The sequence below is a fragment of the Vicia villosa genome, unplaced genomic scaffold, assembly GCF_029867415.1.
Source record: "Vicia villosa cultivar HV-30 ecotype Madison, WI unplaced genomic scaffold, Vvil1.0 ctg.002525F_1_1, whole genome shotgun sequence".
In the NCBI taxonomy this organism is placed as follows: Eukaryota; Viridiplantae; Streptophyta; class Magnoliopsida; order Fabales; family Fabaceae; genus Vicia; species Vicia villosa.
The window spans coordinates 203739-347917 of NW_026705956.1; the positions used below are offsets into that span (position 1 = coordinate 203739).

Below are 144179 nucleotides of genomic sequence, written 5' to 3' on the forward strand. Positions count from 1 at the left end.
TGTCATTAGCTTGTTCGCACATTTTTTTGCAACGCATTTACATTTCACACCATTCTTTAATGTTGGTGGGCTCTATTACCCTACCTTTCTTCTCGTTCAAATTCCTAATAATCACCATTGAAAAAGAAAATGGAAGAGATAGTAACATACCTGCACTTGTAAATGGGGTTTTAGAGCTTGAGTTTGAAAAAAAATACGATATGCGCTTGAAGGACTCTTTTATAGGAATTCACAGGCTAGCCCTAGGAGTAATCAACGACCTCTCACTAGGCACACTAACAACTGCAAAAGATTATTTTCCACATCTTTGACACATGTGATGGCTTAAGGTATATTTTAGCATCCCCGAACAAATTCATCATTAACCACTTTTAATGTTGCACATATACTAACCTCAATTGAGGTTTAATGGTTCACCTCGATTGACACATGGAGACTTACTCCTAGTTATGTTTGAGGGACTCGCCCTAAGCTATGTTGAGGGGTTCGTCCAAATTCAGAGGAATGAGGTGGTCAATTTAAATCTCTTTGTCCTTTACAAGCCCTCGTGTTTGAAGGACTGTGTAATGTTATAATTGTAAAGGATTCACAGGAGGCAACTTGGAATTCACAAAGGGCGAACAAATAACACATATAGCCAAACGTAAGGCTCATAATCGCCCATCCATCGTGATATGTGTCAATCGTGTGTAACGTCCGTCCATTGACTGCCTTGCTCGCCCTATGATGGACTTGGATAAAATCACTTGATACCTACCCACGAAACGTGAGGATTGACGTGTCCTATGACATTAACGGTATAGAAACTCTGTCAAAGGGAAAAGCTACATTCTCCTAATAAAATAGAGAGAATAATGGTTTCACGCTTCTATGAAGAGTAGAATAATCATCTCATAGGTCCAATAATCCAGGCCAAATAAACTTCTATATATACCTTAACCACTAAGTTAAAAGGAACATTTAAGTTAGTAAGATAGGATGAACAAGTACAAGAAAAGAAACAGAACAAAATGAAACTAGAAAAGTAATATTATCATTGTTTTATTTTTTTTTCATTTTTTATTCCCTTACAACCAGATCCAAGAAAATAAAAATGGGGGAAAGAATATACTGATACATGTATAAAATCATAAATACAATAATGGATTATATTATGTTGGATCAACTTGATCCTTCAATATCTATATTAGTACCCCAAAAGTAGCACAAGGGGAAGTTGTTTGATGCATTTTCTGGAAAAATTCTTGGAATGACATAACTTCAAACTCAAGGTTCTCTCCCATATATTAAGACAAAAGAATAATGAATTATTCTTGATTTTCTTAATGTTTCTTCATCATGAACAAGCTTACGCAATCCTTTGAAGATTATATGTCACCATATCCTCGAGAGCTAACCGATACACACTTTGAGGTAGACATTGAAGACTTTGAATAGCAAGATCGGCTTTCTCTTTCGCCAACTCTTGTGCTCTTTCGATTCCGCCACAACTCTTAACCAACTCAATCGCCTTGTCAAGCGAACCAACCTCACTAAATTCAGACTCGATGATATCCCTCAAATTAGGTTCTTTCTCCAATGCGAAAATTACGGGTGCGGTCAAATTACCTTTGGCAAGGTCACTGCCGGCAGGCTTTCCAAGCTGCTCCGCTGATTGTGTGAAATCCAATATGTCATCGACAACTTGGAAGGACAGACCGAGATTCTTTCCGTATTCGTACATTTTCTCAGCGATGCTGGTGTCTGAACCACTGAAAACCGCAGCTCCTTTTGTACTAGCAGCAATCAACGAGGCTGTCTTTAAAAAACTTTTGGTTAGATACTCCTCGAGTTGAACATCGCAATCAAACAAGCTAGAAGCCTGTTTTATTTCTCCACTAGCAAAGTCTTTAATAACCTGCCACACAAAAACAAAAATAAACTTTGGAAAATTGAATTATATTATTATATATCATTTCATACCCTTTTCTAAGTAACTGACTAAGTGACATCGCCTCACACGATTAAGAGACAAAATGACAATTTACTCGATTTTAAAAGGTGGAATGATGGAACTCACCTGGCTGATAAGTTTAATGACTTCGATGTTTTCAAGGTTGGCGAGATACCAAGATGCCTGAGCAAACATGAAGTCTCCGGCTAGCACTGCCACCCTTGTTCCAAACATTTGATGTACAGTGTCTTTACCTATTAATCCATAGCAAGTTAGTAACCGCACCGAGTTTGAACAGATGTAAACAGACACCAGCAGAGTAGTTTGAAAAGAAAGAAACTAGGAAATCAGATGCTACATGATGCAAGAACAAATCATAGATGCTTAAGTATATAAGTGTGAGGCACAAAGGGAGTTCTTGCTCAAATAGATTATAACATGGTTGTCTGAGATTAAAATCGAAACAACCGTACTGTAAGAGAAAGTTTCTTTAGGGAATGCACATTGCCAAACAAGATGAAAAGCAGAAAAATAAAGTAATGTCTAGAATACTAAACAGATATTTCTAAATAAGGATTGTGAGCGTACCTCTTCTTAGGTCACTCTCGTCTAACACATCATCATGTATTAAACTTGCAGTATGAATCATTTCAATTATCTCGGCTAAACGTCGATGCTTTATAGTAAGATCCCTGGAATCATTCATTATAACAAGAAGCTTTCAGGACAAGCAAATTACTTCAATGTAAGTGTGCGCACGTGCGAGAGAGAAAGAGAGGCAGCGAGAGAATTTTTTACTTACTCCAAGGCAAGTAGCTCTGCTGTTGCCCTTGACACCAAGAACACGAGAGCTGGTCTCATCCTCTTCCCACCAGCACTAAAGATCTGCTCAGCTGCAGATACTAAAACTGGATTTTCCGCGCCTACAATCTATCAAGAGCATCATCATCAGATACACTAACATCTAGGCAACAAACATTCAATCGTTCATATTTGCAATGCAAAAGAAGCTAAAAGGAAAGTATAGCGCATATAGGCAACACACAATAAGAATGACCAGTGTTGTCAAATAGCAACTATAGCGCAACTACAACGTCATACAGAGTTATCAATCCCAGATAGCGGAGTGGAGCGGCCGACCCCAAAAATAGGATAGTGGATAGCGGAATAACCACTATTTGACTATTTTTTAGACTAGTTATATGAATAATCTATAAAACATATATTTAATGTAAAACCAAACAAAGAAGAAGAATAGAGTTATTAAATGACTAGTATTACTTTATAAAATCAGAGGTAATGAGAAACAGATGTAAAATCAAATCAGATTTATTTATTTTAAGGGTAAATCTGGGTTTTCATATTCAAAACAGTTCAAACCCACTCGGACCCGGAAGCACCCTGCTCCCGCTACCCACTAAACATCAAATAGCGGCCGCTAAGCATCAAATAGCAGAGGGTCCCCGCTCCGGCCACTATCAATAACTCTAGCGCTATAGAATAGTGGAATCGGAAGAAATCACTTTTGCACTGCGATACACTATTTAGTACAAAGTGCTGTCAAATAGTTGTTATTACTTATTAGTGTAGCAAAATTTGAACAAACCGTTATTTCCCACTATATGTGATTGAGAACGAGAAATGGAAGGTAGAAATAAGCAACTAAAGCATAATCATTTTTTTATGGCATAAAAGCATAATCATATTTAATCCTAAAGCATTGTACTTTCTAAGCTTGTATCACGAGACTTTCGGATCAATATTTTATCAAACGGAATTGAAACAAGGAATTCAAAAACAGTCAGTTAACAACCACGAATCACCGAACTACTTACAGTCAAAAGGTTTTTATTGAGTGTTTGAAGATCATCAGAAACTACTTCAAACAACCTACTAGGAGAAATAGGGGTTTCTGAATAAGTCTTCAAATTCAATCCTTTAGCAAGGTCTTTAATTGCTTGAGTTCCACCTATGCAAAAAACCAAACAAAACCTTATAATTCCAAACGTCCACTGCTAATATCAATACCAAAACATGCTCATTCATTCGCTATGAAGCACTGACACAGACTTCGGTGTTGGTTATAACCAACACCGACTATGCTTTCAATCTGAAGTGTGAGTGCTATACGAAATAGTAATTCATTCAAACTAGAAACATGAACACAAATCTATTTATTAATATATAAAAAAAAACATGTTATACCATTCAAAGTAGACTCTGCAGTATCCATAGAAGAAACACGATATTGAGGAGTATTCTTCTTCTTAGAACAAACCAATTTGCGAGCTCTATTTCCACACCCTTTAGAATTCACCTTTGCATGAAAATTCTTCACCTTATTATACCCATGAAACAAAGCATTGGAAGAACAGCCACAAGAAACCAAGTTCTTCCCAACAAAATCAACACTTTTGCTAGTAACAGACATCATTCAGTCAGTCTATAAAATCCTATTCAAAACCACAACTCACAATACCCAGATGGAAAATGAAGATAGTTAAGGCTTTATAAAGAGACCCAAGAACAAGTTACAAGCATTGGAGGAAGAAGTGTGAAGTTGGGGTTGGGAAATTGGAAGAAAACAAGAAAAGGAGAAGAATACACAGAAAAAAAGGGTCTTATTTTTGGGTTAAATGGGTCACAAGTTTTGGTGAAGTGGAAAAGGCAAAGACATGAGTTAAGCGAGTGGATCCTAAGAAACCACATAGGTTTGGTCTCGTTGGTTTCTTATCGGTCGGAGAGAGAAAATTGTGGTTAGAATGAAATATGTGATTCATACTTCTTGCTTCTAAAATTTTAATTTAGAGGATAATATGAATCAACCTCAAAATATTATGGTATATACCTTTGAGGGAAAAAAATAGCATTAAAAAATAAAAGGAAAAAAATAGCATTTTGAAAAAACAAAAATGATTTTAATTATTTTATTTTTTAAAAATTGTTTTAAAATCAATAATTTTTAATATTTTTATGATAAAAAAAATGGTGTCTTTTTATGAATATGAAAAAAATGTAAAAATTAAATAATGATGAATTTATTTAAATCATAGAGTTTAGTTTGTTATGTGCTTATCATTCAATTATTTAAAGTCATGTTTTTTTATTAAATTATGTAAAATTAAATTTAAATTTTAAATAAGTTAGGTTTTTAGGATAGTGATATTCAACTAAACTTTAAAATATCAATTAGTAATTAATTTAAATAATGATGAACACTTTGGGATAATAGAGTTTAGTTTGTTATGTATCTATCATTCAATTATTTAATGTCATGTATTTTTATTAAATTATGTTATATTAGATTTAAATTTTAAATGAATTAAGTTTTTAGGATACCCATGTTCAATTAAACTTTAAAATGTCAAAAAATTAATTCAAAAAAAAAAAGAAAGTAAGAGGACGAATGAAAATCAAATGAAAAACGTAATTTTCATATCTATGATGCATCATTGAAAATTGGTGATGAAGAAATGAAATTGGGAAACAATATGAATTTAATGCGTATGAATACTTAAAAATCAGACAAAAATCATTACGTCGATGGAAATTGTTAAAATAGATACAAACATACATAAATCATACTAAATTTGTTTCCTTGTTACAGAAAACAAGAAAAATAAACAAACCATCGTGTAAAGCTAATGCAAATTCAGGAAAAAAATGACACATGCAATTTGCGTTAATGTTTATTCGTCCACTAAAAAAATTAGGACCCTAAAATTATTTCTTTAAGTAGATGAGAATTAAAGATTGAGTTTTTAATTAGGGTATTTGATCTGAGATGAAAATATGAAATCAGATTTAGAAATTTATTAATGTAATAGTTATACACTTTTTTTAGGATTTGAATAAAAGAACGGATAAAAGGAAGAAAAAACATATTTTTCATATCTTTAACGTGTCATTTGAAATTAGGTTAAATAAATATGAACAAACCGACACAAAATTTGTTTTTAGGTTAAGTAAACTAACTCATGAAAATCAAAAGGAAAACATAATTTTCACACATTTGATGCGTCACTAAAAATTGGTTAAATAGATATCCACACGTAGAACAAACGCAAAAGTTATTTATATGTTACAGAAAACAAAGAGATGTGATTACTTTTCAAGATAAAGCGGATGAAATATAAAATATGAGTTACTTTACCATTTAGTATAAATGAAAATCTGGCCTTTGTGTCTTAGGGTCTTACAATTGAAGAAAACAATTTTTTTTAATTTTATTATTTTTTAATCATTACAACTATCAAACTTTAGTTATTTTTACAAATTAACCAATTATATTATAAAAGAACATTTTATATAATTTCCAAGAAAAAACAAAGTATAGTTAATTATTTTCCCCATAAAATCATTTTTAACCAATAAAAGTTTATTACTTTTGACTCACCACAACTATACAATTTTTTTTGGTACAAATTACAGAATTATATTGTAATAGAACATTTTATATAATTTCCAAGAAAAAATAAAGTATAGTTAGTTATTTTCCCCGTAAAATCATTTTTATCCCATTAAATATTTTAGGACAAATAATTTTTTTTAAATAAAACACTTATTTTGAAACAGAAGGAATATTAATTGATTCATTAATAATTTATTATAATTATATTTGTGTCAATATCACACTTTTTCCGTATAAATCTCAATTAGTAATACATATAAAAATATTTTTTAAACTAATAGAATTTTTTTAAAGCATGACATCTATTTAGTATAATTTTTTTAGATTAATTTTTTTATATAAAATATTTTGAAATTAAAAAATATATAATTTGTTAAAGATCAAATTGTGATTACTTTTTCTTTCTGTTTTGTAACACATATAGAAATAATACAACAAATCTCAAGTCATTAAATACGTGGATTCAATTGAATTTAATTGTTTTTTTTCTTTAAATTCTATATAATTTTATTAAAAAATAAAGAAAGACATACATTTTTTTTCTATTTCATTATTCCTGTCATTTTAATTATATTAAAAAATATATTAATTAATCATTAATTATTTTAATGATATAAATTTCGATAAGTAAACACATACTTTTTTTTACATGTGAATCAGTAATTTTTACATAATCTCTTAATGTATTTTTTATATTTGCATCATTTAAATTATTATATCAACAAATTTATTTATTTTTTAAAAAATGATTTTAAAAATCATGTTAAATGCAATTAATGTTTATTTTTAGTGATGGTAATAAAATTTGGATTTTCATTAAAAATTAAGTATTTCATGATAATAAGTGAATTAATTAATATTACTATAAATAAAATGTAATAACAAAAGTTTATATAAATAATTATGGTATGGAAGACAAAAAAATATTAAAAAATAATAATTTTATTTAAAAGATTTAATTGATATATATATATATATATATATATATATATATATATATATATATATTAAATTTTGATCTACAATTTAGAGAAATATGAAAAACAATAATATTATTTTTTCTACTGTGTCTTACTTTTTCTCATGCCATTCAGCATGAATTATTATGGTATCAAGAGTAAACACATATTCATATATTTTTCTCTCTTTTACTGAAACGTGTATCATCGGTTCTGCGCATTCAAGATTAGATTCTGAAGATCATCATCACACTTTGCAGAGAAATTTTCATTGGCTTCAACGTATTACATTATCCCCAGTCCTTATCCTTATCTCCTTGTAATATCTGCCAATCAGACACTCCCTAATTATGATCTGTATTTATCAAGAGTAAACACATACTCATATATTTTTCTCTCTTTCTCTCTTTTACTGAAACGTGTACCATCGGCTTTGCGCATGCAAGATTAAATTCTGAAGATCATCATGGCTTCAACAATTATATTCTGATACATTATCTCTAGTCCTTATTCTTATCTCCTTGTAATATCTGTCAATCAGACACTCCCTAATTTTGATTTGTATTTATCCTTCAATTACTTCTCACTCTGTAAGACAATTTTTATCCCTAATTTTTTTCACAAGTTCCTTTCCATTCTCTCACCAACCTCACAGTAACATTCATAACTTTTAAGAACCCACTTTTATATTAAAAAAGTATATCTTATTTTATAAAAAAAAGACCAATAATCATTTTTTAACAAAAATAGCTTTTCAAAGTAAATTGCAAACAGATCTATATTTATTTTAAAAAAAAATTAAAACTAATTTAGTTATTATTTTTATTATTTTATATTATTAAAATATCTTTATGAATTTGCAATAATATACTTAAACTTTATATTGCAATAATATAATAAGATTATAGTATCAAGCAATTCTATATTCAAAACTAATCAAATTTAAGAGACGATAATAATACATTCTAAGAACAAAAACTTTATTTTTAACCGAACAACTTTCTCCATTTGCACTCCCATGAATCTACCTGCTAATAAATAATTTCACAAAAAAAAAACATTATTGGAAAAATATAATAATTACATGCTTGGATTTGTAAAAGAGATGATTTAATAGAAACTCAGATGATGATAATTTAGTGTACGTTTTAGGGGCAAAGTATATGATATGAAGTGTATGTCTAGGAAATGACATTTTCTGCAGCAGTGGTGTAATTTAATTTGTCACAATTTAATTTGTTTTCAATATATATAGTTAAATAATTTAAGGTTAGTTAAGTAACTTTTATTGAAGATTTGATAGAAATAGAACGAGACCCGTGGCTCGGTTGCAAAAGAGCTCATTAAGACAAAATTTACCCTCAATTTAATGATGTAACAACAATATAAGAAAGATTAATTTTGTGATTTTCAAAACAATGAATTTTCTTATATTATAGATAAGAATATTAAAAGAAATTATTTTTTAAAATGAATAAAAATAAGAGGTGATTGGCTTCTTCCCTAGCATTTGATTTGAGATGGAAGAATGAAAAAAGTAATTTAATTTAATGTAAGTGATATTAAATTGTAAGAGGACGGATGAAAATCAAATGAAAAATCAATTCAAAACAAAAAAAAAAGAAAGTAAAAGATAGTAAGAGGACGGATGAAAATCAAATGAAAAACGCAATTTTCATATCTTTGATGCATCATTGAAAATTGGTGAAATAGATACAACCAACCAAAAAAATTGTTTCTTATAGAAAATAAAAAAATGTGATTATTTTTTAAGATGAAGAAAATGAAATTGGGAAACAATGTGAATTCAATGGGTATGAATACTTAAAAATCAGACAAAAATCATTACGTCGGTGGAAATTGATAAAATAGATACAAACATACATAAATCATGCTAAATTTGTTTCCTTGTTACAGAAAACAAGAAGAATAAACAAACCATGGGATAAAGCTGATGCAAATTCAGAAAAAAATGATTTATTACACTGAGCATTCGGTATTTCTTTGGATGAAAGGAGGAATGAGACACAAATTTTGCCCCTTTGATGCATTTTTTGAAAATTTTAAAAATATGACACATGCAATTTGCGTTAATGTTTATTCGTTTCGTACAAAAAATATTTAGGACAGTAAAATTATTTCTTTAAGTGGATGAGAAGTAAAGATTGGTTTTTTAACTAGGGTATTTGACCAGATGACAATATGAAATCAAATTTAGGTTAGATTTATTAATGTAATAGTTATACACTTTTTAGGATTTGAATAAAAGAACGGATAAAAGGAAAAAGAAAAGCGTATTTTTCATTTTTCATATCTTTAACGTGTTATTTGAAATTAGTGAAATAAATATGAACACATAGAACCAACACAAAAGTTGTTTTTAGGTTAAGTAAACTAACTCATGAAAATCAAAAGGAAAACGTAATTTTCACACATTTGATGCGTCACTAAAAATTGGTGAAATAGATATCCACATGTAGAACAAATGCAAAAATTATTTATATGTTACAGAAAAACAAAGAGATGGGATTACTTTTCAAGATAAAGTATTGTTAATTATTTTCCCCGTAAAATCATTTTTATCCCTTTAAATATTTTACGACAAATAATTTTTTTTAAATATGACATTTATTTTGAAACAGAAGGAATATTAATTGATTCATTAATAATTTATTATAATTATATTTGTGTCAATATCACACTTTTCCCGTATAAATCTCAATTAGTAATACACATAAAAATATTTTTTAAACTAATAGAATTTTTTTAAAGAATGGCATCTATTTAGTATAATTTTTTTAGATTAATTTTTTTATAAAAAAATATTTTGAAATTAAAAAATATATAATTTGTTAAAGATCAAATTGTGATTATTTTTTCTTTGTGATTTGTAACACCTATATAAATAATACAACAAATCTCAAGTCATTAAATACGTGGATTCAATTGAATTTAATTGTTTTTTTTCTTTAAATTCTATATAGTTTTATTAAAAAATAAAGAAAGACATACATTTTTTTTCTATTTCATTATTACTGTCATTTTAATTATATTAAAAAATATAAATAATATATTAATTAATCATTATTTTAATGATATAAATTTCGATAAGTAAACACATACTTTTTTTTTACATGTGAATCAGTAATTTTTACATAATCTCTTGATGTATTTTTTATATTTGCATCATTTAAATTATTATATAAACAAATTTATTTATTTTTCAAAAAGGATTTTAAAAATCATGTAAAATGCAATTAACCTTTATTTTTAGTGATGGTAATAAAATTTGGATTTTCATTAAAAATTAAGTATTTTATGATAATAAGTGAATTAATTAATTTTTTGAATTTCATAAATGAGAATGTAAATTGATTTATATTACTATAAATAAAATGTAATAACAAAAGTTTATATAAATAATTATGGTATGGAAGAGAAAAAAAATATTAAAATAATAATAATTTTATTTAAAAGATTTAATTGATATATATATATATATATATATATATATATATATATATATATATATATATATATATATATATATATATATATATATATATATATATATATATATATATATATATATATATATATAGGGAGCGTATCCGGTGAGAACTAATATTTATGTGAGAAACGAGAACTATTAATATCAATCGTTGGATTTAATTAATGGTTAAGATTTAAAATTTTCATAGGAAGATCACCTCACTGAATCTTATCTATTACACTCAATATTTAAACTTTCCATAAGAAAAGATTTTTACTTAAAATAATTCTACTTGATAAATTAATCATTATTAAAATAATTTTTATAAACATACTTAATATAATTAGGATATAAAAATAAAATATAATTTAAATTATTTAATATTTTTATTTGAAACTAAAATTATCTAAAACTATAAATATTTCTTTTTCAAGACTAAAAACATCATTCCAAAATAAAATATTGGAAAACAAAATTAATTTTAATTACTCATCTTACTAGTATTAAAATTATTTTTAAATAAAACATGCCATATAAATTTCTTTAAAAATCTTAACTCTAAAAATTTCATCACGTAGCTCATTCTTTTAAATTATGTCTGGCATTTTATCGTAATAAAATTTAACATTCTATCTCACATTTTATAAAATTATAATTTTCACAATTTGTTTTAAAATCAAACAAGACTCTCAATATTTCAAAAACAATTTATTCTTTGCAATAAATATTATGAAGTAAAAAACTATAATTTAAGGAGAGCTATGTGATTAGCGTAAGAATTTTTTTGTAAATTATATTATGATAATTAAATTGTTATTATAATATTGGGAGTCTTGTTTGGTTTTAAAATTAAGTCTACAAAGATTAATTTATCAAAATAAATTATAAAAAAAATTCTATAATATGCAATATATAAATTTTAAATATTTTTTTTAAAATTAAACTAATTTTAAAGAGTTAATGTTTTTAAAAAAATTTATTTGGGATACTAGTAAGATAAGTAAAAAATTTATGTTTTTGATTATTTTAAAAATAATTTTATTTTTCATAATGTTTCTTTTGGAATAATTTAAGGAATGAGCTATGTGATTAGTGTAAAAAAAATAAAGTAAATTTATTACATGATTAAATTGTTATTAAAATATTGAGAGTCTTGTTTGGTTTTAAAAGTAAGTCTACAATTAATTTATCAAAATAAATTATTAAAATATAATTTTATATTATGCAAGATACAACTTTAAAGTATTTTTTTTAATTTAATTTTGTTTTAAGAGTTAGGATTTTTAAAGAAATTTATATGACATAGTTTTATTTAAAAATAATTTTAATACTAGTAAGATGAGTAGACAATTTATGCTTATGATTATTTTAAAATTAATTTTGTTTTTCAAAAATATATTTTGGAATTATGATTTTAGTCTTGAAAAATATTTATAGTTTTAGATAATTTTAGTTTCAAATAAAAATATTAAATAATTTAAATTATATTTTATATTTATATCCTAATTATATTAAGTATGTTTATAAAAATTATTTTAATAATGATTAATTTATCCAGTAGAATTATTTTAAGTAAAAATCTTTTCTTATGGAAAGTTTAAATATTGAGTGTAATAGATAAAATTCAGTGAGGTGATCTTCATATGAAATTTTTAAATCTTAACCATTAATTAAATCCAACGATTGATATTAATAGTTCTCGTTTCTCACATAAATATTAGTTCTCACCGGATACGCTCCCTATATATATATATATATATATATATATATATATATATATATATATATATATATATATATATATATATATATATATATATATATATATATAAAAAACAATAATATTAGTTTTTCTACCGTATCTTACTTTAACAGTAATCACATACTCATATATTTTTCTCTCTTTTACTGAAACGTGTACTATCGGCTCTGCGCATGCAAGATTAGATTCTGAAGATCATCATCACACTTTGCAAAGAAATTTCCATTGGCTTCAACGTATTACATTCTGATACATTATCCCTAGTCCTTATCCTTATCTCCTTGTAATATTTGTCAATCAGACACTCCCTAATTTTGATATGTATTTATCAAGAGTAAACACATACTCATATATTTTTCTCTCTTTTACTAAAACGTGTACCATCGGCTCTGCGCATGCAAGATTAGATTCTGAAGATCATCATCATACTTTGCAGAGAAATTTTCATTGTCTTCAACATATTACATTCTGATACATTATTATGTTGCAGAAAACAAAGAGATGTGATTACTTTTCAAGATAAAGCGGATGAAATACAAAATATGAGTTACTTCTTACTTTGACCATTTAGTATAAATGAAAATGTGGCCTTGTCTTACCATAGGAGAAAACAATTTGTTTAATTTTATTATTTTTTATTCATTACAACTATCAAACTTTAGTTATTTTTACAAATCAAACAATTATATTATAAAAGAACATTTTATATAATTTCCAAGAAAAAACAAAGTATAGTTAATTATTTTCCCCATAAAATCATTTTTAACCAATAAAAGTTTATTACTTTTGACTCACTAGAACTATCCATTTTTTTTTACAAATTACAGAATTACTATATTTTAATAGAACATTTTATATAATTTCCAAGAAAAATTAAAGTATAGTTAATTATTTTCCCCGTAAAATCATTTTTATCCCTTTAAATATTTTAGGACAAATAATTTTTTTTAAATATGATATTTATTTTGAAACAGAAGGAATATTAATTGATTCATTAATAATTTATTATAATTATATTTGTGTCAATATCACACTTTTCCCGTATAAATCTCAATTAGTAATACATATAAAAATATTTTTTAAACTAATAGAATTTTTTTAAAGCATGACATCTATTTAATATAATTTTTTTAGATTAATTTTTTTATAAAATAATATTTTGAAATTTAAAAATATATAATTTGTTAAAGATCAAATTGTGATTATTTTTTCTTTGTGATTTGTAACACCTATAGAAATAATACAACAAATCTCAAGTCATTAAATACGTGGATTCAATTGAATTTAATTGTTTTTTTTCTTTAAATTCTATATAGTTTTATTAAAAAATAAAAAAAGACATACATTTTTTTTTCTATTTCATTATTCCTGTCATTTTAATTATATGAAAAAATATAAATAATATATTAATTAATCATTATTTTAATGATATAAATTTTGATAAGTAAACACATACTTTTTTTTACATGTGAATCAGTAATTTTTACATAATCTCTTGATGTATTTTTTATATTTGCATCATTTAAATTATTATATCAACAAATTTATTTTCTTTTCAAAAAGAATTTTAAAAATCATGCAATTAACCTTTATTTTTAGTGATGGTAATAAAATTTGGATTTTCATTAAAAATTAAGTATTTTATGATAATAAGTGAATTAATTAATTTCTTGAATTTCATAAATGAGAATGTAAATTGATTTATATTACTATAAATAAAATGTAATAACAAAAGTTTATATAAATAATTATGGTATGGAAGAGAAAAAAAATATTAAAAAATTAATAATTTTATTTAAAAGATTTAATTGATATATATATATATATATATATATATATATATATATATATATATATATATATATATATATATATATATATTAGTTTTTCTACAACGTCTCACTTTTTCTCATGCCATTAAGCATGAATTATTATGGTATCAAGAGTAAACACATACTTATATATTTTTCTCTCTTTTACTGAAATGTGTACTATTGGCTCTGCGCATGCAAGATTAGATGATGATATGCAAGATTAGATTCTGAATATCATCATCACACTTTGCAGAGAAATTTTCATTGGCTTCAACATATTACATTCTGATACATTATCCCTAATCCTTATCCTTATCTTTGTAATATCTGTCAATCAGACACTCCCTAATTTTGATCTGTATTTATCAAGAGTAAACACATACTCATATTTTTTCTCTCTTTTACTGAAAAGTGTAGCATCAGCTCCTTATCCTTATCTTTGTAATATCTGCCAATCAGACACTCCCTAATTTTGATCTGTATTTATCAAGAGTAAACACATACTCATATTTTTTCTCTCTTTTACTGAAAAGTGTAGCATCAAAGTGTAGCATCAGCTCTGCGTATGCAAGATTAGATTCTGAAGATCATCATCACACTTTGCAGAAAAATTTTCATTGGCTTCAACATATTACATTCTGATACATTATTCCTGGTCCTTATCCTTATCTCTTGTAATATTTGTCAATCATACACTCCCTAATTTTGATCTGTATTTATCCTTCAATTACTTCTCACTCACTCTATAAGACAATTTTTATCCCTAATTTTTTTCACAAGTTCCTTTGCATTCTCTCACCAACCTCAAAGTCACATTCATAATTTTAAGATCCATAACTCTGTCACGATCATAACTTTTGTCTAAATTTTTTATATTATGCTTATAAATTTTTCACATGACTAAAATTTTATTTATTTATTCATTTGTGAGATCTGAAATATTGATAAAAGTAACTTTTATATTATAAAAATATATCTTATTTTATAAAAAAGACCAATAATCATTTTTTAACAAAAATAGCTTTTCAAAAGAGTAAATTGCAAACAGATCTGTATTTTTTTAAAAATAAAAAATAAAACTAATTTAGTTATTATGTTTATTATTTTAAATTATTAAAATATCTTTATGAATTTGCAATAATATACTTAAACTTTATATTGCAATAATATAATAAGATTATAGTATCAAGCAATTCTATATTCAAAACTAATCAAATTTAAGAGACGATAATTATAAACAAAAATTTTATTTTTAACCGCACAACTTTCTCCATCTGCACTCCCATGAATCTACCTACTAACAAATAATTTCACAAAAAAAAATTATTGGAAAAATATAATAATTAAATGCTTGGATGTGTAAAAGAGATGATTTAATAGAAACTTTATCACATTGTAGTAAAAGTGAGACAAATGATAATAATTTAGTATAATTTAGTGTACGTTTTAGGGGCAAAGTATATGATGTGAAGAGTATGCCTATGAAATGACATTTTCTGCAGTAGTGGTGTAATTTAGTTTGTCACAATTTTAGTTTGTTTTCAATATATATAGTTAAATAATTTAAGGTTAGTTAAGTAACTTTTATTGAAGATTTGATAGAAATAGAACGAGACCTGTGGCTCGGTTGCAAAAGAGCTTATTTAGACAAAATTTACCCCAATTTAATGATGTGACAACAATATAAGAAAGATTAATTTTGTGATTTTCAAAACAATGAATTTTCTTATATTATAGATAAGAATATTAAAATAAATTATTTTTTAAAATGAATATAAATAAGAGGTGATTGGCTTCTTCCCTAACATTTGATTAGAGATAGCAGAATGAGAAAAAGTAATTTAATTTAATGTAAGTGATATTAAATTGTAAAATTAGTTAGATTATGTTTTATTATTTACGGAGGATAACCATCGTCGGTGTTTGTTCAAAAATTCTTTGTAAGAGAGAATTAACAATAATCTACTCAGCTAGAAGAGTAAAAAATTATCAATGGGTGACCTCATTGTTCTTATCAAATCTATATAGTTGTCTATGATGATTTATTTTCTTTCCTTCTACAAGGTTTCTGTAGGTATTATTTTTTATTGAATCCATATTTAGGTATTTTTATGAAGGGTTGTAAGAATGTATGTAAGATATATTGGATTAATTAGGGAAAAATATGTTTGGCTAGAAAGATAAGTGGTTCAGGATTCATTGGATAAGAGGTTGTTCAATTGAACTTAGTTAGGCAAGTGGTGGTTAAAGGGGTAGTTATACATCACTCTCCCCACCTCAATCAAATCATCAAAGGGTTGACCTTGTCGTGTTTATTACTCTTGGCCTTGTCATGCAGGCTATACCTCCATTGTAGCTAGTGATGTCTTCAAATTCAACTCTTAATTAAGGAAGTAGAATGGGAGGTTGAATGCATCAATGACTCTACTTGAAAGAGGAATATGGGTGGGATAAAAGACATTGAGTTTCTCCCATCTCTAATAGGTTTTTTTGCAAGGTATGGGAAAGAAATTTAGGGACTACCATTAATCAAAAGCTAATATGTGTCATTAGTTTTCGTAAACATCTTTAGGGATGGACACACTTCCAAGTCAATTCTCGTATTTCCCATAATTGTTGAAATATCATCAAGAAATGACTCATAGTACAAATATTCAATAGTTGGTATAATCAAGACACCAATTAATATGTCTCTTTTACTAGAATATGGAACCCTTTCGAATTGTTTTTGATAAGAATGGCCTAAAAGTTTTAGGTTGTTCATTGCATATAACATAGATATATAACAACTCACTCTAGGGGGCTAGTCCAACATTGTCGTCAGAGCGGAAGTTGAAAGATGACACATAACTTTCCAATTTCATCACATGGTCATTGTTAAACATCTTGAATGAAACATTTCCTTTAGGACAATCCAACCCTCTAGCTCTTGAATTGACCTCAACTCAACTCAAAATTTTCAAAGTTTCTTTTGCAAAAGTATAGCATTTTAAGAACATAAAATGAGTCAAACCAAAATGCCTATATAAGTACCTTACATCATTATTAGTTGTTCCTAATGTGTTAATTTCATATTCATACACATATCACGTAGGAATCACACTCATTTTACAAAGTACATCATAATTTCTCTTTTCTTCGTTATTCTTATAAATAATACCATAAGGGTCAGTGATTAATATATCTCTAGTTCTCCTTGTCCCAATAAAAGGTTGTACTCTTGATGATGAAACTCCAATATTTTTTTCTCTTTTAGATGTTCTTGTTGACCTTGGATTGAAACTTTATTTATAATTTTGAGAAGTTTGGATTATGAATTTTTGGGGTTTATGAGTGATGAATGGACAATATGAATAGAAATTAACAATAATGTATTAATGAGCGAGTGTCTTAATGTTGTTTATATGTTAATGGGATATGAATTGGGGAGTTATTTAGTTAGTTCTGGTCTAGGCCTTCGAATTAGGCCGATCATATTTGGGTCGTTTGGCTGGCTCTATTCCTGCTGACCTAAAGTCTACACCACTTCGGTTACGAGGTATTATGCGTACTATATATTAGACCTTCGAATTAGGTTGGTCACCCATGTTCAAGTCGATACCAAATAATGTATGTGAGACTATTTTAGTGTATCAAAACAATGCCCCTTAGTCGAGGCTAAGGGAACGATGCGAGCATTTGGATCAGACCCCTTTCTTCGAGCATCAATGTTTCGGTCGATCTCAAATCCGCGTCACTACGACTTCAATATAGAGAACTCGTATGAGTTTTATCATTTGAAAAAAATATATAGTTGAATTGAGAAATATGAGTATAGTATATAAACTACTCATAACCTCGACTCCTAGCCATGTGCAACTATCTTGATGTAAAATGTCTTTATTTTCAATAACCCTCTGTGATGGTATGTATCTTACGAGAGACTAAATCTACAAAGTCGAGATTTTGAATATTTGTTGTGCTTGTGCTGAAATGAAGTTTCTTCTACATTAGAAAGAGGACTTTATCACCAAACCACAAAGTTGCTAATGCATACAAGTCGCAGGATAAATACACACATATCCATAAGGTTGATTTAATTGGTTAAGCAAGGGAAACTTTGATGTAACGTAACGTGACATTACCAATATTCATAAGGTTGAAAATGCCAATATACCTAAAGATTACAGCAACATAAACCAAAAGCATAATATACTATATATGTATATAGATTCCACTAGTAACTAGTCCTCCACTTCTATGCATAAATGCAATCACCATAACCTGCACAATTCAGAATCAGAAAAAAAAAACTTAATTTAGCAATTAATTTAAAGCCTCAAACAGCACGTATAATGAGTGAGTTATGATGTGACTTACTTGGATCAGTGACAACAACTAAGCCAGATGCTCTGAAATCACAATTCCAGTGATTTTTTCCCCTAGATTGATAATAGAGATTCATGGCTATAGAAGCATGGTTGATGAGATTGTCAGGATTAGAGCAGGGACATCCTTTACGAAGAACTCTGCAGTCAACTTGAGAGCAAGCATAGTTGAGATTTGATAAAAGTGTTGCTTGATCCGATGAAGGCTTAGCCACACACCATGATTTCTGTCCATTAACCATGATCACATTCCATCCTGCACATTAAATACTCAACAAGTGAAATAATTGAGAGAAATTAAAAAGGAAAAGAAAACATGTAAGAGGGAGAGAAATCTACTAAGCACGTACACTCCGAACATAATCGACACTGACACGACAATACCGATAATAATTAAAATTAAGTGAATAAACTAAATATAATCATAATTGTCGGTGCTACGTAAAAAACTGAGACATAGATATATACCTGATGTTAGAGATAATAAGAAAAGGAGGAAAAAGAGAAGAGGCAGTTTAGTGGCCATGGCTTGGTTTGGTTGTTAATGTTATGATGCCTGCAGGCTGTCTGTACTGATATGAAGTACTGCTACTGTCTGATATACTCAGTGCTATGAATGAGAAGCTCAATGATATAGAGAGAGGGGTGTGCGTGGAAGGAAAGTGGAGGTTTAAAAAGGAAAAAATTTGAGTGAGATTAACGGATAGATTAAGAGGAAAATAAGAGAGACGTTGAGATTTGTGTATGTGTGGGGACTTGAATGGAAAAAGTAAAGGGTGGATGAAGCATGTGATGTGAGTTGTACTTGTGTGTTTGTTACTGCTCAATTTTAAGATCTACTTTATGGCTTTTAGTCTTTTTATTCAAAAGTATAGTAAGTAGTAGTCATATTATTGGAAAATCAGAAGCTTTGATGGGAAGACTATCACCCCTTACCTAGGCTAAATGCCACCAATTACTTAATTTTGGCTAAATACCAACAACCTTACATCTTTAAGTCAAAAAAATAAAAAATAATCCTCACATCACATAATTTTGTTATGCTACATATATAGAACAAAATTTAATTTTTTAATATAATAATATAAATATACTAATGTAAATTATTATGTTTACAAAAATTATAATTTTTTTGATAATTTTAATTTTAATAAAAATTTAAAAAATAATTAATAATAATTTTTATTAAAAATGTTTTGGCAGGGCTCAAACCCACAACAAGCATATTGTTATTCATGAATTTTAGCCTAAATTATATATTTTATTAAGGGTTTGGATCAAATGACACTGAAAAGTTAAATTTAATAATATGTCATATTTGATAACTTTTTATCGCATATTCGTATAACAAATTCTATTGTTAGATTAAAAGTTATTATCACGTAGATCATGTCTATAAAATTCAACATCAATCGAAAATCATTTGATATGTCAACGAAATGCATAAGAACTAACGTTTTACAAAAATTCAACAAAATCGTTAATATTTATCATTCTGTTTAACATATCAAATGATTTTTTATTGACGTTAAATTTATAAATATGATTATATAATAATAACTTTTAATCTAACAGTAAATTTTGTTGTACAAATATGCAGTAAAGAGATATCGGATGTGTCATATTACTAAGTTTGATATCTTAGTGTCATTTAGTCCACCCTTTTATTACTTCATTTGAGACAATATTTAAACTAATAATAACATTAATTTACATGAGTCAATATTTGAACTAATAATGTATTTAGTATAAGAGAAAATGGGTGTTACACTGTCAACCAATCACCACCATGTATCCAATTAAATCACTCTTTTATTTAAAACTAGTGTGATACCCGTGCATTCGCACGGGTACCCGTTCTGGCACGCTTATTTTGTTCAATATTTTATTTTTTTATAGAAAAAATATATTTTGATCCATTGATCAATAACTTCATGTTTCCGTTAATATTTAATATTTTGATCAATAATTTTAGGTTACCGTTAATATTTAATATTTTGATCACTAACTTCATATTCCCATTAATATTTAATATTTTGATCAGTAACTTCATTTTCCCGCTAATATTCATTATTTTGATCAGTAATTTCGTATTCCCGTTAATATTCCAAATTTGTTCCCGTTAATATTCCAAATTTTGATCAGTAACTTCATATCCCCGTTAATATTCATTATTTAGATCAATAACTCCGCGTTCCTGTTAATATTCATTATTTTGATCAATAACTTCGTGTTCACGTTAATATTTCAAATTTGTTCCCGTTAATATTCAAAAAATTTATAAGTAACTTAATGTTTATGTTAATATTCAAAAAATTATCAGTAACTTCGTGTTCTCGTTAATATTTAATATTTTGTCAATAACTTCGTGTTCTCGTTAATATTTATTATTTTGATCAGTAACTTCGTGTTCCCGTTAATATTCAAAATTTGGATCAAGTAACTTAATGTTTCCGATAATATTCAAAATTGATAAGTAACTTCGTGCTCCCGTTAATATTCAATATTTTAATCAATAACTCCGTGCTCCCGTTAATATTCAATATTTTGAATATTAACGGGATACCCGTGCATTCGCACGGGTACCAGTGTGGTACGCTCATTTGTTTTAAATGGTTTATTTTACATAGAAAATTGAATAAAATAGTTAAATAAAAATTGTATGAAAAAATAAATATGAAGATATGAAAGAAAATTGATACGCTCATTTGTTCCAAAAATATAATAAAAATAAAATATATATTTTTTAAAATATATAATAAATCGATGTCTATAATTCTTTCAATATATTAAAATCTTGGATAGGATTGGCCTATAAATTTAACAAAAACTCTTGTAAATTTTGTACGTTATTGCATTACCAAGTGTCTCAGTTTAATAGTATTGCTGAGCAAATGTCAAAGGTTAAATTTAGAACAGGTTTATGCTGCTAAGCTTCTTGTGTTTCTTGTGTCTAGCTGCAACCAACACTTGAGCAATGCTAGATAATATGTTTCCTTCAGGGTGTACATAAGCATAAACTCTAGAGTACCAACAAAAAGAAAACTATAATTGAAATTAACATAGAGTGTGAAAATTGCATAAGCGAGAGTCCAACTAACATAATCCTTAATATAAACCTCAATAGTTTGGTTGGTTTATGAACATGATTATTGTTTGTGTTATGTAATACAAACTATAGAAACTGCTACTTCCATGTCTTCCTTCAACCGTGTTAATATCAAATATCAAATTGATCAACAGCAAAGGGAATGCTGCAGGGTCTAACTCCACCAAAAGCTCAATAAATTTTACTATGTTTCTTTGGTGAAACTATTCCAATCAAAGTTATAGTTTTTGCATGTGATATTTCTAATTAAAAATGAAAGCACAAATCATTACTAACTATGCAATTGAGCTTTACAACTTTTAAAGTAGCATGAAACTCCCAATATACAAAGATTACTAAACTAATTGATTAACCAATTCCAATTCAGTTCAAATATAATATGGAAGTCTCAATAGAATCTTTATTATTTTTCTACACGAGTATAATATTTTTTAAAACTACAATCAGTTTCACGGAAGTCATAGAACCTTTGTCATAACATATCAAAATATTTGAACCATCTTGAAGAGAACTCCTTGAAGGGAGAGCAGAAACCATTTTGCTTCTCTTTAAGCATAGATTTATAGGGCCTCCACAATCTTTATTAGATATAAGCAAAATCCAATTAAACCGGTAAGTTCACGTCATGTTTACATCTCGATCCTTGATGCTTTTCAGTCACAATGTTGCCATGACAACGTCTTTATCGAACCGAAGCCTGTAATTAATTATTGTATTATTGTTTGTGCTTACTATTCTGACAGGATGTAGGGAAAGGTGTTCTTGAAATTTATTAAAGAATACTTGAAAGTTTGGCCTTAACAGTACTATCAAGAATCGAATATGTACTCCATGCAGATTGCCAAACAGTAAGTCTATCACAAGAAAGAAGAAGCAGTGTAAGAAAGTTTGTCACAAGCACTATCATTATTATGTAGATTTCTATAAACATAAAAACAAATACTTGAGTAAACAATCACATGATAGTCATACATGTATGCAAAGAATTTTCAATGAGCAGAAGTAAATAATCACAATCATCATGTGGTTCCTTTCATTCCCCTTTTTAAACAAATATGTAGACTTTTGAAGAAAACATATAGTAGTTCAAAAAGCATAATTCCATCCTGTCTTTCTAATAGTCCTTTCTTAGAACCTCATCCATCCAAGGTGGTTTTGTGTGCGTATATGTTTTTTAGGGGTAGTATGCATATGACATGTTAACTAAAATGATCAGTACCAAACCAAACATATCTTGTAACCACAGTCATATACACAAGCATGGAAGCATTCCTGCATAGGAAGGAATGAAATCATCATTAATTTTCCTACATCCCTATCATATTACGCCTTTGTTCATCTAAGAGTATAAAAGCGTGACGGTGATCACGCTTACGACGACTTGGTTGGCACGCACTATAAAAGCAAAAAGACTCAGTAGAAGCATGAACTATACAGAGAGCCCAACTATACAGAGAGCAAAAAGACTAAGTAGAAGCAAAAAGACTTAATTTAAGTTTTCTTTTACCAATCTTCGTCAGAGATACCTGTTGCTCTTTTACTATAAATAAACGGACAGTGTTTGAACATTATTTGCTTTCATATAATACAACATCGGAACATCGAAGATCATGACAAACTCTTTCTGTCGCAATCACGCCAGACTGGATATCAGCATCAACATTGCATATAGAGGAACTTGAGAACCAACTGTACAAAAAATGTTTGAGTTAAAAGAGATATTGAGTATGAATTCGACATGTAACATGGTTAAAATCAGGTCAATTACCCGTACGAGAAACGTTCAGGAGGACCTCCAAGTCGTCGACAGGCAATGCCACCAATGTCATCATAAGCCACTAATACGCCTACACACAGTCGGTCCTTTTTAATACATCTATAGTTTTAACACCATAATCCGTCTTTTACTAATTCAAAAAAGGCTTAACACCATAAATTGTACAATACACATACTGAACACAGTAGAAGCATATGCATAAAATATCACAGAAATACTATGACCAAAGCTCATACCGTCGATATCAACTGCCATAGGCTATCGTCATCAACTCCCTCCGATACTCCCAGCAGAATATGACATACGGATGCTAGAAAAACAGCAAGCTAAAAAGACACTTTGCAAGCTAAAAAGACACTTCGCAGAAGTTTACATCTACCCCTGCCTATCTTGACTTAGAACAGAAGCAAGACAGAAATATACTAAAAATATATCATGAGCCTGGAATCTCCAATTATTATCTTTCAACTAATGTGGAAGAACAGAAAAGCAAGTCGAAAGTAAAGCACTCCGGTAGTCAAGAAGTATCCCTTGTTCATTGAAATGATAAAGAATGAAATAATGTTCATATTTCATCCCATGATAAAGCACTGCGGTAGTCAAGAAGTATCCCTCGTTTAATACTCTACAATGATTAAAACTAACTAATGAAAGATTGAGCTCTTTAAGTTAGGATTTGTGATTTTACATTGTAATCATACATATTAATCTCATCTTATATGTCATAATTTCAGCCATGAGACAGGCTACACCTAACAGAGAATGAGAGGAAATTAAGAGGAACGGAAGACCGGGAATCACTTATTCCTTGTTGTCTCTGATAATCAAACATCAAAGCCTCAGCCACATGTTTCCCCTCATCATAGCAACTACGAACTCCTGTTTTGGACACAATTAATTTCTTAGTTAAGCTACATTCTCATATTAGCTTCTTAAGTCAATAACTAATTTTCATATGTCAATATAAACAATAATCAAACAATAAGAGAAATAAGAACTAATATGTCAACAATAGAATGTTATTGAATGGATTAGGAACCTTTGATTAATACCTTTCAAATGTCAACAACAAAATGCTATTGAAAAAGAAACCATCATATTAAATGTCAACATCTAGGACAGAAACCTTTGATTCCATTCACTTCCAACAGAAACACAGCACGAAGCCTATTGAATGGATTAGGAACCAAAACCTCATTCAACTGCAGAAAACAATACATTACCACTAATCAAATCTACATAACAGAAGTGTGATATAACATAAGTAAGGTAGTAAAAACTGATGGTCATTAATGATTTCAATAACCTTGGAATGGAGTTTATTAAGTTATGAAGTACATCGGCATGTGTTGAACCCAATATGGAGAAAAATAACCTGCACTATTGATGCCATGTAAGTATCAACTATGGAAAGAAGATGTTGCGTAAATTACTTTACAATGTCTCATAGAAAGTCCTCATCATCACTTCTTAAAAACCAAGACAAATGCAATATTATATCACAGGCCAATCATTAAAAACATTCCATTTATAAAAATCTATTTAACAGTACTGATGATAATGAAGGAAAATCGGTGTGTTTAGCGGGAAAGAAATCCTTCAATTTCTATCAGTGGGAAAACTCGTCTCAGGGTATTTTTTCAGGAAGTATGTACCACTGTAAATTATTTACAGTGTTATTCTCTATGAATATCCAATTTAAGGAAAATCTAAGATGATGAATGATGATTACTCGACAGGCTAGTCGGACAATAACATCTTCATTATATAAATGCAAAACCAGACGAAGAATAGTCGCTTCTGCGTTTGCAGGAAGCACATCCTTCTTATCATGTGTGATTCGATCAGAAATTTGTTACCTCTAAACTCTTAAAGCAGAGATCTCACGGATCTATCGCTTGATCAGAAAGAATATATTCTTGCAGCCATCTTCAATAGTTATGGTAAATACTAAGAGGGGTTAGAAAAAGTTTATTTGAGCTTATGACAATAGGTTATATTGAGCTTATGAAAGCAATTGCTAACAGAGCATCAATGACTGGAAATGATTCCTCAAACCTATAGAGAACTTCATACACAATGCTGCTAGAATCACGAATGCTGCTAGAATCATTTAACCACTAAAGCATGAGCAAAAAGTTTATCATGAAAATAAGATAGAACAAAGTTTAGGAGAGATACGGCTAAGTGGAATAATGAGACTGCTACTGAATTAAAAAGTGCATAAGAATAACTTTGGCTTCTCAAATAAATGAATACAATCATACACAAAGTGGCTACCTGTTTAGCTTATATTATAACTTCCATTTTGGATCTGTTTTGCATCCTGCTGTTGTTATAATTGGTTGTTGAATGTGGAATAGCAATGGAGTTAGATTCAATACCTTGAAGCAGTGAAACCAGAATTCTGAAATATAAAAACATACAATTACCCCAAAATAGTACAGTTTTGGTCAGTTAATACATGTGTATCTAAAGATATTCATGTCAATTACAGAGCCAACTCCAGTGCCCGAAATTCAAAGTGAAGATCATCTATTCAAAAACAGAAACACGGTAAGCAATTCTATACAATAATTACCTCGATCGAAAAACTTTACAATTATACAGCAAAAAAGGAAGAATCCTTACCAGACTTTTATTTCCTGAGCCAATTGCATAACTGTGACATGTACCGACCGACAGTACCATCCAGTGAATTCATGAGAATCACTTTATGCGTAGTAATTATACACCTGATTTGCTAAGGTTGACAACAATCTCCATCTCTCTTCCTAATATGGAAGAAAGATAAATAAAGATGATATTGTAGTGTCATGTATTTAATACCTTGAAGAAGGTCTAAATTGCAATTACATGAAACCTGACATAAACCCTTGCTCTACAAATCCAACCAAGGCATCACAAAAAAAAAAAACACCAAAAGTTACACTTAATAGAGAAACTGCTAAGCAGAAAGAAGAAACAGGATAACATAATACCTTCACCAACTCACCCCCACAATAAACCATCAAACTCTGCTGCAAGCCTACAATCCATAGCAAGCCTTAAACCTTATAACTCTATCTGAGTCATACAATACATAGTAATACATATTCAGAATTAATGACTAAAATAATCAAAATAATCAGTGTGGATATGCAACGATAAACTACCTTCATGCGCAAAACAATTAGTGTCAATATAAATGAATGAGCTATAGCTTCAACATTCGGTTGGCCTAAATCCAAAAGGCAGAGAGAAGTTGGCCCATTTGATCTTCGCTAAGCTTCATAAGATATGGTTTCTGAAATCCAGTTCAATAATCTAAATAGTATTAAGAAAAATCACAATTATTAAACCTATTGATAGATATCAATTCAGCTACTTACCGTGTCAGTCAAATTCGTTGATCCTGTAGCCCTATCAATGATCGAGCTGCGTTTGTTACTCCTTATATGATAGATTAACCATTCTTTTTATTAGGAAAATACCTGCAATTTCTTTGCACTTTCAGCCATGAGTCCTCCTAATACTACGAATAGAAGTTGAATGCAAAATAAGCCATAGAAAGAACTCTTTCTCATATCAAATTTAACAGCAAATAAAGAAATTTACCCTGAGATATGAACACGACACTCCAATCATATGCAACCCGCTTACCGCTGTCTGTGTGGAAACCCATTTCCACCACCACCACACTAATCGTCGGTAACCCGTTGATGCCGCTACAGATCTGAATGTCAAAACATAAAAACCGATACAAATCAGAAATACATACAAAACCAAAGACACAATAATGTCTAACTACTCAACAAACAAACCGATACAAATCGAAGAAATTTCATAAACAAAAAGTGACGGATCTGCAAATCCTAAGCCATGAAAGTGTCAGATCTGGAAACCCTAAGACATGAAAGTGCTCGAAACTATTGTAGATACGGTGGCTGCAGGAAGGTGAGATTCAAAACCCATAAAGATTACATTTTTCCAATGAATATAACAAAACAAAGAAAATCGATGATTCAAAATCCAAAAAATATTGAATTTTTCCAACAAATATACAAAAAGAAAGAAAACCCTAAAATTGAAATCTCAATAACTATCAAACATACCATTGAATCAGCAGATGTGGATTATTTAGACCCCAAACGGTGAAGATGAAGCGCAGTTTGGTGAAAAATGGAAAGATGAAGATGAAGCGCAGTTTGGTGAAAATGAGGATGGAGAAAAGGGGAAGAAGGAAGTAGAAAGAGGAGAAGATGAAGCGCAGCTTTTTTGGTTTTGTTGCAAGAAATGAGTTAGGGGACTCCATCATAGAAAGAGCAAGACTTTGTAATACAGCATCCACGTGGCTTCACAAATGAGCAGAGGGGCATTTTTGGATTTTCCAGAACAACTATCTTTCTTATATTGTAGATATAATTTAATGACATGACTAATTAATAGCTTTCTATTGGATGACAGTGTAAAACTATTTTACACTGTACAGTACCTTTTAACTTTTAGTATAATTCACACGAAACAATATTCACATGAGTCAATATTTGAACTAATAATGAGATTAATTGTAGTTTACATGTTAGGTATAGTTAATTCATTAATTTCATTATTAGTTCAAAATTTGTTAATTCAAAATTTGTAAATTACAACTTCAAAATTTGATTCATGTGAATTCATTTCATTATTTCTTCAAACCTTGGTGATGGACGAGATATTGCTTCTTGGCCAACTGGATATTACTTTTGATGATAGGTGATTTTGAGGATTTTTTAACGATTGAGACGTTAGGAACTAATGTTTTCATTTCCCTTTTGGAATGAGAAAGAAAGGGTTGATCATGGGAATTTGGAATGTTCATACTTCATTTGGGAACATTGCAGATTACAAGGCTCCAACATCACAGATTCCATGGGGGATTTTGCATCAGTTCCGACTAAGTTGCTTCATATGTTGTTGTCCCAACATGGTCCGTGGCGGCAACGGAGTTTGGTATTCTATCTCTTAAGAGGATTACGCCTATTTATTAAACAAATCCGAAGAAACTTGTTAAGAGGAGTTATCGAATTTGGCTTACTATATACGCCGTGTATCAACCATCTTGGCTTTTGGCGTTACTACGTGGGGACAAGACTTCTTGCTTGATTGTCTTCGGAGGGAAAAAAAGCTGCTTCAAGAGTACATTAGTGTCGTTACAGTGAGAGAGTTCAATATCTATTGGAGCTCCAGAGGGTGTCTATCTCGTTTTTGGAGATTGAAGTTGATGTTGAAGCCTTTGGATATTAGGACTCACTTAGGGATGGTGGTAGTGCGGTTTGGACGATTTTGACGTAAAAAATTATTCGAACTGCAAAAAAAAAACGTGTGGTTCGGTTAACTTTCAAAAATAAAACCAAACAAAACTAAACTAATGCGGTTTGAGTTGGTTCGATTTGTTTGGTTTTTTACAACAAAAAAAATAGAGTCATACATACACATAGAAAAAATATATAATTTTGTGATAAAAAAATTTATAATTGTCAAAATAAATTTATAAGTTGATACATAGAAATGTGTTTTACAATTTTATCTTAGATCTAAAGAATGATATACATAAAATTGCATTCGTAAATAAATATTATACAAAGAATACGATAAAATATATTTTGTCAAAGAATAAAAATTAAAATAAATATCATACAAAAAATATAATAAAATATACTCATAATACTAGTTGATTTTTCTAAAAATTTATAGAAATATATATTAGTTATTAAGATTTTGTAATATAATGCGGTTTGGTTTGGTTCGGTTTGAAAAATACAAAACGCAAACCAAACCGCGCGGCTCTGTAAGAAAATGGCCCATACACATCCAAACTAAATGCGGTTTTTTGCGATTTTAGTTTGATTGATTCGGTTTTGCGGTTTTTTATTGGATCTGTCCGGTTTTTAACACCCCTAGTCTCGCTAGCTGAGAAAGCGAAGTTTCTTGTGCAGAAAGTGACAAAGAAGAATGAAACTTTTGCTTCTTCCCATATATCACTATCTCCAACAGACATGACTCTTGTTGAGGTGAATCAGACACTAGACCCTTCCCGCAAAAAGGTAGAAGGTCAGAAGAAGGGCGAGGATGGTCTCCATGAGATGCATATCGAGAATCTTGCAATGAACAAGGAGTACGCGAAATCAATGGAGGATAATTAATATTACTCGTGATTCTTTTTACAATGATGTGCACTAGGTGGAACACTTTTATTCTTCAATGCATATTTCACGAGAACTAGGCCATCCTAACCAAATGATAGAGAATAGAAATCAGGTCTTTTTGGGGTATTAGTCGGGTCATTAATATCTCAGTGTGTTTGTACCCGACGTGCTTGTTCCTTTAATGAATAAATAAACATCACGATTCCTATTTTGTAGTGTGTATTTAAATTTTGGTTACTTACCATTATCATTACATGCTTATACGTCATTGCATCAAGTTCTGAGTTCGTTTCTCTAGGGGATAACTTGTTTTTTGAAATCTTGTTCAGATTTTTATTGGACTTCTCTAAGGTCGTGGCCAACCAAGGATAGATACCCTTTCCCTTCCCCTAGGTGAAAATTCGGTTCGAGGTTGACGTGGTAAGGATTCACCACGGCTAAAGTCGATAGCTACCAAGAGGGAGGTGAGTCACTCATTGCTACTTTTTTGTATTTGTCTTTAATTGTGCATTTAAACTGCGTGGATTCAATTTTTTTTGTGACAATTCAATGATATCATTTGTCGTGGAATTTTGAATGGTTTATTTGTTTACCCAATGATTTTACTGTCCTTAGCGACCACAAGAAAACAATTTTTTAATGAAAACATATTTATTGTTGCTTGAAGAAATATCACTACATTATATCAATAATTTTTCATTTTACACATGAAATAAGATAAAATTTAGTCAAGTGGATCAACCATTGCTTATTATCCTTTAGATTGCGGATGCAAATTATTGTGTCTGGCTTCAATCTTCATCTAGGATTGCTTCCTATAACTTCAAGTTAGAATCATTTGTAGCATAACTGTTGGGAACCTTTATCTCTTTTTAGGGAGAACCAATTGACATTTCCACTAGCTATGTAATAAGAGAGGTCATGTTAATCTACATAGCCTTTTATTTGCTTTCCTATTCTGATCCCATTCCAGGGCCTTCTGTATCCTTCATGATTCAGATAGGTCGGAAGACATCGTCACCCACTCGTCATGTACATTGTAGTAGTTTAGCTTGAGGTGTACCGAGGAAGCTACCGTGTCCACTGTTGGAGTGAAATTCCTACCCAGGATGCAATTGTAGATACTTCTGCATGGAACCACCAGAAATTGCTAATTAACAAACATGGTTTCTATCACTTATCCTAAGGTGAGCATCAATTTAATGTACCCATAGGGAAGAGTCACTATGCCATTGAAAGCTTGCAAATCAAATTCTTCGTACGATCACAACTTCTTTTTTCTCAGTCCAAACTTTTCAAAAAGCTCTGTGTACATGATATGGCAAAAACTTTCGCCGTTGATGAGGATCCTATACACATCACTGTTGGCCATGACAACTATTATTACGAGAGGAAAGATCTCGCTTGGGATCCTGCCTACTTTCTCAGTATCAAAGAATTTGAGGATGCACCTTCCTAACTTCTCGGTCGAAGTAACTCCTTCTTCCTTGCTAAGAGTCATCAAATCAACAATCCTTCTTTTGATGGTCACTTTGGAAGGGTTATTCGACATAGGGAAACCACCAATGATAGAAGCGATGTACTAAAGTTTTCCCTATCATTCCTCATATTCTTCACTGCTATTGTCCTCTTTTCCTTGGTTCTGGCTACCAATTTGACAGCCTTCTTAGAAGAGGACTTGCAAGGAGACCATTTTTTGTGACTTTTCTTTGCCTCGAGACTCCTTCTTTTTTTCTCAGATATGCTCGGTGAGGCATTCCTTTTTATAAACTCCTCGATGCATCTTTCAGATGAAAATACTCGTTAGTATTATGGTCGTGACTTATGAAAATTACAATACTCAGACTTATCTATCTTGGAGGATTCCTTAACCGAGTAGGAGTTCTTTATCGCGACGTCTTTGAACTATGTATTGGCGCATTCTCGCTAGATATTTTCCCTTGTTTCAAAGGACTGTAGGAGAAGAATCTAGATCAGGTGCCTCGCGCCCTGTCGTTTCATCGATGATTGTTGTCTTTTTTTGAGATCCAGTGGTATCTGGAGTTTCCAATAGCTCAACTCTTTCCCTTTTATTTTACCAGGAGCTCCTCATCCTAGTTCATATAGGATTGAGCCCTAGTTTCTCCCAAAACCTTTCTTAAATATCCAACACTTTAACCCATCGTCTGTACCTCCCACCACCACAACCACTATATATATATTGTCAATGTACTCACACATGATGTCTTTCTTCCCCTGCATGATCTCACTAAGGACCACCATAGTCGTAGGTTGTTGTTTCCGAGTGATGAACTAGGCAATGAAGGAGTCATATTAATCATTCCATGAGTCAATGCTTCTATCCATAAGGGTGTTATACCACATCATGATAACTCTAAGAAGAGTTAAGGCAAAAAGCTTACACTCTATGGCCATACGGGCATGATAATAATCTAGTTTGTTATTGTCGTGCTCTACGTGTTCCTTAAGGTCCCCGATCCTATCGTAGTTAACCAGTTTCAAATATTTATCCAATCATCTAGGGATTTTACTATCCAAGATGTGTGGGGACAATATGTTCCTCCTTTATTTTGTAGTAGGAGCATTCATGTTCTCTCCTTCGGGAGTGATGCGTCAATGGCATACGACAACTGTGAGATTTATGTGGAGTATGGTTCCCTTCTTTTCCTCAAAGCCGGGAGGAGGATTTCGGTGGCATCTTGGAGGTCATGGAGTAACTTCACGTGGCGTGGCCACTCTAGTGGTGTTAGATTCTAATATTTCAGCAGGATTATTGTGAAAAGCTGTTTCCCATATGTTGCTATCTCTTGGAGGGACATATTTTAAGTTTTCTTAAATTCTCAAGATCCTGTCTAATAAAAATTGGGAATTCTTCTGGTGCACCAAGTTGTACACGTTATTTAGCAGGTCATTAGCTCCCTACATGCCTAGATTGACTTGCAACTATTAGAGGCTAAGGAACATCTCTTATACAGGCACTATGGGTGGTAAATGAGGTCGGTTCGAAGCTTCACCTTATTAAGGCATAAACAAATGCTAAGAAGTTGGAAAAGCATGGAATCCTCCCAGATTGATTCTTGGAGGAGCCAGATTTTGCGATGTTGGAACAAAAGGAGAAGTTATTAAAATTGGATCATCCATCTCCGATGGAGGAAAATGAGCCTTACTAGCTTCAACACCTACAACGACGGATTTGACAAATCGAGTTACTTTCAAATTCACTATAAATTGAGGATCTTGGTATCAGATTGTTCATGAAGAGGTCGAAGTTTGCAAGGAAAGAATCAATGGTTTGGATCCGCGAGGGAGAAATAATTGATCTTTGCAAAATTCATAGAAATCATATGTCGATTCCCACAAATGGTGTCACTATTTCGCTTGAGAACCATATTTGGTTGACGAGGCAGTGATATGAGGTCTTAGATGAGTGGAGCAAGTTTTCAATACAACGGAGAGAGGAATGACCTAGAAGGTTATCATTCCAACGCCCTAGTTAGTGTGAGTAATGAGTAATGTGAAAGTAAGAATGAATTCGAATACTCAAAATGACATATTTTTCTCTTCATCTAATAATATCGGTTAAAACCATCTAATTGAGGCAATACTCATTGCGCAATTAATCGTTTGATTTAATTAGATAGTGACTGATGCATTTATAGGACATAATTGCATGCTCTTGAGGTAGGAATGAAAGGTTAACTATTCCACACACTTTTACTATTTGATGGCACTTTTGAATCTTTTGCTTTCGATCTTGCGAACGACTCAAAATATTAATATATACTAGTAAGTTGAATCTTCAAAATAACTATTATACCTTTCTAGATATAATATTTTTAACCACAAACTAACTTTTTTTACTTGAAAATAAAAAACCTACCATCTCAAAGTAAAGATAGAAATTACTTCAATAATTATTAATTACAAAATTTAACAACACTTCATTCATAGTAAATAACGACACAAATATAGATACATAGTCGAGATTTATGCGGAAAAACTAAGGCTATCAACAATGGTTTCTAAATTCAACATCCTATTTTTTCACTTTTTACACTCCATATCATCATTTCTCTCTTCCACCTAATAATTCAACACACATTCAATTTTTACTTACTACAATAATTGTATTTAATAAAATTCAACACCCTACTGCACCACTTTTATTTCATATTATTATTTTTTTTATGTTTTTATTTTTGTGATTATATATTAATTAAGAGTTAAATAATTTTTTTAAAAATTTAATAACTTATTTTAATTTTATTTTTCTAATTTTATATTCTTAGTTAATTTTTTTCATTGCAAGTAATAAATACGAAATATAGGAAAATTAGAGAGAAAAAAAGTTGATTTTTTTTGTGTCCAAATCTAATGAAACTAGTCTCTATTTATAGAGAAAAAATGATGAATTTTGGTAAAAATAAAAAAATAAAGAAGAATAATTTACTATAAAATAATTGACCCCAAATGATTATGATAAAATAAAAATATAATAACTTACAACAACCAATAATATTTTGCCAAGTATTTTTGTGGCCCCCACTTTCTCTTATTCAACATGTTGAATTTATTCAACACAATTTAATCCACCTCATTTTCAACAGATAATTCAACACCCCATTATACCCATTTAACTATTTAATAAATTATTCAACATGTTCATTGTAAATGGTCTAAGGCTATGTAGAATGGTTTTATTATTCAACACTCTTCTTTTTCATTTTTTATACTACACATCATCTTCTCTTTCTTCCACCTAATAATTCAATACACATTCAATTTATATTCACTATAATAATTTTGCTTAATAAAATTCAACATCCTATTCCACCACCATTCACAACACACTAAACAAATTTAAACATTCAAAATAATTAATAAAATTTTACAAAGTATTTTGTGAACCCTACTCTTTCCACATTCAACATATTGAAAACTTTCGACACCAATTAATACACATCATTTTAAATACCTTATTCAACACCCTCATTACAAGAATCAACTATTGAATTTATTTTTCACACCTAGTTGTTGTACATGGCCTAAAGTGACAGTAGTTCTAGTTCAGTCGGTGGTTGTTTGCTCCCTTCAATCTCAGAATTTTATTACACAAAATAAAATTTTAATTCTTAATTCTAATACCATAAGATGTTCGGAGCTGTTTCATCTTCAACACTACTGTGTTTTTCACCTTCAACCAGATTCAATCTTCACAAAGGAATCTCAAATTCAACTCAAACATTAACCTATCTTCACTCTTTCTCACTATTCACACCCCCTTCTCTTCATTTTCCCCTCTCTAAAAAACAACCCCATTTCTTTCCCCAACCCGCTTCATCTTCATCTTCATTTTCAGGTTAGATCATGCAGTCATTGTTATCTTTTAAAGTTTTCTTTTTTGCTTTCTCATCGATTCCCCACTTTACTAAATTTCTTGATTTTGATTATTTCATTCAAAATTTATAATACAAACTGGAGAATAAACTTTAATAGCAATGATGCATTGTGAAGATTATTAATTATATTTATATGCCACTGCATGTTAGATTGATGATACTATTTCTTTGATTGGTTTTATGGAGAATAAACTTTTTTGTATATTGAATTACAGGGCTAACATGGTTAGACTGGAATTTATTTTTTAGGTTTTCTCTTTTTACTGTCATCTTTTAACTTTCCCAGAAAATATTCACCTTTTTCAAGGCCAAAAAGAAAAAGGGAAAGTGAAAAATTGGGAAGTTTCTGGTGTTATTATTTTTATTATGATTTTTTAGATTCTTGCTCACATCACATGCATAGACTAATGTATATATGGATAGACTAATGTATATATGGATAGTGTTGGGATTCAAGTGTGACCGTTTAAATTCCACATCCACTAGAAATTGATCCCCTAGAAATTAAGGAAATGTTACGTATATAAGAGAGGTGATCTATACTCCGTCTAAATTTCTAGTGGATGTGTAGTCCATTGATACTATCAATACTCCTAGGTCTCCCCAACAAGTGGTATCAGAGCCATGGTTAGACTCAGTGGGGGAGCTCAAGTGGTATGATATGGGTGACTCACACTTGTAGGGGAGATTGTTGGGATTCATGTGTGTGAATGGTTAAATCTCACGTCAACTAGAAATTGAGGAAATGTTTGGTATATACGATAGGTGCCTCATACTCCAATAGCATTAAGGTTTTTGATGGATATATGGTGTCAAATTCTCTTGAATGTTTAGTCCATTAACACTTCTGACACTCCTCAGACTCTCCGTCCTTTTAAAGTTATTTACGCATACCAAGAAGTAAATTGGGCAAGTTAAAGGCCATATACGTGTTTTTTTTGGTGGCAAATCTGGAAGCTTTTTGGATTCCTCAAACTAAAATACCTGTATTGATCATGTTATACTCCATCATTGTGTTTGTTGATCTAAACAGTTAAAAAAACAAGTAGAAAAACTGAGGTAGTATGTAATTTCATCGGACACTAAGTGTTTAGATTTCCATCAGACACATGAACATTGGACACGGAACCGATAATAATTTTAGAAAATAGAAGTAATAGTATGTAATTTCAAGTGTCGTAGACATTTCGGACATTCAGACACGCTTCAATCTAAAGTGTCGGTGCAATAAAGATATGTTTGCATGTAGTGTACATTGGTCTTGATTGAACTACCAAGGTCGGCAACAAATAATCAGGATTCTGATTTCTTTCCAAAGCTGGCTGATCTTATGTAACAAAATTAGTTTTCTTTCATTCTGACTTGTTAACCGATAATAAAAATTGACTACTATTTGGTTATATGATTGAATACTGCAGCTGTAGATAAGGAATACATCGAGGAACCAGCAACAAATGTGAAATTTCCGCTGTATTTGAGTTTCCCGGGATGCACAGACTCGTTGACAATATTTGGAACTGGTTAGTTCTTTTAGTCTCACATAATGCTCATGACATGTGAAAAAAACATTACCTTGACAACATTAAACTTTGTCTATTACAAAGATTTTTGTGTTCTAGTAGAATGTAGTTGGTTCTGATATTAACACCTATTTCAGGATACAGAGAAAAAGTTTTTGCGATTATCGGTGTTAAGGTCTACGCAGCAGGACTGTATCTAAATCAGTCTATCCTACCTGATTTGAACGCTTGGAAAGGGAAATCGAAAGATGTGATTCAAGGGAATTCTTCCTTGTTCAACACCATTTTCCAATGTAACAATTTAGTATTCATTACTGTATTATTGCAAATTCGATTTCTAATTTAGAGAATAGTCGATAAGCAAATTCTGTTTTCTAATTGCAGCTCCCTTTGAGAAATCATTGCAAATTGTTCTTGTCAGAGATGTTGATGGTAAAACTTTCTGGGATGCGTTAAGTGATGCGATATCACCGAGAATTGCAAAACCAACAACTGCAGATGAAACTGCGTTGACCGCTTTCCGTAGCGTCTTTCAAGATCGCTCCCTTAAGAAAGGAACTATCATTTTTTTGACTTGGTTGAACCCCTCCAAATTGCTTGTAAGATACTATAAACTGCAGAATCTGTTGTCGAGGTTTTTTTCTATTCAGACAACTAAGATCGTTGATTTGTTTTGCGATTTCAGGTTTCTGTCTCGTCGAAGGGAGTTCCATCTACCATTGACGCCACAATTGAATCTGCGAACGTGACTCATGCTCTTTTTGATGTTTTCCTTGGAGACAGTCCTGTTTGTCCCTCTTTGAAATCTTCAGTGGCTGAAAACTTGTCCAAAGTACTCAAGTAAACAAATTTAGCATCTCGGCATCGATGTTTTCTTCAAATGATTCGATCTTTGTATGTATTACTGCAGTCTGTTTTCTATGTTTGTAATCAAGCTCTAATATAATAGTATTTGCAATTAGAGATACTTACAATTCATAATGACTAATACTATATTGTCTAGTTTATCTGACCTATTCTAAGAAAGTAAATTATTTACAAGTCATTCTAATGGAGAGAAGATAAATATTCGCTACGGATCCATTTCAGGAAATAATGAAAATAACTCTTTTGACATTTTCATTGTTTCCAGAAATGCAAGACGATTATAAAACTAATACAAATGTTTTTAAATGGCCTCTTAATTTTTGTTCTAGCTCTGCCGTGTCTGGTTTGCTTGAAACTTGAGATGAGGGATTCCTGAGTGAACATCAGGATGCTGTTTCGGTTTTCTCGAGCAGGTTAACGACTTCAGCCATGGTTGGCCTGTTCAGAGGATCTGGTTCAAGACACATCATTGCAATGTTGAATACCTTGTTAACCTCATGCATTGGACAACATGAACCTAAGCTACTATCCAGAACTACCTCTTCTTTCTTCTCTTGAACAACCGCTTTCACCTGATACATTATTAACAAAACGATTTTCAAGAAAGTAAGTCATCAAAATCTTGTCGAGTGCAAGACATTTCTCACGTTACAAGTCTGTCTTGTAGGATTAATTCAGATCGGATAAATCATAACTTACCCATGTAACGAGTTTGGTTCCCTCTTCCATAAATGCTTCGTCACTAGGTTTCTTTCCGGTTAAAAGCTCCAATAACACTACTCCAAAACTGTAAACATCCCCTTTGAGTGTCGCTCTTCCCGTATCAAAATATTCTGCATACAAACAATCGTCATTTCAAAACACAAAGCACGTGAAGGTGAAGGACTATGTTAATCTTAGATGTATTTATTATACCTGGAGCCAAGTATCCGAAAGTTCCAGCAACAATCGTTGAAACATGAGTTTTGTTTGGTTCCATCAACGTGGCTAACCCGAAATCCGAAACTCGAGCTTCCATATTTTGATCCAGCAATATATTACTTGACTTGATGTCTCTGTGGATAATGTGAGGGATACAATCATGGTGAAGATATGATATTCCTCTAGCTGCACCTAAAGCTATTCTGTGTCTTGTCTCCCAATCCAAAACCTTGTTCGTCGATCTCCCTACATCATTTTCAACTTATCTGAGTTCTGAAGAACTTATGAAAACAACTTATGACATGTTCGGATAGAAGAAATCATTGAAAAATACATACCATGCAAAAGGGAATCCAAACTTCCATTAGGCATTAACTCATATATGAGAAGATTGTAATGTGGTGCAGTATAATATCCATGAAGAGTCACAACATTGCGGTGTTTTATGTCTGCCATTGCTTGTAACTCTCTCTCAAAACCTTTATCTCTCTCCGCTGTTCCGCGGTTCATTCTCTTCACAGCAAAAGCCGCGGAATCGTCCAGTTTTAGTTCGTAAACTACACCGTAACCACCAGAACCAATGATGTCCTTGTTGTTCAGTTTCTGTGTCTTCTTTAACACCATCTCAGTTGTTAAAGATTTAAGAATTGAAGACCTAAATATCACCATCTTCCCTCCTATATATCATCCAATCAAAGTACGTTAGTAAACAACGTATATGTAAGCGTTTTTACCTATGAAGCACAAACTCCGACATAGACACTGGACACGGCGCAGACACTCCCGGGACAAACACATACACTAGGACATGCCACAGACACTCCTGAGACACGACACAGACACTATGACATCGATAATGTCAAAAAGATAGGATATACCTGTATAACCTTCATAAATGACATGTTTTCTTTTCCATCTTTTATAGAGGAGGATTGAGATAACAATCTTGGATATGATAAAAGCAATGAAACATATGGCTATGAGAAAGGCAATAACCAAGGATTTCCTCATTTACTGCTATATAAACTGAAGCTGAAAATTCAAAAACCTGAAAACACATTTCATCAAAACAACAAATGAAAACCAATGAGTAGTTCAAAGAATTCTCATTATCTCATCATGCATAACATAAAGAAAGGAAAGTGAAACCTCACAGTGATTCTGAGTAGTATTGTGATCTCTGAGGATGAACATAGATGCAAATTTGTTCATTTCAACTGTTCAGAATTTCATTTTCAACAGTACTTCATGAACCTAAAGTCTCAAATCATTCAGGTGAATGATCTAGTCCAAGAAGAAAGGAAAATGATTATCAAGAGAATAATACAAAGTGTAGAAAGCATCTTTTTGAAAATTAGGCACTTGTAAGTTGTATTGTAATCATAGAAAGTTTGACAATAGGAAGGTCTACATTTAATTTTGTCTGTCCCTTTTAACATGTTTTTAATAGAAAGTATATAATATTAATTTTTTTTCTTGAATAATAGAAAAGTATATATAATTTGGTGAATGGATAAAACCTACCAAAAAAAGTATCTTTAACTGTTTATATTGTGTGAATAGAGTTGGACTTTTGTGGCATGATTAAATTCATTCATACATTTGGTTACTTATCAAGCTGGCAATGAAGTTTTCTTTTTCTTCAAATGTGAATGAACTTTATCACCATTCCTTATCATATTATTATATTTGAATTATAATATGGGAATGTTCCTAGCTGTAAAAGAGAAAAATTTGAAACCGACATAAGAAAAGTAGCATGGTGGGTGTGTTCCAAAGAAGGTAAAAGTTTTGTAATATTTAATAATCATGTGAATGACTATGTTGTCAGCCATATTTCTTTACCACTTGTCCTTGTTTAATTGATATTGGAGGTTGTGAATTCATTAATTAATGAAAATGGAAAAGAACCAAATGAACATGGATGGGCAAATTAACACCATCTCATTGGACCCAACCTATCCGAACTGAATTTTGTGCTAAAGATCAAGTTACTTTGAGTTTAGGATTCAAACGAGCTATTATTAAATACAATTTCTTTATGCATCATATGTCTTCTTATAAACCAGCGATATAATCGGATGTGCATCTCCAAAGATAATTTTTTATAAAAAAATGATTTTGGATATACACATTCGAAGATATTTTTTTTGGAAAAGAATGTATTCAGAGAAGTACATCCGAAATAATCTAATTTTTGGTCTTGAGATTTTTCAGATATGCATATCCGAAATAACTTAATTTTTGGTCTTAGGATTTTTCAGATATGCACATCTGAAATAACTCAATATTTATTAAAAAATTAAAATCAATGTAAGTTACTTGTATTAATAGTATAATTAATTGTATTAATCAAAATATATAATTAAATATATACGAATTTAATCAAGATATATAATTAAATATGTACCATTTGATAATTAAATATTTAAATCAACATATTATTTTCATATAAAATTAAATTAAAAAAATAATATAAATTAAAAATTATAATGCTTATAAATTAAAATACTCCTATATAAATTAAAGTTTTATTTAATATTTTTATTTCTTATAATAATTTATATTTAAGTTATTTTTTATTAATAATAACTCACTCTAATTATATTATAAATAAATATTATTTTAAAATAAAATCAATTTTTTTGAAATATTGAGATATTTCGGATATGCATATTTGAATTAACCAATATTCTAATTTTTTTGGGAGGAGTTTTTTCGGATATGCATATCCAAAAAAACACTTGACATTTTAAATCCAACGTCTAAATGAAAAAAGTTTAAAGAAAGGTGATTTCGGATATGCATTTCCGAAATCAGTAACAACGTGATAAGGGTGCCTTCAGATATACATATTCGAAGGATATTTTGGGAATATTAGGGGTATTTTTCACCCTATATGGGTGCATAAAGAAATTTTCTTATTAAATTAAAGGAAATTCTCATTACACCCATTTCCTCATAGACCATTGGTGAAAACCCCAAAATACTCATACATTTCGGATATGCATATCCGAAGTCGCCCTATTTTACACAAAAAGTGTGATTTTGGATATGCATATGCTAAATCATTTTTAAAAATAAAAAAAGTGTCTTCGAAGATGCATATCCGAAATAAGTCGTTATTTCAGAAAAAGAAAACAGACACCCTCACTCCTTGCATTCTCTTCAAACACCAAATACACCAAATACTACATACAGTAACAAGAATACATTTTTACCGAAAGTTCTATTGAAGATTCACACTCCACAACCTCCATTCAAGCATTCCAACATCAACTCAAAGCTCAACCAATTTGTAAGTTTTCAATACCCTTACTGAAGGATAGAAAAACACTTAGAAAGGGGGGGTTTGAATAAGTGTAGCTTTAAAAAACTTGACAGATAAAAATAAATTGCACAGTTATTTTTATCCTGGTTCGTTGTTAACTAAACTACTCCAGTCCACCCCTGCAGAGATGATTTACCTCAACTGAGGATTTAATCCACTAATCGCACGGATTACAATGGTTCTCCACTTAGTCAGCAACTAAGTCTTCCAGAGTCTTCTGATCACACACTGATCACTCCAGGAACAACTGCTTAGATACCCTCTAAGACTTTTCTAGAGTCTACTGATCCACACGATCACTCTAGTTACAACCTGCTTAGTTCACTCCTAAGACTTCCTAGAGTATTCTGATCCACACGATCACTCTAGTTCCTTACAACTTAATGTAATTCTAAGAGTATTACAAATGCTTCTTAAAAGCGATAATCACAACTGTGATATTTCTCTTAACGTTTAAGCTTAATCTCACTAATATATTACAACAGCAATGTAGTGAGCTTTGATGAAGATGAAGATTCTGAGTTTTGATTTGAACAGCGTTTCAGCAAGTTAATTTGAGTTGTTCTTGTTCAGGATCGTTAACCTTGCTTCTCATCAGAACTTCATATTTATAGGCGTTGGAGAAGATGACCGTTGAATGCATTTAATGCTTTGCGTGTTCCGTACAGCATCGCATTTAATGTTATACGCTTTTGTCAACTACCTCGAGCCTTGTTCACGCTGTGTCTACTGACGTAGCCTTTAGTAGCTTTTAACGTTCCTTTTGTCAGTCAGCGTAGCCTGCCACTTGTACTTCCTTCTGATCTGATGTTTGTGAATACAACGTTTGAATATCATCAGAGTCAAACAGCTTGGTGCATAGCATCTTCTGATCTTCTGACCTTGAAGTGCTTCTGAGCGTGATACCATCAGAACTTCAGTGCTTCTGTTCTCTTGTTCTTCTGATGCTTCCATAGACCCATGTTCTGATTCTGCTTCGACCATCTTCTGATGTCTTGCCAGACCATGTTCTGATGTTGCATGCTGAACCCTTTGAGACAAAGCTTCTGAGCGCTGAATTATGCGTACTCTTTATATATTTCCTGAAAAGGAAATTGCATTGGATTAGAGTACCATATAATCTTAAGCAAAATTCATATTATTGTTATCATCAAAACTAAGATAATTGATCAGAACAAATCTTGTTCTAACAATCTCCCCCTTTTTGATGATGACAAAAAACATATATAAATGATATGAATTTGCGATCAGAAAGAATAGATGACAAAAGACAAATTACACAGCTATAGCATAAGCATATGAATATGTCTCCCCCTGAGATTAACAATCTCCCCCTGAGATAAATAATCTCCCCCTGAAATAAATACTCGAAGAACTTTAATAAAAGACTTCCCTGATTATTTCGGTAGAGACGATCATATGAGCTTTTGTCTTTAGAGAATTCATAGCTTCTGACTTCTGCTTCCATTGGACAGCTTCAGAACTAGAATTTCTTTAGATCCCTAGAACACTCACAGCTTCTGATTCCTGCTTCCATCTAGGACAGCTTCAGAACTTGAATTTCTTTGATCTTCTGAACATTCACAGCTTCTGACTTCTGCTTCCATCTAGGACAGCTTCAGAACTTGAATTTCTTTGATCTTCTGAACATTCACAGCTTCTGATTTCTGCTTCCATTTAGGACAGCTTCAGAACTTGAGTTTTCTGGATCTTTAGAACATTCGCAGCTTCTGATTTCTGCTTCCCTCGGATAGCTTCAGAGCTTTGAATTTCTACCAACATCACTTCATGCTAGATTTGTATCAGAACATTGTTGAATGTACCAGAGCATCATCAGAGCATCTCTACATCCTGAAATGTTACAGAACAAAAACTAAACGACAAAAGTCAGCATGAACGAGTCAGAACATAAAATGTATATTCGAACACATTATATGTATCAGAGCCATATAGGCTAAAATAATGTATCAGAGCAAATAATATATCAGAGCAAATAGAATTTTGTCAAAGCAAATAGACAAATATGGATCAAATTCTATTATCAGTGCTTCTGATTCATTCTTCTTTCTTGCTTCTGATCTCTGAAGCTTGACAGCACTCGGCTTGCTTCAGTTTCCATGGTTTTGCTTCTTGTGTTTGCTTTGAAGATTCTCTTCACTTCTCTATACCTGCAAAACACTTAAACCATATAGAACTTGCAGTTCTTGTTAGTAAATGTGTGGGAGCTGTACCCAGCAACTGATAGATTAATCAAATCATTTATCATTTATCTTCTCCCCCTTTTTGTCATGTCATCAAAAAGAATATTTCAAAAGTTTCAGATGAATAAAACGACAAATAAAAACACTGGAATGTAAAAGCAAAGAAACTTTTCATTGTTAATCAAAAGATATTACATGAAGATGTTTAACAAGCAGATGCAACAAGAAAAAGAAAACTACAAAGACCAAAGCCTAAGACCCTAGCTAAGACAAAGTCTGTGCCAGCATGCCATGAAGGAGTGAAACGCCTCATTGACTGCTTCTTGGGCTTCCAGGCGAGGGGTCAGGGAGACTTGGTTCTGATGCAGATCTGCCACAATCTTTATCAGAGACAACATTCTCAGCGGGTGAAGATGAAGAGATTTCTTCGGAATGGGTTAAGGGAGAGGAAAGGTTAGATGAAGAGGAGGTTGAGTCTAGAAGGAAACAAGATGAGGAAGAAGATGGAGATGATGGAGGGCTTTCACCAGGGGGTTGAAACACACGTCTGGAATAGTTTCCAGATAACATTGCTTCAAATGGATTCACCTTGAGAGGATCATAGGTGATTTTTATCTTTTTGGGTTTGGAAGGTGATGTTTCAACAGCTTTTCTCTTGTTGTTTTGATCATTTTCATGATTTCCTGGGCTTGATGAGGAGTTCATGATGGATTTGCAGAAAATGAACAGGTAGGGTTTGATATGAATGCAAAAAGATAGAGTGAATAGAGAAAATATGAGAGGGAAGGAGAAGTGTTTGAAGAGTATTTAAAAGAAAATAAAATGAAACTAATGATGAATAGCATTTAATGTTACGTGACGTGAGGAGAGATAATAAAGACAAATGAGGTGACTAGCACAGTTACCTATGGTCGGCGTCCCTTCAACTGCACGCACGTTTATCCATGAATAGTAACGACAGGTTTACCATCCCGAGATAAAAACGTAACAGCTGTTTTGCTTTAAAAGAGGTTCTGAATCAACTTAGACAATGAAACGTTAGTAATAACCGAATCATAATTTCTAAAAGATTTCAATCAGAACTTCTGATATATAAAAAATAATCCATTTTCATTTCAGAAGATACTCATACATAAGAACTTCTCATCTTCTCATTCTGGGCATAAATCCATACTGATGTTCTTCAGAATGAACTTAAACCTATCTTCAGCCAGGGGTTTTGTAAAGATATCAGCCCATTGATGGTCTGTATCAACAAAGTTTAAAGATATAACACCCTTCTGAACATAGTCCCTTATGAAATGATGTTTAATTTCAATATGTTTAGCTTTTGAATGAAGAATAGGATTCTTAGATAAACATATAGCAGAAGTATTATCACAGAATATAGGAATGTTACTCTCAAATATCTGATAATCTTCTAGCTGACTCTTCATCCAGAGCATCTGTGTACTACAACCAGCAGCAGCGACATATTCTGCTTCTGTTGTTGATAGAGCAATAGTTGCTTGCTTCTTGCTGTACCAGGAGATCAAATGACTTCCAAGAAATTGGCAACTTCCTGAAGTACTTTTTCTTTCAATTTTGTCTCCAGCATAATCAGCATCGCAGAATCCTACTAAGTTGTATTCTTTAGATTTTCTGTAAACTAAGCCAACATTAGTAGTACCTTTCAGATACCTTAGAATTCTCTTAACAGCAGTTAAATGATATTCTCTAGGGTCTGATTGGAATCTAGCACACAAACAAACACTGAACAAAATGTCAGGTCTAGAAGCAGTCAGATATAGAAGAGATCCGATCATACCTCTGTATAACTTCTGATCTACCTTCTTACTTACCTCATCCTTACCTAGGATGCATGTTGGATGCATAGGAGTTTTGGCTTCTTTGCAGTCTAGAAGATTAAACTTCTTCATAAGTTCCTTCACATACTTGGTTTGGTGAACATACGTTCCTTCTGATGTTTGATTTATTTGTATTCCAAGGAAATACTTGAGTTCTCCCATCATGCTCATTTCAAACTCAGCCTGCATAGACTCAGCAAACTCCTTTCCAAGTGTAGCATTAGATGTTCCAAGAATAATATCATCTACATATATTTGACAAATTAAAATATCCCTTTTAAAGGTTTTACAAAAGAGAGTAGTGTCCACTTTTCCTCTAGTGAAACCATTATCCAGAAGGAAAGAACTTAAGCGTTCATACCAAGCTCTGGGAGCCTGTTTCAATCCATACAATGATTTCTTAAGTTTAAAAACATGATTAGGAGACATAGAGTCTTCAAAACCAGGAGGTTGATGGACATAAACTTCTTCATCTATATAACCATTTAAGAAGGCACTCTTAACATCCATTTGATAGAGAGTGATGTTATGTTGAGTGGCAAATGAAATTAATAGACGAATAGATTCTAACCTGGCCACTGGTGCAAAGGTTTCTGTATAGTCAATCCCTTCTTGCTGACTATAACCCTGAGCCACCAGTCTGGCTTTGTTCCTTACCACTTCACCTTTCTCACTGAGCTTGTTTCTGAAGACCCATTTTGTGCCGATTATATTGAATCCATCTGGTCTAGGAACAAGATCCCAAACATCATTCCTTGTAAACTGATTCAATTCTTCTTGCATAGCAATTATCCAGTCTGGATCTTCTAGAGCATGATCAACAGAAGTTGGCTCGATCAAAGATACAAGACCTAATTGACAATCTGCATTGTTCTTAAGGAATGCTCTTGTTCTGATTGGATCATCCTTCTTTCCAAGAATGACATCTTCTGAATGACCAGAGATGAGTCTGGATGATCTTCTGACAGATGGTTCTTCAGACATGCTTAGATTCTCCAGAGAAGCTGATACTTGATTTTCAGATTCTTTGCTTCTGAGAAGCTCTGCTTCTGATGCGTTGCTTCTTGGCTCAACAACTTCTGATATATCAATATCACAATCTGCAAAATTATCAAACTGCTTTGGTTTTTCAGAACCAAGCTTATCATCATACCTGATATTGATTGATTCTTCTACAATCAATGTTTCAGTATTGTATACTCTGTAGCCTTTTGAGCGTTCAGAATATCCAAGAAGGAAACATTTTTGAGCTTTGGAATCAAACTTACCAAGATGATCTTTAGTGTTCAGAATAAAGCATACACATCCAAAAGGATGGAAATATGAAATGTTGGGCTTTCTATTCTTCCACAATTCATAGGGAGTCTTATTTAGAATAGGTCTGATAGAGATTCTATTCTGAATATAGCATGCAGTGTTTATTGCTTCTGCCCAGAAATGCTTAGCCATATTGGTTTCATTGATCATGGTTCTGGCCATTTCTTGCAGAGTCCTATTCTTTCGTTCTACAACTCCATTTTGCTGTGGAGTTCTAGGACAAGAGAAATCATGGGCAATACCATTTTCTTTGAAGAATTCTTCAAAGGATCTGTTCTCAAATTCACCACCATGATCACTTCTGACCTTTATGATTTTACACTCTTTTTCAGATTGAATCTGAATGCAGAAATCAAAGAACACTGAATGAGTCTCATCCTTGTGTTTCAAGAATTTTACCCATGTCCAGCGACTATAATCATCTACGATGACTAATCCATATTTCTTCCCTCTGACAGATGCTGTTTTGACTGGGCCAAACAGATCAATGTGCAAGAGTTCTAATGGCCTTGAGGTAGAAACAACATTCTTGGACTTGAATGCAGGTTTGGAGAACTTGCCCTTCTGACATGCTTCACAAAGAGCATCTGATTTGAATTTCAGATTAGGGAGTCCTCTGACCAGATTCAGTTTGTTAATCTGAGAAATCTTTCTCAAACTAGCATGACCTAGTCTTCTGTGCCAGACCCACTGCTCTTCAGAAACAGACATAAGACAAGTCACCTTCTGACTCAAAAGATCTTGCAGATCTGTCTTATAAATGTTGTTCTTCCTCTTGCCTGTATATCATAACCATTGTCACTCAATTGACTGATAGATAAGAGGTTATGTGTTAATCCTTCTACAAGAAGTACATTAGAAATGGAAGGAGAGTTACCAGACTTTATTGTTCCAGAGCCAATTATCTTGCCCTTCTGATCTCCTCCAAACTTGACTTCTCCTCCAGACTTAAGCACCAGGTCTTGGAACATAGACCTTCTTCCTGTCATGTGTCGTGAGCATCCAGAGTCCAGGTACCATGACATGTTGTGCTTTGTCCTTTTTGCAGTCAAGGATATCTGCAATAGGAATAATCTTATCCTTAGGTACCCACATTTTCTTGGGTCCTTTCTTGTTAGATTTTCTCAAGTTCTGATTGAACTTGGGTTTAACATTGTAAGCAAAAGGAGGAACAGCATGATAATTTTTAATGTGAGTTTCATGATATTTCCTAGGTTGTGTCACATGCTTTTTGGTGTGTGTTATGTGAAAACTTTGAGCATGTGAAGTGTGCCTAATATCATGGGAGTGGCCATACTTGAACTGATCATACAATGGCTTGTATGTGAGTTTCATTTCATCAACAGGTTCAAGTTTGTATGGGGTTTCACCCTCAAAACCAATGCCAACTCTTTTGTTTCCAGACACAGCATATATCATAGAAGCTAGCTGACTTCTGCCAATACTTCTAGATAAGAACTTCCTGAAACTTAAATCATATTCTTTCAGAATATGGTTTAGACTAGGAGTGGATTGTTTTGAATCAGAAGGAGATCCAACATTATTGGATAATTTTAAAAGTTTTTCTTTTAATTCAGAATTCTCCAACTCAAGCTTCTTTGTTTCAAATTCAAATAGCTTTTTCAGCTTTTTGTATTTGAGACTGATCTGAGACTTGAGTTCCAGAAGTTCAGTTAGACCGGAAACTAACTCATCTCTAGTAAGTTCAGAAAATACCTCTTCAGAATCTGATTCTGATGTAGATTCTGATTCGTCATCTTCTGTCGCCATCAGCGCACAGTTGGCCTGCTCATCTTTAGAGTCTGAATCATCTTCTGACTCATCCCAGGTTGCCATAAGACCTTTCTTCTTATGAAACTTCTTCTTGGGATTTTCCTTCTGAAGATTTGGACATTCATTCTTGTAGTGTCCAGGCTCATTGCATTCATAGCACATGACCTTCTTCTTGTCAAATCTTCTGTCATCAGAAGATTCTCCACGTTCAAATTTCTTTGAACTTCTGAAGCCTCTGAACTTCCTTTGCTTGGTCTTCCAGAGTTGATTTAGCCTTCTGGAGATCAAAGACAGTTCATCTTCTTCTTCAGATTCTGATTCTTCAGGATCTTCTTCTCTAGCCTGAAAAGCGTTAGTGCATTTCTTGATATTGGATTTTAATGCAATAGACTTACCTTTCTTTTGAGGCTCATTTGCGTCCAGCTCTATTTCATGACTTCTCAAGGCACTGATAAGCTCTTCCAGAGAAACTTCATTCAGATTCTTTGCAATCTTGAATGCAGTCACCATAGGGCCCCATCTTCTGGGTAAGCTTCTGATAATCTTCTTCACGTGATCAGCCTTGGTGTATCCCTTGTCAAGAACTCTCAATCCAGCAGTAAGAGTTTGAAATCTTGAAAACATCTTTTCAATGTCTTCATCATCCTCCATCTTGAAGGCTTCATACTTCTGGATTAAAGCTAGAGCTTTAGTCTCCTTGACTTGAGCATTTCCTTCATGAGTCATTTTCAAGGACTCATATATGTCATAGGCCGTTTCCCTGTTAGATATCTTCTCATACTCAGCATGAGAGATAGCATTCAGCAAAACAGTTCTGCATTTATGATGATTCCTGAAAAGCTTCTTCTGATCATCATTCATTTCTTGCCTTGTCAGCTTTACGCCTCTGGCATTTACTGGATGTTTGTAACCATCCATCAGAAGATCCCATAGATCACCATCTAGACCCAGAAAGTAACTTTCCAGTTTATCTTTCCAGTATTCAAAGTTTTCACCATCAAATACCGGCGGTCTAGTATAACCATTGTTACCGTTGTATTGCTCAGCAGAGCCAGATGTAGATGCAGGTGTAGACTTTTCACTTTCATCAACCATCTTTTACTGAAGCGTTTTTCTCTTCCTGAATCTTTTCTAAACACGGTTAAGTGCTTGCACCTTAGAACCGGCGCTCTGATGCCAATTGAAGGATAGAAAAACACTTAGAAAGGGGGGGTTTGAATAAGTGTAGCTTTAAAAAACTTGACAGATAAAAATAAATTGCACAGTTATTTTTATCCTGGTTCGTTGTTAACTAAACTACTCCAGTCCACCCCCGCAGAGATGATTTACCTCAACTGAGGATTTAATTCACTAATCGCACGGATTACAATGGTTCTCCACTTAGTCAGCAACTAAGTCTTCCAGAGTCTTCTGATCACACACTGATCACTCCAGGAACAACTGCTTAGATACCCTCTAAGACTTTTCTAGAGTCTACTGATCCACACGATCACTCTAGTTACAACCTGCTTAGTTCACTCCTAAGACTTCCTAGAGTATTCTGATCCACACGATCACTCTAGTTCCTTACAACTTAATGTCATTCTAAGAGTATTACAAATGCTTCTTAAAAGCGATAATCACAACTGTGATATTTCTCTTAACGTTTAAGCTTAATCTCACTAATATATTACAACAGCAATGTAGTGAGCTTTGATGAAGATGAAGATTCTGAGTTTTGATTTGAACAGCGTTTCAGCAAGTTAATTTGAGTTGTTCTTGTTCAGGATCGTTAACCTTGCTTCTCATCAGAACTTCATATTTATAGGCGTTGGAGAAGATGACCGTTGAATGCATTTAATGCTTTGCGTGTTCCGTACAGCATCGCATTTAATGTTATACGCTTTTGTCAACTACCTCGAGCCTTGTTCACGCTGTGTCTACTGACGTAGCCTTTAGTAGCTTTTAACGTTCCTTTTGTCAGTCAGCGTAGCCTGCCACTTGTACTTCCTTCTGATCTGATGTTTGTGAATACAACGTTTGAATATCATCAGAGTCAAACAGCTTGGTGCATAGCATCTTCTGATCTTCTGACCTTGAAGTGCTTCTGAGCGTGATACCATCAGAACTTCAGTGCTTCTGTTCTCTTGTTCTTCTGATGCTTCCATAGACCCATGTTCTGATTCTGCTTCGACCATCTTTTGATGTCTTGCCAGACCATGTTCTGATGTTGCATGCTGAACCCTTTGAGACAAAGCTTCTGAGCGCTGAATTATGCGTACTCTTTATATATTTCCTGAAAAGGAAATTGCATTGGATTAGAGTACCATATAATCTTAAGCAAAATTCATATTATTGTTATCATCAAAACTAAGATAATTGATCAGAACAAATCTTGTTCTAACACTTACCTCAAGCTCAAAGTTAGAATTTAGGGTTGTTAGATTTTATGATAATGTGTAGGTTGATCTTATTGTAGTTCAATGTTGGTGTTTTGATGTAAAAAAAATGGATTTTCGATGAGTTAGGGTAAGAAATGGAAGTTTCTAAAAAAGGTTGTTTGCAGGTTATTTCAGAAGTGCATATCCGAAATCCCCTCTTACCAGTTTCGGATATGCACTTGCGAAATGTGCTCTGAGTTGTTTTTTATTTTCTTTTTTGTTTCATACTTAAACTTTAACTCTTATTAACCAGTGGTATTTTTTCAAGAAAATGACAGACAACCAGGCACCGACCGATCGAATAAGACAGGGAAGCTAACCCAGACAGTCTCGGCTCGGCGCGAGAGAGCCGCGTAGCAAGGAGTGGCTCGGAGACGGGAAAAAATCCAAGTTCAAGTGGAGGAGGCGCCTACATGATCCTCATTTTCACCGAGGAGTCGCTTGTCTCGGGCATCTTCCGCTCGTGAGGTTAGTCTGGAGGAGGAGGTTCACCCTGAGCACGACGAGGATGCTCAGGACGATGTACATGATGCACAGGAGGGCGGCTACCCAGGAGGACCGTTTGACAAGTCCGTCTTGATTTACTCACGACCATGCCGCTCGACATATTTGGGACGACGAGGTTGTTTTTTATTGCAATTTTTAATTTAAACGATTTACTTACTTATATTTTAAATGAATTTAAACAGTTGATTCATGATCCAATAACAACTAACATTGTTAATTTTTTTTTGTTTTGACAGGAACGGATGCCCATAAAATCCGTGAACCATTCGCGAAAAATATTTGATCTCTTTAAACCACAGTCTGAGTGGTTTAATGATGCTGTTCCTAGATCCGGACTTGGTAGATAATGTTGTACCGAATATGTTACCATTAGCCACGACATGCAGGGGGCATTTTCCGAAAGGTGGCACAAGGAGACGTTTTTTTTCCACTTTCCTGTTGAGGAGTTGATAATCACACTTCATGATGTGGCTTGTTTGCTCCACCTTCCTATCAGAGGGAGGTTGCTGGACCATTTCCAGATACAGAGGGTTGAGGCCATCGAGTGAATTGTTGATTATCTGGGTATGAAGTCATTTATGGCTGATTCTGAGTGTTGGACGGCGAATGGGGCTCATGTCAGGTTCTCCACCCTGAAATAGATTTTTGAGCACCATTTGGTGGCGGCAGCTAAGGTCGAGGATGAGGAGAATGCGATTTTTGTTGAGTACCACCGCGGTTATGCTCTGCGGTGTTGGTTCATGTTCTTGGTTGGCACATCCCTCTTTGTGGACAAAAGTACAACGTACGTGGACGTGACATACCTCTGGTACTTTATGGATTTGAGTATAGTTCATGAGTGGAACTGGGGGACCGCCATTGTGGTATAGCTATACCAGAAGCTGAATGAAGCATGCAATTTGAGGACCAGACAGTTAACTGGATCTTGCACACTCCTCACGGTACATTTATTTTTTGATTATATCACATTTAATCTGTTATTTATCAAGTTGTACTAACATATTTTTATATTTGTGTTTCAAAGCGGGATCATCGCTTACTTCAACCACATTCATGGCTATAATCCTGATTCGTTATACATCGACGACATGCCTAGGACTACACGATATGTCCTCCAAAGGGGGAATGAGAAAGTGGGGCCATATCGGGTATACCTCAATCGTACTGCTCACGATGACATCAACTGGACACCCTTCTGTGATTACCAGGAGGTTGTCCCCTTCGACCGCATCTCGTTATATTCCATATGGTTGTCATATGGGACCAACACCATGGTCAGATATCTGTCGGAGCAGTGCATCCGACACTTTGGGCGCGTGCAGATGATACCTAGGTCTCCATTTGTGGCTGCTCCTGACATCATTACCCGCCGAGATATTACTATTATCTTTCAGGATTGGGAGCATCATTTGGTGCCAGAGGAGTATCAAAGTATGCGGGCCTCTGAGAGCTGGCAATGTGTAAATGGATACATGACATAGTTTTATCAAGTGTCAGATCATATTATGACACCCGATGCTCCAAGACGTCCACCTAGGCCAGCGCATTAGGAGCTCTTGGAGAATAAGTAGGCAGAGGATGACCATACCAGTGATCTCCTGCCGATATGCCAGCGGATACAAATGATTGGGCAGGAGGCATTGGACATAGCGAACATTTAGGAGTGAGGTGCAGAGGTGGTTTCTATAGTGCAGAGGATGGTCAGTGAGGCGTCCAGTGCCGCGACATATAGGAGGTAGAGGAGGTCGCAGGGGGTTGGGATTAAGCACACTCAATAATAGTAGTAGCCTATGTTTTATGACTCTTTTTTGATGTTGTAATATTTCAACATTTTGCAATTATCAGAACAACGATTACTATATTTTAATTAGTCTACGTACTTTTTATTTCCATTACATTTTATCGGATAAAAATGTATTAAATTTAGTTACTACGATTATAACAATGTAATTTTTTTTAAAAAAATGAAATACTCAAAGCACATTTCGCATGTGCATATCCGAAACTAGTTTAGGGTGTTTTTGGACATGCATATCCGAAACATCTTAAAATGTGAAAAGGGTGCCTTTGGATATGCATATCCGAAGGGTATTTTAGAGATTTTAGAGGTGTTTTTCTATCTTATATAGGTGTAATGAGAAATTCCCTAAATTAAATTAGGTAATATCAGATAATTTCGGTTAGGCTAGGATTGTAAAATCTATTATGTCGAATTAGAGCCTAACCAAAAATGTATAAAAGCATAGGATATGTTCAGTACATTCCATATGTTTAATAATTTTATGGAAAATAAAATATGTCCTTTTGCACTGTCCAAGGATTGAAATATGGACGCACCATTCATTTATCAAATCTCTTCATTAGAAAGTCACCCCCATCCAAGTGAAAAATATATTCGAATTTCAATATTCAGACTATTCCCTATAACAATATTGCCTATATGTTTCGCTTGTGTGTTAAACAAAAGGATGAATTCGGAGTTCAAAATTCTGACACACCACTGGACATTATTTTACGCATTGCTTGGGTCTTTATTTAGAATAATGGGGTGGATTTGGATTTCCAAATCCAAACAAACGCATGGAAAGTATTATGACCCCTCTGCTAATATTTTCTATAGAGCAATCCTATTAGGAGTGCCTATCTGAAACTATCCTCTAGCTATGACCTCTCTTATAATAATAACAATACTGACATATATGCAGTACATCCACGACATGACCCACCCTTGTATGTTCCTCTTCTAGTAACTCTTGATGAGCTGGCTTAAGGGATCTCCTTTGGGATTTGATATCATGTAAGAATGAGACACTATATACAACTATTAGATGTAATCATATACCATACTCCATAGACGAGAAGCTGGTACACTACGTACATCCTCTGGCACCAGATAATCACCGTAGCCCCCAAATATCGCACCAATATATATGTGGAGGTCAGTAGCAGGAACAACAACTGTAGGGTCCTTAGGTATACCCCGTAGATACCCAAATTTCCATAGTACTCACTCCTGCAGATGTGGATACATAAGTCGAGACCCACATGCCAACGATCAAGAATACCAATATATCACCTCCAATGGTCGTGTCAAAAGGTATTCACTATATGATTTGAAATAGATATCATCCACCAGGATGTGATCAGAAGGGAAAGTCTATTCGGCCAAGTAGTAAGATTTGTTCGACATGTAACTCCATACACAAGAGAGGGGGTGAATTATGGAGGTTTGAAAAAATTTGGTTGAAAAAAAAATTATTTGTAAAATCAGAGTTTGAAATACTCTAAATCAAATAATTAAATAAATAGCGAAAAACCAAAGGAAATACAATAAAGTAAAGCGATAAGGGATAGAGAGGTACACCATATATTTATACATATTCATCCTAAATTGACCTACTCCTGTCCCTACGAACTATTCTTAAGAGTATCTAATAAACCGAGAGCTTTTAGAAGAATATGTCCACAAACCTCCTTATACAAGGAAATGAAGTTTTAAGGCTAAGTTCCAACCAAACAGCGAGCAAGGCTTATAGTGGTTATCCTCCAAATCAAACATAGATTTTTCTATATGCTGATCTCGAACTAAGATGAAGTTTTAAGTTGGCTATCCTCAGGATCAAATCAAAGTTTTTCATAGGTCGACCACGAACTGAGTTGATACTTTGTACTATCTAATCTTGAATTGACTAAGCTTTTAGCAGGCTGAACTCATGAATCAGGAAAAATCTTAACCAGACTAATCTTAAACCGATAGTGCTTTTAACTGAGCTGAGCTCAAGAACCATTGTGTATATTTTAATGGATGACCTTCATGAACTAAAGAGAGATTTTTCTTCTAGAAAAAACTCAAGAACCAAAAGAGAGTTTTGGTTTGAGATTATGGTAGGTCATCATGGTTGAGTCAAACTAGTTATAGCTTCACCAAATTCAACGCAAGCCATGATTTCATGAAAGCCTTTAGAATAAATTAAGCTAATTAAAATATTAGAGGTAGATCTTATTAACATTGTGTCTAACTCAATAAGTCCTTTGAGTTTGTAACGGTGGAAGGTGGTGACCATTGTCTTTACATCTTCATTATTATGAACATGAAGGATGGTAAAAATAAAACAACCACAAATACCTATTGATAGACCATAGTGTTTAATCAGTAACATCTTCCTAGATTCACTATAGTCAAAGAGCCTTTTAAGTGTTGGGCTTTTCCTCCAATTTAGAGAGGTCGAATTGGATGTGGGTTAGTGACCCATGTGTGTAAGCCTTTGTTATTATCTAATAAAGAGGAATAGGGATCAAGTTTGAAAAACAACAAGAGAAAATAAGTGAGAAGAGAGAAAAATCAGCAACCACATCAAAATCCTGTGGCCCCAATTTCAGAATTGTCAAGTCCCACGAAATCGGAGCTTGCGCAAAATCCAACAGTCCGATCGTCTTGAAATTTTGAAATAACGTTCATGACTTATAACAACACATTCTGAACGGTGGTGATTGGATTCAGAGCTTTCTAAGTCGATTCTGTCGAGTCCATCTTTGAGATCAGAATTTCTTAGTGTTTTTGGGTTGTTTTGTCTATTATGATTCTTATTGTATTCCAAGGTTGATTGCAAATCTTGATGATGTTGATGTATACCTCTAACTAGTGTTAGAGAGAACCTTGTTTGTATTCATTGTTGATTATGAAGAAGATTTTAAGTGGCCTACGAGTCCTGTGGTTTTTTACTCCTAGTTAACAGAGGTTTTTCCATGATAAAATTGTGTTGTGTTGTTTGATGTATTTTTTTGGTTGATTGTCGTTGTATGTGATATTTAGGAGAGTTTATGTTGTTGAATATTTTCCGTTGCGTTTGTGATTTCCTCCCAACATTAAGTTTGTTTTTGAAGTTATAAAGTTTGATATTCTCATGAACCCTAAACTTTTTTAGATGACCACTATTGAAGTAAATGAAAGATAAATAAGAGTAGGGCTGGCAATGAACCAAACTAACTCGAAAATAGTTCGAAATTCGATTCGAAAATTAAATCGTTGAACTAGGTTCATGAACCAAATGAGCTGAGTATGAGCTAAAAATTAAGTTCGTTAACTAAATGAGCTGAACTTGAACTATACATAGTTCGACTCGTTAGGTTCATGAGTCAACTCGATTATATATTAGTAGATTATATTGTCCTTAAGAGTAGGTTTAAATGTTTTCTCTAAATCTTAGTATCATATTTTATTTTAATCTAACAGTTTTAATTGATAATTTATATTCTCTAGTGAGCAAAAAATTTCTACAAATAATTATACAAATAAAATTAAATCGTATAAATTTCAATTTTATAACTTTTATTTTATTTCTATATTTTCTATATAATTTAAAAAAATTACTTGTAAGTTCGTGAAATAAGCGAGTTGAACCTAACAAGATAAACCTAACGAGTTGAATCGAGATGTTCGTGAACTTCTAACAAATCGAGTTTGACTTGAAAAAAAAGTTCGAGATAAACTCGAACTCGAACTCAAACTCAGCCAATTCTTAACGAGTCGAGTTTGAGCCGAAAAAAGAGTTCGTCATAAACTCGAACTCGAACTCGAACCCGACCAATTTTTAACGAGTCGAACTGAGCTGAGGCAAGTTCGACTCGACTCGACTCATTTCCAGCCCTAAATAAGAGTATATGTTAAAAGCATAATAAAAGTGAAGATTTATAAACATGTATTTGTATAGGTATTTTTAATCCATGCCATACAAAGGATAGACATATATTAGTGTAATCCCAACCATACAAAAGTGTGAATGCAATTTTGACTATAAAAAAGTGTTTATTCAATGAACAAATCAATTATAATCCAATGAAAACAATTATCGCCTACTACACATACATGGCGTATCACATGGAGGAATATATGGTTGAGGAAAAGATGGCTGGGGAACATATGATGGAGAAACATACGCTTGGTAAGAATCAAACTAAGTCCATTGTTATAGTCTCCACATGTAATAATTTCTCCATGATGTTGACTATGAACTATAAATATCACATCAGTTCGATGCAATAAGGGGCATCAAATGTCCTCGCCTCAATTTCATCTAAACAACAACAATTAATTGTTGGATTAATTATATTAAGAACATAATAAAACAATCCGCGCCTAATATTAGTTATATTTAAGAATTTGGCCTATGCACAACCATCATCATTGACAAAAAGAATGACAATGATACATTTATTTCAGTTATTCCCTGAGTGTAAACATCTGAACAACATTGAACTTTGTTGCTATGACATATCACATATTTCATATACTCATCCATTTTCTATTGGTTTAAACCCTAAAACATTACACTCGAAAGAGTATCTCCCTTCTTGAACATGTCTTTTGAATAATCGATACAAATCAACATAAAAACTAATTTTATTATCCAACTGATGTTGTAAAATTGACCAAAAGTCTCTTCCCTCATCTCAATGTTGCAATAAGTTATGTCATCAACTCTTCAACCTATTATAGTGTTTTAATTGTCTTTGTCGCAACCGGCCTAAAATTTTAAGGTAAAGAGTCGCCACCATTTATTTTATCCTAAGGGAAGGGAATTAAACGGATTACCCTAATGTTCAGAGATTCTAGTTCGTGAGCCGGTTAGACGGAGGGAAGGTGTTAGGCACCCTTCATCTCCCTTGTATTCAAGGGGACCCCTTCTAGGTTTAGGTTTTGATAGATTTTAAATTGAAGATACGGTAAACGTAAGTTCACCCATATCCTAAAAATGGTTTTATCGATATAAGCTTAAATGTTAGTTTTTTATGGTTATACTCGCTAGGATTTCAAAACCCTATGCCTACGTATCCTCTAGTGCAATGAGGAAGTCAGAGTACCGTAGTTCATATTAAAGTTGGTTATTTGTTTTTTAAGGATTGTGAAGTATTTTAGAAATCTCCTTTGAATTCGTCTGAGTTTGAATTAGAGTAATCGTAGACGTAGTTCATAATTGATTTTCAAAATAAATCTACTATCCTATTTTTTTAAAAAAATAATATCAAGTTTGAGTTATTACATTAGTGTAGGAAAAAAGAATTTGATTTAATTGTAATTATACATATTTCTAAGAAAATAAAGTTAATAGATAGACTTGGAAGGAATTTAGAGATTTATAAACTTAAAACTATTTCTAAATAGATTTTAACTATCATAAGGTTTATTTTAAGCATGTTACTTAGTTTCATAAACATTATTAACCTTAGTTAAATTTATCATAAATTTTATTATATTTAATTATACATTTTTATTTTATAAGAACAAATTGAAAGTTAATAGATAATATATACACAAATGGTTTAAATTAATAAGTTCACTAGATAGATTTAACATTTTTTATTAAACTTATAAAAGGCGTGAATGAATTATTCAAGCAACCAAAGTTTATTAAATAGAACTTAAATATTTTATAATTTTGTTCAAAGTTATACGTAGGGTGTGTTTTAGTTTAGTAGATGATAAGAATTCTAATGTTTATTTATAAGCTATTTAATTATGAGTGTTATAGAAAACATTCTAATTATTCAAAAATATAAGGGACTTTATAATTAATCAAGTGGTAAAAATAATTAAAAAAAATTAACTAGTCTTAATATTTTGTTTGAATCTTATCTAGAGATTGCATTTTTATTCAATAAATAAATTAGAGGTGTCTAATTAAAAGAGTCTGGCCCAAAAGAACATTTGGGTCCAGAATGTTACCAGGGGTGTAATTTATGTGAACGATAGAAAAAACAGGAAGTGAAGGGTGTAAATAAGAGTGGGCTTAGGCCCGGACGAAATTATGAGGATCTGTTAGGATCCAATGTGTATGCGCGCTTAGGTTTACAGTGGACTAGCAGAGATCTACGTATCAGATTAATTTAGATTAAAAAAGATTAATTAGGGCATATGATAAGATACAAAGCTGATTATTACTATTTGTTTTAATTTTTAAAAGAATAATAATAATTAAAAAAAACGTGAAAGGGTTCTTTCCAACCCACTTTCTTCTTTTCAATTTCCTCATATCCTTCTTTCTCTCTCATTACGTTCTCTTCCTACTTCTTCTCCAAAAACCATTTACTTCACCATTAACATCAAAACAAAACTCAAACCCAGAAAACTTCACATACTCAAATAAACATAACGATGCCTAAACCAAACCATTTCACCTCGAAATCCCCAATTTTAAACCCCAACAACAACATGCATCAAGAAATTAAAGCTAAGAGTCTCTGATTTTACCTCTTTGGCAGTGTATTTTGCGTTTGTGTTCCGATTTGCTATGATTCCTAATCCTCTTCTTGTCTTTGGTTGCAGGTAAGCGGCGGAATGAATTAGGGTTTCAGATTTGAAACTCCTAATTCTTGGAGATGAATCGGCGAAGCGGCTTTGGGTGACTTCGCAACAAAATCCTTCTTTTTCTACTCCTTCTCTTTCTCTTTTTTTTCGGTCCCTTTTTGTTAGCTTTAGGGTTTGATTTTATAGTCTTTTAGATTAGAATAAATTAGGAAATTAGTTTAATGTTTGATTCAAATAATAATTAGGATTGAATGAGATTTGGTAATCAAAGTTTGATTCGATTTGTTGTACGATTTGGTTGTAACTTATAATTTTAGTATTCAATTGTTGAGATTATTTCCTTTCTGGATGTTTTCGGTTTTGATTTTGTTGAGATAATTGGGTTTGGTTTGGATTCAAAATTAGGGTTTGAGGTTGATGATGGTGGTGTGCGGCGGCGACGGCTTGATTGAGGAAGAGAAAGGGTTAAAAAAAACCTACTTGACTTAGTCAACAATTTCAAATAAAAAATAAAAAAATATAATTAAATATGATAATATTTAATAATTATTATTATTTTAAATGACCATTTAACATTAGTTATTATAACCATAATAATACGTTTTAATTAAATAAAATAATCTAGTGATATTTATAATAATAATAATTGTTAAGTAATGTTAGTAATTATAATAATAACATTTGGTTAACTGATAACAATTTGACCGATAATAGTTTAGTTTAATCTAACCAATGGTTAATGACTATAATAGTGATAATGATTAGTAGAAAAATAGCTTAGTTTAATCTAACCAATGGTTAATGATAATAATAGTGATAATGATTAGTAGAAAATAAATGTTAATAATATTAACTTAACCATTTTACTAATATTCATAATTATTACTAATACTCTCTTTAAGAATCACCACCAAATTATGATAATAATAAAAAATAATTAATTATTTTACTAGCTATAGAACTTTTCATTTTATAACATTCTATATATAAATTAATCAACGGAACATGTATTACACATAAATATACTAAACAAGTAAATATTAGTCAAAATTATTCAAAATGAGTTTAATTATTCTATACAGGTATCCAACTATTTTTAATAGGCCAAGCTTCAGGTCTTTAATGGGCCATAGTTAAATTTTTTTTTTTTTTGTTGAAAAAGTCCTATTTGATAAACATAAAATTAAACCCCTATCTTTATCCTAATATAATAATGGTTAGTATCCACCATAATTCAATTGGTAGAAAAAAACTAATATGACTAACTAAATTGACTATTAACGCCTGTGCGGACAAATTTGGGGTATGACAGTCTTGAATGAAAACAATTCTCCCGTATTTACTCAAAAGATACAAACTTAAGATTCAAACTGCAAACCATTTAAACCAATAAGATATGCATTATCACTACACCATATTACAATATTATGACATTTATACTTGCATTTGATATAGATTATTTCGATTCCAAATAATATTTTGGAAATCACTTGCAGAAACTTTAATGACTTAATCGTTTGGAATATCTCTGATAAGACTGTTTAAATGTACCATATGTGGCTTGCTTGCTTGGAGCTTGAATGACACGTGCATGTTTGGATTGACTTTTAGAAAGGCCAAAAGCAATTCTAGAGATATAAAATTGATTCTGAGTGATTTTAAGATGTTTGGTTAGACAAAAGTAAAATCAATTCTGCCTCAAGAATTGATTCTACTTTAAGCTAGAATTTGTAGCTTCTGCCTCTAGAATTAATTCTGGATAATTTTTACACTGAAATTTATTATTTAACTCACTTTTACATTAATGTATCCAAACAAAAATCAATTATGCTAAAATCAATTTTACCAAACTCAATTCTGCTAGAATCAATTCTATCGACTGCCAATCCAAATAGAAATTTTTTTGATTTGTAGATACAACATACTATGCATACTCTCCCACATTTACACAAATCTCCTTTAGGATGAACCTCCTAAAAAAAGGTATAACTTTAGACCCTTCCTGCCCGTTTTGTGATAAGTATCCGGAGACTCTTGACCATTTATTCTACCAGTGTGAAGTTACAAAAATGATCTTGTTCTCTTCCCCCCTTGGCCTGCGTCTAGGCCCTAATGCTGATCCAGTAAAGGTGCTTAACGAAGGATTATCGGATAAAGATTTGTTTGCCAATCAATTGATGTGCACCATTCTCTGGAAAATCTGGAAAGTCAGGAACAATTGTGTGTTTGATGGAGTTACGGTATCCCCTCCGAAAGTGGTAAGTGCTGCGGTTGACCATCTGTCAGAATTCAATAAGTCTAATTCTCATGGCCGGCGTGCGCAGCAGCAGGAGCATGCTGCACCGAACGAGCGACCTGAAGACGTCAACCTGGTACAAATGGATGCTGGTTGTTTCAATGGGATGGTGGCCATGGGCTGTGTGATTAAGGACCATAATGAAGAGGTGTGATTATCGCTGCTTCCAAGAGGTTGGAGATTTCTGCGAGTCCAAATATTGCAGAGGCCATCATATGGTTGGAATCGGTAAATCTGTTGGTTGTAAAACTTGGCTGGATGGTATCCCCAAGTTTGACTCTGTTCATGCTTTGCTGCCCTTGGCTGGCTTTTAATATATGCAGTTTGATTCAAAAAAGTTTGAACATCATCTTTAACGACACAATTACTAACAATGTGTTGTCTAAAATTTAACAAACAATAATATAATAAATGATATGTAATAAACAATGTTGCATTCAACGACAAAATAAAACTGTAAATTTTAAATTTTAATGTAGCATTACATACATCTTCATGTCGTATTACTTAAGTGCATCACTTAACCAACCCATGCTATAAGAAATATTTTTGTTACGAGCAAACAAGTCACTAATACAATTAAAAAATTTAATAAATAATTCTTCTTCACAAACCTAAGTCTTCTTTTGTATGTTATTTAATACATGTTGCTTGCATCTTACACTAATATTTTTCTGATATAAAATGGATAAAGTAGATTAACTGAAGTTGAAAACACAATTCTAACCATATTCATTTTTTTACACTTTTTCCAGATTATTGAGACAAGGACATGGGTTAGTTTTTAATAATTTTTTTTTTTTATAAAAAAAGTAATATTTTTAAAAAAAGATAAATTATTTTAAAATTATCATACAAAAGGTATGGAGTCCAATTTTCTAAAAGGAAATACAATTATACAATTGATATGAAGTTGGGCTATAAGGTAATCCCTATGAGGCTTCTATTTGCACCCTGCTTTTTACTAATACAATCTAATACCTTAATAATTTGATTTAGAAGTCATTTATATGTGTCCAATTTTACATATTAAAACTACAAATAAATATTAATATTATTTTGATTAGATTATTTATCCTTTTAGTTTAGTATTCTTCACTGTATATTATATCATTTAAATTATTTTTATCATTGCTATAAATAATTAGGTTCAATTGCTTTTTATCACTCAAATTTATATGGGTAGTTGCTTCTTTCATAGGAGTTTGCAAAATATCCAGTTGTGAGACCCAAATCCACAATCAAATTCAAATTCATTTTAAATATTCAGATATAATTAAATGATTATTAATCGGTTTAATTATTAATGATTTGGTTATTCATCCATATAATTCGGATATAATTAAATGGTTATTAACCAGTTAAGTTATTTTTGTATTCAGTTATAATTCGGTTATTATCCAAAATCCAAAATTAATTCAAATATTTTAATTCATTTATAATTTTTTTAATTTTTAAAATAAAAAATATTTTTAAAACATGATTTTTTTAAAAAACCAGTTATATAATCATAACCAAATTTATAACCGATTTTATAACCAATTTTAATTAAAATCTAATTCTAGTTATAAATCTAAACCATTTAAATAATTTGAAAATAGTTATAGTTTAGTTTCTAAAAATAACCAACGCACACCATTGTTCTTTCACCCTAAACTACCCAATTAAGTACTACTTTACACCTTTACTTAATATTTTCTTTTTTTACAATTTCCTCTTTTAATTTAATAGAACTATAAAAAATAAAATAAAATATATTTTCCAAAAACAAAAGAAAAGACAAAACTGTCTTTTTTTTTTCTTTTAATGACAAATGTAATATATTATAAAAAGGAAAATCAACACTATAAATCAATATATTCACAAAGCACATATACAACACAAAAAAAAAAAAAAAAAAATAAAAAACAACCTAAATGAATTATTATTTTTTAATTAAAGGGGGCTTTAGCTCATAAAATATATAATAAAAATAGATTAAAAAAGAGGGGACATGAGCCAAAATCTCACACCTATTTAATTTTAAAATTATGCAAATCTTGTTTATTTTTATTGTAGTCCGGTTTTACATCTATACAAATATTTTTCCTCAATGTAAAATTAGAAATTCATAAGTCTAAGTTAGCTAATTTATCTGCACAATAATTTTTTCCTATGTAAATATGAGTTGCCAAAACGTCACCTATCTATAACATACATTTGCCTCATTTGTAGCTGATTTTCCAATGCACAACAAATGATTTATAGAACGCTAAAACTATTAATTTAGAGTCAGATTCCAACCACAAATTGGACCAGTTGTGATTGACTACATGTTCCATCGTTAGAATAGCTCCCATAAGCTCTACAAATAAAGCATTTCTTGGCCCAAATTGCAGGAAAAACTGTCAAGGTGCTCACAATAATAATTTCTAAAGATGCCTCAATAGGATGCCTTAATAGGGACTCCTCTAAAAGCGTCATCAATATAGACCTTTATCCATCCTCTAATAGGAGAGCACCACAAGATCTCTTTACTAACCTGAGGCTTGGGATGCTTGATGTGAATAGAGAATTTTTTAACACAACAAAATCTTTGATGGACAAATTAGTGCAACCAGAGGTGGATTTGTAACGCCCAAGACTGCTTTTAGGATTACTGACTGACTCCACAAACCAACACGGGTCTGTTCAGCATACTTTATCCTCATTCACACGTTTTATAGAAAATTTCCTAGAATGTCACCCTCAAAATACTACTCCAAGTCAAGCCTCCTTAACCATCGAGTTCTTATCTATTAAGCTACAAAAAAGAATATGCATCTTGTTGGTATAGGTAGTACCAATCAATCCTTATAATCATTTCTTCAACCATGTAGACACATCCTTGCACTACACAGCCTCATGACCCCTCTCATTTTGATGTGAGTTTAGAGACCACTATTTTTTTCTTCGGTCTCAGGTGTTACATGTGACCATTCTCTGCCCTCTTTGGTCTCAGGTGTTACATGCCAACAAGTTTTCGCTTGGTTCGTCCCTGAACTAGATCGTACTAGGAGAGGTATGCTCTGATACCATTTTTAACAGCCTAAACTGGTTTCAGAATTCTTGACTAACTTAACAAACCAACATCGATCTTTTTAGGATACTTTGTCCTCACTCACACGCTTTATGAGAAACTTCCTAGAGGGCCACCCATCCAAATACTACTCCAAGTCAGCCCTTATTAACTATGAAGTTATTATCTATTAAGCTACCGAAAAGAAGATATATCTTATTGGTATATGTAGTACCAATCAATCCTTATAAGCCTTGTTTCAACAATCTCAGAGTCCCCCTCATTTCGATGTGAACTCGGCGACCACTCTTCGACCTCGGGTGTTAAATATGACCACTCTCTGCCCTCTTCGGCCGCAGGTGTTACAAGAATTACCAATCAAAGTTGTTAAAGATATAATTGAAGAGCCCAAAGACCTCGAGTGTATTTGTTTGTTATGAAACCTTATAGAATTTCTAGCTTGCTGTTGAAGTAGTAGAGGGCAAGCAACAAAAGATTTGAAAATATTATTCCGGAAATTTATAAACAGAAAATAAATGCACTTTCGAGAGGAGAAACTAATCCGGCACGAATGTAAACTACTTAACACAAACTTAAACCTATCACTCTGCTGCACTCAACTCACAATATTCATTAGAATCACCACATATCCCTCATATCAATGTCCATTTCTGCAACACAGATGAGAGTTCAACCACATTGCTCTTTCGAGGATGTCTCAACCGGTCGAACAACACAGAGGCATTAAACTCCGATATTATGTGGATGTTAACCCCAAACTTAATCTCTATAATCTAAAGATAACAAATATCCCCCTAATCAAGATTTATGAGTTATATGTCTATAACAACACAAATCCAAAGCATTTAAGCAAAAAGATCAAGAAAACACCGACAAAGATTTGTAAAGCAAACTTTATTACTCAATGATCCAATTATGAATGAATACCTACAAAATGAATGAAAAATATCAAACGGTACATAAATGAATCAAAAACTCAAAGAATATGTAATATGTACAGATATAACGAAAATGTATGCATTCACGCAAAAGTTGAAGAAAAAGAGACGATAAGCGCCGTAAAACTATATACAAAAATAACTACAGTCTGACACTTATCACTTTCTATAACAGTCGAGCAGTCATCCAGGCTGCAAATAAGAGGCTTTGTGGCTAGCATATTCCCTAGCTAATTACAGATTTCCATAGCATACATGTATCTAAAAAATAGATGAGAAAGGGTTTCCTCCTCATGAAAACGCAGACTACAGAATGTAGGAGTATACCCTTCCCTCCTAAAAAGGATTTCATTAGTGGGAAATTTCACTTTAGTCAATCTCTAGAAAAGTAAAGACTTTGTGGGTGGAATTGAAGGGCTCCATATGATCTTACCTCACACATTGTCATGACTACTTTTACTAAGATGATGATAAGCATCTTTCAGTGTGAGCTCACCATTGTCAAACAACTTCCAAACAAGTCTATCTTCCTTCAAACTATTAACATAAACCTCTGTGACTAATTGTGGCAAAGCTGGATAAAGTTGAATCATATTTGAGGGCATAACAATAAAGTTGCCATTCAGGATATCTGTCAACCATGGTTTAAATTGCGGTTGCGGCTGCGGATGCGGTTGCGATTGCAGTCAATGCGGTTGCGGTTATTGCAGGTGTTGCGATGCGGAATGCGGTTGTTGTGGCGTTATGATGCGGCCGATGCGGTTTTATGATGCGGGTTTTATTGTGATTTGCAATCACACCGCAATTGCGGCCTGATGCAAATGCGGACACTACCGCAACCGCAATATTGCGGCCGCATCAGGTGATGCGGTCCGCAATTTAAAACCATGCTGTCAACAATGGTTGAATGTGCATAACAGCAAGCCATAACTGCCATAACAGAATAGCAGAAAATCTCCATATTGTTCAACAAGAAGAAAGAGATAAGAAAAGCTTTTACTGTTACATTCAGCTCAACTATATCAGTACAAGTGTGTGGTATATATAGGATCAACCTATAGGCACCTGCCAGCTCAAGAATTAACTTACATTGTTAATAGTAAATGAAAACACTAACAACTAATAAATGTGAACATATGTAAGCTAATAATATATTTAGACTAGCTTTAAAATGTAGGAATCTGCATAAGAGAAGCAAGGGTATGCCCACACCAATTATCTCGTCAAAGATTAATATTATCACCATTTTGAATTAAAGAAATAGACTGAAGAAACTAAAAGCACATCCCCTCTATATCTTCTCCATCTACCCTATCTCTTCTATCTATCACACTTTTTATTTCTTCATCATCTCTCTCATTTGTCTTATTTATTAGTGTTAATATCTCATTTTAGATACATACTTAAACATTTTCTATAATTTTTATATCTCATTTATTTTTATTTATTGGTCCATATTTCACTATCTCTAGTCTCAACGGAGCAAATCTATTTTAGTATGTCCTTCAATTATGTTATTGTTAAACAACTTTCACTTGTTATTAATATATCTCTAGACTATACATCCGTTTGAAAGTTTTCCTTACAACATTTAGTGAAGTAATTTATATAATTTGATATAAGTTTACAAACTTGTCATTTTATTATCGTGATTTGATATGTTTTTGTCGAATATCAACAAACACTGATTTTACGAATGACATCAATATATTATTGTAATTAAGTTTATTCGTTTTTTCAAATAGAATTAGAGCTCATTTCCAGAGTTAACAAGCTTAATCACAACATCAACATCATTTCTCCTTAAAACTTAAACACATGTTTATATTGAAGCTCTAGTAATCAGCTTATGTATTTTGGGGTTATAAAAGAGCACTCGAATGTTATATTGCCGTCACAAATGCTGCTCCAAAAATATGCTAACTACTTACTTTTAGTTCCACATCGTGACTTTCGACCTTAATTTTCCCCCACAACTTTCATGGATACTATGTGAACTTATAGATAGATCCTTTCGATGCATCCTTCCTTCACATTCAATTAAAACAAGTGTACTAGATCATATAAACTTAAAAAAAATTAATTAAAAACGAAAGAAAGAAAATGTTAGAGAAAGATAGAGGTAAAATTGTGAATGAGATATTTGAAGAGAAGAAATTAAAAAATATCATGCAATTTAAATTCAGATATAAGCATCTAAACGGGGCAGGGATAATTTTTACCTCGCCTGTTCTCAAATTCAAATCCATACCAATTTTTATTTCCTACTCCAATCTTCGATGAGGATGAAAGTTTCAACTCTAATTCTATCTTAAACAAGTTTGGATTTAATTCAAAGTATTCTCGTTCCGTTTTTTTTTTTTATTTTATTTTTTATGGTGAAATTTATTTTTTTAATAGAAACAATTTATTTTTTCAACATTAAATTAAATTACAAATGATAAAATAAAACAATTTCAACAAATTTTAAATATATATTTAAATAATAAAATACAAATTAAAATATTTAAATATTAATCATATATTTAATATTTAAATTATCAAAATTAAATAATAAAATCCAAACTGAATTCAAGTCTAGTAGTAATGTTTTATTATTTGATTCATTCTCATATTTTATAATTAAAAAAAGGGAAAAGCTAAAGCAAAACTAAGCAAAATGGAAACAGATTTTTCTTGTCAAGTGGTTACTAAGTATATGGAATTTTCTAGTCAAAACAGATTTTTCTAGTCAACATTAAATGAGTGGAGTATAAAGCAGATAGGGATTTTGTTACTAAGCATAGGTTACCTAAACGGAACTCAGATGGTCTCGTTTCCATGAAGGTAGGTATTCAAGCGATTTACCTAACTCCGAGCGGTAGTCACAGGATTTACCAAACTCCAATCCATGCAGTTCAATAATTCTCACACAGGAAAATTCCTCCTCGTGTCGTGGCTCTCTCTACACCTCACTAATATGTCTGGTTGTTATTTTGTTTTAAAAATAACCTTTTTCTTTTAAGCATTGTAGAACTTATTAACAGGATTTGAAGTTTTACTTTAATTCTACATCCTCCAATTTGTAATTTTTTTAATTAAATATTATATATGATAGTAGAAGTCATGCTTATAGTATTTGTCTGCGTTTGAGAAAATCTCTATGTATTCGACTTCTTATCCGATACCAATATTTATATTGGTACTCATATTTTATAGATATTAAAATACACATACTCATATTTATTATCTACATTTTTAATAAAAATAATATATTAATTATATTTTATAAAATAATTTTAACTATTTAACAATATTAAAAAATTCTAATAATATCATTGAGTTAAGAAATAAATAAGACTTTATATTAAAATGTGTATATTAATTATATTTTATAAAGTAGTTTTAAATATTTAACAATATTAAAAAAATTCTGATAATATCATTGAGTTAAGAAATAAATAAGACTTTATATTAAAATATGTATAAATTTAATATAATGTATTTAATAAAATTCATAAATTAATATGCATACATAATAATAAAATAAAAATATAAAATATATATTATATGGGTGGCGGATTGGATATTAAGGTGCCTTTTTTTTATAATTGTTCGGGTTCATATACGTGCTATTTTGTTGGTATTTATCTTATCTAAAGGATGATAAGCAGACTCAAACCCGCAAAGTTCACTCGAACCGGAGTCAACAAGTGAAAATCCTAGTTGATTGAATTTGGGTTCTGGTGTCACCTAATATTTCGGGTGTGAGGTTGGGTAGTATGAAGTCCGTACTCGAAACCCGAAACCACACAGGTGTGGGTTTGGGAAAAGTTGTAGGAAAAAGGTATTTTGAAGCGGATTCGGATTTGAGTGAAAAAATCCGAACCCAACAGGTGTGGAGTGTGTGTTATTTGCTACTCGAACAACTTTTAAATTTGGGTTCGAATGCGGGTTTAGGTAGTGCGAATCCCGCACCCGCACCGACCCGTTGTCATCCCTAATCTTATCTGGTACATTATTATTACCAGAACAGAGAACACTTCATATCTCATTTAAAACCGAATGCTAAAACTCTTTTAACTTTCTGTGTGTAAGAAGCCTTGTGAAGTTCTATCTACCATTTATTCAATAACTCCTCATTCACGTTGCTGCTTACACTTGTTCAAATCACATTCTTAAGGTTTACTCTTATTCTTATTATTTAATTCTGAGCATCATGTACTCATTGTTAACTACATTCAGGATACAAAATTAAACATAAGGCATAACTTTGATACCATTTTATTACTTAGATTCAAGTCTAACTCAATCTCAAAAGGAAGTTTGTGATGTTGTTGGAGGTAGTTAAAGTTAGTTGCAAATTTGTCACTTTAGTTATGGGACTGTTAGATTTAGTTTTCATTATCTAGATCTAACTTTCTCCATAACTGCTGTAATCGTTCTTCATGTTGAATAATTGTAGGTAGGTAGTCATGGAATCAAATGAATTGAATATGGAGATTCCAACTAAACACCTTCCAACAGACGAAGCAGTAGTTGAAGAAATTGATATGTTTAGCACTTTACACGAAAATATTCTTGGTCACATCCTATCTTTCATTCCAATCATAGACGCCGTTCACACTAGCGTCTTATCAAGAAGATGGATTGAAGTTTGGAAATTCATAACAAGCCTAAAGTTTGATGATAGTTTGCTTCATTATCAGAAGAAATTGCAAAAACAACAGTTTGTGAATTTTGTTGAAAAAGTACTTTTTCAGCTTACAAATTCAAGCATCCAAAGTTTCTCTCTTTGTTTAACTAGTTATCAATATAACGCATCTTTGATAGCTTCATGGATTTCCTTTATCTTAGAAAGAAGAGTTCAGAAGCTTCATATTCAGTATGCTGATAAAGTTTTTCTTTCTTCAAATTTACTCTTTAGTTGTGATTCTTTAGTAGAGTTGGTGCTTCAAATGAATTGTACTCTTAGTCTACCGATATTTGCTTCTCTCCCAAATCTTCAAAAACTAAGCATTTCCGGGATTAAATTAGTGAGTGATTCATCCGATTGCTCAAAAGACATAAGTCTTAATTTCCCGATTCTCAAAGTGTTTGAAGCTAGAGGATGTGAATGGTTAACTACGCAGAACATTAGTTTACAAGTACCTTTACTTGAGAGGTTTTCAATTGCTATATGGAACCGTCATTCAAACGAGTCAAGTGAATATGCTATCAAGGTTTATAGTCAACGTCTAACGGATTTCACTTATGAGGGTGATCTTGAACAAGATATCATTCTATGTGATTCTTCGTTGATTCGTAATGCTTCTATTGTGATTGTGGTTGATGAAGACAAAGAGATCAGAATGGAAAAACTTGGGTTTCAAGTATGTAATCTTCTCAGACAAATCAATGATATGGAACGACTGAAATTATTGTTTTACAAGGTATGGTTGTCTTTTATGGTACATGAATGGCTATTGTTTCTCAGAATTTGAACAAAATTTTCCTTGTCCTATAGGTTTTAAGACATGCTAGAGATATTTTCGCCAATCTGCCTTTCTTTGGAAGGTTGACATATCTGGAACTAAATGAAGTAAATGGTGAAGCTTTGTTGCAATTACTCAACAATTCACCAGTTCTTGATACTCTTGTTTTGCTTAATGTAAGTTTAGTTACTCTTTCCTTTTGTTCAAACAAATTCAAAACTCTGGTATAAAATCAGCTCTTTAATTTTCTTTTGTTATATAATGGACTTATAGATTAACGCTTATGCTATAAGCACTTAATTAAGATGTTTATTCAAACCGGTCTTTATTGCGTATAACAAAACATAATTTATATGATAATAACCTACAAAATAAAAAAATTTCAGGGATTAGCTGACTCAGATAAAGATGTTTTCACTTCTGCAATGGTTCCCCAATGCTTTCTGTCAAGCTTCCAAGTATTTCAGTTTAATGGTTTTAATGCAAACGAGCACGATCTTTGTCTCATAAAATTCATTCTAGAAAATGCAACAATGTTGGAGAAGATGAAAATATCACCGGCTTTCTGGCTGCGATATGCAGATATTGATTTGGAAAAAGTTAAGGAGAAGATACTCTCATTAGAGAAATGTTCTAACTTTTGCATGATAGAGTTTTTTGATATCAGTGGTTCATGAAGATTTTTAGAATCCACAAGAATATTCTTGCAAAGAATGTTTAATGTTAAGTGTGTCTAGTTTTAGTGTGATGCAAAATGTAAGATGTTTCTCTAATTTCATATCAGAATATACTGAATACATTTGTAATCAATACAATTTCTTAGTACTTGACAGATACCATAACTTTGTATAAGTATTCATGCTTAGCATTCTAAATTCTGCAATGAACCATATGCCAGAATGTCGATGTGGTACATTTAATTGCCTGAAGAACCAAGATGTGGTTGCCTGGTTGGTCCAAATGTTAAGAGACTTGGGCTCCAATAAACACGGGGTCTTTGGTTAGATCTCTGACTCTTGCGTATGAAAAAGATACAATGAAAAGGAAAGATTTCATTTGGTTTTTCAAACAGGTTCTATGAAGGAGATTAATCAGAATTAAAATGGTCATCTACAAAAATAAATAAGACATTGAGATGTGACTATTGGAGGCAACTCGAAGGGGGTCAACTAGGAAGCATTCTACTTTAGGACACACCTTTGTGAGAAACACACCACATATTCACCCAAAATCTTAAGGTAATAGGTGTGTGGGTTCTCTCACTTATAAAATGTCTATTTTTATCTTTTCTAACCAATGTGAGACTTCTTCCTCACACTTGTTGAGAAAAGGTCAGAGCTCGAGTTTATAGCTTAGTTGAAGTAGTGGTAGAATGGAATTGAGATGTGTTGTTGCCCATGCCAAGAAGATGGTTTCCAAAATTACCAATTCATATCTCATACTATTGACTTCAGGAGCTCTTTCCTTTCATGTCTTTTGAAGAAAGACTCTTAAATGAAATGACAAAGCTTGCATATCGGTAATGGTATTATTACCAGCTTCACATGGTATAAAGAAGTTTATTTTAAATCTACACTAAAAAAAGGCTGTGCTATTAGCCGGGGTTATTATGCTAGAATTAAACTCTAATAAACTGTTTTTTTATTTTATGCATAGCGGAGTACGATAAACAATTTGCACTTTATCTATCCGAACATTTTGAAGAAGCTGTAACGATGGAATCACATCCTGTTGATTTAGGTATGTCACTTCATATTTTTGGTGAAGTAATTGAGGGTAAAATAAATGGAGAATGTACGGTTGTAGGAGGTAGGCAGTAAAATTCATAAAAATTGTTGAAACATTCAATTGAAAATTCTAGTAACACACGTTTGATGTCTTGCTGAATGTTATGACATCCACAATTACACAACACAGATAATTAAAATAGAACAGTATAAAAACAATAAAGAACACACATAATTGTTTACCCAGTTCGGATCAAACAACCTACTCTGGGGGCTACCAAGCCAGGGAGGGAATCCAATATAAGCATAATTAATTCGGAGTTAAACTCCCCCGTTTACAACTCCTCACTTAAAACCTACCCAATGCAATTCCAATCTATTCCTAGACCTGAGTATCTCCACTCACTCCCCCTCAATCACAGAAGTGATTACAAATAAACATAAACAATTACAGAGAGAAGACACACTTCAAAAACACACCTTGATCTGCTTAAAAGCTTCAATCAAGAGACGCACACTCGTGTTTAAAAGCTTAAAGTGACAATTAACAAACACAACCTAATCCAGCACAATCATCAGAGACAATTGCTTGGGGTACAAGAGACAGCTACAGAACTACGGTTCTTTACAATACACAATCTGCTCTGTCTGCGTTCCAAATTAGGATTGCAGTCCTTTTATATGCAGCTCTTGGGCCTTGGGCTTTTTTAGAAACAAATTAGGGTTAACCAAGTTAACCTAATTCACACGCCATCTGGTTGTTACAGAATGTGCTGTCAGCAAGATCTTCTGGACGAAATATTCAACACGCAATAAAAGGTTTCCTAAACAGTTAATTGAAAGAAATTAGGAAACACAATTAATACAATATAACAGCTCCTGCTGTCACACAAGGATGTCATGACATCGATCATGACATTCACTACAAAACCTGTATTAGCTTAACACATATGCAGCCTGCATAACACAATAGCAACCAGATATGTTTTATCACAAATGCAGCCAACATGAAAACCCTTTCAATCTCCCCCTTTGGTGAATGTTTGGCTAAAACAACCTGTCACACCATATCAGAGAAACACTTGCAGCGGACATAAAACAACCAAAACACAATCAAGGCAAACTAATACAATATAGTCAGCATACACCACTAGTATGCACATAATGCTTAAACATATCAAAACCAGCCACACCACAAGAGCAGTACAAGCACAAACAGGATCAACACAAAAATAAGCATATTAGAATTGTTGATCACACACAACCAGCATTCTTGTTGTTCTGGGGTGACATTACTACTTCTCCCCCTGTTTGCCCATAAAAGTTGCCAAAGCAAACAATGTCTTCTCCCCAAAATTTAAAGAGGTTCAACCAAAACTTAAACTGAACTAAATCAAATAAAGACAGACAAAACAAAACGAAAGAGAACAAAACAAAACAAACAAAAACAACAAAAAAAAACAAACAGGACTCCAGCTGCATTTACTGCCCAGATTGAGACTCACTTGATGTGTCTGCAGAACTTTCTTTCTCAGATCCATCAGCCGGACTGGCACTTTCTTCTTCCAATTCTTTTTCTGATTCTCCTTCCTTCTCTTGTTCATCTTTATCTCCCATCTCTTTAGTATCTGCAAATTCCTCATTCTCATCCATTTCCAGAGTACTTATCATCTTTTCAAGAGATGTTTTTCTAGATTCCAGCTCTTTGCAAGTCTCTTTTAACATCGTTATGATTTCTACTTTGCTGACTGATGCTCCAGATTTGGAAGTTTCAGCCGATGTCATGACAACGTCTGAAACATGCTTACCCTGAAACAGTTTATAATGGAATGCCAAGGGACTTTCTCTATTGCACACTACATCATGTTCATTGAGAATGTTTGGATACTAATCCAGAATTATACCACACAGGAGGGATGGAAAAGCAATTGGACCCTTAATACTGAAGCTTCCAGCATGCTTCATGGTTTGGTCAAAAATATACGTTCCATAATCAAACTTTGCCTTTGTTCCTACAACATACAGAAATCTGCCAAGCACAGTTGAAATAGTGGACTTGTGATTCGTTGATACCCAATTAGCTGCTCCTATCTTGTGAAGCATTGCATACTTGATGCTCAACTTACTTGCAGTTAGCTTCTCTTTTAGGGGCCAGTTGTTTACCTGCTTGGCTGTGATCACTTGACAAAATTTGTTGTCTGTTACTTCAAGCTCAGTTTGAGCTTCATCTATTCTTTCCAAGAATTTATTATTCACAGACGGAGAGAATGGTACACACTTACCTCTCACAAACATCTTTCTGAAGTCCACACTCCTGTTGTTTCCACAGTCTTCAGATAAGTTCACCACAAACTCTTTGACCAGCTTCTCATAACACTTGGGAAGATTGCAAATAGTCTTCAATAGACCAGCTTCTTGAATTAGATCTAAGATCTCCTTGTTCTCAAGAGCATTTGAAGCTAATTCCCTTTCAACAGCTAATCTCTTTTGGAGTACATATTTCCACCTACTGGTGCTAGAGGCATAGTGGAATGACACATTATCAATAGGAACTTCAGGTATACTTGCAGCAAGCTTGCTGGTTGTAGGCTTCTTCCTTGATGGGATGTCAGGAACATTCACTTCAACATCAGACTCAGGTTTAACAATTTCCCGCTCCTTTCTTTTCTTTGGAATAACCTTGCTCCAAGATTTTAATGGACCAACCCCTGTACTCTTAGTTACAACTTTGCTCTTGATAGGACTAGCAGAAGTACTCTTCTTCCTGGCAGCATCTTTGGCAGGACTTTTCACTTGTGTGCTCCTTTTAGAAGATCTTTGGGAAACATCTTTGCCTTTTCTTCTTGTCATTAGCCTGTTGGCTACACTTGGATTCAAGGAGGTAAGTAATTCGTTGTCAGAATATTCATCTAAGTCTACCACATTAATACCAGTTTCAATATTGGCCTCAGGATGCTCATTATCTTCGATGTCATTGACATCCTTAGTAACATTGGTATTCTCAACAATTCCTTGTACATCCTTGTTGATCTCCTCTTCAGTTGGGTCACGACCAGAGGTGTGAGCAGCTTCAGACTTACTGGAGTTCTTGAAGGGATCAGGCATTATGGTTTGAAGGGGAGCAGATATTCCAGGCACTTGATGATTTTCCTTCAGAATGCGTGTAACAATCCTGGTAATAGCGTTGTTGACATATTTGGATCCTTATTTATTAAGTTCCTCCATGGTAGCAGATGAAGAGGGTTTGGTGCCCTTGTTACGAATATCCTCCTTGGGCCGTTTTGCACGCGTCGTGTTAGGCTTTGTGGCCTTTACTTCGTCACTGCTAATCGTCCTTAAAGGTATAACCTTCAGAATCCTATTAGGGTTAGAGGACTCTTCCGGTGTTGCCGAGTCAGATACGGGAAATCCATCACTCGATTGCTGAGACATTCTGAAACTTTTTGAGACACGCCTGTGAGAACAATTCGAGTAGTTCAACCTTAACAAGTAGCGAGAAGAACTAATAGGGAAGTTTTTCGTTTTTAGAAGAATAGGAGATCGAGGGAGCTTTATAAGCACACTGAGTGAGGGAAGTTTCAAATCGTGGATATTTAAAAAGCCCAAAAAGTATTCCTCCATGTTGGTTAATTGCTATAATATGTTTTGGTAACAGATACCTAACATACCCTTTACCTTTACAATGTCTTCAGATGTTGTTGAAACATTCTCTATGACATTACTTTCGGATAGACTTTTAGGATCATTGCTCACATTTGACTTTTCTAGTTTTCTTTCTCGGTCTGTAATGTCTATCATAAGGCTTACTCTTTCTTCTAGCAGAAATCTATTGATACTTCTGTACTCCCTTACTTTTGCACACAGTTTCTCATTCATTAAACAGGTCTCAGCGAAACCAGCAGATAGTTCACTTATGGTGAGGTCTCCAACATATGATTTTTCATCAGATTCATCAGATTCTTGACAGTAAACTTTTAATTCTTCTCTGATCATGGAGTAGTCAGAGAGGTAGTTAGGGGTGTTAGGATTCCATATATAGCAACTATCCTTAGACCTAAATCCCTTCATGACTTCCTCATTCGCTTCATTAGTAATAATACACTCCTCTTTAGTGAACCTGACATTGAATCCTTCATCACATAGTTGACTGATGCTTATGAGATTTACAGCCAGTCCTTTTACAAGTAGAACATTATTTAGATTAGGAATACCCTGTCCTTCTGTCTTTCCAATACCTTTGACTTCTCTTATTTCTCCATCACCCAGAGTTACATAGTTGTTTCCCTCCAATTTGAGATCTACTAGAGAGTTCTTCCTCCCAGTCATATGGTTTGAGCAACCACTGTCAAGGTACCAATCTTCTTTTGCAGGCATCCTTAGAGAAGTGTGTGCTACCAGAGCAACATTCTTAGCTCCCCACTATTGCTTTCTGTTACAGGTATCATATTCAGGTTTGGCTTGATGAGTTTGGTCTGGATATCCAAATAGTCTGAAAGAGAATGGCTTTATGCGACCAAATCTTCCACAGTGATGACACCTCCATTTTTGGAATTTCTTCTTTGAATGCCTCCTTCTTCTGTTTTCTTGATGTTGTGACATTGGCGCTGACATATGGTTGGTCACACAAGTCTCGGCTTTGCTCTCCTGAATCCAGAGATGAATTCCTCTTTAGCCACAAATCCCACTCTAGACATGTCTCCTGTTCTTTGTCCAGACTCCAGAATTTCTTCTAGAGTATCAGTTCCATTGTTCAGCATTTTGAACGACTTGGTCATTTGATCAAGTTTGTAGTTCAACATGCTTACTTCACTACTGAGGGAGTCTATGGTTGCAAGATGTTTATTCTTCTCACTTTCTAGCTCTCTTATGATTATCTCTTGCTTCTCCACTTGTTTGCAGACTTCATCATTCTTCATACACAACTTCTTGTATGAGGCAGCTAGTTCATCAAAGGTTAGCTCATCACCACTGGAATCATCATCAGATTCATAGATTCTTGTTGAAACTGTGACATGTCTTGCAGTTTCTTCTTCTAAATCGGAGTCTTCATCAGACCAAGTGACATACAGTCCTTTCTTTTGCTCCTTGTGGTAGGTAGGACTTTCAGCTCTTATGTGTCCAAATCCTTCACATCCATGACACTGAACCCCTTTCCCTTGATTGGGCTTCTCCTCAGCTTTGAATCTTCTGCTTGGATCATAGGTCTGGTTGATGTCATTGGAAGTGTTCTTGACATTTGGTCTGGACTTCTGATCAACCCTTTTAATAAGTCTGTTGAGTTATTTTCGAAGCATGGCTATGGCGTCTGATAGATTTTCATCACTTCCACCATTGCTTTCTCTTGAATTATCATCTGTGTTGGTGACAAAAGCTATGCTTTTGTTCTTCTTTTCAACAGGCTCGCAGATGCTCAACTCAAAGGTTTGTAGAAACCTGTCATACCCCAAATTTTGACCTCTGAGATCCCATCAATTTTCTAAGTATTATGATCATTATCATTATCATTTTCATGCATATTTTTATTTACTAACAAAAAAAGAAGAGAAAGAAAAAAAAGTTTGTTGCTTGTATGTTAAAAAAACAGGAGAATGATCAAGAGAAAGCTGAATAAATTAGGGTTTTGAGGCCCACAAGAGGTTCAACATTCTCTCAAGACTCAAAGGTTTCTTCAATCAATATTCAAGTCCAAGGATGGCTCAGTTTAAGGCAGACAACTCTCAAGATCGCCAGAAGCGCCAAATTAGGGTTTTGACCTAATTTCACCAGAGGATTGACTTTTAATTAGGAGATGATTCCAAGACTCAAAATATGATTCAAAGGCCTTCAAATCAACATTAGAGTCCATTCATGACATTCAATGGATGAGAAGACCTTGATTCATTGAAAGATCGCAAAACTGCAGTTCATCGGAGAAAAGTCAACTGTAGTCAAAAATCAAGATTTTTGGTCAACATTAATCATTGGAAGTAATATTCACTATTTGATCAAGGATTGATCCTAATTCATCATGGAAAGTTCAGAAATCAACAAAACTCAAAATTGCAAAATTAGGGTTTTTGACCTAAAAGTCAGCTGAACTTTGACCAGCCATAACTCTCTCCTTATTTATCAGAAAAATTCCAACCAAAGCTCATTTTGAAGGAAATTCAATTCTCTACAACTTTGGTGTTGGGCTCAAGGTCAAGAAATGTTTCTGCATAAGAGATATAAGCCAAAACATTACAGGTCATTTTGAAAGTCAACAAAAAGCAGTTTTTTGTCAAAGCCCATATCATCAAGATAACTTCTCCAAATGCAAAAAAGCTTCCAAAGTGGCTTGTAGATCACATCTCGGGATTTCTAAAAAGTACAAGAACACCTTCATAGGATCCAAATTGAGGGAGATATGCCTTGATGAAGTTGACCTTTTTTGGAAAAAATGCATGAAACAAGTAATGACCAAAACTTGATTCTTTTTCAAAAAGGCCAATTCTTTTGTGATTCAATCTTGATTCTCATATGTTTAAAGACATTCATAACCTATCCATGGTTCATGACATTTTGTATTTCACTTTTTATTGAATTTTATTTATTTAAAATTCAATTAAAGTGAGATAATTCAAGGTATTATCCAAGATGCTCATGTAATGCAAGCAATGACCATTCAAGTTGCTGAAAGATTAGATTTTCCAAGGGGAATGAATGCACTTGAGTGATTAAACCATGATTAAGTTTTTAACCTAGCATAAAAGAATATTCCATTCTTTTTCCACAAAATCAATCATGGTTTTTTCCACTTGCTTGGCCTCCAAGATCAAATTCTTTGCCTATAAATAGAGCTCAATTTTCTCATTCAGGAAAAAGGGGACCAACAAGAACAACAACAACAAATACAACAAAGCCATAGCTTAAGAATTTTATATTTTCCAAAAGTTTCAATAAACTTGTAAAAATCAAGGCTCATTCAAATAGTCACTTTCAATCAATTTCAATCACTCTATTCCACTTTTGGAATATCATAGAGTAAGCATCATGTAGTTTGTAATATATAGTAGTGTTAGGAGTTCATGAATTAAAAACTCCATATTTATGCATATTTCAAACTTTATCATATTTTTATTATTGTTATATTTTGTTGAAATCTAATGACACTAACATGTTCCTGGGAATATTTAGAGTAAGTTTGAACGTTAGCATGAAGCTTTAATGGCCAGAACCAAGAGAACCATGTTAAAACACCATGTAAGAACATAACCATGGCCAAGCTCCAAACTCATAGCTACGTTGCTCAAATGGAAAAACTAACACCGCTATCATGTTCAGAAGGGTCGATTTAGGTGATCTGGGTGCCCCTTGTATTTTTTCATCTTCATTTTTTAGGTCGTTCAAGAGCTTGAAAATTTGAAGGAAAAAGATTGGGATGGGAGGCGGATCACAAACTTATTCCTCTAGGGTTTTTTCTGACTTAATGTGATTTGGGCTAAAAATGTAGCAATATCACATAGAGCCCAGCGGTTCTCTTTTCTTGCACCCTGCATTGGATCTACACCTCCCCTGGCTGTCTTCAAATTACTTTGGGCCTCCCATTGATAAAGCCCAACGAATCACTCTTGAGGCACAAGTTTAAAGGTATAATTGCTACTCCATTCTTTTTTCTTTGAATCACAAGTTTAAAGATCTAATTGCTCTTCAATGTCAATGGACTTAGGGCGTTGATAGGATGAAAATCTGAATCTGCAATATTAAGTGATTGAACTTGAAGATGGAAGGAACTTTTGAATGTGGTTTCATCTTTTATTTCTTTTTATTTTGGTCGATGAAAATCTTCAACATCATGAGAATTCTTTTGGATTCTAGATGAAGATGAGACCGTTACCTATTTTCTTTTCGTGCGGTATTGTTTTCGGAGAACGATTTACATATTGTTTCTCTCGCATGCATTAGCACACAAATTGTTGACCAGCCTCGTTGTAGGGTGATTTTTGCATAAATCACTTGGCGATCTACTTAACATAGCGCAACATTTCGTGTCCCGAATAAAAAGATCCAATATGACAGAGATTGTATGCGGTTGATTTAAGACTTATGGAAGTTTGTCATGTAGTCGCTATGATTTTATCAAGCTTCTGATAAACTTTCATTGAATTTAAATTCAAGATCATCATTCACTCACCATCGAACTTCATTACTAACACTTTGATGATATACTTGACAAGTTTCAAGATGGTCATCTTTAACAATTAACAATTGACTTTAATTTCCGCACTTTATTATATCGTTCTTTATTATTTCCCGCTTTATGCTTTATTTTATTATTTATATGTTTATGTTTCTGCTATTTTCTCTTTGTCCATTTGGACATATGTTTATATTTCCGCTATTTTCTCTTTGTCCATTTGGACGTATTGTTTATGTTTCCGCCATTTTATTTTTGTCCTCTTGGACCATACTCTATTTTTGTGCTAAAATATTAATAAACAACTCAAATCATAAAAAACATTCAAGGATCTATGGACTATTGGTTACTATCCTGAGCATTTTGGAGACTTGGACTTGTTGGACCTAGTACCTCTGGACCTTGTTACTCTGTCTGGCATTGGATTGTTGTCTGTTTGTGTGTGCAGGTATTTCCTCGAAAGTCCTTGATGGTTAATTCCAAGGTGTCGTGATAAGGATTTTACCCCAAAACAGCCGTTACTCTGCCCGATTTTCGTCAGAATATTAATGTGCTTCATGTAAAGTGGTGCTAAAGATAATAAGTTCATCTGGATCCCCAAGTGGTAATGCGTTGGTTTAGTGTTGATAGCCCAAAGGATGGGAAATCTACCTTGACTCTTAATGTCAGGTGTCGACTTCTTATTTTAGTTAGATCGTTTTTTCCCTTAACTGTTATTTTTACGCACTAGGATAGCCTCTTCATCTCCTCCCACTTCTTAAATTTTCAAAGTCTCCTCTCTTTTTTTCTAAAAATCTTCTTATGTTTGAAATCCCTTTTAAAATTTTCTTTAAAACTATATTTTGCCCTTGTTGGCATTTTCTTTCAAAAGTTTAAGCACGATTAATCATTATCATTAGTTGCGATACCCCACGATCTTAATATTGATTGACACGACGAAATCTTTTCCACGTGAGAGAGCTAGTGGCATACTTGTCGATTTTATCCAAGTTGGCGCCCTTCTCTCATTTGTGACGCAAAGAATCCGTTCGTTCTCATGTTTAAGATCAATGGCTGAGTATTCGCCCCGACAATGATAAACGTGTTTATTCCTTTCAAACGTTTTTCCCTTTTAAGCTGAACTACATTAGCTCTGACTTCTCGATTGCACCGAGGAGGTATGTAGGCACAAGATGTAATGTCTTGCAGAGCTTATTTTAAAATCAAACAAACTCTGTTTCTTTTGCACACAAATTCTTTTAATAAACACATATTTTCAAAAAGGTTCCTGTGGAGTACCACAGATATGAGGGGTGCTTAAAACCTTCCCCTTGTATAATCTACACCCGTACCTAAGATCTCCTTTTGTTTTAAAAATGAACTTTGCTTTTTTTTCGTTCTTTTCCCATTTCTTTTGGAAACAATAAAGCGCGGTGGCGACTTTCACTGAAATAATGAGTCAAATCAACTAATGGCTTCGATCTCAGATTTTCCCTACTACACACATTATCATAGCTATTGAAGAATACAACAATCTTGAAACCCTAAAACTAGAAGATTTGGTTGGTTCGTTAGAAGCGCATGAGATTAGGATTGTTGAAAGGAAATGAGTTCAAGATTCGATACAAGCACTGCAGGCTCAGGCATGGAAGAAGCATGCTGGTTCTAACAAGTTCAAAGGCAAAGGAGATAAGTCTCAGAGTAAAAAGTCTTGGTCGTACCGTCACAAGCACAAGGTCAATGACAGGGCTTCTGAATCCTCGAATAGATGAGAAGGAAACACCTATGAAAATGAAAAAGAAGAGAAAAAGGTGTGTAGTGCTATATATATGAAAAGTGGGGTCACTTGGCTAAGAATTGCTAGTACATGAAAATCAAGGGAGCGACAAAAGCAAATGACGAATGAGAGAACCATGTATGTCGAGATTAATAGGATTCTAATTATTTGATGGTTATGGTTACAGTTGCAGATGACCATGTCGGTTCTAAGATCTTGTTCCTTAACTTTGGTTGCTTGAATCACATGACTGGTCGAAAGGTGTGGTTGGTAGATTTCGACGATTCGAAGAAGAGCAAGGTCAAACTTGATGATAATAGCTTGTTGCAATCAGAAGGTACGGTAACATAGTTATTCAAAGAGTAATTTAGCAAAAACTATGATCAAAGATGTACTTTATGTACCTGGAATGAAGTGCAATGTGCTAAGTGTTGCACAACTAGTCAAAAAAGGTTTCGCAATGGTTATGAAAGATTAGAGCATTAGAACTATTCAACACTCCGGACCTACGGAACGCCTAATCTGAGGAATTACCAACTATGACGGCGACTTCGGTCACAACATCGATAGTACTAAAAAACATAAGGAGTCCTAACTATTTTGGAGGCCACTCAATGATACCTATTAGAATTAGTTGGCTCTATTAACCGAGGATCCTTATGGGGCAATATGCCAGCTTGATGGGCATTGAGATTGACCTAGGACATGACATCATACCACCCCTGACACTCCAAATGACGAGCAACTTCAGCATCACTAAGGTCATAACCTAGTTGACTCCTGATATGTTTTGATAAGGCGACTAACATGTTCCCTCCTTTGACATGCATCCTCCATTTCTACCTCGGTCAAGATAGAATGATGTATAGGTCTCTCGACAAGGTTTTCACCCCTGTCAAACGTTGCAGGAAACTGAGTGATTGGAGTATTTATAGAGAGAGCTTCATCCGAAAGAGATTCTCCATATAACCCTTCCATTTTCGAATCATTACTCAAAATAATGACTGATTCAAGGTCCCTACTAATAGAGAAGAAGGAATTTGTTTGAGACTCCATTTTCTTTTTCGAAGATGACAAAACACTATCATCTAAGTCACTCTCGATGAAAATAGGGTTATCATTAATTCTAATAAAAATGCGATAAGTACTTGAGTAAAAAACTGAGGATAAAAGAAGGTACCTTGAAATATAGGCGAAAGTGCTGCATCAAGAAAGAGAAAAGGAAAACTTAGTCTACAAGATGATTGAAAAGTCTCTCCACAAAAAGGAAAAGACTCTTTGAAATTGTGAACGTACGACAACAATTACTCTAGAAGAGAAACTCTCAAATAAAAGGAAAAGACTCAAAAAGAAAAGGAAAACTTAGTCTACAAGATGATTGAAAAGTCTCTCCACAAAAAGTCTAAAAAAAACATATATAATATTTTAAAACACAATCATCAATTAAGAAATGTTGTTAATATATAAAGCATTTTTAAAAAGATGTGTTTTTTAATATATAAAGCATACTTAGAAAGATATATTTAAAATTAGTTTTTTTGGTATGCTTTATAATTAAAAAACCATATTAGTGTGAAACATCGAAATTGATTTATAATTTAGGAAAGATGGAATAGTATAATTAATGAGAAAAAGGGATGTAAAATATTTTTACATTGTCACCCAATCACAACTATGTATCCAATTAAGACATAATTTTAATTTAAAAAAACTAATATGACATGCCAAGTGTAAGGATTTTGATTGGTTGTATGTGTAAAGTTACTGTCAATGCACTACCTTTAAATTCATAATTAATTTAGAAAATAAAGATATTTAAAAAATTAAAAATTAAATTTTTTCACATTATATTGATTTTTTTAATTAATAAGTAAATTTATTTATTGTTTGAAATCCTAGTATATTCGATTATTGATTGTGTTTAAAAAATAGATTTTAGAGGATTTATAATCCAATAATATGTCGATTACATGTAAATTTTATGAATATAGACATTTCTTCTTTTTTAAAATATTTTATTCCAACAAGTTTATTTAGTTTGTTCACTTTTATAATTTTAGGAATGAGTTAATTAATTAGTTAAGATTTAACATTGAAAAGATTTAATATTTACGATCGAAAGATTGAAAATAGTTAAGATATTTCTTCTTTTTAAAAATATTTTTTTGTTCAAAGAAGAATATCAATCATAAATATAACTGATATCGATAATAAAGAAATTATTTTTCTTTCTATTTAACAATCAAACAAAAATATCTCTCACTCTAAAAAATAAATTTCTTTGTTCTATTTAACAGTCAAGTAAGAATATCATTCATTAAATGCAATAAAATCTACAAAGAAATTGTAAATTAAAAACATATTTTCAAATGATTGTCTGAAATAATATTTAATTTAAAAAAATCTTTAAGAAAGATCCAACACATCGTATTAGACGGTAATATAAATACAAGGCCTTGGGGGCTTTGATTTGCATTCTAAGAGTGCGTTTGATTTGCTAAAAAAATGAGGTATTGGAGAGAACAACTTTTTTTTGTACTCTGTTTGATGCAGAAACTAATCACAGTAGTGGACAAAAAATATGGCAAGGTACTGGACAAAACCATAATTTCTTGTCCTCCGCTAAACCATGAGACAACTTTTTGTCCCAAGCACTAATTATCAAAAAATTATTTTTTACTCTCTTTCTTATTATTTAATATTTTAATTCTTAAATATAATATTAATATTTTATATATAAAAAAAAGTTATGATAAAAATTATACTATTTTTATTCGGTTCATTGACATATCAAATAAAGTAGAGAAAAAATCTCAATTTATTATTTTTCTTCTCTTCTTATTATTTAATATTTTGATTCAAAAATATAAATAAAAAATATTATATAAGAAATTATATTATTTTGTCTGCTGCATAAACATATTAAACAAAGTAGAGTAAAAAAACTATTTCTTCATTTTTTTCCTCTTATCATTGAATATTTTGATTCATAAATATTATATTTTATATATCAATAAATAATATTAAATTAGAAATTATATTATTTTTTCTAGTGCATAGACGTATCAAGCAAAATTGAAAAAACAGTTGTCCAGTCCAGTAACCATCAAACACAGTACAATACAAAAAGTTGTCTTGTACTGTTCTGTACTGTACTGTCTAGTACTGTTCTGTCCAGTACTTCATATTTTGCAAATCAAACGCACCCTAAAACTTTTCCATAAAACATTCACAAAAACATGTGTTCAAGAAACCAAAAGGTTAGTACCTATGTTCCTGATGACATCGTCTTCTCTATTTTGTCAAAACTACCATTAAAATCTGTGAGTCGGTTGTGTACACAAATCTTGGGCTCTTTTGTTTGAAAACCCTATTTTCATAAACATGTTTTACAAAAGTATGGTTTCCAAATATCAATCACTTGAAGATGAAGAAAAGTGTCTCCTCAATAACCGTTTTGATAGTACCAACTGGCAATGGAAATCGTATGTGTTGTCACTTGAGAGATTTGAGATTAAAATGCAACTTAACTGGCCACATCCTTTTCAACCAGACCCCTATGGCACTCCTTGTCCTTCTACATTAGTTTCTTATTCTGATGGCACTATATGTATCTACTACCAGTATCGTTCAGATATTGCATTATGGAATCATGTTACCGGAGACTTAAATATTGTCCACCGGAGTATTGCTGTAAGGGAAAATAATCCGTTAGGGATACACTATTATGGTAGAGAATTTAGATGTTATAGAGAATTTCATAAGAACTCTGTTATTCATGGATTTGGTTATGACCAAATTAAAGATGACTACAAGATCATTCAGTATGTTAAAGGGAACGGTTTTTGGGAAAACAAATCGCCTTACGCCCTTACCCTTTATGGGAAATATATAGTCTAAAAAAGAAATCTTGGAAAAAACTTTACAATATGCCAACACGTCACGGGAGATCAGCGGCAAGTATGCTATCTTTGAATTGTGTGTGTCATTGGTGGGGGTATACTCGGGATGAATCATACGTGGTATCATTTAATTTGAACACAGAAAGACATGTTACCACTCTCTTACCCAATAATATGCATGATCCCAAAACATTTTGGAATAGACGCTTGATCTTGTTAGATGGACATGTTGCTCTGATCTCAAAACAGGTTATTGATATTGAATCCAAATCTTTCAACATTTCAATTGCAATTTTGGGCGAACTCGGAGTCAAGGAATCATGGACTAAATTATTTGATTTTAGGCGGTTGCCAAACATGTATTGTCCTATTGGAGCAAGTAAGAAGGGTGATTTACTTTTCATGGATAACGATGAACTAATTTCATATGATTTAACAACAGGAATAATTGAGAACATTGATCTTAAGAAAGACATAAAAGATGTGTTGGATGATATTCGTGCTCATATGGTAGTTTATAAGAAAGATATTCTTTAGATTTAAGTATAAATAATTAGGATTTTAGTTTTGGTCTAAGTTTCAATTTTCCTGAGAATAGTTATTAGTTATTAGGATTTAACTTTTTATCGTATCAGTTTGAATTGAAATGTATTGTTTTACTTTTTATTCTTCTTATTTCTCTATTTTGATTGTATGAGATTTCTAGTGCGGTGTCTAGTTGGGTGATCTGCTTTTATCATTGATACGTATTTGGATCTATCCATATGTGAACTTTTATCATACAGATTATGTAAATAGACAAACAAAAAGGGATCATGCTCTTAAAAGAAACATAAAAATGATCAAAATCTAACAAATTAAGCAAACTAAAAGCTTACCATGATGCAGAAGATTTATGAGCAATAGCACCTCTAGCTTTCAAAGAACTAACCGATTACGAACCAGCTTCAGGAACCATTTTAATATCGAAACTTTTGACTAATAAGTATTTATTTCTTTTCTTCTAGCTTAGTGTTTAAAAACAACTCATCTATTAAACCACAGCTATTCCAATATGATATCACCCTTACTAATTATGTATTTTTCTAAATCTTGATGTCTATCTTTACGGATAGGGATGATAAACTGTGTTGTTCGTCCTGCCCTGCTCTGCCTTAAGTCCGGTAAAAAAGAGGTGGGACAGGCAAGTCCGATAAATGAAATTGGGCTTAAAAATCTATTCCGTCCCACCAAGATGACATGTTTTACCGAGCCGTACCATTTTTATTCAGAGAATGACCGCAAAATGTCATAACAAAATTATACCTTATGATCCGTCATGTGTAGCCGCTCTTCAGCTGCAACCTCAAAATTATACCTTATGTTCGTGGAAGCTTTCTAGAACGGATTGAAAGTTAGACATTTCAATGAGTCTCTCTCCCAGAAGTCCACTGTTTCCATTGAAGAAATTATGGTGCAAGTTGAATGCTACATAAAAGGCAAGGAAAGAAATGCGGAAAAGAAGGATAGGGACGCAAAAAAGTGTTGCGTGAGTGGTCTTAATTCCTCCCATCAACAACACTCATGAGGTAGGTCTCACCCTTCAAGATGCCAAGATGATTAAGGTGAGATATCTCGTTGTTGACGCCCCTATGTCGACAACCTTCAACATTCTGGAAGCCGCCCTATGACCAATATATCTAGCCATGACCCACTTACTCGCTCCTGGAGCGTGCTAGCTGATTCCAGGCAGCCATTTCTGCAGAATTGATAATGCAGTGTAATGCTTAACTGTTATTTACATGTACCCTTGTCAATCGTGCTGCTAGTCAGTTCCTTGTTAACTGTTTGATTTGCATCAAAATACTACACATCCTCTGGTTTTTGTAATGCTGTTAATGCTGATTTGCCACACATGCTAATCACGAATGATAAGATTGAGTTACTATATATGCTCCAATATTGGCGATTTTCCTGCAAACCATAAGCATATACGGATCTAAAACGTGCTAGTTATTCATCAGTGATTTTTATTTGGTACTATATGTGCTATTAGCTACTTTTGTATCAATATAAAGACATGTTTTTGATGTTAGTTTTTATTAACTAAATATAATAGTTTATTTTTCACAGAATCAATGTATTACAACAGAAATCACATGAGTAACAACATTATCATGTAAAAATAAAATTATAAGTTTAAAAAGAATAAATCACTTTTCAACTTAATTTCATACAGAAACATTGATTCTCAATGCACACTCCATATTTAGGAGAGTTACAATCAAAGATACATTCGCCATCAGAATCACAGTAACTTATTCCTGCAATGTAAAACAAAATTAAAGAAATGTTACATAAATCACCGAAATATTGAAAACATTAAGGTAAAGAAAATCTTAAAAAAGATGAGAAAGAAATGTTACTACCATAGGTTATAACAAAAACCAGAGAAAGTAAGAGAATGGTAACACCAACAAACTTGAGAAATTCAGTCATAGTTTTTTCTCCTTTGCATGTGAAAAATAAGAATAAACCTCATATTCTCAATGTACTGATATTAGATAGTTTTTGGAATCTATGGAGATAATATTAAATCGTCCAAAAGTTAAAATGATATCTAAATGTCTTTTAAGTTCATCGGTAGGTTATATTTGTCCCTTTAACATACACAATTGATCACTTGACATTATTAATAAGAAATGTATCATAAAAAACATGTTTTAACAAAACATAAGAATCTTTTTCTTTGAACCCTTTAGTAAATATTTATATTAAGTTTTTTTTTGTTAACCTTTCATGATATACGAGGGTGAAATCATACAAGAAATTTTATGGGTTTTTTTTAACAGAAAAATGCTTATATTATTTCATTAAAGATAGGAACTAGTTGGAAAATAGAAATAGTGGGAATAAATGTTAGAGGAATTGGAGAATTTCTATGATATAGATGCAAGTAAGTAACTAAAATAATCTTAGACATTTTTATGCAAAAAAATGTCAGTCCAAAAATCATCTTAGACATTTTTATGCAAAGAAATGTTAGTCCATATAATCGTAGACCCTCCCAGATGAAACATATACTATGACACTTTTTAGGACATTACTTTTCTCATTTTTAGGATTACTCATGCAATTTTATGACAAACATAAAATATTTTTGAAATTTAGAAATGTATTTTTTGACATACTCCATTTCACACCACATTTATTCGCAATTGAGTCGTATCCAATTTTGCCAATAACTAGTATGAAAATGCATATATGTATAAAATGCAGAAGTATAGCTTTGGAAAGATTTTTAGTCTGATACGCATCAGGCATTCCCCCTTCATCATTTTCGGCAAAACACACTAGAACTTTTCTCAAGTGACTTCTCTAGTGCCACAAGTTTTTTAATCAATCCAAGTTTCATTTCTACTCCATTCAATCCAATTCAATCCAAGTGATTTGTCAATTACTTCTCAACATCCAAGTTCAAGTGCTTTAACATATTCTACATATTTGATAAGTTTTTCAATCCACATTTTTTTAACATTTAATTTTCTCTACATGCATTAAGAAATAGGAATATTAGATTGTGTAGTATACACCAATATATAGGTAGTTACACTCATTGCCAGATTGTTTACTAAGCAATGTGTTTTTTTGTTTTTATTTTTCATTTCCCTGTGTTTGTACTATTGTTGTGTTTTCTAAGTTGAGGTAATTACAGAAGTGCACTTCTGTATCATTCATAATAAAAAAGCAAGATGAGAATTTTGGCAAGTCTGCCAAGTGTCATTATTCTAGGTGCCATGCTATTTTTAAAGTTTCCATTTAAAGTAATATTTCTATTTTTATTTTTATTACTTATTATTAATTTTTTATATATTTTTATTTAATTTTCACGTGAAACACTCCACCCCCTTCATATGACTGGATACATTCCCCATTTTCCAATTTTTTCTTTTTCCATGCATAATTGCAGCCAAACTTTATGGCTGTTTCTCGATTTTTTTCACGATAAGGTTCCAATTTGAATTTAGGTTTCTCATTCAGCCGTTACTCTGCGACGATTGAGCTTCTCCAAGATTTATTGAAAGAGGCGAGTGAACACAAAATCAGAGACAACAAATTTCAGGTACACTCTCTAATTTTTTGCTTCCGTGATTTCAATTCGGTTTTCTTCTCCTCTGAATTATTCTTCTATTTGCGTTTCTTTTTCTTGATTCTTGTGCGATTCTGTTGCAGAGAAACTGCTGCGTGGATGTTTAAAGGTTTGGATCGTTGAAGTTTTGATGAGTTGATGAACATATAATGTTTGATGAACCGTTGAAAGTTGTTGTGTTGGTTTTGTGAAGGAAACTGATGCTATGATGTTAATCTGCGAGTTTGTGCAAAATCGGAGGTTCAGTTTATGCAGGTTTGAGTGTTTGCGAGATTTGAGCGTTTTCGTACTCTTTGAATCTTTGTGGTTTTACAGATCCTTTATCTCCTTCTACATTTCTGTAGGGTTTGTGTGAAATGGGAAAATGGTGATGAACATTTTTGGGTTTATGATGAATTTAGGGTTTATGATATCAACTAATTTCTTCTTCTATTTGCGTTTCTTCTTCGTTGAATCTTTGTGGTTTTAAAGTATTTAAATTTGGTTGGACTGGATTTCTTAAGCTAAGGTATGAATCAATTGTTATGCTTTGTAATTGTAAATTTTGAAAGTTTATTTTGAATTTAAATTTAGCATAACAAGGGCTCTCTATTTTCATAATTGATTTTGCGAGTTTCCAGCCATGATGGATCTCTTTCTCTGTTTCATAAGCATCCTTCTCCAACGAAGAAGACGCTGACTCTGCTCATATTTTCGAGGTTCTGTTTTCGCTTTTAATGTTTTACATTCAATTGAAATTCTTGAATCTGAAAATTCATGTGAAAAATTGGGTGCAGAAATTGAAGGAATCAGAAAGGAAACTGATGAATGAGTGTATCTACGTACATAAAATGCGAACATGTTTAATTTACACTATGTATATTATCATAACAGCACTTATAGCAATGCTGGTTTGCTTGGGGGTGTTAGTGTCGCATAAATACTATGTAACATTTTGTACTACATAGATGATCGTTAAACAATGTCGGTTTGTGCAGGTTGTCGTCATTGTCGGTGTTGCTTTGCAGGTTCTGGAAATCGATTGGATGTTATCACAACCCATTGAACTGCTGTAGCTTCTTTGTTTGCAGTTATAATATCGAGTAGCTCACAAACTGGAATTCGGCTCTGATTATGTAGCTGTCACAGGATATCAGTTCAGGTAGGGCTAATTGGAACGGATTATCTGATACAGGTCGGTATCCATTATTTCACAATCAATATACATTCAAATATTTTTCTGTGATAGTCCTATAATGTCCTTTCGATATCTTCGTGCGTCTCTGTATTTACAGCAACATTGATAATCAATTACATGGTTTCAGGTTTGGTTTATGTGTTTTAGTATACATCTAAATTATGATTCATGGTTATGTGTTGTAGTTTAAATCCATCCTTCCTGATAGAAAGTACACAAGTAGACATATCACTTGCGGTATGAAATGATTCAACTTGCTAGATAATATTGAAGTATTGTGTATTTACTTATCTTCATCTCAACAGTTGCAAATTTGTTTATTAACACCAATCGGAAGAGCTTATTTGGACTTTAGTTTATCTTTTTGTTAAACAAATAGATTATTTGTAGAACTCTGAACTTTAAATTTATGGAAGAAGATCCACTCTGTGCAAAGTTCTTTCAAAAGCTCATTTACTATTGAAATGTTTAATTTTTAGTCTTATCAAATAGTATAACAGTATGTTGATCAAGTTAGTTAAGTGAAGATCTTTAACATTTTTATTCATTTGTGTATATCTCACTATATATTATTGAAAACCTTTTATTTTCCAGTATAGATCAGCTATAGACATGTGGAGCATTGGCTGCATATTTGCAGAACTTTTAACCGGAAAACCTCTTTTCCTTGGGAAGAATGTTGTCCATCAATTGGATATCGTGACTGATTTTTTTGGAAAACCATCTCCTGATGCCATTGCAAGGGTTTGCCGTTAAGCTTTTCTTCTTCATACCGATTTGTTTAATTTTTTTTGTTACTTACTGAAAAGGGGAGCTATTGCTCCACCTGAGCGGCAACATGCGTCTTCGTTACCATTAATTAAATAATAATTAATCAAAATAATTTTTTTTACCATGAGCAGTTCTTTGTTTTTTTGGTTAAGTTGAAATAAAATAAAAAAAATTCTTTTTAGATTATTTGTTGTTTTTACTAAATAAAATTTAAAAGAATTTAATTAAAAATTAAAAAAAAAATTTGAAGAAATGTGGCGCTCCTTTCCCTTTTTATAGGATAATTTTTATTTTATTTTATTTATTTGTTATTCATTTAATTTAATTTTGTTAATAAATTTTAATTATTGATTAATAAATAAATCATAATAGGTTTGATTTGGTCTTTTGTTTTCCTTTAAAAAAATAATAATTAAATAATAATCAAATTTTTTAGAATCCCAAACGTCCCTTTCCCCTTTTCCCTTTTATCCACTTTAAATTGACATCTCTTTCATTTTCTTATATTATTAGTATTTTATTATTTTAGTATTTTTTTCATAAAAATTGGAATTGGTGTTTAAATTTTTTATATAATTAAAATATAAATTATAAATATGAAAAGAAATCTATTATATACATATTATATATTATAATTTTAAAATATTATTATTTTTATTCTTCAATTACTTATCTTATATATAAATATAAAAACCTCATTTATTTCTAATTAAGGTTGGTTGTGATTGTGATTTCCCCCATCTCAAAGTTAAACTTCATTTTAAAATATCAAGAGGTATAATAAAGGAACAAAATGAATCCATTGTGATTCTAATCTTTATCATTTTATTCACAAAAATCTATAAATACTTTCTAAATTAAAATTGATTTCATATAGATTGTTTTTCAGAAATGAAGGTCATCATTAAAATGAAATCTTATTTATTTATTTCATATCGAGCCACTTTAAAAAAGATTTTCGTTTTAATTTTTTATTTGATATTATTTATTTAAAGACTAAATAATTTTTTTGGTAACTTAAAAAAAATTATATTCTTAAAAAATATTCTATAAACAAAATATAATTTATTATTGATAAAAAATATTTATCTTTTTAAATAAGAAAGATATTTTATAAACAAAATATAGTTTATTATTGATAAAAATAATTGTGTGCAACTAATAAAAAAAATAGATTATAATATTAATATAATTTTATTTGTAAATTATAAATAATTTTAAAATATTTTTTTAACCTAAGAAATTTTAACCCGTGCCTCGCACGGGTTAGATATACTAGTTATTTCAGAATTTCGTTTTTTAGAAATAAGGAAGTGCACTTCCGTATTTTGTCTGCCTGCATTGTTTGATTTGATTTTGAATGTTTTTCACCATGATTTAAGTTTTTCTACTTCGTTTAGTTTAATTATAGGTAACATGATTAACAAACAAAATCGATTTTATTGTTCAAGACGGTTTAACATTAATTTGAATGTGTACGACTTAATTTTATGATAATAAATTCAAAATAAGTATATGATATATTTGGCTCTGCATGTTGTAGCGTGTGCCAGCCAATGAGCCAATTGAGATATTATGGAAGAATGTCGCGGCCTGAGAATTGTATTTTCCTTAATAAGAGTTATTTGGGAGTATTGGATAATGATGGCAAAGTTGAGCCCAATAGATGGTTTATCTTATTCAGCTCAGTTCATTAAAGAATCGAATTTTCAATAGTTTGGAAACCTTATGAATTTAGGGTTATACGTGTGGCAAGATAATTGATACTTCTTCCGTTCCTTTTTAAATGTCGTTTTAGAATAATTTTTTTATTTCTATTTAAGTGTCCTTTTATAATTTAATGTTATAATTAGTCAATTATACCCTTATTTTCTCAATAACTCCACCTCACATTTTTCAATTAGTTATTGGAAAAAGAGAGTGTATGAATGAATTTATTTGGAAAGAGAAAAATAAATAAGGGTATGATAGGAAAAGTAACTGTAACAATCAACTATCTTGGTTGAAGAGCTTTTTGCTAAAATGACACTTAAAAACAAACGGAGGGAGTAATTAAAATGGACCAAGATAATTGATGATTCACCAATTAAAAAAAAGGTACTTGTGTGTATTACCCATGAAGTTAATTTTATATAAGATCATTATTAAACAAATCAATAGTGAAAATGATGATTATTCATATGACATTAATTAATAATTTCATTAAGATTAGTTTATCTTAGTGGTTAATGTACCAACGACATATGGAATGGTTATGTAGGAAACTCCCTTAAATAAGTAGATCATTCATATAGGCAAAAGAAACTCTCCACGAGTGTGTGGTTTTATCTTCAATAGTGATGTTTGTCATGGCACTACTTTTAACTTTTTATAATAAAAACTTTTAATTGAGTCAAATTTAAAAAAAAAATGATTTGACATTAATTTTTACTTTATTACATTTACATTTTATTTTCTTTTTAGAATCTTAAAAAAAAATCTTTTATTTAAGAAACATAAAAAATGATTAAAAAAACCAAAATAAATTTGCCAAAATAACTTAATTTTCTCATTGTTTATTTTATTTAGTTATCTTTAAATCTTTTCATTGCCTATTTTAAATTAAGATTTATTTTTTACTTTTATTATTATTATTATTATTTATTATTATTATTACTATTATTATTATTATTATTATTATTTTACTTATTTATTTTCTAAAATAGTATACTAAAAAGAAAATAGAATAGATTTAGAAAATTGATTATTATTATTATTACTATTATTATTATTATTATTATTATTATTATTATTATTATTATTATTATTATTATTATTATTATTATTATTCACATAGCCTAGTTATTGTTTTTTGTTGTTGAATAGGTAATATATGATAAATAATTAAAATAAAAAAGTTAAGTTTTTGTATAATAAAGAGGTAACAAATAATATTTTAATGAAAAATATAGTCTTTTCTTTCTTCATTCATCAATCTCTCATCTATAACAACAAGAAATCCAGTTATTGAATAAATACATTGATCACAAGAATTTATTAAAGAAATCTATAAATTGAAACCAAAAAAAAAAAAAAGCAAACAGAGGAATATCCAGCCACACCAAAACAAAATCAAAGAGATAGGAAAAAATGAATAGAGAAACATAACTAGAAAAAACAATGTAGGAATTCAAACTCCTCACCATCTTTACTCACTCATCATTCCTTAAATACTCAGAACCAAACGTCATAAAATAAAAAACAACCACCAAAAACAACAAAAATTCAAATGTAAAAAAAATAAGGGAAAATATTGAGAAGAAGACCAGAATAGTACAATAAATAAGCTTAAAGTGATAGAGACCCATTCTTTCTGATCTTAAATTGTTTGAGAAAAAGGCTTCGCAGAAAACCGTGACCTTGGCCGAAAACCTACACCTTCTCCTCCCCTTCGTCACCGCACAACACCACTACCGGTGGCCTACCTCCCTCTCTCTCTCTCTCTGTTTCTTTCTGGACTCCCTCACTCCTCAGAAGAAGAATTGATTTGGAGAGATGCTGTTGTTGTTTTTACCGTATTTAATTTGAAGCAAAGATAAAATGAAAAGCAGTTTCATTTTGAAGGTTGAGAGGTTTTTGCGCTGCCGTTTTGTTTTGTTCCGTCTTGACTTGAAATGGTCAATAGAGAGAGACAGAGAAAGAATGGTATAGTACATTAAAATCAAGCAGATTTACATGACACCATAAATAAATTTTGTTTTGTTGGAAACACATAAATTCCTGGTTTGGTTCACATGACTATTGATAAACTTTAGTTTCAGTTGATATAAAAGATGTTGAAACATTTTATTAGAGATAGATTTTAGATCATTTTAACGATAGATTTAATAGTTATAATATATCTGATCAAAAGTATTTTATTGATATAAAGTTTTTGAATTATCAAATGTAGTGTAACTTTTAAAATATAGTACTTGATGTGGTCTAAGGTTTGTTTAAAATAAAATGCGTTAGCATTTTTTTTATTAAATGAAATTTAGTAGTTTTTTTTTTTAATAGAGATAATCTTGGTATGGTCAATTAGTACTTAGGGGTGAGATTGATGGAGTGTATGTGAAAAAGATGAAAGTCATGAAAACAAAATGAAGTGGTAGTGTTTCATGGAAATTAAATATTTAAAAGGAGATTTTTGATGGAGATCAATTTTGGAAAAAATATGATAGATGTTAAAATACTATGGTGCAAATTTGAACCCTTTTGATGCTATCCTATTTGATGTGCAAAGTTGTTGGTGGAAATCGCATTTGTATAGTGAAAGATTAAAATAATGCAGTTTTGTTGAGGCTGGCTAGTCATAGTATGAACTTATTTTATTATTTTTTTTTTTTGAGATACCTTATTCGTGTATTTTGATTTTGTTAGTACCATGATTTTAGGATTGACATAATTTTGTTAAAATATGGTTTATTACGAATGTTATGGAAAATGTTCTAACATGTTGCGCATGAAAGATTTCCTTATAGATGTTGTGACCTGTTGTACCAGAATATTAGCACAAACTGTTTTAAATTTTGACAAATTTGATTTGATTATTTGATATTTCTTTTTGGACATATCTCAATTTATTTCGCAGGTCAAAAAAATTTAATCTGGAACAAATTTTGTATCTCCAATTTTATACAAGTTGTCAAAATTAGAGGTTCTGCCAATGTGACTCGAATCACACTATTCACCTAATTCAAATCAAACCTCTAGGGAGCTAAAGAATTCATTACAAGTTTTCATGACTTTAGTCACAGACTTCATTACTCGAATCACAGACTATGTGACTCGAATTACAAGATTTTTTGACTTAAAATATTTTCATTTCTCTACTAGAACACTGACTCGAATCACACTATTCATATTAATTGAATTAAACCTCCAAGGAGTTGAAGAAATCATTTTATGTTTTCATGACTCAACTCACAGACTTCTTGACTCGAATCACAAAATGTGCAACTCGAATTACAAGATTGTTGGACTCGAATCACACTGAACTAGAAGATTTCCATTTTTCTTCTAGAACACTGACTTAAATCACAAATATTAATGACTGGAATCATGTAGCTCGAATCACACACGGGTTTTCATATGTTCTTGCTTCTTTATTAAAATCACTTGATTCTCTGACCCAAATCGTACCTTTTGCTTATGACTCAATTCATACACCATTTTTCACTCATTTTTGTGCAAGATCTTCATCACATATAAATACCGTTTTATCTCAAAACCTTCATAATGTTAGAAAATATACACTTCCAATATTGATCTGAAAACTCACAACTTCCTTGTTCTCTCATTTTCAAAAAGAGTTTGGAATCTTTCTTGAGTGCTTGCAAATGATTTATTTCATCTTCTACCTCATTCTAATTCTATTTTCGCATGAATCTAAATCTAATATCTAGATTGTGAATGCAAGGAGATTCTTTTATTGAATTTAATATTTCTTTGAAGATTTGTTTAAGATTTTAGAGATTCACACGATGTGTGGTGTTGTGGCTAGTTTTGACAATTCAAGTGGAAAATAATAAGGGTCTCATCACCATATTCACTTTGACAATGTTGTGTCGAAGTCTACACATAAGTTAAGAATTCTTCTGAATCTTCGTACAAACCATCACTCAAGATATCAGTAGAATTGGAGAAAGATCGATGTAAAACAAAAACTTTTGAGCAGAATTATTGAGGATTGAAGATTCATTTTGATGGATGAGAGGTTTTTGCGTTGTTGTTGTGTTTAGTTTGATCTTGATTAAAAACGTCGTATTTGTTAATTACGGCGGTTCAAATCGCCAAAATTTTCTCAAAATAACCGCCACAATTTAAGCGTTTTTTTGTAGTACTATCCCTATGTAATCTTTTATTTATTTATTTCATTCTTATTTCTATTATTTAAATCATTATTTTTTGTACTAACTGGGTAGTGATTCACTCCAATTAAGCAATACTTTATTATAATTAAGTTTTGCAGTAGTCTATAAATTCGAGGATAAAAAAAGTCATATGTGAATAACTGATATTTTAAAACAAAATTATGATACTCTAAAGTCCAATTGGCTAAGATTTATAGAAAAAAAACTCACAAATAACTGGGCCTAATTGGAGCTTAACAGTTCAACATTGATGGCTCAAAAACCCAATATTAAAAAAAAGAATTATTTAAATTACAAAAAATAATGATTAAGATAATAGAAAGAAAATTTCTTTCCCTACCTCCCTCTTTTCTAGATCACCTCCGGTGAAAAACCCAAAATACCCTCACTTCGGAAATGCATTTTAGAAACGCTTTTTTTTTTTCAAAATTTGTCTTATTTCAGAAATGAACTTCCGAAAACACGAAAAAAAGGTGTTTTCGGAGATGCATTTCCGAAAACACCCCTTTTTTGGGTTTTCGGAGATGCATTTCCGAAAACACCTTTTTTTTTTGGGAGGGGGTTTCTTCGGAGATGCATATCCGAAATATTCCAAGACCAAATTGGTTTTGGAATGTTTCGGATATACACTTCCGAAAGAATTCAATAATTATTAAAAAATTAAAATCAAGGTGAATCAATACAATTAAAAGGTATAAAATCAAGGTGAATCAATAAAATGAAGGTTAATCAATAAAATCAAGGTGAATCAAAATTTCCTAAATAATTTTAAAGTTAAAAATAATTTTTAACTTATATAAATATATAATATATAAATATATAATAATTAATATATAAATATATAAATATATAATAATTATTATAAATTAAAACACTTATTTTTTTAATTTTTATAATTATTATATAAATATATAAATATATTTATAATTAATATATAATAATTATTATATAAATATATAAATATATAATAATTTTTATAAATATATAATAATTATTATAATTATTATATAAATATATAAATTAAAACACTCATTTTTTTATAAATATATAACAATTATTATAAATATATAAATAAAAAATTATAACCTATTTTGTAAGTGAAATTATTTTAATTTTTTTAATTAAAATTATTTTAAATTTTAAAATATGAATCAGGATAGAAATATATAATAGCTATTATTCATAACTCATAAATTATATCAAAATATATAATTATTATTATTCATTACTCATAAATTATATCAAATTTATGATATGTGAATTAATTAATATCCTAAAATTAATTTTTGGGATTTTTTAAGATTTTTTTTGTTGTGTCGGAGATGCATCTCTGAATTAGTCAAAATCCCAATTTTTAAGATTTTTTCGGAAATGCACTTCCGAAGTCTGGAAAAATTTAGAAAAAAAAATATTTCGGAAATGCATTTCCGAAGCAGGGTAAAATGGGGTTTTCGTTGGGGGTGACCCCCATAGGGAGGTGGGTAAAGAAAAAATCAATAGAAATAGAAATTAATAAAATAAATAAAAGATTAAAGAAGGATGGGTTTGATGTAGTATGTCTGAGTGACCAGAGGTTGTTGAAAGTAGAAGAGTAACGCTTAATATACTAAGGCAACTCACACACACACTTAAAATCTCTTTTTGAAATCTCTTTTTTTTAACTATCGAAACTCTCAAAAAATGCTTTCAAGCCTGAGCCAATTGACTAGGAAACTGTAAGCTTCTTTTGAATTTTTTTTTTTGAAAATCCAATCGTTTGGGACCTTAAGTCAGTCATTGGAAAGGGCTGAAACTATTATAGTTGATCAGTGACATTGTCTTAATCATTGGAAACAACTCTCTATTCAAACTTTCCAAAGTAAGAAAATATAATTGATTATTTAGGTCATGAAATCAATTCGAATGAGGACCCAACTAGTTTTTCCATTAAAACTCACCATGAATCGTTTCCTTTTTAGCTTTCTCTCATTCTATATAAAGGAAATGTCTCTCCTCTTCATTGCACACATAAATTCCAAAGTTATTTATTTCTTTGAAATTTATATTTCTTTTCTCACTCTTTCTCTCTAAAATGATTTTTCATTTTAACTAAGTTGCCTTAGTTCTTTTGAGTGAAAAACTACTTGCAAGGAAAAAATTGTATTGGTGTAGCATTGTTGTTATTATTCTCAAGAATATGATAGTCTTATATACTTAAATTGTATCTAGCAATCTAAAGTTATGATTTGTGAATCTAAGGATTTAGAAACCATGGACACATTATTTTCGGTAAATTACGTGAAAATAAGTTGGAACTATAGAGACTTGCCGATGATGAAGATGGTGCAAGAAGAATAGGAAAAATATATCACTAAAAGCTACTAAGATCAAATATGTGGAATTAGAAGATGAAGAATGTCAAAGCAAGATTAGTAAATTTATGAAACTCATGTTTCAAAAATTCAAAGAGATCCTAAGGCACGAAGAACAAATCTCAAGTATCCAGTTGCAACGTGAAAAAAGATCCTCTTTCATTCTCACATTCCACCAATGCAGAAAGGAAGGGCATATAACACCAAATTACCCTCAAAATTAAAGAAGATCCAAGAAACTGCAAAAAGAAATTAAGAGAACCTACATATCTTGGGATGACAATGATTACTCTGACAAGGAAGAAGTCAACATATGTCTCATGAAAAATCATAAAAAAATGAGGTAACCTGATATTTTTTCTTATCAAGACTAGTTTCTCATAAGTAAAAAGCTGACTAAAGAAACAAGTAAATTAGAGCAAATTGTATCTATCTCTAAGGTCACTATTTCTTATCTCGAATTTAAAAATAAAAACTTATTGGAAGAAATAGAAATACTTAAAGAGAGACAAGATGATCTAGGTCAAAATTTCTCATTTTCTTACGAAGTTTTAATTGAATCTATCATGTATGATCAATGTGACATTTTAAAAAATAAAATTGTTGATATTCAAAACATACTTGATAAATACATTAAAGGAAGAGACAAACTGAATCTTTTGTTAGGAAATCAAAAGGCATTTTACAGTAAGGGTGGTCTTAGTTATGAACTTAAGAACAATCGTAAAATCTTTAGTAATATTTGCAATTCCCAACTAACATCTAAATGCAAAATCCTAAAATACCATTGTTGTATTAAAGATGACCATATTATTATGTTTTATTTTATTAAAAAAAGTCATGAGAGAAAAGAAAGACATTCTCCTTCATACTTTTACAAAGAGAATTTTGAATGTAAAAAGATAAATATGTCTGCTCATAACATATATTCCATTAAAATAAAAGGACCCAAAAAGATTTTGGTATCAAAGGTAGAAAAGTAAAATTGTGATGTAGATGATGATACCGACAATTGCTTTTAAAGTCACACAACTGAAGAAATAAATATGTTATAATATTCCACTCCTACGAGGGAAGAAATATCTTTGCATAATAACAAAAATACAAAATCAATGTGTCTTTGATTTTTGGTAAGATCCATATTCTTACCCTTTTGTTGTTCTAATCGATTAAAGCATTTTTGCACAAGTTACCTAGTATTAAGTTATCTAACAAAAATAATAGAGTATGTTTAATTCCTCTATATGCATGGTCATTAAAAACCTTAATATAAAATATTTTTAAAACTTCTTTTCAAAAAGAAAATGACTATAAAAGAGCTCATACAATTACCTTGGGTGAACTAATCCCTGGTAAGTAGAAGTAGAGCTTCTTAATTATGCATGTATCTCTAAAAGAACGCCCTTGGAATATGATAGTTAAGGGAAATAAAAAATATCAAAGAAAAGAGAAGTATGAAGTCCCAATAATGAGATTCAAGTTAAAGAAGTCAACTTAGAGAATAAATGCATATCTTAAGAATTGAGTACCATTAAGGACCATCCCATTCAGAATGTAAATGGATATTTTTCTAAGAGAATTACATATCAATATATACTCCCTTAGCAAGGCTGTTTCTAATATGATGTAGATTAAAATCGAAAGATATGAGAACTTCATGTACTATATTAGGTGTACGCAAAGAAATAGTTACCTGACGGTGTTTTCCTATCATGATGATCTTAATGTCGATGGTATCTTTCAACTTATGTGATCAAGTTGTTGACATTAATGGTATTATTCAACGGTTACGATGATGGAACTTATTAGAAGATTAAGATGATAAATTTGTAATAGATTTATCAGTCCCATAGTTAGACCAACTCTCGTAAATGATTCGTAGAGAAGGAAAATCGATGGTGGTTTGTCATCCCCTCTAAAGAGGGAGATTTTCAAGTTACCTTGAGATTTTGAGGTAATTAATAGATATTGAAAAATAAAAAAACTCTGATTGATTCCCTAGTAAGTGATTTTTTGCTTAGCTGATAAATTTATTTCTAATGACAATATCAGTCTAAGGGGTACCAAATACAATACACCTAAAGCCCAATATCAGTCTAAGTCCCAAGGAGGATGATCCAACGATTTCCAACGAAAAGAGGATATCCAACTATTTCCTAAGGGGAAATGACTATCTCTTTGAAGGAAATTTGAGAAAAAAGAAGTTGGCTCTAGAGTTTCCTCTCAGTTTAGAAAGCTTTAAATAGTTAAGTTTAGAACGAGAAAGAATCAAGGGAGGAAGTTCTCAAAAGCTTACCTCCATTTGATCTCAAAGATGAATTCTACCTTCTGTGGCGAGGAGTATGATCTTAGTTTCTATTTCTTTGTTGTGCTTAATTTACTATGGGTTGTTCTTGTCCATCTGTTTATAAGGTAACTTGTTATTTCTACTTAAGAAACCATGTGATATATGTGTTATGATTTTGTTTCCTGCCTATTTGATTAAGCCAAATGGGGAGTACAGTATACTCTCTACTCATGTAAAGGGGAGTTTAACCTCTCCAATTATATATTCATGTGGTTAATTTTATCACCTCCCTAAGATATGCTTTGTCATTATTAAAAATAAAGAGAATATGGATCTTTGTACTTGCAGGTATGAAGTTAATGATCCCGATGTTGACAAGCTTCTTAATGTTTTGATGACAATAAAACTGATGAATATCAAATTTAGTGGTAATAACATTTCGACTCTCTGATGATGGAGATCAAACTTGAAGACATCTCAAGCCTTATCAAGTAGGAGACTCAAGACTCTATTGAAGTGCTTATATGATCTAAATACCTAGCAAAAGATATTGAAAGTCTTAGAGTTATGAAAGAAAGGAAGTGTGAAAGCTTCTATGGTCATGTCCATCTTAGTGACTAGAGTTTTGTGAAAATAGGAGAGTAACTCCTAAGATATTAAGGCAACTCACACACACACACACACACACACACTCACAGAATTAAAATCTCTTTTATACCTCAATTTTTTAACTATCAAAACTCCTAAAAATACTTTCAAGCACGAGTCAGTTAATTAGTAAACTGTCAACTTCTTTTGAAGCATTTTTTGAACTACCCAATTGATTGGGACCTTAAGTGAATCGATTGGAAGAGGAAAATTTGATTATATAATCGGTTATGACAATGTCTTAATGTTTGAAAACAATTATCTATCCAAACTTTTCAAAATGGAAAAATATAATAGATTATTTAGGTCACAAATCTATTCGAATGAGGACCCAATCGATTTGGCCATTAAAATTGTCAATGAATCGTTTTCTTTTTAGCTTTATCTTCTCCTTTATAAAGGAGGCGTCTCTCCTCCTCATTTCTCACTAAAATTCCAAAATTCTCTATTTCTTTGGAATTCTCTCTTTTCTCTCTCTCTCTCTCTAAACTTTTTTCTCTTCACCTTGGTTCTAGAACTTAGTTGGAAAAATTTATGTTTGATTATTAAGATTAGCCTGAAAAATCTCTAATCGATTTTTCAGCTCAGCCTGTATAAAAGCGTTCTTTTTGGCTAGGATAAGCCACTGTAAAATCTCTAGATCTGCTTGTATTGAAGGTTTGTGGGCATAACTTGTAAAAGCTCAAGTATATAGTTAAAATCTCAAGAAGATCTCTTGGGGACAGAAGTAGGATAACGTTCGGCTGAACCTTGATAAATCGTCGGTCTCATCTCTCTAAACTCTTATATATCAATTTCTGCAATTTACTTTACCGTTTTTATTTTTTGATGTTCATTTTTACTCTGATCTTAAAGAATACTAACACAATTCACTTTATGAAATGAGTACCTCTTATACATCTATTAATCCAATTTCCTTTGGTTATAAATAAAAAACTAACAGATGCTTCTAGTTTTTGGGAGTTAGAATTTGTTTCATATCTACCCTATTTATGTAAATTTTAACTTACTCCTCTCACACCATTACCTCCAACATTTTATCAACGAAGTTGGATATCATTTTATCCACGGTGACCTCAAAAAATGCAACCCCACCTTAACAAATCCACATTTTTCATGTATTGCATGAAGTTGGGTACTAGAAATATTATATCCTCGATGCTATTTGTGCTAGAGATTTAATTATTTTTTATTTGGTGACTAGAAATACCTGAACACTACTAGTAAGTTGTGTTAATATGTTTAAATATCATACTACTCAAAAAAAGTTATTTAATATTGGATAGAGCCAGACAACACGTTTTGGAGCGGAACCGCAATTATTTCTCCGCCCTTAAGAAACGCTTGACTTCTCTGTTGGTGAAAGACGATTTGTTTTGGAAGCAAAGAGCCAAAGCCCATTGGTATAAGGACGGTGATCTAAATACAAGGTTTTTTCATGTTACTGCTACTGTTAGGAAATCCACCAATACTATAAAATCTCTTACCACTGAGAATGGCGAAGTTATTCAATCTACTGAAGGGATGTGTTATTTGGCTAATGAGTACTTCACTGACTTATTCCAAAAGAAACCAAGCTCTCGGGACCGCGTTCTACAAGCTACGGACAGTGTAATTTCGGAAGAAGATAATAACATGCTTACTGCTGGATTCTCTTTGCTTGAATTTAAAGATGCTATTTTCTCGATGCAAGCCGATAAGAGTCCAGGTCCCGACGGTTTTAATCCCGATTTTTATCATAACTTCTGGGACACGTGTAGTAATCATATCTTTACAGCAGCTTGTGAATGGCTTGAAACATGTACTTTTCCACAAAACCTTAATAAAACCAACATCACTCTCATTCCGAAAGGGAATATCCAAACCACTATGAAAGATTGGCGTCCGATTGCCTTGTGTAATGTTCTTTACAAAGTTATTTCAAAAGTTCTCGCTAATCGTCTCAAGAAGATCTTAAGTAAATGCATATCAGAGAATCAGTCAGCTTTTGTTCCCGAGAGATCTATCCTGGACAATGTTATGGCTGCTATAGAAGTGATTCATCATATGAAGACCAAAACAAGAGGCAAAGTTGGGGAGATAGCTCTTAAGCTTGATATAAGTAAAGCTTATGATAGAATTGATTGGGACTATTTGAAAGACATTCTTATCACTATGGGTTTTTTCCAAAAATGGGTTGGTTGGATTATGCTATGTGTTGGATTGGTGGAGTATTCAGTAAGCATGAATGGTAACATGGTCGAACCGATAGTTCCTGGGCGTGGGCTGAGACAGGGAGACCCTTTATCCCCGTATTTATTTATTCTTTCTGCGGAAGGTCTTACTGCTCTTATTAGGAAAGCAGAAAATAGAGGTGATATCAATGGTGTTAAAATTTGTAGAAATGCTTCCATAATATCTCATCTATTGTTCGCCGATGATTGTTTTCTCTTCTTCAGAGCTAATATGGAAGAAACTAATGTTATGAAGGATATTCTAGCCACTTATGAGGAAGCATCCGGGCAAGCTATTAATTTCCAAAAATCTGAATTTTATTGCAGTAGAAATGTTAATCCTGATACTCGTCTAGAGTTGGCTACGTGTTTAGGGGTTCAACAGGTTCTGGGCACCGGAAATTATCTTGGTATTCCTTCTATGATTGGTAGAAGTAAGAAAACAGCGCTTAATTTTACTAAAGACAGAATTTGGAGGAAAATCAATTCTTGGAGCAGCAGAAGCTTGTCGCAAGCAGGAAGGGAAACTATGATTAAATCTGTTTTGCAATCCATTCCGACTTATATCATGAGTATTTTCCTTCTTCCTTCTTCCTTGATTGATGAGATTGAGAAGATGTTGAACTCGTTCTTGTGGGGCCATAAAAGAGATAGATCCAAAGGTATTCATTGGCTATCCTGGGATCGGTTATCTATGCCTAAAGGTGAAGGAGGTATGGGGTTCAAGAATCTAAATGCTTTCAATCTGGCCATGTTAAGTAAGCAAGCATGGAGGCTTACGACTAATACAGATTCTCTCGTATCCCGTCTATACAAAGCCAGGTATTTTCCGAATCGCGATTATCTAAGCTCTAATATTGGTCATAATCCTAGCTATGTATGGCGTAGTATCTGGAACTCAAAATTTGTGATTAAGGGAGGATTGAAATGGAGCATAGGGTCAGGAGAGAATATTTCGGTTTGGGATGAGTATTGGCTGGCTGATGGTACTTCTCTGACTAATCTTTGGCCTAATGATTTGGTGGTGAGTAATCTTAAAGTCTCGGACTTGATGACTCCTGATGGTAAAGAGTGGAATCATAATTTGATTTATGCGCTTGTAGGAGCAGAAACAGCTCAAAAGATTCAAAATACTCCTCTTTTTGCAGCGGTTCATAATGATAAATTGTTTTGGAAGCATGAATCTAATGGCAAGTTCTCAGTTCAAAGCGCTTATAGATATTGTATCAATGAGGCTATTGATACCTCCCATCTTAGAATTAATGGGTGCTGGAATTTGCTATGGAACATTAAGGCCCCTCCCAGAGTTAAGAATTTCATGTGGCGTTTGTGTAGAGACTGTGTGCCTACTAGAAGGAGATTATTCCCAAATTGTTTAGCGTGTGGAGTAGGCGAAGAGAACAATTATCACCTTTTTCTCCAGTGTACTAAAAGCATCGAGTGTTGGAAAAAAGTGGGATTGTGGTCTATGTTACAGCAACTCAGTGGTAATGGCGAGTCATTTGTGTCTGTTATTTTCTTCGTTTTGCAGGTATCTAATCAAGACCAAAAAGCGCTTTTCTCAGTATCCTTATGGAGTATCTGGAAAGGGAGAAATAATCATTTCTGGAACCAGGTGGAAGACTCTCCGATGCATATATGTCAGCGGACTTATCTGTTATTGACCGATTGGAGAGAGGCCCAGCAACAGCGTCCCAATAATGGGATTATAAATTCCCCGTCAGGTGTTATCAGATGGGAAAAACCTCAGAGGGGCAGGTTCAAATGCAATATTGATGCGGCTTTTTCACAAATTAAGGTGGGTTTGGGTGCTTGCATTAGAGATGACACGGGTAAATTCGTTATAGCCCGGACAGAATGGTTTACGCCTTGTACCGATGTTGTTATTGGAGAAGCCCTAGGTCTTTTGATAGCTTTAAATTGGGTCCATGGTTTGGGGTACGATAATATGGATTTTGAATTAGATGCCAAGCGAGTGGTGGATAGCGTGACCATTCCGAAACCAGATGACTCGGATCTTGGAGCTATTATTGGAGAATGTAATCGGTTGATGGCTCTTTTCTTTAGGAACTCTCATGTTAAGTTCGTCCGAAGACAAGCTAATGAGGTTGCTCATGCTCTTGCACGGGTGGCTCCATCTCTTGCTAGTTTTCATAATTTCTTTGATAGTCCAGCATGTATTCAGAATATTATTATTAATGAAATGAATTAATCGTTTTCCGTCAAAAAAAAAAGTCCCCACTATTATAAATGGCCAACCTATAAGCAATCAAACGTCATATATTCAATAACACTCCTCATAAGACGCTACTAAAAACATTTTTTTAAAACATGATTTAATATTTAAAAATAAAAAAGCAAACCTATCTGTGAGCATTTTATTAAACTCTATTAAAGGCCCTCTTTTTTTTAGTCCCACTTACAAAATTATTATGAGAGGTTTTGTAACTTAATACAACAACAAGAACATTACCATCATTCTTTTCAAAATGCAAATATCAAAAGAAATACATTCAATATCAAATACTAAATAACAATTTTATTGCATATAAGAAACAACCAATCAATTTATATTAACCCAAAAATTCATTACAAATCTTATAAACAATACAACTTACTCCTGTTTTATTTTCGTTGTTAGCATCCCGTAAAAGTGTATATTAGAACAACGGCATATTAGGGATGAACCTATAAAATACTCCCAAAAATGCTCTATTTTAAGTTTTTGTGTGAAAAATTTAATACTGCTTTTTAAGAAAGCACTATTAAGTTAGTGTTTTTATGGAGTCACCATAGATCAAATGATATTAAGCTTCATTGAACATTTGAAGATAATATGTGTATAGATATGGTGTGAAACGAGTATGAAAATAATCAACAGATTCACAAACTAAACCAATAAGTTGGTTCGGTGTACCATAGACATGTCCATAGCTATCCTGCTTTAGGTCCTGTCAAAGAAAGTGAAATAGTATAAAATTATAAATGGAAGTGAGAAATACATAATAACATTATGTTTACAAATATCTTTAAATTATTTTTCAACATATCTTTTACCTGTATATGCAGTGACATTGATATTTGATGCATCTTCGAATACCACTAGGATCATCACAATAATAATCATAACAATCGCGGTTGTACTCACACACTTTAGATGAAACTGTCATGTAAAAAAACTTGGTGTTGAAACAGATGAAAGGTAGTTTGTAAGGTAAAAGAAACATCATTGAAAATAAGAGGAAAAAGCTTACCAGAAACCGTTACAAAAAGAAATAGATAAAAGAGGATCCTAACAAAAACAAAATTGAGAATTTCATCCATATCTTTTCTCATTTTTACCCAACAATGAAAATATTATTTGACACTTTATAATGTAGAAAATACTATTTCTATTTGATTCATTTAAAATTTTCTTAGCACTTAAAGTATTGGAAGAAATCCTTGTGAAAAATAGAATAATTATTAACAAGTGTCTCTAAAGAAATTTGATGAATGGTGTGTCTCTTAGCTTATTGAAATGAACAAATGACCTTTTCAAAGATCTGCTAAAAATCACTTACCATCATTGAAGTGCCTTCTTTATTATTAATTAAATTACAGTTTTTGTTTGTTTTGCTATTTTATCTCGTTCTCAAAATTTTGTCATAATATTGATGTTGTTTTAAAATTTGCTCATAAATCGGTAAAATAGTTTTTTTCTTTAAATTGCAACAATATTTTTGGCTTTTCTAATTATTTAGTCTAGAGTTTCATTGGTCGATGTGTGTATAATAAACATATGATAATAAATTGTGTGGTCTTTTGGAAGTTGGGTCTCTTAAGTGCATTGATGAATATTTTGGTCCCTTGATTTACACTATTGATCACTTGATTTTTCTTAGGATATCAATATTCATAATCAAAATAAATTAATATCTATTTTTTTTAAAGAAAATATTGAAAATAAAGGATATATTCTAAACTTAATTGTTTTTAATGAATATTATAGAGAGAAACAAAAATATTGAAAACAAATTAATATATCTATTTTTTAAAGAAAATATTGAAAGTAAAGGATACATTATAACCAAATTTTAAAAACCGGATCGAACTGGCTGATTTAATCGGTTAGACCGTGAATTGGAGATGAATCTAATTGGATCAACCTTTCAAAATCGCTAGTGGATCAAAATTGGAGTATAACTGAAAAAAACCGGATTGAACCGTCCAAAATCATTTAAACCATAGAACTGGAATCAGTTTTGTAAAACTGTCCGGTTCAAAAAAAATACATCAAATTGACCATTTTAAAATTTTTAAAAAAGTTAAATATGTAAATATCAAAACTTAACATACATTCTCCAATCACAAAAAAAAATAATTTTGTGTTTTTATTACAAACATAATTTTTTTTAAGTTTTATCATATATTTGTTGTAGTTCAACTCGAATCCATTATAGTTTTTTTGTTTTTTTAGGTATTCTTAATTATTTGAATTTTATTTCAATTATTATGTTATATTATTTTACTTTTGATTAGAATTTAGTTTAACTTATTTTATTGTAATTCTTTAATTTGTTCAAATTATTTTTAAATGAAGTGTATAACTATGTGGTATTATTATATGTACTATCGGTATTGTTGTATTAAGTTTGTAATTGATTTTTGAAATATTTATTTTATTAAATTGTGAATTTATGATTATGTTTGACATAATTATAAAAATTAGTTTCATATTATTAGTTTATATAATAAAGGGTTTGACTATAGGTTTAACCGGTTGAATTAATTAATTTTTAAATCGAAAATCTCACTGGTTCGATCCGGTCCAATTTTTAAAACATTGATTGTAACCTTTTTGTTAAAGAGTATTACAGAGGAACAAAAACTTAATTTTTAAAGTTCAAAAAAAAAATTGTGCGGTTCAATTTTATGCCTAGTAAATGACTACTTTATCTACCATATAAGAAAATTAGGTGTTCTTAAAAACCCCTAATTACCCTTATTAGTACTCTATAATCATCCACGTGGTACTGTTTAGCATTAAGCAACCTGATTTTCCATTGTTTTAAAACTCATTAATTTCAATTAATTATAAAAGAATTAAAACTTAAAACTTAATAAAACCAATTCTTCCTTCTTTTATTCAAGTGGTTACACCTGTTCTTCACAAATACCCCTCCGTTATCAACCACGATCCTTTTTCTCTTTCTCTCTCTCTCTCTCACGAACTACTTCCTCTTCCTTCTTCCTCTTCTTCTTCCTTCTCCTCTTCTTCTTCCTTTATTTTTTCGTATGCAATGGATATATTTATGATCAGAAAAGGGAACCGAAAACAACAGTGGTATGCGATTCGGTTTGCAGTGGTGTAGCGGTTGGACTGAGTGAGACGCGGTGGTTTCCGACATAGGTAAACTCTGATTTTATCATTTCCTTACCATTTTTCTCTTCTCCTCCTTCATTTGTTTCATTCTTCTCGATTTGGTTCCTTTAACCATTTTTGTTATTAATGTTGTGTTGAGTAAGTTTTTGTTGTTGATGTGGTTGATTTTGTTATTGTTCGAAGGTGATGAAGTATTATGGATGGTAATAAGCAATGTTGTGCATATTTTAGGGTTCCTTCATCTGAATTAAAATTAATCTGCATCTTTAGAATCCTTGTCGCCCTGATGTCAAAGATGATGTGAGAGTATGTACTGAAGTCGGTGTTAAAGTAATGTATATGTGTCATATGTTTGATGAGTATATATTTTTCATTATTTGATCAATTAGATATCTTAATATTTGTATCAAAATTCCATGGGAAACCGGTAAGCAACAGCGTTGTAGCATGGTCTTTAACTTTATAATAGCCAACATGTTTAAAATCGGTTTGCGGTGACATATAATTATATGTAGCACTTATAGAGTACAACATCTTAATACTTATTCATTTTTAATTATCATTATAGTTATAATAATAACTATTGTTTTCAATTGGCTTATTTAGAACAGGTTAGACATTATATGGTTAGGCTTTCTTCGATTGATCAGAATATGAGGACGAATTTGATTTGTGGTTATCCGAATGTTGGAAAGAGATCTTTTGTTAATAAGATTTCTAGAGCTCACGTTGATGTGCGAGGACGATAGTGAATTGAATAATGAAGTTTGTACTATTAATATCATTCTATCTGTTTGAGTGTTTTGATTTTAATGTTCTGATGTGTGTTCCGGTTTGGCAACTTTGATTAATGATTGCAATTAAGGTGGTTAATTAAATGGTAACTGACAACATTCATTTGTGGGTGATTACATCATTTCCAAAAGGTACTTATTTCTTACTGATTTGTCTTTAATATTGTTTCAAAATTTGCTCGGTAATATATGTTAATAACTAATGAAAATTAGTACTGACATAGATCTTGATGGCTATGTGTCATACCCCAAAATTTGCCCATCATATTCCAAGATATTTTGACTCACCTGACTCTCAGTTGCTCAAGACGATATATGAACTGAGCACACTTACTCCCTCCTAAGCACAAGATCCAAAATTAGGGTTTCTGATTTAATCAAGGAAAATCAACTTCTGATGCCTCAAATGAACTTCATGGCTTCTCATATGATTCAAAGCATACTCACGCCAAATGTCAAGCCCTGATTCAAAGGATTGCTCAATCAATGGCCCAAATGATCAACAATCGACTAGTTGACCTAAAAGTCAAACTATGGCCAAATCACAGTCTAAGTTCCTGATTTCTTGTCAACATTCTCATTTTGAAGTATGATTCATCATTTGATCAAATGTTGATCATGATTCATCAAGAAAAGATCAAAACTTCACAAAAGGAAATTTTGCTAAATTAGGATTTTTAAGTAAAAGTCAAACCAACTTTGACTGATTGTATCTCTCTCATACGTTCTCAGAAATTCTCCAACCAAACCTCATTCTCAAGGAAATTTGATTCTCTACAACTTTTATGTTGGGCCCAAGGTCAAGAAATGCTTCCGCATATGAGATATAAGTCAAAACATTACAGGTCCTTCTAGAAGCTCACAAAAGGCTATTTTTTGTCAGGAACCATACCTTCAAGATAAAATCCTCAAATGTAAAAAGGTCCCAAAGTGGCTTGTAGAGGACATCTTGGGCTTTCCAAAAAATACTAGGACATCTTCATATGACAAATATTGAAGGAGTTATGATCGACAGAAGTTGGAAAAAATTAAGAAAGTACATGAAACCCTAATTGAACAATTGTGGATTTCTTGATTAATGGGCCTAATATTTTCACTACAAACATATCCATGACCCATAATATGACCTTTAAATCCATCATCATATTTTTATCTTTTTTATTTATGTTTATTTGAATTTTTATTCACTTAAATACTAAATAAATTAAATAAAATATAAAGGAATGGAATTTAATTGCATGGATTCATTTTTTATCATCCAAAGGCTCAAGAAATACATTGAAGACCATTTAATTTCATTGGTGCATGTATGGTTGGGATTTATATTTTATTTATTTTGATTTTATTCAATTTAAATCAAGATAAAATAAAATCATAATCAAAAGTGGTGCATGATTTGATTTTGTTAATCAAGGATCATTCTTGGAACTCATGCAAGTTACATATATTTGGAAGGAAATTGAGACAAAAATAGCAAGATTTTATACAAATTTTCAATCAAATCTTGTTTATTTTTTTCTCACCAATCACTTGATTTATTGGTAATCTTTTAACCCTAATATGCTTCAGTATATTTAGTGACAAGATGCAGCTAGCAAGGGAAGGGAATCAAAAGCTAGGGCACGACCAAAGGAAATTTCCAACCAAGAACAACAGGTTCTAAGCACTGTATCACGTTCCTGAGGTCGTTAGGCACCATTCCCAACAGCTCTTGGAGGTTAAAAGCAGTCAGAATCATCACTTCTTACAATATCGGTTTGCACTCACTTTCATGATCTTAAATTTTCCTATACACGCATCGTAAACAAATATTGCTTGCATATAATTTATAACATACATCTTTAGAACATGTTTGATGCATGAGTCGTAAGTTTTGACGCAAGAAACCATAGATACCATGAACGAAACTTCAAGCTTCCATCTATGCGTATTGGAATTTGCAGGTGTTTTTAGGTCCAGCGGAGGGTACCATTAGGTTCGCAAGGGTCAAAATAGGGGATCTGGGCGCGATTCAATGTTTCCTAACGTCGTTTTTGCGAGTTTGACTTTTTCAGAATTTCGCCACGAAAAAACTCATAGCTACATGGCAACAAATACGAAGCAGGTTCGTAGCAAATATTGAAGAAGATGATGAATAGTCTTCAGGACCTTGGGACCACGCACGGTGTACTCTTATTGGCCAGTCAAACGGACTATGCTCTCTCTCTATCTTTGATTCGCTGTCCAGGAATATATGGGCCCCAGTTGGTTTGAATTTTTGAATTTGTCAATTGTCACGTGTTTTGATATTTATTTGCCCAGGTTGCTTTTAATTTCAATTAATCCATACAGCACAGATGGCTAAGGCGTGTTTCTAGTGATCATTGAAATGTGGATTCGAGTCTGGTCTCTAACATTTATTTTTTGTCAATTATTTCTGCTGTATGTAGTTCACAGGTTCCATGGTGCTAGTCCACACGTGCTTACCGTGTGCACTTAAATATCCACCCTCAGATCTCCCCCTACGCACGATCAAACGCCCAGATCTTGCAGACGTACCATGATCTGCCAGCAACGAGCCACATCTGATCTCAGCTAAGTTTTTTTTCTAAATTTTTTTATTATTTCTATTGCATAATTCTTTTTAGTTATTTATTTATTCCTTTTTTAGTTTATTATTTACTCCAAATTCTTTTTAATAATAATAAATTTTCTTATATAATTACAAAAAATGTTTTTATATTATTTGATCGAAAACTCGATTTTTCTCATAACTTTAAAAATAATCGTTTTTTTTTAGGTTTTTTAAACTAATATTTATGTTAGTGTAATAATTTAATTTTGGGCTAATTAAATTTATTTTATGCCTTAAACCCTGATTTTATCATGATCACTAATCACTGTTATTGGTAGGTGTTGTCCATTAACCTTAGTCTAGGTTTTTACTTGTTTCTTCTATTAACCATGGTTAACTTGTGCCCTAATCAGGGTTGCGAGGTTTGTCGTTAGATCACTAATGCACTAACATTTTTCTTCTTTGTGCCTAATTTTCAAGGTTAACCAAGATCCTTCAGCCACGCACCATACCAGATCAAAAAAAGCTAAGTTTCTATTTTTTGTTTAACATCATTTTATTTTTATTTTGCCTTTTGAATTAAAATAGGATTTGCCTCAATAGTCAATGAATATGTAATACACTCACCCTTATTATTTCCCTTTTAATTTTCATAATTGATCAAGGGTTCGAGGAAGATCAAGGCATTCAAGAGTTTTGATTAATTATTGTTCCCTCTTATTTTTCCGCCTTTTAAAGTTCCCCTTCCCCGCAAGTGTTTATTGTAATAGTGTAGGACTTTTATTTTTCTGCCTTTAATTTCTGCAATTTTAAACTGCGTGGTTAGTAATCTTAGGGAGTGCAAGGCTTGAACTTAATTAGATCACTAATTACAAGATTACAATATCTGAATTAACCACTTGATTATGCCACACACACACCTTTAGGGTAATTCCTCTTGTTGCCTTGTTGCCTTTGTTGCCTTATGATTCTGTTGCCTCTAATTATACTAAATAATAGTCAAGTCCCTCGATTCCGAGGATACCTAAAGCAAGGTTGCTTAAAGAGATTGAAAATCATCTAGCCCCTCGAAGTTGCCTCGGTAAAAGATGATTGTCCCAATTGCTAAGGTATCCTCGCATGATGCCTAAAAATATTAAATGACTATTAGATCCTTCCCTTAGACTACCTGCCCTCTTTATGGCAAGGGACAGTCTTATGGCGAACGATACTCTCGATGACCCTTTCACATCCAATTGAAAGACTTCCTGCGCTTTCATGGTATGGATAGACCCTTTCGCCCGAAAGACTTAAAGAATAAAAAATAAAATCTCAGGGTAGGTGTTCTTAAATGCTTGCTCATATTCAATTCAAAATGCTTTTCAAATCAATTCAAAAAGACTACGCTTATTTACAATCTAAAGTTCTTCTTCAAAATCTTTTCTTATTTACTTCAAACATTTCAAAACATTTCAAAGTGAGCTAAGCAATTAAGAGCCCATGGAAAACCATGGATACAAAGGGTGCCTTAAACCTTCCCTTTGTATAACCTACCCCCCGAACTCAAAATCTTTCAAAGGTCTTTCCTGTTCTTTTTGCCTTTCCAAATTGGATAAAATAAAAATTGGTGGCTACTCTTGCTTACCGCGACATTTCTTAAAAGTCAGTTCACCGTATTACACTATGGTTATCAAGTGTTGACAGCCATTGGTAACTTCTGCATTTGCTCAATTATTATGGGAATGGTGGTCGAGATTGCAGCCAATATTACAAGTTTATATGGAGAGTGCTACCAATTCACAAACATCGGTAGGATTTATTCTACTGGTCTCAACCACGAGATATGCATTTAGCATTAAAGATAGATCCTAGATTGCAGTTGTGGCCAACAAGCTTTGAGGTAATAGCTTTATCAAGTCGTAGATGAATGGACACACCCTATTACAAACCACTACATGCATGTTTACATGCTGATGTAGACTTCCCTCGAGTTTGAGCCAAACTTCAATTTAATTTTATGCAGGTAAGTTGAAGAGATAATGTTATTGAGAGCTCAAAAGTCTCTCTATATAGAGATATCATCTAAATAGAGATACCTATTTACCAGGTATGTCTTCTAAATAGTTTTCATTAAGATATGTTCATTGTCTGAGTCTCTTTATATAGAGATATCTGTTATACACCTAAATAATGAGGATTAAGATTTTCAACAACATTTTCCCTCTGTCTAAATAAACACCTTAAAGAGAGACCTATTCATATGAATTTATATTCAACCAAATAATACCTACAAGCAAAATAGGTTAAAATTATTAGAAACATGGTTAGCTCAAAACCAAACTCATAGTGGCATTTCAACAAATACATTGTTTGTAAATTTGAAGCTTATACATAAACGATAACATTATATCCATAAAAACTACATAACTAAGGATGAAGAATAGGAAAAATAAGAAGAAAAAGATTTTTGATTTTTTTTGGCAATTTGACAAGCTCAAATATGAGAGTTTCAATTGTGTCTTATTTGATTGTTAGTTAGGAAATTCTTATTTAATTTTGAATTTTTTAGTTTGTGTTGGTCTGGTTGTTGGTGGAGTTTGGAATGGTTGTGTGTAGGGGATTTGTTATTAGTTGTCTCAGTTTTGGTTTGAAAGCCTGGTGTCGGGCTGGTGTATTTGTGAGTCTTGTATGTTATTGAGAGATCATTTGTACTTGGTGGATTCGATACTTTGCACACCTTGTGCTTAGATTAGTTACATAGGTATATTTTTCTTTTTCAAAAGCCAAATAAATATGATAAGTAGTAGTAACATGAACTTACTAATCTTGGATCTATGGCTCTAAAATATTTTTTAGCCATGTCTATAAGTTTATATATGTTGCCTATTATTTTGGAAGTATTCAATTTTATTAATTTTGATTTATGTCACTTTCTACTTAATTTAGAAGTGTGCCTAATTCTTTCTTTCTTGCCAATAAATTAAAAATATATTATTATTAGTTATATAATCCATGCCTTCAAACATTCTTACTTTCAATATGTATTTCTAAGCATTTTTACACAATTCTTCGTCAATACTTTTCCATTGCAATTATCAACTCTCCACTTCCATTTTAACAAACTTTGAGGGAGAATGACGAATTAAAATAACTAAAATTTGGATGACGTATGCTTTCAATGTAAGACCGAGCTGATGATGTAACGCATTGTTTTGATTCCCAAACACTTGGAGAAATAAGGAGTTAATCTGTAGTTAACCACCTCGAGCCAGGAGTTGGAGTTTGTTTCAATTTTTCAAAAAAAAAAACCCTTAATCTTAACCAGGGGCAGTGTAGATTTCGATTAATTCAATGGTGTATTATATTCTCAAGAGAAGCAAGAGGTTCAAGTATATCTTCTTCCTCGCGTTCATCAAAGATTGGGGAAGCAATGGAGATAACATTCATAACATCTTCTTCCTCAGTATATCATTCAAGATCGAGGAAGCAACAAAGGTGAAGCTCATAAGCCAAAGTCAACATTGCATTCACAAATGTTCAAAATAAAATAAAAAAAAAAATCAAAAGGAGAAAGCTCGCTGAGTCAAAGAAAACAAAAAAAAAATTGACTTAGGAAAAAGTTAGGGCATCCCGATGACCCAAATTCAAAAGAATTGGTCCATGCAAAAGATAAGAAAAAAAACAAAAACAAAATTGGAGGATAATCTTGTGACTGCTAAATCATCAAAGCTTCCCATCAATGCTTGGATCTTAAAAACATTTTTCATTGGCATTTGGATCTTTACTAATGTTTCTGCTCATCATCAGAACTGCAAATATTCTCTTGCAAACTGAAGGCATTCATTGGATTAAACGAATTTTAGGATTGGAGAAAATCAAGGAGAATTGGGTGGGTTTATATAAAATTTGAGCCTTATATCATTTGTTTCTTTAACCACGAAACACGGCCATGATACAACCCTCAAAAGTCCTAATTGAAGCAAGGTCAACTATGAAAGCATATTAAGCATGATTTTTGTTATACTGACTCCATGTTTGTTAATTGCTAATCACTTCACTTCTTCGAATGTCCATCTCTAATCATCCATTTCTATCTTATAACAAACTTCAATTTCAAAACTTGCATGTGCATCACTAAGAATTACTCTTCAAAACGTACAATGTCATCTATGAATCGACACATAGCATCAAGGAAATTTTCAACATTAGTTTAATAAAAAACGACCATATCAAGACGCTTCTGACTAGGGGCAAAACATCTAAGAGGAGCCCTATAATAAGGGGAAAATACTAATGATCATAGGGGCACATCACATGGAGAATTTATTGGCTAAGGGCGATCATTATGAGATTCAATCAACTTGGGGCACATTGGAAAGCACCATTTAATTAGGGGCATAAATTTCAAAGGGGAATTCCTTAATCAAGTTCATATCACAACATGGTAGGACTCAGTCTCCTCTTTCAACAAATTTTAAGGCCTTAATAATCATGGGGCAACCTTTTGAGGCTCAAAATATAGGGCAGGTCATATCAAGTTCATCATATTGCAATGTATAATCCAAGTTTTCCTTCAAGAAACTTTGAAGACAAACTTTTCGAGACTCGCATACTTTGGGGGAATCTATATCAATATCATCATGGTGGGATTCAAGTCTTTCTAAGGGCACGTCCTATGGATCTTAGAGATGAGGGGCAGTCTTTTCAAATTCAAATGTTGGGGCAAACTGTAACACCCTGGATTTCCTCTTACCCCGCAGGGCTTCCGGCCTACCAAGCATGTCACCAGCTTAATCAATAATCCCCCTAGGTCCGCTTACCGGCTGCCCAGGAAATATTGTTTTTGCCTCCCGCAGGATTCGAATCATGTACCTAGGGGTTAAGTACGTATTCATAGCAATTCATGCTACCACTTGAGCTACTAGCAAGTTTTTACCTCCCTTTAAACCATTGAGCCTTTAGCAAGTTAATCCTTAATGCATAAATGAGAATCTGTGAATGCTTGTTATGTCAATCTCTAGGTTTTAGCAAGTTAATTCTCTTTGTTTTTCTTCAACTCTATTGTACGGATCCCAAATAGATTTTGGACCCCCATTCCTTGCCCACTAGGTCGTGGTGAGAATGCATAAATCAGGATCTACAAATGCTTGTTATGTCAATATCTAGGTTTTAGCAAGTTAATCCTTAATGCACAAATGAGAATCTGTGAATGCTTGTTATGTCAATCTCTAGGTTTTAGCAAGTTAATTCAATATGTTTTGCTCCAGCTCTACTGGACGGATTCCAAACAAAGTTCGGACCCGCATTCCTTACCTGCTAGGTCATGGTAGGAATGCATAATTCAGGATCTACGAACGCTTGTTATGTCAATCTCTAGGTTTTAGCAAGTTATTTATCTATTCCTATTTGTCGGATAAATTTAGGGATCTTCCATTATTTAGTAACCCTTCGATTCGAACGTGCAAGAACAATGTACTCTCGCACCCTTCAATCGAAGAGTAATTAAATAGGGGCAGCTGTTATACCTCAAACTTTTCCCGCCCTTTTCTAACATTTAAATTATTTTTAACATTAGGTTTTTATAAGTTTTTAAATATAATATTAATTTGGCTTATTTAAATATAATAGTTTATTTTAAATATTTGTATTTTAAAATAATAAAGTTGTTCATCCTTCATATGCTCTCAAATGTCTTCCTATTTTGAATAAATGAAATAGCACAAATTTGTAAGGAGGAAATTTTACAAGCATAGGGTCATGGGTTCAATTCTATTTTGGTGCACTTTGGACATTTTTTTGGCTATTTTTGATCATTTTTGCACTTGGACACAAGTATGTCCAAATTCACAATTTTGGTGACCAAGATGGGTTGTTGGGCTTTTGGATATGAGTTATTTCCTTTTATGGATTTTAACCTAATTCTTTAACTATATAAAAAGGGGGTCTTGGCAACCCTAAAAGGGACCTTTTTTCAATTAACACATACAAAATTCAAACACACACAAATCACTTTTCAATTTTTTTTCTACGCTTTCAAATTTTTTCTTTTTCTACGCTTCTCTTCTCCCTCTTAGGGTTTGTCTTGAATAACCCTAACCTGCTGTTGTCGATTAACTGACAACGGCCAACAAACTCTTTCCATTTTTCAAACTCAAATCTCTCAACTCAAACTCAATTTCTGAACTCAAACTTTTGGTCAATGATTTCATATGAGGCCTCCCTTTTTTAAAGACGATTTTTTCAAACTCTCGGCCAATGATGATACCTGAGGACTCCCCTCTTGTCAAAAATGTTGTTTTTGTTTGATACATGTTTTAGCTAATGATTTTGTATTCTCTAAAAAAATGTTTATTTTGGCTAATGATTTCTATGAGGCATTCCTTTTCTAAAAAACCTTGTTTTGGCCAATGATGATACATTGAGGCTCTTTTACCTTTTATTTTTTCTATACTTTTATTTTTCCTATACACGGCTTCTGGCCTTAGGTTATTTTTGTCTCGATCTGACAATGACCCTATCAAAACCCTTGGATTTACCTTTTTCGACCAATGATTAAACCTTTTGGTAAGAGGCCGCGCTTTTATTAAAAAGAGTACTTTTAATTGTCAATACATTTTTATAAACACTTGGGTTTCCCCTTTTTTTGGCCGATGACTGAAAATCATATTATATGAGGCCAACCCCCTTTGATTTTAACCTTTTTTTTATATATTATAATTTTTGTTAGTCAACAATTGTCAAAATCTTTTCTATAAAACCTAAAGACTAAATGGGCCCCCTTGAATACAAGGGACGCAAAGGGTGTCTAACACCTTCCCTTTGCCTAATTAACCTACTTACCCAAATCTCTTATTTTGTAAGGGTTTCTCACTTGCCCATAAAATAAATAGTGGGTGGCAACTCGTTTGAACGTAAATTTTAAGGCAGGTTTCCACAATATGTTGAACAAAATATTCTATCAACTACAACTGATATAACATGTCGAATGAGATGTCCTATACAGGCTCATCCGACATCGAGACTGTGTGTTAAGCTGGGCTTTTGGAATCTGTTTTGTTTGTTACAGAGGCAGAATATTCTGGAAATATTATGAAATCCAATACGCTTAATTTAAGAATAGAAGATTGTTGTTTTTCAATATGTATTCATAGTTTCTAAATAACGAGATTATTTAAGAAACTAATGATTGAACACCTATTTTTAAGGAGAAGCTTTTACAGAATTTTAGTAGTCTCCTTCTTGTGTTTTGAAGACCAAATTCAGACCAGATGTGTGCTTTAAATAGAAGACAACAAACCTAATTGAAGAGTAGAGTTTACGGTGTAATAAGTCATGGTTTGTGTATTAATTATGAGCCTATCTAATATCATTCTTGATATAAAAGTATGATTGTTTTTATGATGTTGTAAGTTTTGCCATTCATTCATAAGCTGTTTAGTATTGAATGTTTCTATATCACTTAGGCGTCGTTGACACACTTATATAAGTGTGTGTTGCTTGGTTCTCAACCTATTATTTTTTATTGAAGTTTTTAAGCAAGATCAATTATTATTCTTGATTAAGAGGTTCTTAATCTAGTACCGCTTATAATTGAAGAATAAGGTAAAGGGTCATCGATATCAGTAACTGAGATTGTTATTGTGAGACATCACTGCGGTGATTGGAAGTAAGAGGGGTTTCTCATATCTATAAGGTTTCTAGGTAGAAGTTGCATTAGGTAGGGATTAAGTGAGAAGTTGTAAACCGGAGGTTGTTTAGCTTCGAATTGATACTACTAATAATGGATTTTCTTCCTGGCATCGTAGCCCCCAGAGTAGGTGTTGTTGTACACCGAACTGGGTTAGCAATTTTGTGTGTTCAGTTACTTTTCTGCATTGTTTCCAATCATGTTTACCTTTCCATTGTGTGTTGTTTAGAGATTAATGTCTCGACATCTCTTAGGATATCTGAGATCTGAATATCAGAATTTCACAAATGTTTCTATAACAAGGAGAGTTGCTACTATTGCGGAAGAAAGGGAAGATGAAGAGGAAAGAGAAGGACATGCAGTTGAGAACGATGAATATGCAGGGGTTGAGTTTGTAGAGGAAGAATCTGATTAAAGGATAAATTTTGTATTGTAAAGAATTTTACTATCATCCAAAGATGAAGGGCATCACAAGAATTTTTTTAAAACACATTATTCTATCAAGAATAAGGTGTGTAATCTGATTGTGGATACTGGTAACATAGAGAATATACTGACAGACAAATTGATAGATTATTTGAAGTTGTCCACAAAATCCCATGAGAAGTCATAAACCCTCAGTTGAGTAAGCAAGGGCCTCCCAAATTCGAGTAACACTAGTCTGCTGAGTTCCTATCTCCATTAAAAAATATTACAGAAAAAAGTTACTTTATAATATTCTTGATATGGATGTTTTTCATGGTTTTTTACTTAGTAGGCCTTAGTAGTTTGATAATAATACTACTTATCAAAAACAGGATAACATGATAATGTTTACGTGAGACAACATTTATGATTATAGATACACACCAATAATTAAAATATTGTTAAATGAATTCATTATTCTATTTCTTTTATTTATTCTTTTTTCTTTATGAGTATGAAATGAATGAATTAAATACTCAATTCTTATTTGCTAGTTAGGTTAGATGAGAATTCACCGGCTGACAATATTTATAAATCAACAATTTTAAAATAAAATAATAAACACAAATTAACCTAATAGGATAAACATTATAATTCAAATAACACGATATATTAGAAGAACCAAACCAAAAATATTACAAAACGTACTAAACAAAATACAAAAATAGAAAAGTTCAAAACATCAAAGAAAAAAAAAAGAACAAGGCACAAAACAAATCCACATAACAAAGAAACTACAAAATCTGACTGAACTGAATCTCAACTCAATTGTGGGATTCCTATATGAATGACATAACTAAATGTCAAATCATAATCAAAACCCACATAATCTCTTCCCTTCCCACCACCAACAAACCAAATCACCTAAAAAATATTCTCTAATCACTACGCCAAATAAGCTATTTAATAGCACTTTTTTTTTGTTTTTGATAGCGCTTAAAAGTGCTATTAACCGTGCCGCTATTGTAAACGTTTGTTGTTTAATAGCACTTTAAAAACGCTATTAAAGTACCAGTTTTTAATAGCATTTTTTCTAAAGCGCTATTGAAGTATGCATTTTGTGTGTTTTGATATGATTTTAATAGCACTTTCAAACTAAGTGCTATTAAAGGGCACATGTTTAATAGCGTTTTCAAACAAAGCGCTAATATATGATTCATGTTTGATAGCACTTTTAAAGAAAGCGCTAATATATGACTCTTGTTTGATAGCACTTTCAAAGAAAGCGCTAATATATGACCCATGTTTGATAGCACTTTCAAAGAAAGCGCTAATATATGGTACACTTCTTTTTTTTTTTACATAAAATCATTCTATTGGTGTGCAAATATCAAAAATATACATTTAATTCAATACCAAATTACACTTTAAGTTACTCATTGCATACATATTATGATCCATCAATACCAAATAACATATTAAACCAAATCCTCTTGTTTACAAATATCATAACATATAGAGAGTATTTACTGTGCTTAAAAAAAGAGGGCATTTGCATAGCCAAATTTGTAAATGCATGCATTCCATCTAAGAGTAATTAATCTAAATCCTAAAACAAAAAGTCATATTATCAAAATAAAACACCTAAAAAAAGAAACGACAACAAAAAAAGCACCAAGTAGTAACCACACTTCAAGAACCAAAAGCGTTGAACCCACGGGTACAATCATATAGAGAGTATATAAAATAATCAAACATTTAATGTGGATCTAACAAGTCTTCTTCGAATTATTTAACGTAACAAAAAGAAACCTGCGAGTAAAAAACTAATCAAACAAAGCCATACATATAATTTATATTCTTCTAACATATTTTCTTCTTGGCTATGGGTTCCTGTCAGGTTGTTTTATGAAAACAAATGTGCTATGAGTTCAAAAGCTTAGTCTTAAGGGGAAATAATCTGATTGGAAAAATACCTAGTCAAATTGATTCTCTTCAAAAACTTCAAAATATTCTTATTGATAAAAACAATTTGTCTGAAAAAATCTCACCTTCTGTAAGGAATCTGTCATCCCTTATTCTTTTTGGGTCTGACTATAATAACTTGACAAACTCTAGTAATTTGGAAGGACTCAATGACACTTCCGACACTTCGTAGACTTCCGAACATTTACATTCTCCTTTCTAATTTCACACATATTAATATTAATTTACAAATATTTAGGATACAAGCTAGCTAGCATAAGTCAGTCTAACCACTTAGTAATTTTGCCAAACTCATGGTCAATCTAACTAATTACTTAGCAATTACACGTTTAACAATATTTGACTTTAAAGGTACTTCCACACTTTTGCCAAACTCATGGTCAATCTAACCATTGAATTAGCAATTACACACACAACAATATTTGACTTTAAAGTACTTGCACACTTTCCTAAATGACAAAATCAGGAAGCATTGCATTTGTAGCAGCGCAATTATACATACAAGTACAGTTTATTCTAACAATATCAAAAAGAAGATACAACACAGCACAAGAACAAACTTCTTACCGAAGTAAAAAAAAGTTTAGAACATCAAAAGAGAGAGTTCCTCATCCAGAGATAAAACAAATGAATTCAATCTATATATAAAACTAAGAGCTGCCACTGCCCTTAGTGGAACTTTATTATATAAAACTATAAATATATAAAAAAAAAAAGAATATCATAAATCTTAGGTGGGGCCAAGTGATGTTCAAGTAGTAGATAAGGGAAGAAAAATAGAACCTTGAGGCTGTGAATGGATGAAACGGAACACCTAAGTTTTGGCTTACATTTTTGCACTTCATATCAACATGTATTCTTTAGCTTCATTTCTAACAATTTATCCATTCTACTTTTTTTTAATAGATAAACAAAGTGTATTTATTTTTAAATTTATATTAGTTTTAGTTGTTGAGAAAAGAAGAAAATAAATTTTTAAAGAAAGTCACTGGATGATTAATATGATCAAATGGTTAGTTTAGTTAAGGTTAGGGGATGATTAATGATTATAATAACGTGTCATAACTCATTAAATTATATTTGTATATGTATGAATTTGGAGTGAAGTTAAAACAAAACAATCCAATCTCTCCAGATAATCTATGCTAGAACTAAATAATTCAAATTTAAATGATCACTCTCCATGAACTAAATAGATTATTTAATGATTCATACAATTTCAAAAACCATTCCTTGAATTTCCATATACCTCTAGCTTAGAAAGGTTGTACAAATTCATGAATCTGTATACTACAAAAAAATTGGGATAGTCATTCATGTTATCTCGTGCATTGTCAATGTATAGTATTCCTCCATTACTGGACCTTCTCAACACACACAGGGTAGTCCCACGGGAATTTTCTAAAAAGAACTAACTGATATTAGAGATGATAATGCTTTGAAAGGCACAACAGGTAGTCATGCTAGTTCTAGAGTATTTGTCTATTAGAGCAATGTTTTTGGACCTATATTTGAGGCTTCTACCATAAACTCAAATGAAAAAGTCAAAAGAACTAAAATCTAAACCTGGAGACTTGGAATCAGATTGTTCTTCCGCTATGTCCCTGGCAGCCAGCTTCGCTCTTCGATCAACAACTTCAAATAAATCTGATCAAACAAGGTCACAAAAAATTACATGTCAGATTTTATTTTAAGCTCGAAATCAGTCATTTGTTGAGCAACAAAAGAAAGATAAAGAAACATTTAGTACATCACTCCAGCAACAACCATGTGCAACATGAGAAAGTAAAACCTGAAGCTAGCAGTAGTAGATGTATCATGTAACAGAACTGACATTAAGAACATTATGAACAGAATTGAAAAAATTTCAAAGTAAAAGAATTGAAAGTAACATAATTGCAAATGAATAAACTAGTATAGGATAATTAGTAAATTTCTACACAATCAAAGTTATAAACATGTCAGTTTAGAAACTCATGTTCTAATGATAAATAATAACTAGTATAGGATAATTAGGGACAAATAATGACTTTTTGCAGTTATTAACATGTCTCTTTTATCTACATGAAAGAGATTCTGCATCACTAACTTTCTGCGGCAATTAAAAAAATAGTGACTTTTTCATTTAACCAATGACTGTTGTTTTATTAATATAAAATTATCATATGAACATGACATTGTTATCTCCCTACAGTTCTGGTACCAAACATGTTTATTTTATGTATCATTTTCCAATTCTTGGCTAACTTTTGTTTTATTACTACAAAAATATCATATGAATATGACACTCTCTCTTTTAGTTGTATTTGATGAGGATTTTGAGGGTGAGCTAGCTAACAATAATGATGCAAGGCTGGAAGTCTCTTTATTAGCTAGGAGCCCTGATCCTGAGCTGACAGAAGTAAACCAAAACCTCTTGACAAATGCAAATGGTATTACGATGAGAGAAAAATACAGCTAAAGAAGTTGAGTCTTTTCTAACTAGAGGGGATTAATTTTTGCAGTTATACGTAGAGGAAAATACAGCTAAAGAAGTTGAGTCTTTTCACATCAAATTTGTATGAGTTACAATAAGTCAAGGCATAAGGCATGCCAAGACCAAAACTGATACATACCAGAACTATTACAGAATACCTAAAAATTGAGTGGAAGAACAACAAGCTCTGTTTCCCCTAATCCACCTCCCCCGCTTTCTCTGTTTTACTTCCTAAAATAAACTCATGCCTCCATGTGTTCATACTCCTCGAACAACAATGAAATCAAATGCGAAATCGAAAAATACTCCCTTCCCTAATCAAATCTCAACTCCAACTTCAGAGATACATCATCAATCTCAATTAAATCTGACCAAAGATTCTAAATCCCTAGAGCTACCAAATGGAATTAAACAGCATACAATAGCATTTTCAAACAATTGATAGAGGAATTTGAATTAATAACGTACAAAGAACATGATAGTGTCAAGAAATCAAAGAGATGGTAAGAAAAAAAACTCACGCAATCGAAGTGATTCCGGTCCGGTTCTTATCTTGTTATCTTTATGCTTGCTCTTCACCTCAACTTCTTCTTATTCTTATTTTGAATGTGTGTGTTTGTTTAATTTCAAAGGCTGAAAGTTGGTGATGGATGAGCGTACTAGAGATGAATCGATGGTGAAGCGTTTGAGAAAAGGGGTTTCACGTGGTGATAGGGTTTCACCGGTGAAAGGATGAAGCTCTGGTCGGATGGGTTAACGAAGATGGTGATGAAAGCGAACGGCTTCGATGGTGATAGGGTTTCACGAAGTATGTTTTGGTTTTGAAGGTCACCCAAATGCGCCAAAATGAAAAGTCACCCTTTTTTTTATTTTATAAAAATCAATAATAGCACTTTTAAAGGAAATGCTATCTTAGTTAAGAACATTAATAGCATTTAAAAAAAGTGCTATCTTTTTTTAAGTTTAATAATAGCATTTTTTCCTAAAGTGCTATCAAAATCGAATTCTTAGCATTTTATGATAGCGCTCGACAATAAAGTGCTATTATAAATTTTTATTTTTCTTTTCAATAGCACTTTCCTCAAAAGTGCTATTAAAATAGGCGCTACAAAATATCAAATTTGGCGTAGTGAATGTAGTGACCTTTGTCTTCTCAATTTATTTTAGAGCATACAAAAATAACATCACTTGCATGATATATTTAATATGCTTTTGATGAACAACATTAGGTCTACAAATAAAGACACAAATTTAATAGTAATTAACATACTATTGTAGTTTTCAACTTCACTCTTCACCAAAATGTGCATATACAATGACCTTGTTCGCATATTGCAGAAAAAGACAGAAAGTAACAATAACCCTTACATTCTTCGTCAGATGTACATGATGTACTATATACTGCAATTTTAAACAAGAATAAAAAGTGTTAAAAATATATCATATATGTTTAAGCAAATTATGTAAATCTAAAGAATAATGATAAGAACAAGGAAAATGTATTACCACCATTGGTTAAAGACAGAAATAGAAAAATAAAGATGATAATAGCTTTAGCAAACTTGATCACTTGTGCCATATGTTCTCTTCCTATACACGTTACATGTAGAAATTGAATTATTTTTGATCAATTTATAGTATAAAAAAAGTTTGTGCTGGACTTACTTCAATTAATTAAAAATTTATTGCACTTGTGCAGTTGCGTCAAACCTTTCTAAATCTCATATAATGTCTATTAAATGTCTGTCTTAATGAGTTGGATTTGACCTTTGGCTCAATTAATTGATCAATTCACCTAATAAATAACGATAAACAAAATAAAAATCTTATTATTATTATTTGTCCTAAGCTTTCACCTTTCGCTATTGTTATTACTTTGCTAGCCTTTCATGATAAACATGGATAAAATCCTAAAACAGAAATAAGAAGGAAAAAAATATCTTATAAAGACATAAATATATGAAGATAAATTTGTGAAATGTTATGGTATTCTTTTTATTTATTGTTGGATAGATGAAATCTACCTACGTCGTGTGAATTATCACACATAGTCTTTTGATAAATTTTAAATTGTTAAACTAAGAAGCACAATTTTTTTTTTTCAAAGCAATCAATAATATCATAGAGATTTAATTAATAAAATGAGTAAGAGATATTTTTGTTTTTATTTTTTGTATATATCTTTCAATGTTTTAAAGAGAATATATATATATATATATATATATATATATATATATATATATATATATATATATATATATATATATATATATATATATATATATATATATATATATATATATATATATATATATATAAAATATCTCCGATAACTTTTTACTATATATTCATATTACAAAATCTACCGTTTGAATGAAAGAAATTATCATATAGATCATGTCTACAAATTTTAACATCAATTGAAAATCATTTGATATTTCAACGAGATGCATAAAAACGATCGTCTTACAAAAATTCAACAAAGCCCTTAATTTTGACCATTCTCTTTAACATATCAAATGATTTTTTATTGATATTAAATTTTATAAACGTAATCTATATGATAAAAAAATTCAATCCAACGGTAAATTTTGTTATATAAATATATGATAAAAAAATTTTAAAATATCATTTTACTAAGGTTTGACATGTTAATAATGTTAATAACGAAGAATAAACTAAAAGGCCTAAAACCAAATAAACCAAATAAGAGCCCAACTAATATCAAATTCTAACATTATTTAATATTTAAATTTTGTCTTTAATAATATAAAATAAATTCACGAATATAATATATTTTTTTAAATATCATTTTCTCCAAACCCTTAATCAATTTTTTTAATTGTTGAATGACTTGTAGAATCGTTGGACAGCAGCGTGGTATCATGTAGGCTGGATGTGAAGAGTAGTGAACATAAGTGAGAAAAGATAAAACTATTGTAGCACATGGTATTGTTACACCTAATGTGGTACAACATGGTAATCAACTGTTAGTGTGAAATACCTACATGGCAAAGGGAGAAAATAAATGGAGTATAAGCATATATTCATAATTATTTGAGAAGAGAAAAAAATATTTATTAATTGGCCAGAAGAAAATATGGATTTAAGTAAAATGGTATTAATGGAGAGTACAAGAGATACTTCAATTCATTATTTGAGATGAGAGAAAATACAAGTTAATATTATGATTGGGTAAACATATATATTTATCATGCAATAATTCTCCAAATTTGTATAAAAGATTAAATCGAAATTTCTTTGTTATCAAAGTATTTTCTACCCATGATGTCTTTTTAGAGTTGTTTTATTTTGAAACAAGAGAAGAAGAGATGGTCCAAAGTTTTCAGGCTTTCAAAGCAAAATGCACAGCTAAATAAAAAAATGTCGGTTAAAATACTTTTCTTTAGAGCCTCCTTTGTGAGAGTACCTTATCTTTCTTTGTGAGAGTACCTTATCTTGTAGAAGTCTCCAACCAAAGATGCTGATTTTTTAAGGGATTTCACATTTCCATACAGAGTTTAGCGCTGCCAATAAGTTTGCTTCCGACGTGCGATGATTGTTCTCCATGAGGGCCATGAGGGTGTGTAGAATGATTTGACACATAAACCTTGAACTGTTACTAGCGTTCAAACGAGCACTCCCGTGCCCGTTTGTCCGCTTTTTTAATGCGCACAGCGGGGAAAAATAAATGTGTGTATATCTTTTTAGTTGGTTTTTATTGTACGTCGTCTTAAGTATAATATTTTTTAAAGGCAGTTAGTATAACTAAAATCAAGATGATGAATTTATGTTTTAAAAGTATTTTAGTGAATTTCCTATATATAGTAATTTTATTATTATTTGATATTAAACTAATAGAATTTCTATTGAGAGAGCACGTCTTCTTTTATAATGTTTTTCACATATATTTCCTTAAAAAGAATACTATTTAAATACAATTATTTAAAAACAAAGTAAGATGTCAAAATATTGACTTTAAATATATTTTTAAAATTTATTACCAAACCCGAGTAATCAACACTAAAAATTATTTTTGAGACCAATTTAAAAATTCTAAAAAATTAAATGTTAAATAAATTCTCCCTCCCCTCTCTCTGTCTCCCACTCCTTCTTCCTCCGCCTCTCTCTCCCTCCCAATCTCTCTCTCCTTCTCACTCCCCCTCCCTCTCCTTTTTCTCCTCTCTCTCTCTCTCACTCCCTCTTTCTCTCTATCTCTATCTCTCTCTCTCTCCCCATCTCTCTCTCCCTCCCCATCTCTCTCTCTCACTCCCTCTCTCTCCTTGCCCCCTTTTTTCCTCTCTCTCTCTCTCTCTCTCTCTCTCTCTCTCTCTCTCTCTCTCTCTCTCTCTCTCTCTCTCACTCCTCTCCCTCTTTCCCTTTCCCTCTACCCGTTTATATGTTTTGTAGAAACATTTGCCACGTAATTGTTTTGTAATGGAAACTTGACGTCATGGACAAAAACTAAAGGGATCTAGACGAAAACCAAATTCTCTTGCAACTTACAAAGACGAATCATATACTTAAATCTAAAAAAGCTAGCATTTTTAGCCACTTAATAAAACATTAAAACATTGTTTATTTTACGGTCTCTTGCCTACAAAACATACGTGTACTAAGGAAAGTTGAATGATTGAGAGAGAACATGAGAAAGAGAGTGGAGGATGTGTGAATTTAGACTTGATTGAGTGCTTGACACTATTGATAATTGAGAGAGAGTGTGTGTGTTTTATAATTTCTTGCAAGTGCGAGCTAAAAAAATGGGACGAGGAACATTCAGAAAAACACCTGTTTATATTTTTGACCTATGTGCACAATGAAAAAGCGGACAAACAGGCAGAGTGCCTGATTGAACCTTAGATGGGTTACTTGATGAGCACACATTAGGTTTAAAAATTTATCTCTTTTGAGTAGATAAATTCTTTAAACCAAAGCACCTCCAACAACTTCATCCACAAATTTCAAGAATAATCTACTCAATGAGGATATATTAAATTTAAAAATCTATCTCCTTTGGACACATAAATCCCTTAGACCAAAGCATCTCCAATAGTTATATCCTTAATTAACCACAATCTCTACATACAATGTCCTCCTTTGGAAAATCAATCATAGTAATGACTGAAAATCATTTCTCAAACAACAAAGAGACTTTTAAAAAATAAAATGAGTGATTTCACTTTGGTGCTAATCACACATGATAATATACAAATGCACATGATAATATACAAAGTTCTTGCATAAGAATCAAATCTCTATTGCAAAAAAAAAAAAAAAAAAATCATGAACCAGTCATGAACTTAAACAATATAGCATGTCCAATTTTTATCTTCCAATAATGTCAACTTCAACAACAGGGATATTACATAGTATCTCAAAATATTCGACAAATCCGATGTATTATAAAATCATACAAATCATTATTGATTTAATTCAATATGAATATGTGCTTATTTTTGAAGCAGGTTGAATCATATAATGAAATAAACAAAAATATTACTAATATAAAAATATAAATTTACTCTAAAAAAACTGAAGATCTTTGAAAATTTCTAATCGAAGATACAGATCGAAACTTCTCAAAATATTACTAATAATTTTCAATTTCTTTAAATTTACAATACCTAGACCAAACAAAAAACACGAAAAAAAATGCTCATTGAAATAGACTTTATGGTGGTATTGGGTTTATGAGAAGTGAGGGAGACATATATTCTTTACTCCATTAAAAACCAAAAACTAAACCTTTTGTAGTGTAGTGAGATGTTATAATAACGTTGACGTATTTAAGAACCAACCATGCCTTTGGGTATTTAACTGTTAGGTGTTAGGTGTGTAACGTAGTTTTGAAAGAAAAGGAATAAAGTAACCGCTTATGGGAGAAAAACTTGCATGGATACGAACATAAATCACTAGTGTTAGGAACAACCAATAAGAAAAGATAAATTTTTAAATTTATTTAAAATTTAACTTCTTTTTTAATGGGATTCATGGGGTGGTTGTGATTGAGTAGGAGAGAGAAAAAATATTTTTGTTTTTTAATTAATAAAAATTTGTGATTGGTTGTTTGTAAAGCCACTTGTTATGTTTGTGTTCATGCAAGTATTTTTTCCGCTTATGGTTATCTTCTTGTTTCTATGAGTCAAAATGTATGGAAGTTATTTATTTATTTTTTTTATTTTTTTTTGAAGAAGCAAATAGAATAAAATTAAAAGATGAACTCACTAGCACAAGGCATGCTAGGAGAAGCCAAAGTCAATACAGCAATTTTTCCATGACAGAAGAGATTTAATCTACCCCAATAACAGCCATACCCAATTACACCTTCTACCTGCAAATTAACAGACCTCTTCTCACTATAAAAACAGCCCCAAAATTCAAAATTCCGAACCCACCAAAGAAGGATCCCCTGAGCAAAGAATGCTGAAACAAAGCTCCATGAAACCGGAACAGGATCTTCTCGGAGCACCTGGAATTTGCCGGCTCCATTCTTATCGTCAAGTCTGTTGATCCAAGTGTCCAAGAAGAAATTTAGGATTCAAGTACCAGAGAATAAATATACCATCTATGTTACTTGATTTAATTTTCAACCAATTCCAAGACCACCTTTTCACGAATTCCACCATTTTGGGCATGTTAATATCCTTGTTCTTAAAGATCTTGTCATTTCTCGCTTTCCAAATACACCAAATGCAAGCAAACCAGATGACTCTCACTCTTTCGGCGAAAACTCTACCGCTTCCGATTAGACCTTCAAATTGGCTGAGATGATTCATCCCTTCTGAGCACAGAGCTGTTGAAATTCCCATCCAGTTGGAAATATGGTGCCAAATACCTGAGGGAGTGTCATACCCCAAATTTTGCCCATACTATTTCTCATATGCAAGTTCAAATCAGAACATAGTGCTCCTAAACACATTCTCCTGCACAAAAACTCTGAGACTAGGGTTTGACTTATTCAAAGGAAAATCAGTGAATCAATGGCTCCAAGACATCTCATATGGCTCAATTCATCTCACATTATCTCTATGACAAGTATCAAGGCTCATTTCAAAGAATTGGTCACTCAATTGTTCAAAAAGTCAATAGTCGACTAAGTTAACCTAAAAGTCAACCGTGGTCAAAGTGAAGTCAAAACTCCTGATTTTTTGTCAAGATCCTCATATTGAAGTATCATTCACCATTTGATCAAGAATTGATCATGGTTCATCAAGGAAAGAACAAAAATCAACAAATCAAAAAGTTTCTAAATTAGGGTTTTGCATGGGAAAAGTCAACTGAACTTTGACCAGCCATAACTCTCACATGGAACATCAGAAATTTCCCATCCAAATCTCTTTTTGAAGTAAAATTGATTCTCTACAAAATTGTCTCTCACATGCCAAGTCCAAAAATGCTTCATTTAAGAGACATGGACTAAAACATATAGGTCCTTTTCAAAAGTCAACAAAAAGACATTTTTTTCAAAAAAGGCATAAAATGAGAATAGAAAAGAATTTTGATATGAGATCAAAGACATTGGTTAGAGGACTCTCTGAGGTTTCTAAAAAGTCCTAGAACACCTCCATACCTCAAAAATTGAGAGAGATAGGCCTTGTCAAAGTTGGACTATTTTGGAGGGAAAATGTGAAAGGATTTTGAAATTCTTGCTATTGGGCCTATATTTTTTAGATCCAAACTTGTTCCTTATAACATTGAGGGCCCATAAAATGATTCCCACGAAAATTTGGCTTTTACTTGATTTTATGTGAATTTTTTATCATTTAAAGATGATAATTAATTTATGAAAATCATAAAAAATCAAATATCTCACAAAAAGCCAATTCCCAATCATCATCAATGATTAGATACTCAATATTTCAATAACAAATCAGTGACAAAAATGGATTGAGAAAAAAGATTGATATTGGCTTAATTTGGAAACATATTTCACCATATTTTCCAAAAATATTGTTAACAAAGATTTGATTGGATTTTGCCAAGTTTATTCAACCCTAAATGCATTCCTATAAGTACCTAACAATCACAAAAACCTAGGGAACGAAAATTCTACGGCAAAAGGTGGTTTTGAAGCTCTTAAAAGTTCAAAAAAATTTGCAAAATCATTTTGTGATTACATCTCAATTTAAAGAGTTTTGAAGATCCAAGAACACTCCTGAAGCGGGGCTGAACGTTTTTTAATCATCTTTTAGCCTCGAGGCATCAAGAACTGTCACCAATTCCTCACGGTTTGACCAATTTTCTCCAATCCCGATTTCGATTTTTTATGCATTATAAATGAATTTGGATTGCATGTTTGTGTTTACAATGATGTCATGAGTGATTCTGGAAAATTAATTGCATTTATTTGATTGTATATGGAATCCACCATTGTTAGGGTTCCAAGCTTTGAATTAGGATTTTCTGATATAGATGAAATTGGACCGTGACAAGAACGTATTCGCTTTCAGGATGCAATTTTGAATCGATTCGTATAATTACATGTTGTTTATTCATCGTGTTCCAAGAAATTGATTTTGCAGGGGTAAGGAAGAACAGCGTTCTTCACGAAGAAGATGGTGCAGCTGGGCGCGAATGGCTTAGTTCAAATTCTGGAAATAATATTTTTATACTATATGATGTTATACGCTTATAATGTTAACAGCGACTTAAAATTGGCCCAGTGGTTAAGCAGCGTGCGCCAAAGGTGTTCATATGCAAGGGCAGGGAATCGATCCCTGCCTCTTGCGTTTTGTCTCCATATTTTTCTATGAATAACCTTGCTTGCAAATTCAATACTGGCAGCCTACATACGCATATCATGCACCGGCCAATCTGAGCCTTCAGATTGCCACGGAAGCAGATCCATTGAGCTTAGATACGCAGGTGTATCATGCTCCCTCGACCATGTGCTACATCAGATCCCAGCTAAGTTTCTTTTCTTTTTTTTTTAATTTATTTCAATGTTTTTTTAATCAAAACCATTCTAAATTTTTTCCTTCTTCACAAAAATATAAAAAATAACAAAAAAATTTATTTATTTAATAATTTTATTTTGTGATGTAAATGATTAATGTTTTAAATAAATTTAATTTGTTTAAGTTATTTTAATTAATTATAAAATTTTTATTATTTGATTAAAATATATAATAGGATTAGGTGATTTAATCGAATTTTTACTTATTCTATTAACCAGGGTTAACTTGTGCCCTAATCAGGGTTTGCATAGATCATGCCTACACTAAATATATTTATTTTTTCTGTGCCTTTTCAGGATTGTCTTTCCAATGCCTTCCGAATACGCGCCTATTCTAAAACACGAAGTTAAGTACTCTATTTAATTTAATTTAAATTCTATTTGGTTTATTTTTAGAATTAGGGTTTGTTTCGCCTTCATTTTTCTCTGCCTTGTTTCTTTTCAGGGTTAACCTTAAAGGCGCCTTATCAACCATATCAGATCAAATCAAGCTAAGTACTTTTGTTTATTTTATTTTTAATACATTATATCCTTATTTTTAGGGTTAACTGTGTTCGCCTTCGAACCGATAAATGCACTCACCCTATTTTGTTTGCCTTTTCCAAGGTTTGTCAAATTGCCAAAGCCACGAGTTTGGTAACCCTAAACCCTAACCTTTTATTTTTTCTGTTTAATTATTACTTGTGTCAAACCCTATTAAGGGATCCGCTGGTTACAATTTCCCTCCCCCATATCTGTTTGATTATATTATTTAAATGCGTGGTTAGTAAAATAGGGAGTGACAACCATTAAATTGAATTAGCCTCACTAATTTACAAGATAATATAATTGAATATAATCACGTGATTGGTGCACACACGCACGCTTTTGGGTAACCCTCTCTGTTGCCTTGTTGCCTGTTGCCTCGTTGCCTTGTGTTTTTGCAGAATAGCCAGTCCCTCGAATACGAGGATACCTCAGCCATGCTGCCTCGATAAATAAAGGTCATGCGACCCTAAATGATGCTGCCTTCGATACACAAATATGACCTCGACCCTCGGAAGTTGCCTACGGAAAAGGCTGAGGTATCCTCTGGTTGCCTACGAATAAGGCTTATTCTGATCCTTACCTTAGACTACCTGCCCTTCTATGGCATGGGACAGTCTTATGGCAAAGGATGTTTCGACGACCCTTCAACCTCCAAATGAAAGGCTTCCTGCCCTCTTATGGCAAGGATAGACCCTTTCCCTTGAAAGGCTAAAAGAGACCTATCATCTGAGTTTAAGGTAATTGCCCCTAATTGCCTTGTCATGCTCTATTTTCTATATTCTTTCTAAAAAATTCTTCAAAAACTGGCTACGCTCATTTTACGAGCTAAAGTCCATTTTTTCCTCTTTCATCTCCATTTTCTGAAAACGAGCAAGCAAAGCAATTAAGAGCCCATGGAAAACCATGGATGCAAAGGGTGCCTTACACCTTCCCTTTGCATAATTACCCCCCGAACTCAAATCTTTTTAAAAGGTGTTTTCCTGTTTCTTTTAGCCTTTCTGATTTAATTTGGATAAAATAAAAGTCGGTGGCGACTCATGCTTAACCGCGACATTTCGATTATAAAAGTCAGTTCACCGTATTACAGAACTGGCGACTCTGCTGGGGATCTTCGATAAAAGAGGGGTTACCTTAAAAGTTTAGGATTCACTTTAAATGTTTTCTATTGTTTGCTTTGTTTGTTTTATTTTTTCAGGGGCGTTTTGGGAATTAACTGAAGGACGAATCCTACACCCGGATTCAAGTACACTTAAGATTAGGAGTGGCATAGTCATGGCGACCTCTTTCACATATGTGGGAGATGAGTCAATATGAAGTTCACACTTGAGTTAGGACTCCATATTCATATGCACACCTTTCTCAAATGAGGGAGGTCTATGTATGTGTCTGTGGGTGCGCCGGAGCTCAAGGACCTTTAGTTACCTTTAACCCATCCAGGCCTTTAGGAACGTAGTGGGGGGACTACTCTTGGCAAATGCCGAGAACTAGTCGCTACCCGATGCTACAATTCAGATAGGTCCTTTCTCAAAGTATCATTGCATGATGCGAATGTATCATGTTCGAGGGTGCTTTAGAAGGGCTGACAATTCTGGATAACTTGTAGAACCCGTTGCTGAAATCTCCTTATCCATAGAAATACCCTTGGGAAGGACACCTGATCAGACTCCATGCAAGCCTTAAGCCAAAAATTGTGTGACTTGTGTGACTTGTTTATACTACTAACCTACGTTTCCTTACAGGTTTTGTTAAAAGGACTCGTTTACCCTTACTATCTCAAGCTATGCATAATGAGTTGCATTCGCATACTAACATTTGTTTCCTTGGAGGTTTTGGTAAAGGACGTGTTTACCCTTACTATTCCACGTTATGCCTGACAAACTGCATTCGCATAACATCATGACATCATGACATCATAAGCATGGCATGATTTAACTAACCCTTTCAAGGATCTTAGGAATTTAGGGCGCACAATCTCAGGTGCTCTTATCAAGGACCGAATTCCTAATCAAGGGGCAAGAGGATTTACTTTCCTCTGGCCACATACCTTCCAATTTAGAGACTGAATACCTAATCAAGGGGCAAGAGGATTTACTTTCCTCTGGCCATGTACCTTCAAATTCAGAAGTATCCCGAATCAGAGGCGATGACCCACTCGATATGGTGAGCTCGATTCTCAAAGAAAGACTTCTTCAGACAAAGACGCGACCAAACCATTTTCTAAATGTGCTAACTATATTCCTTAAAGATCCTTAAAAACATTGCATTTGCATTCATAACATCGCATAACAGGTTTCTCACAACAGGTATCTCAACCTCCCTTGTTGTTTACTTCATCATAAATGGATTTCGAGCAATCAGTCAAACACCTCCAGGCTCGGAATATCCGATCCCAGACTTTGATTCTGAACTCACCTAAGGGGCAAGAAGAATTGAAGACACTCCTATTCTTGGGGTACAATTACAATGCGAGATGCGCTTATTATTCGAATAATCCTGGTTATGGTGTAAAGGATGGTAGACCGTTGAAGCATGCGATTAAAGATCTAATCATGACACTCAAACCAGAAAAGACCACGACAATGAAGTCACGACAACTGAGTCATGACAACGAAGTCACGACAACTGAGTCACGATAATGGAATCACGACAACTGAGTCACGATAATGGAATCACGACAACTGAGTCACGATAATGGAATCACGACAACTGAGTCACGATAATGGAATCACGACAACTGAGTCACGATAATGGAATCACGACAACTGAGTCACTATAATGGAATCACGACAACTGAGTCACAACAATCAATTCACTCATATGATCCAGACGCTCAGGGCAATCGAGCCAACGAATTCTAACACCTACACTCCTGACTATAATCCCAATGCGAGGTGCGCGTACCATTCCAACATTCTTGGACATTACACAAACAATTGCTGGACATTAAAGAATAAGATTCAAGATCTGATCAATGACGGAGAAATCAAATCCAACCCTCCTAAAACCCCTGTGGTGATCACCGCTCCTATGCCTAAGTCATGACAAGACTGATTGACGTCTAGACGGACAAACTTTTGGATCATTAGATCTACTTTCATTTGCAAGTTTCTTTTCTGTTTGTTTAAACATTTGACTCATGATAGACATTATCTGTTTTAATAATCATCATTAGTGCATTGCATATATTTGTCTTGAATAAATTATTTCGCTATCACTCATTTTAAAATATGTCTCTACTTTGCATATGTTTTGTGATACTCGACTCCTACTAAAGCTGTATGCCTTTTGAGGGAGGATGACGAAAACGATACCACAACCTCATACAGTATGCTTTTGAGCGGACTATGCTGACGATGTACAGGCATTGTTTCAATTCCTAAACAGTGGAGATATAAGGATGATAATCCCTCGTCAACCCCTTTGAGCCTAAGGAGTAGAAGTTTCTTTCTTGTACTAATTAAAACCCTTGATCATAACCTGGGGCAGGGTAGTTCTCAGTTAATTTGGCTGTGCATTCTATTTTAAGAGAATCATTCAGTACACCTTTCAACAGAGGTTTCAATCACAAGCGTTCATCCGCACACATACAAGAAGTGTTGGAGATGTAAATCAAAAGCCAATAATGGCTCATCAATCATTAAGCAAGGCAGTCAATATCTTTAAAAAAAACGAATGAATGGAAAACATATATACAAAGCAAAGCCTGCTAAGTGAAAAATCAAAGACTTAGGCAAAAGTCAAGGCATCCCGCTGACTGTAAGCTCAAAATAGACAGTTCAGGCAAAAGTTAGGGATATCAAAAAGATAAAAAGAGAAGTCAATAAATTCCTGAACAACATAATGTTGTGGCCACCAAAAGGAAGAAATGACTGCCATCTCAAAAGTTCTCTTTGTTTGTGAACCATCATCATTATCAAAGGTGCAAATCCAAAAGTCTCTTGAAATCTGAATGCATAAGTTGAAATTAACTGAGTTTAGGACTGAAGATCATCATGAAGAGGGGTGGGTACAATCAAATTTTGAGCCTTTATCCTTTGTTTCTTAAACCGTGAACCAAGCCACACTACAACCCTTGAAAGTCCTAACTGAAGCATGGTTAGTTCGAAAGCATACTGTCGTAACAAAGGTATCCTGACTCCTTAAGGATTATCACAAATGCTGAGTTGGTATTTCATTTTTACAAACATCACATTGTTACAAATATCATGTTTTTACAAATAGCACGCTTTTCACATCTCTTGTTTTAATGTTTTTTCAAAACTCAAGACAAATGTATGCATTGCATCTCATGAATTCATTATTAAACATATTCTGCTACATAATTTCAAATGTTAGCAACAGAGAGAACTTGCACAGGGTACAACTAACGACTGAAAGTTATCCCGATAGACAAGATTACTCCGAGAAGCAATGTCTCTACGTATACAAGGGGCATGACATGTTTTGTCCAATCAATCTGGGGCAATCAAGTCAAGATTCCGAGAATCTCTCATGGATGCTCGAACAATCAGGGGCATACATCCAAGTATATCTAAAGCTACTCCCCATTAACCGTAAGACATTGTTATGAGCCTATGATTACTGGGGGCATATCGCCCATAGTGCACATCTCACAAAGTCCCCGCAAGGCGAATCGTTCCAAAGTTCCTGCTAACTGGGGCAAATCTATGCAAGTCCAGTCCAACATCTTGATCAATACTCAGTGGCGTGTCCTGAATCAAGTAGTAAGTTACTATGATACTGGGGGCAATTTCCAAGACACTCATGTCTCCCCACAGAGCCGTGATCACAAGATCATATCCCCACAGAGTAATCATTAAGAAGATATCTCCAAACATACTCGCCCCGACAAAGACATGGCTCCCCAATAGAGTTTACATCTTCAACACTACCGGTTCTTCAACACGTTGCTCTTCAAACATGGTTTATTAATATCTCTCTTGTCCCCAGTCAGGGTACATCAAGTTACTGATCATCCCCAAGCAGAAACTATAAATCCCCAGCTAAACATCTTCAAGACAAGACCAGACGTCAAAATCCCAAAGACATAGAGATTTATTTTCTCAAAAAAGACAACATAAATCATATTCGCATACCATACGGCACAAACATATTCATACATCGCATAAATTACCTCATAATAAATCCACAACATACAAAGTCTCTCATTTATTTTGAGGTACTCATTACATAACACATGCATCATGACATAAGAAAACTAACCTTTACTTTTCAGGATATTGCTGTCTCTGTTTTCAAGAATTAAGTCGATACCTTTGACGGTTCCTTAATGATCTATCTCCAGAGTTAAGTCGACACTTTTGACGGTTCCTTAACAACCTTTCAGAATTAAGTCGATACCTTTGACGCTTCCTTAATAATCCATTTCAAAGTTAAGTCGACACCTTTGACGGTTCCTTAACGACCTTTCAGAATTAAGTCGATACCTTTGACGGTTCCTTAATGATCTATCTCCATAGTTAAGTCGACACCTTTGACGGTTCCTTAACAACCTTTCAGAATTAAGTCGATACCTTTGACGGTTCCTTAATAATCCATTTCAAAGTTAAGTCGACACCTTTGACGGTTCCTTAACGACCTTTCAGAATTAAGTCGATACCTTTGACGGTTCCTTAATGACATGCTTCGAATTTAAGTCGATACCTTTGACGGTTCCTTAAATAATCCAATTCAGGCTTGAGTCGATACCTCAGACGGTTCCTCAACATTCAAAAACTAAAAACAGAAGCTTCGCAACAATCAATACTCCAACAACTACTGGATGGCATCCTTAAAGCCCATCTCCGACAAAAGTCCCTACCTCAGCTAGGGCAAATTTCTTGGTATTCTAGTGTTCAATCACCTTCTACCTTCAGATACCGACTGGCATACTAACCACTCTACATCTTCAGGTCTAAGGTAATTGAACAGGGGCAGCTGTCATACCCCAAAATTTGCCCATACTATTTCTCATATGCAAGTTCAAATCAGAACATAATGCTCCTAAACACATTCTCCTGCACAAAAACTCTGAGACTAGGGTTTGACTTATTCAAAGGAAAATCAGTGAATCAATGGCTCCAAGACATCTCATATGGCTCAATTCATCTCACATTATCTCTATGACAAGTATCAAGGCTCATTTCAAAGAATTGGTCACTCAATTGTTCAAAAAGTCAATAGTCGACTAAGTTAACCTAAAAGTCAACTGTGGTCAAAGTGAAGTCAAAACTCCTGATTTTTTGTCAAGATCCTCATATTGAAGTATCATTCACCATTTGATCAAGAATTTATCATGGTTCATCAAGGAAAGAACAAAAATCAACAAATCAAAAAGTTTCTAAATTAGGGTTTTGCATGGGAAAAGTCAACTGAACTTTGACCAGCCATAACTCTCACATGGAAGATCAGAAATTTCCCATCCAAAGCTCATTTTGAAGTAAAATTGATTCTCTACAAAATTGTCTCTCACATGCCAAGTCCAAAAATGCTTC

At 32.3% G+C, this 144179-nt stretch overlaps 7 protein-coding genes and 7 long non-coding RNA genes across 25 annotated transcripts; 5 read left to right on the forward strand and 9 right to left on the reverse strand.

Moving 5' to 3' along the window:
* Window positions 1–1004: 1004 nt before the first annotated feature.
* Window positions 1005–4684, reverse strand: LOC131639078 (solanesyl diphosphate synthase 1, chloroplastic-like). Its single transcript, XM_058909584.1, has 6 exons — window positions 4139–4684; window positions 3769–3902; window positions 2736–2863; window positions 2522–2625; window positions 2060–2187; window positions 1005–1897 (listed from the first exon to the last, which is right to left on the reverse strand). The coding sequence occupies exons 1-6, from the start codon at window positions 4365–4367 to the stop codon at window positions 1349–1351; spliced, it is 1272 nt and encodes a 423-aa protein (XP_058765567.1). The 5' UTR covers window positions 4368–4684; the 3' UTR covers window positions 1005–1348.
* A 13747-nt stretch (window positions 4685–18431) lies between these two features.
* On the reverse strand, window positions 18432–19435 carry LOC131639061 (major pollen allergen Ole e 10-like). Its single transcript, XM_058909576.1, has 3 exons — window positions 19208–19435; window positions 18732–18995; window positions 18432–18635 (listed from the first exon to the last, which is right to left on the reverse strand). The coding sequence occupies exons 1-3, from the start codon at window positions 19263–19265 to the stop codon at window positions 18610–18612; spliced, it is 348 nt and encodes a 115-aa protein (XP_058765559.1). The 5' UTR covers window positions 19266–19435; the 3' UTR covers window positions 18432–18609.
* A 2805-nt stretch (window positions 19436–22240) lies between these two features.
* LOC131639063 (uncharacterized) lies at window positions 22241–23668 on the reverse strand. The gene is made up of 3 exons (XR_009294848.1): window positions 23617–23668; window positions 23375–23537; window positions 22241–22702 (listed from the first exon to the last, which is right to left on the reverse strand). It is a non-coding gene; the product is annotated as an uncharacterized LOC131639063 (long non-coding RNA).
* A 240-nt stretch (window positions 23669–23908) lies between these two features.
* Window positions 23909–27925, reverse strand: LOC131639062 (uncharacterized). Of its 6 annotated transcripts, none has more exons than XR_009294846.1 (8): window positions 27720–27925; window positions 26997–27340; window positions 26781–26911; window positions 26257–26691; window positions 25906–26032; window positions 24932–25000; window positions 24678–24827; window positions 23909–24504 (listed from the first exon to the last, which is right to left on the reverse strand). It is a non-coding gene; the product is annotated as an uncharacterized LOC131639062 (long non-coding RNA). The 6 variants fall into 6 exon arrangements; XR_009294845.1 differs by having other exon boundaries at window positions 26121–26691; XR_009294843.1 differs by having other exon boundaries at window positions 25906–26691.
* A 6887-nt stretch (window positions 27926–34812) lies between these two features.
* LOC131639072 (fatty-acid-binding protein 3, chloroplastic-like) lies at window positions 34813–37718 on the forward strand. The gene is made up of 5 exons (XM_058909581.1): window positions 34813–35151; window positions 36610–36711; window positions 36849–37004; window positions 37096–37310; window positions 37397–37718. The coding sequence occupies exons 1-5, from the start codon at window positions 34944–34946 to the stop codon at window positions 37553–37555; spliced, it is 840 nt and encodes a 279-aa protein (XP_058765564.1). The 5' UTR covers window positions 34813–34943; the 3' UTR covers window positions 37556–37718.
* Window positions 37698–39845, reverse strand: LOC131639071 (receptor-like serine/threonine-protein kinase At1g78530). Its single transcript, XM_058909580.1, has 6 exons — window positions 39654–39845; window positions 39378–39547; window positions 38838–39176; window positions 38494–38745; window positions 38278–38411; window positions 37698–38150 (listed from the first exon to the last, which is right to left on the reverse strand). The coding sequence occupies exons 2-6, from the start codon at window positions 39508–39510 to the stop codon at window positions 37962–37964; spliced, it is 1047 nt and encodes a 348-aa protein (XP_058765563.1). The 5' UTR covers window positions 39511–39547; window positions 39654–39845; the 3' UTR covers window positions 37698–37961.
* A 12628-nt stretch (window positions 39846–52473) lies between these two features.
* Window positions 52474–53376, forward strand: LOC131639056 (uncharacterized). Its single transcript, XM_058909571.1, has 2 exons — window positions 52474–52517; window positions 52920–53376. Exons 1-2 carry the CDS (start codon window positions 52474–52476, stop codon window positions 53374–53376), a joined length of 501 nt encoding a protein of 166 aa, XP_058765554.1.
* A 6501-nt stretch (window positions 53377–59877) lies between these two features.
* Window positions 59878–60490, forward strand: LOC131639068 (uncharacterized). Its single transcript, XR_009294856.1, has 2 exons — window positions 59878–60129; window positions 60219–60490. It is a non-coding gene; the product is annotated as an uncharacterized LOC131639068 (long non-coding RNA).
* A 9975-nt stretch (window positions 60491–70465) lies between these two features.
* Window positions 70466–73316, forward strand: LOC131639059 (F-box/FBD/LRR-repeat protein At3g14710-like). Of its 2 annotated transcripts, XM_058909575.1 has the most exons (5): window positions 70466–70654; window positions 70767–70814; window positions 70937–71903; window positions 71978–72121; window positions 72332–73316. In XM_058909575.1, the coding sequence occupies exons 3-5, from the start codon at window positions 70947–70949 to the stop codon at window positions 72620–72622; spliced, it is 1392 nt and encodes a 463-aa protein (XP_058765558.1). In that variant the 5' UTR covers window positions 70466–70654; window positions 70767–70814; window positions 70937–70946; the 3' UTR covers window positions 72623–73316. The 2 variants fall into 2 exon arrangements, with proteins under 2 accessions (XP_058765558.1, XP_058765557.1); XM_058909574.1 differs by lacking the exon at window positions 70767–70814 and having other exon boundaries at window positions 70468–70654; window positions 72332–73314.
* Window positions 73317–75154: 1838 nt separating this feature from the next.
* Window positions 75155–76777, reverse strand: LOC131639057 (uncharacterized). The gene is made up of 2 exons (XM_058909572.1): window positions 75577–76777; window positions 75155–75465 (listed from the first exon to the last, which is right to left on the reverse strand). The coding sequence occupies exons 1-2, from the start codon at window positions 76775–76777 to the stop codon at window positions 75155–75157; spliced, it is 1512 nt and encodes a 503-aa protein (XP_058765555.1).
* A 10013-nt stretch (window positions 76778–86790) lies between these two features.
* LOC131639070 (uncharacterized) lies at window positions 86791–90055 on the reverse strand. Its single transcript, XR_009294857.1, has 3 exons — window positions 89894–90055; window positions 88364–89788; window positions 86791–87274 (listed from the first exon to the last, which is right to left on the reverse strand). It is a non-coding gene; the product is annotated as an uncharacterized LOC131639070 (long non-coding RNA).
* A 235-nt stretch (window positions 90056–90290) lies between these two features.
* On the forward strand, window positions 90291–93893 carry LOC131639064 (uncharacterized). Of its 6 annotated transcripts, none has more exons than XR_009294852.1 (5): window positions 90291–90420; window positions 91493–91587; window positions 91698–92122; window positions 92235–92312; window positions 92391–93863. It is a non-coding gene; the product is annotated as an uncharacterized LOC131639064 (long non-coding RNA). The 6 variants fall into 6 exon arrangements; XR_009294851.1 differs by having other exon boundaries at window positions 91698–91869; window positions 91959–92122; window positions 92235–93863; XR_009294854.1 differs by having other exon boundaries at window positions 92235–93028; window positions 93386–93856.
* A 14376-nt stretch (window positions 93894–108269) lies between these two features.
* Window positions 108270–110338, reverse strand: LOC131639076 (uncharacterized). The gene is made up of 3 exons (XR_009294861.1): window positions 110210–110338; window positions 110013–110118; window positions 108270–109906 (listed from the first exon to the last, which is right to left on the reverse strand). It is a non-coding gene; the product is annotated as an uncharacterized LOC131639076 (long non-coding RNA).
* Window positions 110339–125390: 15052 nt separating this feature from the next.
* Window positions 125391–129819, reverse strand: LOC131639073 (uncharacterized). Its single transcript, XR_009294858.1, has 3 exons — window positions 129708–129819; window positions 128723–129602; window positions 125391–127372 (listed from the first exon to the last, which is right to left on the reverse strand). It is a non-coding gene; the product is annotated as an uncharacterized LOC131639073 (long non-coding RNA).
* Window positions 129820–144179: the final 14360 nt, after the last annotated feature.

What these genes read in the sequence shown, in the direction of transcription:
- LOC131639072 (XM_058909581.1), top strand. Translation starts at nt 34,944, where the DNA reads ATGTTCGGAGCTGTTTCATCTTCAACACTACTGTGTTTTTCACCTTCA. An exon ending in GTTGACAATATTTGGAACTG is followed by an intron (nt 36,712 to 36,848) that starts GTTAGTTCTTTT and finishes CACCTATTTCAG; the next exon opens with GATACAGAGAAAAAGTTTTT. An exon ending in TGAACCCCTCCAAATTGCTT is followed by an intron (nt 37,311 to 37,396) that starts GTAAGATACTAT and finishes TTGCGATTTCAG; the next exon opens with GTTTCTGTCTCGTCGAAGGG.
- LOC131639057 (XM_058909572.1), bottom strand. Translation starts at nt 76,777, where the DNA reads ATGCCTGATCCCTTCAAGAACTCCAGTAAGTCTGAAGCTGCTCACACC. An exon ending in TTTTCCATCCCTCCTGTGTG is followed by an intron (nt 75,466 to 75,576) that starts GTATAATTCTGG and finishes AGCATGTTTCAG; the next exon opens with ACGTTGTCATGACATCGGCT.
- LOC131639071 (XM_058909580.1), bottom strand. Translation starts at nt 39,510, where the DNA reads ATGAGGAAATCCTTGGTTATTGCCTTTCTCATAGCCATATGTTTCATT. An exon ending in TTTGGATTCCCTTTTGCATG is followed by an intron (nt 38,746 to 38,837) that starts GTATGTATTTTT and finishes AAAATGATGTAG; the next exon opens with GGAGATCGACGAACAAGGTT. An exon ending in GAACCAAACTCGTTACATGG is followed by an intron (nt 38,151 to 38,277) that starts GTAAGTTATGAT and finishes ATAATGTATCAG; the next exon opens with GTGAAAGCGGTTGTTCAAGA.
- LOC131639078 (XM_058909584.1), bottom strand. Translation starts at nt 4,367, where the DNA reads ATGATGTCTGTTACTAGCAAAAGTGTTGATTTTGTTGGGAAGAACTTG. An exon ending in GCAGAGCTACTTGCCTTGGA is followed by an intron (nt 2,626 to 2,735) that starts GTAAGTAAAAAA and finishes GAATGATTCCAG; the next exon opens with GGATCTTACTATAAAGCATC. An exon ending in TCATTAAACTTATCAGCCAG is followed by an intron (nt 1,898 to 2,059) that starts GTGAGTTCCATC and finishes TTTGTGTGGCAG; the next exon opens with GTTATTAAAGACTTTGCTAG.
- LOC131639059 (XM_058909575.1), top strand. Translation starts at nt 70,947, where the DNA reads ATGGAATCAAATGAATTGAATATGGAGATTCCAACTAAACACCTTCCA. An exon ending in TGAAATTATTGTTTTACAAG is followed by an intron (nt 71,904 to 71,977) that starts GTATGGTTGTCT and finishes CTTGTCCTATAG; the next exon opens with GTTTTAAGACATGCTAGAGA. An exon ending in ATACTCTTGTTTTGCTTAAT is followed by an intron (nt 72,122 to 72,331) that starts GTAAGTTTAGTT and finishes AAAAAATTTCAG; the next exon opens with GGATTAGCTGACTCAGATAA.
- LOC131639061 (XM_058909576.1), bottom strand. Translation starts at nt 19,265, where the DNA reads ATGGCCACTAAACTGCCTCTTCTCTTTTTCCTCCTTTTCTTATTATCT. An exon ending in CTTATTATCTCTAACATCAG is followed by an intron (nt 18,996 to 19,207) that starts GTATATATCTAT and finishes TTTAATGTGCAG; the next exon opens with GATGGAATGTGATCATGGTT. An exon ending in AGTTGTTGTCACTGATCCAA is followed by an intron (nt 18,636 to 18,731) that starts GTAAGTCACATC and finishes TGAATTGTGCAG; the next exon opens with GTTATGGTGATTGCATTTAT.
- LOC131639056 (XM_058909571.1), top strand. Translation starts at nt 52,474, where the DNA reads ATGGCTGATTCTGAGTGTTGGACGGCGAATGGGGCTCATGTCAG. An exon ending in GCGAATGGGGCTCATGTCAG is followed by an intron (nt 52,518 to 52,919) that starts GTTCTCCACCCT and finishes TGTGTTTCAAAG; the next exon opens with CGGGATCATCGCTTACTTCA.